This window comes from Marmota flaviventris, chromosome 2, assembly GCF_047511675.1.
Source record: "Marmota flaviventris isolate mMarFla1 chromosome 2, mMarFla1.hap1, whole genome shotgun sequence".
Taxonomy (NCBI): Eukaryota; Metazoa; Chordata; class Mammalia; order Rodentia; family Sciuridae; genus Marmota; species Marmota flaviventris.
The window spans coordinates 115,475,505-115,618,407 of NC_092499.1; the positions used below are offsets into that span (position 1 = coordinate 115,475,505).

Genomic DNA, 142,903 nt, shown 5'->3' on the forward strand with positions numbered 1-142,903 from the left:
CAGAGGTGATGTAGGAGGGGTCTGGATGCAGGTAGAGAATTGATTATAGCCATTTTAAAATACACTTCTCCATTTATCATGCATCCCTAATGCCCTAGGAGACTATAAGTAATGGGATGACCTCTGGTGAACCTGTGGAGCAATGACTCCACTCCTAGAACTGTCTTCAGCTGAGAGTCCACTTGGCCTCAGCCAAAGTCCCTTCCATAAGTAGTGTGATACTAGGAGCAAATGTGACTCCATTTTGTTTTATGACTTCATCCTGTAAAACAGCCATGCCAAGTAGAAGAGTCATGACTGGGGCAAGATGTTCTTTTCCTTTTGCTATAGAAACCTTTAAGAACACAAAACTACCTAATGGGGTATTGTTTCTGTAACTAGGGTAACGGGGCTCTGTTTCTGTAACTGGGGTGACTGGGCTAACTGTGATTGGTTAGGCTCCCCTCTGCTTGACTGCACTGTCCCGCTTCTGTAACCTGGCTTGCTTGCGTTGGCTAGACCCCCTGAACATCCCTTTTGCGATTTTCAGGCTTATAAGGAGTGCCCTTACAATTGTTTGGGGCTGATCAAGGGAAAAGCTTTTTGTTTTTCTGGTCAGCCGCCACTGGTGTGCTTCAATAAAGATTATACGAGGTTCGATTATACGTGAGTGGTCTGGAAATCAGTTTATGAAACCCTGGGATGAAGCTTCAACTATAACATTAGGAATAACCAAAAGTCTCTTTGAACACCCACCCCATCCCCAAACATTCAAGAACTGGCCACATTTCCAGTTCTTGCTGAATCAAAGAAAAAATTTTTCATTTCTAACTGAACAAAAATCTTTTGAATTCAAACCTTCTCAACAGTCTTCAGCAATAATTTTTTTGAACCGCACATGGCTGGGCAATAAATCTCAGTCACCTTCTTGGAGTGAAGGGAGAAGAGCTTTGGAGAATTCCATGGTTCCCAACTCCCTAGAAGGGATGAGATCTTAGATCTTGCTTAGAGAGCACCTTCTCAGGGCCAGAGCCTGACATAAATCACTTTGGTACTCACAGTACCCCTCTTTGACAGTGTTGCCATCGCCATATCCCAGAGAAAGGAGCTGAGATGGGGAGTCTCTTGGCCAAAGAGCTGGGGGCAGTGAGTTGCAAACCCAGGCACTCTACTCTCAGCCTCGGGCTTCTTTCCACCACATGGATCACCATAGGATGCGGAACATTTAGACTCACAATCTGGGGCATAGAGCTTTGACCCCAGCTCTGCCCCATTCTCCTTTTTTGACCTTGAGATGCTTGCTTGTCCTCCTTGAGCATCTGTTGTCTCATCTGCAACATGAACATCACTGGATACTTGCACCAACTAATGAAGGCTTGACTGGGATGAGTGCAAACATGTCCCTTCCCTGCACCATGGACAGGAAGGTCAACTGGCCTCTCTGGAGAGTGGTTTTGGCCGCATCTTTCATGTGTTCTTTAATCATGCAGTTCTACTTCTAGGGATTTATGTTAAAGAAATACGTCCACATATGGATAAAGATATGTGTACAAAAGTGTTTGTTTCTGCATTGCTTACAATAGAAAAAATGGAAATAATGTAATATTTGATTATTTGTGCTATAAAATACAATTGATCATTTTAAAAGGAGGAAAGATCTACTAATAGGGAAATATGTCCTCTGTATTATTTGTAAAAAATAAAGTAGATATATTTGATGGTACAAAAATATAAATGTATTTTAAGTGAAAAAAATTTACATATGCGTTTCAGTCAGCTTTCTCCTCACTGTGATCAAAAGACCTGATCAGAACCACCTAGAGGAGGGGAAGTTTATTTTGGCTCAGTATTTCACAAGTTCAGTTCATGGCCTGCCAACCCCATTGCTCTGAACCAGAGGGGAGGCAGAACACCAGGGCACAGTGCGTGGTGGAGAAAAGCAACTCAGGACGTGGCAACAGGAAGCAGAGAGAGAGCTCCGTTCACCAGGGACAAAATATAGCCCCCAAGGCACACCTCCAACCACACCCTGCCTGCCTACAGTCACCACCGGTAAAACCCTAGCAATGGATCAATCCACTGATTAGGTTATAACTCTCATCGTCCAATCATTGCCCCTCTGAAAATTCTCATCCATGAGCTTCTGGGGGACACATTATGTCTAAACCATTATAATATGTTTATTTATGTTTAAATATAGAGAGGAAATAATTTGGATAATGATTAACAATAAGATGATGAGTTCTTTTTTTGTTTGCTTTTACTTTCTACACTGCTATGTTGCTGAAAATGCTGGAAGGCCCTGTGAAGATTACCACAACCTGGGGAGAAGCTGTGTCACCAGCTATTAGCAGATCAAGCTGAAACCCAGATCCCAGTGCTTAGTCTAGATGATCAGTTTCTTTTTTCTTTTTCTTTCTTTTTTTTTTTTCAGTGCTGCCTGTGCATGATAGGCAAGTGCTCTACCACCAAGCTACACCCCGTGGCCCACAAGCCAGTTTCAGTCATGAGGGTAAGCCCTTCAGAAAACACAGCCATCACGTGAGTTTGAATAATTGTTGATGTAATATGAGGAAATAGCCCTGGTCAGAATGTACAGACTGGCATTCAGTCTTGGGTCAGTCACCAGCTGCTGGACAAAGTCTCTTAACTTCCTGATCCTCATTTTCAAACCTGTAAAATGGGCCTGATCATGTCCACCTCTCAGGGTTGTTCTAAGCTTCAAGTGAGACAGAAGCAAGTCCCGACAGCACGTGAATTTGAATGCTAAATAAGACTGTGTTCCATTATTCGGCCTCCTTCTCTGAAAAAAACGGGAGCTAGCAGAACTCATCTAACTTAGTTGTTCAGAACTAAAGTGACAAAATGCACTTGGAGCAACTGCCATGGTCTAGGACATCAATATACAAGCCACGGTCATGATGCAGTCTCACACAAGCCAAAGGACCAGGTGTCCTGGGCAGACTTCCCTGCTGGCCTCACCTTCCTGAAACAGGATGCAAATTCCCCAATGCCCCTGAGTCATCCCATTGGCCAGGTACAGAGGGCACAGAAGGCAGCTGTATACATTTATGATCCTCACAGACATGTGAGTCCCCCTCATGGGGAAAGGGACACACTTAGAGCCCGGAACCAGGCAAGGACAGATTCAAATCCTGAATCAGCCCCTAGAGGTTATATGAGGTTTCAACTTCATTCTGCAAACAGTAGAGAGATTGCCTTGAACCATATCAAGGGAGGCCAGGAATTGCTTGGTAGGTCACCCTCATGCTCTTCCAGCAGCTAGGTTAGAAGAGAGGACTTCTGGGCTCTGTAATAACCCCAGGATGTCGTGACTTCACATTCCATTGGAACTAGTTTTCCTCTCCAGAAAGTGGGCACCAGGGTGACCCATCCAAGCCATCACTGAGCCACCGCTCTATACCCCTCATGAAGCCAACTTCTCTACCTATTCTGGACACAGGTGATACCCTGTCAAGGGTCCACTGTGTCCCTGATCCTGAATGGGTCCCTGAGGAGCAGTCTCACTCCCCAACCCACCAAATCCCCCATACCACCTACTACTAGAGCTTATGACCCCTGGGAAAGCCACATGAGTCAGTGGGTGGTGTGTGGTTCTGACTGAGCATGGCGGCTGATCCACCTGGGGAAGCCCAGACAGGCCACGAGGTCAGAGCTCTCACTGCCTCTCTCAGAAATCTTGTCCCCTCCACCTCGCTACAAGTGAGGCCAGCACAATTGACCATCAAGCTTTCAACTGAGAGGCTTTCTGTGTCCAGGTCTTTGAACTAAAAAGATGGAGAGAAAGAGGTTGTGAGGAGAGTCACTGTTTTCTAATCTCGGATGCTGTGAACAGAGATATCAAAACTTCTAAGTGCATGAAGTAAACATAAAATAAAAGAACATTCGGGAGAAAAGAAGAAAAAACAAGACTGGGTTGTTTCCTTAGATGGAGGCTTTGTTTTTACATTAGTATATAGGTCTTTGCACTTCACTTTGAATGTTGTGCAATGAGTTTGCTACTGGGATTCTGTTGAAGTCCTTGTCCTACCCCAGGATGTGAGCCCTAGATGACCCAGGGACCCTTGTTACTCTGCTGTTGTCTCTAGACCAGCAGCATCTGCATCCCCAGGGAGCTTCTTAGAAACACAGAACCTCGGCCCCACCCTGGCTGAACCTACTGAGAGAGAATTTGCATTTAGCAAGGTCTCCAGGTGTTTCCTGTGTACATGCATGTTTGAGAAGCTGCCTGAGCTCAGGGACAGAGGTTTGCAGGAGTTGGGTGCACTCACAGCACAATGGGGGCGGAGGGGGGGGAGAGGGAGGAGCATGTATACTATTCTTGGGTGATGCAAGAGTAAACATTTATTGTTTTAATAGTTTTTAACTTTAATGTCTATTTGTAGCAAATGATGCACCATTTACAGAAATGAAATGGCAAAGCAACAGAGATTGTTACCTTTTAAAAAGTGGTTTAAAGAAAATATTCTCTAATAGTGTGGGGTGCTTGGGTATGATGACACTTTGAAGGTGGAATAAGAATGGTTGACTCCAGAAGTACAATTCCAGTGCAGGTCCCTCAAGGAGGCTCAAGTGAAGAGGCTGTGTCACAAAAAAAGGGACAGGGACTTGCCCAAGGTCGGACATGGAGAGATGACAACAGGTGCAGGACTGGAGGCCACCTTGTCCAGGTGGGCACTGCTTTGGCTTCAAACTAAATTGGAAGCTGGAGCCTTAGTCACGATGGCACCAGAAACTGGGCATGTGCTGGTGACACCAGAAAGATCTGCGGTGTAAATGCTGCTACTGCAAAGGAAGGGAGCATTAGGCCATTTGTGTCCATGGCTGAATGCTTTGGAGGTGAGCTGTTCCTCTCTACCTAGGAGCCACAGGGTACCCAACTCTTCTCTCCCGAACTGATACTTTAAACTGCTCTGTGTAGGCTGAGGAGCCAAATGTCATCCAGGTGTGGTGCAGAGAGGCTTTGCAACTAGGCCATCTGAAGAAGTTAGGAAGGAATTGTCATTTACCATCCCAACCTGGCTTGTTGGACTTTGGCTCAGATCTTTTGGATAAAAATGTTCAGCTCTACAGAACAAGCAAACAAACAAGACCCTTTGTGATATATTTAGGTTTCCCTGAAGTTTTTCTGGGTCATGTTTGATCTACCTGTGGTTTGGTATTTTGTATCTGTCTGTTTTTCCACTTTTTCTATAGTGCAGAACAGAGCTGTGTATGTGTTTCCCGGGCCCCATCCCCTTTCCACTGCCTTGTCACCAAGGCTGTTGTCAGCATGGCTTCAGCCTAGGATCATAGCCCACTTCCCACGCTCTCCTCCTCACACCACGTTCCAACCAAAGTGTGACGCCAAGCAAATGTGGCCAAACCACACCTGCTGTCTAAGACCCCTGCCCCCAGCATTCCACAAAAGCTGATTTCCCCTCCACTATGGAAACCCTTCACCTGCAAGGCCCAGTTTAAACGTCCTCTTTGGCAGGAAGCCTTTTGGATCGCCCCCAAGCTTGTTTGGATCTTCCATAGCCCTCCATGGCTACCTTGTTTTGGAGTTTAAAACAGATCTTGAATACAGCCTCCAGTGCTGTGGGACAGTGTTTCCTCGTCCCTGTGTTCCCGGCTGCCTCGTCCAAAACTTGAATCACAGAAATCCCACCAGGAGCAAAGATTTCCAACCCAGACAAGTCCTGATCTGCCTGGGCACACCAGTCGGGGCTGATGCTGGGCCAGTTACCTAACCCATCTAGTCATCTGTAAAAGGGGAATCAAAAGTTAACCTCTCCTTCATAGAGAAGTCACAGAGATAAAATAAGGCAGCAAGTTACAACGTGCTTAACTACTACTTGGCACCTCGTAAGTCCTTAATGGCTCCAGACTTTATTAGTATGATGAATAATAATAAAAGCAAACACTGTTTGTATTGAATGATAAATTCAAGAAGTTTAGAGCTGGATGGTCCTCGGAAGAGACAGTGGCCTATTTTATCCACCTGCCCACTGCCCCTCTGCTATGCTGCATCTCCTCACAGTCTGACCCCAGAGTGGTGGCTCCTAGCTGCTCCCGGCCCCCATCTGCCTGGACTTCCCCTTTCCTTCACCCTTGTGTCTCCAGTGAAGACTGACACTTAAGGGGACTGTCCTCTTATTTGGTTATTGTATGAGATGAAGCAAAGCCTTCAAGCCTTTCTTCCCTGAAAGAGAAGGAGGAGACTTTGGGGTGAGCAAGGGAGTTTCCAAGGGCCAATTCTGGGGGCCAGCCTGGAACAGAAAGCCAAGCAGATGGCGAGCCCCCTCCTTTCTACAGGCACCGAACCAGCCAAAGGCTGCCCAGGACAATGTGCAGGTGACCCCTTCCACCCAGATGGGAGGGACAGGGGGCTGGGAGCCACCAAGGAGCTGCACAGGCATGTCCAGCTGGAGTTCAGCCCTGAAGAGCAGAATGGGACAGCCTGAGTCAGACCCAAGAATAAAGGATGCCAAAGGAACTGATCTGAGCTGGCCTCTGTAGAAGGAGGAGCCACAGAGACAGGCCAGTTGGCAGCTATAGGAACACAGGAGGAGGCAGGACTTCTCAAGAGCTCACAGTGGGCAGCAGCTCCTCTAAACCTTGGTGCACACCCCCACATGAGGTGGTTCCCTTATCATCCCCTCTTCACTGTTGGGGTCAAGGCAATGGACACTGCTCCATTTCACATAGCTCTTAGCCCTGCGTGGAAAAGACCAACATTTGGCTTTAAGGGAGAAAAAGCACCCATGTACTTGACTGAGCGTGGTGCAGGTGTGGGACTTGGAGCCCAGGGATGTCACACAAGCTCCCCCTGAGGTGCTCACCCTTAGGGTCATCCCTTCAGGTCACAGTGCTGAGCAACCCAAGGAGAAATCAATGAGGGACGTGTGAGAGGGGAAGCATTATATTCCAGTTCCCCCCAGGCAGTGATAGCTTGCCTGTCCATGTTTATGTGCAAATAGGAAAGGTAGAGTTTGGCTAAGGACTGTGGAGACTACAAGAAAAACCCAGGAGCCCCATATAGGGGATCTGGGTGAATTTTTTTTTGAATCAGTCAACAAACTGGATTTTTTTTAAATCCCATGAAATGCCCTTTATAAGCCCTGGATCAGCAGACAGGATAAATACGAGGGCTATCCTCACCCTGTATCAGCAGGCTTTGTCGGTAGCATATTGCTCCAATGGTGTCATGAACCAGGCAAAATTTAATAAAGTAACCAGATTTTAAGGACAACCTACTCCATTGCCATGGAGGACTTCATTTAGAGAATTCCTGATGTTAGTTAGTAGAGTAGATGGACTTTCATGGCCCCAACTGTACACAACACACACACACACACACACACACACACACCAAGTCCACACATTGACACATGACTCTGAAGCCATTCTCACCAAAGAGCTGGAGACTATTTCCTTAAGTCTGGGTTAGCTGCAGTCTGGCTTTGGCCATAGAGGGCAGAAGAAGTGACATGACTGTCATTTTCAAGCCTGAGCCTTAGAAAGTCTTGGGTCTCCATCCCTGGCATGAGCAGATGCTGAGGATGAGAGAACCCAGGGATCCAGGTGACCACATGAGGTCATCCCAGGCCAGCCGAGTCCAGACAGAACCCAAGCAAGAGGAGCAGAGCCGCTGGCTTTCCTGCAGCCAGCCCCAGGTGCAGGTGCAGCCAGCAGGTATTGTATGCTCTGGGGCTTTTGAGGTTGTTTGTACTACAGTCTAATTGTCACCATAGGCAACTGGTACAGTAGTCTACTCGTCTCATGTGCGAGTTGGCCATGAGTGTTTGTGGACCCCGAGGCTTCTCCATCCCAACTATGGATCTCTAGGAAACTTAGCCAAAAAGTACTTGGAGAGAAAAAGCTATGTGCTGGCTCTGAATTTTAAATTAAGGCTGAGATACTTCTTCCTCATTCAGAGAAAATAGATGACTTAAAGAATCGGTTATTACATTCATTAAACATTCTTAGAGTAAATCAGTTGGACTGTCAGCTCATATCTGCTTCCTCTCAAAACCTTTTTAATTAAAGAAGTTTTTTAAAAGGATGAATATAAAAAATGGAGATAATGAAAGAAGGTTGCAATGAGGTTTTAAGAAAATTTTGAAATTTTTCTTGAAAACTGATAAGTGATATAAATTTCATCTTTATATCTCTACAAGGACCTGCAAGAGCTAACCTAAAAGAAGCAAGGCCATCCACACACCTAGACCCCAGGAAGTCTCAGAATTGGAGGCGACCCTGCTGGAAGAGGCTGGAAATTGTAGACTTGGTTGGAAGTTGTGCTCAACCATGGTAACGGCGTAAACCAAGAGAAAGGAAAGATGAGGTCTGAGAAATGGGCGCTCCAACACAAGAGAGGAGCCCCCCAGATAAATAAATAAACCCACCAGGGTGACACTGGAGGGACTCAGTGCTGCTGGGGACCACTCAGGGCAGATTGGCACCTAAGATAAAGAGCTCGGGAAAGGATGTCACCCTGGAAAAAATAAAACTGACTTGCTACCTGGTGTGTTTAATCATATTTAGAGGATTTTTACAGTTCTTTTGGAAATAAGTTTAGAGATAAATTAGTGGTAGGAATGTAGAAAACTAAGCAAAAATTAGAAAAGGCAATTATTAATGGCAGGAAAAATTAGTGAGAAATGTGATAGTACACTAAGCAAAAATTTGAAAAGGCAATTTTTTTAAAAAAAAAATTTAGTTGTAGATGGGCACAATACATTTATTTATTTATTTGTTTGTTTGTTTATTTCTATGTGGTGCTGAGTATCGAACCCCCAGTGCCTCACACATACAAGGTGAGCGCTCTACCACTAAACCACAACCCCAGCCCCAAAGAGGAAATTATTAATGGCAGGAAAAATTAGAGAAATGTGATTGCAGTACACTACATGGCTCAGCTGCAAATATTCACATTATCATAATAGTGTAAATGATGAATACTGATATCAGTATTTGACATAGAACTAGATTGGAAGTATAAAAGAGAAGTGTGAGTGGTGTGGGCCGGGTGGGGGCGAGAGAGAGAGAGAGAGAGAGAGAGAGAGAGAGAGAGAGAGAGAGAGCACTGAGTTCTATCATGCAAACCCAGTAGACAATATTTTAAATTGAAAAAAAAACAGAGAATAATAAATCATATTATTGTAAAATATGGAAAGAAAGATACAGAGGCAAGAGTTAAAAAGATTGCCTCATGGAAGCAGGACTGGGGTTTGGGGAGGAGCAGGGCAGGGATGGCTTTCTTCTGTTAGAAGCTCACTAGCAGTCAGTCAGCTTTTTAAATAGTGCATGTATACATCTTCCTGTCATACAAATTTAATACATTTAGGGCTGGGGTTGTGGCTCAGTGGTAGAGTGCTCGTCTAGCATGCATGAGGCACTGGGTTCGATCCTCAGCATCACAAAAAAATAAAAAATAAAGATATTGTGTCCACCTAACACTAAAAAATAAATGTTAAAAAAAGAAAACCACCTACAATAAAATTATAGAATGTAATATATATTCATTAAGCAAACATTTATTAGCCACCTACAGAAAGAAGAAAGCAGGGCATATTCCTCACCTCCCAGCTGACCACAGGCCTACTAAGTGGTTATGACCCTGGGGTGCACCTGATAGGTGCTCTATCAGAGTAAGACAGGAGTCACAGGGCAGTGATGCTAACTTGGATTTTTTTTATTCTACTACCTGCTTCTTAACAACCAAGAACTTAAGATCCCCTTTCCAGCTGCATCACCTTCTTAACATCTTGAACAAAAGTTGAGAAAGGCCAGGTGTGGTGGTGCACACCTGTGATTCCAGTGGCTCCAGGGGCTGAAGCAGGAGGATTGTGAGTTCAAAGCCAGCCTCAGCAACTTAGGAGGCTCTAAGCAACTTAGCAAGATCCTGTCTCTAAATAAAATATTTAAAAAGGGCTGGGGATGTAACTCAGTGGTTAAGTGCCCCTGGGTTCAATTCCTGGTACCAAAATTAAAAAGTCAAGAAAGACTGTCATCATGGTCAGTGTGTGTGTATCAACAGGCCACGGAGCTCTCTAAGAAGTGTTCAAAATGGAGAGGTAGTGAGATCCCCAGCACAAAGGCACCCAGACTGAGCCTCCAAAACCAGCAAATACTTCTCAGGAAGCCTAGGGAAAGCTGGAGGCAGTTATTTCCTGGGAGAGGCTGGACTGAGGGGCATCTGTGGAGCAGCCAGCGGCAGCCACCCCGACAGCTCCATTAAGATCCCAGGGCAAGGTGGCAGCTCCTGCTGCAGCTCCAGCCCTGAACAATGGCAGATCCGGCTCAGCATCCCAGAGCAGTCGTCGGTCCTCCGGGCTCCTTTCAAAATCAGACATCCTCCAATCGATCCCTCCCGGGCAGCTGTCAGGCCGCTGCTTCCTAGTGTCAGCCAGGAGAAGGGAGATGATCCAAGTGCTGGATCTGACTGCAGCTAAGTGAAATAAAAGATAGGGAGGGAAACCGTTCATTCTGCGCTGCCACAGAGAACCAGGCGGAGGAGCGGAGAGCAGGGCAGGCAGCGAAGAAAACTAGGGACCTGGGAATCCTCAGAGTCCACCCCTCTTCACAGATGGGGAAACCCAGGCACAGAGAGAGGAATCCATGTGCTCTAGGCCACACAGCATCTAGGGGAAGACCCACCTAGGGTGATGAAACCCAGCATTCATAGAGTGCTTACGGTAAGCTTAATGTGATCCTTCCAGAACTCAGAAGGCAAGAATCCTCATATGTGACAGCCCCATTTTAAAGATGAAGAGACTGAGATTCAGAGGTTTTATTAAGCCTCCAATGTCCTAAGCCTCTAGTGTGTGGGGAAGCCTGGGGGCTTGAACTCCATCTAAGGCCTAAGCTGTGGCTTTAACCACTGAGCAATACTATCTCAGGCAGTCTGAATCCAGGCTGCTACCTATTGGGGATCTGAGTCCAACCAGCTGCTGCTCAAGGCACAGGTGCAGCCACACCCTGTCAGTGTCCTTCTGCGATGGACAGTATCTGTTTCCCCCTTCCTTTCTGACTCTTTGTCTCTCTATGTATTTCCTGCTCCATGGCTTGTTGTGTCTCCACCTCTGTCTCTTCCTATGTCTCTTTATCACTATTTCTCTGTGCATATGGGCGTGCCTGTCTTTTCCCTGTGTGTGCACAGGTCTGAGTGAGCCTGCCTCTCTGTCTGTAGCTCTCTGATTAACTGAGGAACAGAATTCCACACTGAATGAGTGGTTGGATGGAGGGAAGGATGGATGGATGATGGATGGATGATGGATGGCTGGGGGACTGCCTCCATCCACAAAGAGCAGACATGGTAATGAGCAGGAGAGCCGAACCAAAGTGTCTCTGGCAGCCAAGTCTCGCAGAGCCATTGATCTAACCTCCTCTAATGCCCTCCCTCCCCAAGGCCTATGCATTCCATTTCCGTTTTAACCCAAAGCTGCTTCCCCAGGGCTTGATGGCTTGTATCCAGTTTTATTGTTGATACAGATCTTTATCTGCCCTGGGCTTATAACTGACATTTAAATTACTCTGCAAACAATGAATCAATATTTATGGATTTCTGGGCCCATACATTTGCCAAACCTGGTGTCCTGAGTTTCTCTCAGGCCAAAGGGGCAGATGAGTCAAGGTCAAGGCTCTGTCTAATTAGAAATGGGGAAACCGGATCTGCCTCTAAGCAAAGGTCTTGAATTAAAATAGAGCTGTGTGCCCCAAGAGTGTCTCCCTGGAGCAAGGTGATTTCCCACTGGAAATTCAATTCACCTCACATCCACTTAGTGGGCATGTCCTAAGTGTGCAAAGTACCTCTGTAGGCCTCTATGAGCAGCAAGGATGAATACAGTCAGATTCCCATCCTTTAAGGGTTCCCACCCTGGGAGAAGCCAGAGGCACACAGAGGTAACTATAAGCAGATTACACTGAGGACTCAAGAGTGAGCCAAACACAGACCACGGGGAGATAAAGCAGGGAAGAAGTAATCTCAATAAATGGAACTACTTGGAAGGCTCCGTAGGGGAGGATGGATGCTCCCAGGAAGGGGAAACCGCCAGGGCCAGTGAGACCTGGAGGTACCAAACAAGTTTGAAGGATAGTAGAAAAAGTTCATGGGAAAATACCATAGAGATTTAAACTGAGGTCTCTTCCTGGAAAGCTCTGAATTTCCAAACAGGCATATAGCTGTCCTTCCACAGGCAAAGGGGAGCCATGGAAGGTCTTTGAGATAGGGAGGCATTTCAATAGAGCTGTGCTTCCAGGAGCCTCTGGGAGTAGTGAGAAGGCTGGGAAGTAGCAGGAAGTGGGACCTTACATTGGTGGGGGTGGAGGGTTGGGCAGGGGGGTGCTGTAACATGGAATTCCACCATCTCCAGGCCTTGCTCCCCACCGCTCAGCTGGGCCATTTTTTCCCTCCACGTTTTCAGCATGGCCCTCACCTGCCTTGAGAAAAACAACTAACACGAGTTGATGCTTCTGTGGCTCTGAGTTATGGAGGTGGCCTTAATCTTGGAGGCCAAACCCCTTTATCACCCTGGTGAATTTAAGCTCTAGTTCCAGGAAAAAGACAAGCCACCTCTTGTCCCTGCTTCAGCACAGACGTGTGTTCTCAGGAAGCCCATTTATTTGTCCAGCTGCCCTCATCGGCTCCAGTGCAGGGACAGTGAGCCAAAGTGTCCCCGGTGGCATCAGTCCCCATGATGGGCACAGTCAGGGTGTCGTGGAGGGCTCTCCCTGTTCAGGATCTGGAGTAGCTGCAAAGCCCTCTAGAAGGGTCCTGGGGGGGGGGGGGGGCTTCCCAGCAGGGCTGGTTTATCCATTAGTCACTATGCATTCAGGGTCCATAAAAACATTTAATTCCTCTTAAAATCAGAAGGAAAAAAGGAATATAATCCAGCACAGATTAATCATCATCTTTATAGTAATGTAATAAAATTACTTGTTGATAAAATAATTATGTTTTTTAAGAGGAAGGGACCCATCAAAGCAAAAGACCCAGGACCTACATCCTAGCACTCAGTTTCAATATTCTCTCAGTAAAAACAGAAAAAGTCAGGCATAGCTGGGAACAAATACCCCCTCCATTACTCAGTGGCCCTCATTCATCCTCTGTACCTCAGTTTTGTCACCTATGAAATGGGTCAGGTTGGGCTGGGGATGTGGTTCAAGCGGTAGCGCGCTTGCCTGGCATGCGTGCGGCGCGCGTTTGATCCTCAGCACCACATACAAATAAAAACAAAAATGTTGTGTCCATCAAAAACTAAAAAATAAATATAAAAAAAAAAAAGAAATGGGTCAGGTGAGTTGAGAAGGTTGGAGACACGAACAGCAGAAAGGCCAGTGCCAAAAATTAGTACCTACTTCCTACTCTCCGTTAATGCTCCTTCTTCCTGGGGAGTTTCCCTGACCACTACAAGCTCCACAGTGCCTCCTCCCACATGTCTGGAGCTGCAGGTGACCAGGATCCTCAGCCCCTCTCTGTTGTTCTCTGCTGGACTAGATGCAAGCAGCTCCCATCAGGAAAGTCTGTCTGTGTCAGTGCAGGCTGTCACCAACATGAGGGCAGGACACATGCAGACATCCTGCTGCCCACAGAGTTTGGCACAGAGACACACCCGGCAGGTGTTCAGTGACCCTGAGTTGGTTGGGAATCTCTGAGCTTTCTGTTGGGGTCTTTCTACATATTCTTATATGACGGGTCCCTCATTTGTTGGGGGCCACTGAGACATCACCTTTGCCATGGAAGGGAGGCCTTTCACTATTTCTTTTAGCCCTAAGCCTGACCAGTTTTTCCATGACACTTGACACAAGCTTCTTGTCTCCTCTCTCAACACACAGAAGTCCCTGGAGAGTAGAAGCAAGGCCAGTTGAGACTGTTCCTGTGTCATGCAACACCTAACACAGGTTCACACTCTCAAAAAATACTTGTCAAATGAATAAATGAGTGAGTTGGTAAATTAATTATCTTGTTAAAAATATTGAGTGTTTGTTTATATTGCACGGGGCTTGGCGGGTCCTTGGGGTTTTCTGTAGCCACTCTTCTCTGCAGCAGCAAGACACCGCCCAAGGCCTGTGCACAATGGCCTGGAATGGCCGGGTCAGGGGGCAGCAACTTCATCCATGGCTGAGGGCAGAGCTCCCCTGTGGAAGGCTCAGAAGACCAAGAAAGACCTAGTCACAGAACACCTCACTCAAGGGGCTGCTCCCCTAGTGCGGGAATCAAACATTTTGAGAATCTAACATGGGTCTTCCCTGCACAATATTCAGCATGGGTGCTTTTACCAAACTTCTCTAGAATCTTAGCCTGGCTGATTATTATAAACCTGTTTGAAGGAATTTCGTTTCACTCATTTGACCAACAAATATTTATTAAGCTGTCGCAAGTGTGACAAAGACACTGTGCTAAAATCGTATATAGGATGATAAGTCACTGTCTACAGAAGACAATTATTTTTTAAAGAGAGAGAGAGAGAGAGAATTTTTTCAATATTTATTTTTAGTTTTCGGCGGACACAACATCTTTGTTTGTATGTGATGCTGAGAATAGAACCCAGGCCGCAAGCATGCCAGGCGAGCGCGCTACCGCTTGAGCCACATCCCCAGGCCAGAAGACAAATTTTTAAAAAATATATATTTTTTTTATTAGTTATTGATGGAACTTTATTTATTTATTTGTTTATATGTGGTGCTGAAAATTGAACCCAGGGCCTCACACATGCTAGGCGAGCACTCTACCCCTGAGCCCCAGCCCCAGCCCCAGAAGACAAATTTTTTAAAGTAAATAAATAAGAAAATTAAGGGGGTTGGTTGTCCAGAACATCAGCTCTAGAAGGACCTTAGGCTTGTAGCTAGTGTGCATCCAAATCAACTGGGGGCCTTGAGGCCCAGTAGAAGACCCTGCCCACTGAACCCAAAGGTAAGTATTATACAACCCTGGGGTCTGGGATTCGCTTTCTCCTAGGCAGTCCCTAAAGAGAGAGATGAGGGTGGGATAGCATCTGCACATCTGGTCCCACAGGGCCTCCTGAGCTCCAGGTGCAGGTGGATCAGGCAGAAGGCACCTGACAGCAGGCCCTCGACCCCCCCTCTCAGAGATAAATGCAGCTGGAGGCCACCTAGAGGGGCTTTTGGTGTGTGGGCCTGTGTTAGTGCATGCAAATATACACGTGTGATTTTTAATGTACTTTTGTATTTATGAATGTGTGAGAATAAATGTGTGTAAATGTGTCTGTGAGTGTGTAAATGAATGTAAACGTGGATATGAGTATGACTGGATGTAAGTGCATACGAAGAACACACGGTGGCTGTGCGTGAGTGTGAAGACAGCTCGCTTGAGTGTGAGTGCACTGCGTGCAGCCCCATTGAGTGTGCTCAGTTCCCGCCCCAGCTAGGCCCCTCCTTCCGCAATCACTCCCTCCTCTCTGGAAGGAAGCTGCGGGAAGGGGCCAGATGGTCTCCTCTGACCTGCTATTTATCATCCCGGCAAAAGCTTATTCAGTTTAATGCTCTTCGGCAATTCATTTAAGGGCTCTGTTTGTTTCTGCTGATGAGGACTGTTAATTTGCACAGCGGTCTCATTAGGCCTAAACCACCAATTAATTCCTTTTGTTCTCATTAAATGGCTGATTCCTAAACATTTGGAGGACAACAATGGGCCTCAGAGCGATCCGCCATCCCGGGCTGCAGCTGGGAGGGGATGGTGCAGGTATAGTTGGGGGCTCTCCTGGCCCCCAAGTCCCTGGCACTGCCACCCTGGCCGGCTGAGCTCGGTAAACCCCTGGATCTTGCCTGGCCAGGAGGAAGACCATCACCTGGGATGGTCAGGAAAGAACGGGCCGAGAGCTGGGGGCTGGTATCCAGCAGAGCTTTTCCAGCCCTGGAAGACCTGAGTCCCCCATAGGAGCCGAGGCCCTGCGGAGGACTGGGGACTGGGAGACCGCTGGCTCTCTTTGCCACTTCTCCACTGGGCAGGCCCTGCGGAGAGACCTTGACCGCCCCTCAGTAGCGTTGAGCCTGCCATCTTTGTCTGATGAAGAGGTCAGGCCAGCCGCAGACACTTAGACGTGCGCACCGCGGAGTGGACGGGTGGTGCTCAGCTGTGTAGAGGAAGGGGCTGGAGACAGGCTGCCCTGCCCCTACTCTTTCCCTCTGGGGATTCAGTTTCCCCTGCTGGAAAAGCAGGACGTTGGGACGGGGGATGTCTACCTGCCTGGTGGTCCATTCAAGTGCAGCCTCAACCGACATCCCACGTTTACTATGCATAAAAGCAGAGGGGCTCTAATTTCCAGTCCCTCCTTTGCAAGGATCCCCCAAAGGCGGACACCTCACTGCCCTTAAGTGTGCTGAGGTGAAGGGTGTGGTAAATACTGAAAGAGCTGGGCAAGGGCCCCGCCTGGGCCCCCACCCTTTTCTCCTCGGTGGGGGCAGCTTTGTGCTTGCCAGCGCTGCCCCACCCCCACAGGATAATAGGATGGGATGGATGAAAGAATGCACAGGAAGTGCCATGGGAATTTTTAATCAGGAACAGCCAAATTGACCCCAGGGCTGGAATCCGACTCCTCCACTTCCTAGTGGTTGCTTAACTTCCAGGCTTCCTCATCTGTAAAATGGGAATAATGCAGTTACCGCCCTCCTCCTAATGGGGTGAAATTAAGTGAGTCAAAGTCAAAGTGCTTGACCGAGCTCCTGGCGCATAGTAATTGCTCCAATAAATATTACACAATAGATCCTATTAACTGGATGATGCCCCGCCCTCCTCCTTTCCCAGCCTCACCCCCAACAACCAGGCCCTCCAACACCTCCTCACTCCCCCCACCTGCCCAGGTGCATTGGGCTCCCAGCCTCTGGGTTTTCCCATGCCAGTTCTTTGGCCCTGGAAACACTCATACCTACATAGAGTCACAAGATTTAAGCAAACAAAAATACAGGAGGCTAGTTAGGTTTGACTTTCAAATAAACAACAAATCATTTTTTTAGTATAAATATTTCCCAGTTATTTGGGGGGTTATGTTTTACTAAAACTATTGGTTGTTTATCTAAAATCGAAGTTTAACTATGCATTCTCTGTTTTATCTGGCAGCCCTAATCCCAGCCCGCAAGTGTGGTGAACTTCCACTCACCCTTACAGACTCAGTGCAAGAATCAGCTCCCCCAGGAAGCCCTCCCTGGTCCCCAGTTAAAATCAGTGTAGCTGTATATAGCTATACCTTGCCAGTACTTCCAGAGCTGCCTGGCCTGGCTCACATCTACCCAGCTCTGATCACTGGCTTTTCAGAGCCAATGGTTCTCCTGCCCTTGGGTTTTCTATACCTTTTGATCCCTTGGGGTGGAGGAAGGAGGGTTTCATCTGACTGAGAGTGGATAAAACATCTAGTGCACCCTTCCCCAAACCTGTTCCTTAGGGGCCTCCCCTCCCCAACTCTATCCTCAATATACAGCATGTTCCTGCCCTCAGGAACTCTTTCTTCTCCCTGGCAAAAGGCTAAGGACGAGCTATAAGAGATTGGGACTGGGACAGAGACTGCTAGTTACCACTCACTCCTTTCTTCATTGGTAATAAAGTCCTGCCTGAAGCAGCCTTGCACTCACCTTAAAGAATACATTTCCCAGCACCCCTTGCAGCTAGGAAAGCCCATGTGACTAAGTGATGGCTAATGGGATGTTTGTGGAAGTGTGTGGGAATTCTGGGTGAGCTGGGAGGTAAACAGTTGTGCTGACTGGAACTTCAGCCGCCCTCTTGGATCATGAAGTATCCCGGAGGGTGGTGGAGCAAAGAAAACTGACCTAGATTACTTTGTAGTGTCACCTCATTCCAGCCCCTCACTGTACACTGTCAAGAATTAGAAAAAAAAAAAAACTGCCATTTTGCTCTCTGTGCAAACTAACAAGTTAGTCTGCCATAGTTCCAGAAGAAGTTCTAGCAGAAGATAAGAGACTTCTGGGTCAGAGAAAATGGACCTCATCACTCAGGACACAGCAAGCGGCATGAAGTTCATGTCCACGTCAGTTTGCATTAGTTCCTCTTGCCTTCCACTCCCATGGGGCAAAGTGGAGGAGTCTAGGTCTAGTCTAGACACAACAGGCTTGACTCAGGGCTGGAATCCCAAGCTTGGGAATCCCCAATCTTCGTAATGGGGAGCCTAACAAAACCACTGGTACCCTGATTAAGATGTTATCTTTATCATCCTGGACAGCAAGCAAATTCACCCTATGACACAGAAAGTGATGTTATCTCTATCTCCCAAGTCTATTCACTATTTTAAAGAATCATTGCAGGTGCCCGGGACAGACATGGGAGCCTATGCAGCCCAGTGCACACTTAGTAACGTCTTTTGAAGGAGGGATGAGCCCTGTGTGTTTCATCCACTATTAGTCAGTGTTACTTGCATCTGAATCTGGTGCTAAGTTATACAGTAACAAAACTTATTCTTTGTCCTTCAAATCAGGTGTGCATTCCCTGAGTAAGGAAGTCCTTGGAGGAAAGGATAGCCCCCAGTTTTGTCCTCAGAACTAAAATATTGTCTTAACAAGTCTAAAATAAAAACCAAATACATCTGTATGTATAATTTTTCTCCAAGTTTATCTTCAAAGACCAATAACTACCAGGATGGAGTCCTGATGGAGTTCAGGCAGCAGGGTGACTATGGCCGACACTAGTTTGGTCTATTTCAGTTGGCATGGACAACCTGCTCGCAGATGGATTTTTGGCTTTAAGGAAATAATAGAACTAACTCAAGAAACCTTCATTACAACTTTCTTGGTCCGTGGGATAACCTATGTGGTCTCCTCAGCACTCCCCTCTTTTTCAGTGACAGCACCCTTGCTCTTTTGGGGAGCTGTTTGACCCCTTAGGCACCCACTAGCAGGGTTACAAACCAGAGTCCCCAACCCTGGGGACTCAAGTTGGGCTAATTAGATCCTTCCCAGGGATTTTCCAACTGAAGACTAGGGAAAGAGGATCTTTTCCCCTCTGATGACAAAGATGGAACCTGTGGATGAGAGCTTTGGACAGTCATGCTACTTGGTCTCCAGTCTGAGAGGCTAACTCTGACAGGAGTTGCAAGATAATGAAGGTCACATTCGTGCTGTTGTTCCATGAAGCCCATTGCCCCTGTAAGTCGACCCCATAGGTTAGTGAATTGGTTTAAAATTATTAGTCATCAACTGTAACTCAGAATCCAAACTAGTACTTTCCCAGTTGGGTCTGGGGACCTGAGGCAGATCCTGTGTGTTTACTCCATCTCAGCCTCGGGGGAACGCAAAGAAGTACACAATCGGCCACATGAGCAATCTGTTCATGATCCACACAGCCTACTCTAGTGGAGCTGTCCCCGAGACCCCGTGGTTAATAAAGGATGCAGAAGTTCCCAGCCCTGTCTCCAACTCACCACCTAGACTACAGCCAGAGAGGAAGCCTGTCATGGAGGCTCAGCTGACCTTTTCACCCTCTGGTGCGTCCACAGTCTCAACCAAGCCCTGCCAAAGCTCACCCTGGGAAAGCAGGTGCTGCCTGCTCACTCCATATTATTAGAATTCCTTTCCATATGCTCCTTTCGTCTTCTCTCCAGGATAATTGTTCTTCTGGGGCTCAGGGCGTGGGAGGGCAGGAGGTGTACACTCCTGTTTATCAACTTACTAAATGCTTGCTTTAAATTAAAACCCACACCACATGTTGGCTCACACAGGAATAATATGCAGACCAACTGTTTGCCTGCCTCCTGCTACCCATGCCAGACTGATTTAAACTGCCTTTCCTTCTCATCTGGGGACATTTGTTCTGGAAGCATCTATCAATACTTCCTATGGCTCCCAGTAGTTTTCTTTCTTTCTTTTTTTTTTTCCCCTTTGCTTTGCTTTTTTGTTTTTAAGTTTTGGAGACCCCCCACTCCATTTAAGAGGACACACAGACTGAAGGTCCCCTTGTATGCTTTACTCTGTGAGCCAAACCCTAGTGCAAACAGTGCGTCTGTTTATTCAGTCAACAAGCTGTTATTGTACCGTCTCTGTGCCAGGCCCAGTGCTAAGTCCTTCATATACATTGTCCCATCTAATCTGATCTAATCATCCCAATAAACCTGAGAGTGGTATTATCATCCCTTTCCAGAGGAGAACCAAGGTCCAGAGAGGAAAGTAGAATGACCTGCTCAAGGTCAGGCAGCTGGCTGTAATGCCCCACCCATGACTGTCTCACTTCAAAGCCACGCCCATTGTACAGCAGCCTGCCATCAATCTGCTGACCAGTATCTCAGCTATTCCTACGACACCACCTGTGTCCAATAGGACAAGATCACAGCCTATTCTGTGGCACACTCCTGATTTACATAGGGAACAGTCAGGTAATCACTCACTTAGAATAATTTAATCAACAGGGAGAATTCTGTTGTTGCCCCCAAATCTCTGCTTCAGTTGCTTTCTATTGACTGAGAGGTGCCCACTAATCCTTTGCATTAGAGCATATGGTCCTTAGACAGCCCCTTTAAAATATACCCACTCTCCATGTATCAGTTAGCTGTTGCTGCAAGATGAATATCCCCCAAATTTCATGGGTTTAAACAGGTACCTTTCTATATCCTCACTATTCTGGGGTCAGCAATTTGGTATGTGCTTTTCTGGGTGAACTTTTGCTGGTCTAGAGTCATCTATGCCGCTCTAGGCTCATTTGGGCTAGATGATTTAATGTAGGAATGGCGGAAAAAAGCTCTGTAAACTCAACAAGCCAAAACAACTGTTTACCTCTCCGAGATTTTATTAGCAGGACCGGATCTGCCGGTTGCAGAAGAGAAGGGGGTGGAGAGAAAGAGACCGGGCGCTAGAACAGGGTGTTGATATTTATGGGCTTAACACAGGATGCGGAGGAGCAGGGCGAGTGGGCTGTTACTTCTTCATTGGCGGAGAGTTTGGGCCACTTCAGGGATTGGAGGTGCGCCATTCAAAGTTCGTGCCATTCACAGGGATTGGAGGTGATGGTTCCTGTGCCTTTCAGTGCATCATGGGCCTGAGCTCCCAAAAGAGAAGCGCTCCGGACGCCATCTTTACCAACATTTAAGATGACCTCAGTGTCTGGTGGTTGGTCCCCATTGTTGCCTGAAACTCTCCAAGGACTGTAGAAGAGACTGTAGGACTCCTTGAGGTCCAGGCATTAAAGCCCTATGACATCACTTCCAAATTGGTCACAGGATAGAGAAATAAGTCCCACTACCTGATATTTGAGAACGTTAGTGAATTAAGGTATCTCTAAATCAGGTTTCCTCAACTTGGCACTACTGACATGTTAGGGCAGTGCATTCAGATGGTTCTTTGTCATTGAACCCTGCCCATGAAGTGGGTGTCCAGTAGCATCCTGGCCTGTACCAACCAGTTGTCAGTAGCTCTGCCCCCATTGTGACACCCAAAAATGTCTCCAGACATTGCCTAATGTGTCCTTGGGAACGCTATTTGAGGACTACTGCTGTGAAGTGAGTGTGGCAGAGATGCTCTCTGCTAAACTCCTGCCAGGGGGGTCCCCTTGGGTGCTCTGATGTGCTGTTCTTGGTGCTGACCAGCAGAGGAAGGGGGGCTTTAGAGTGCTAGGAGGAGGAGTAGATTGGAAATCACACGGCCCTACCTTCCCTCAGCCTGATCAGGGTGTGCTCATGGCTGCCCCAGGACAAGCAGAGCACTGTCCCAATCCCACCAGCCTGTGGTGGATGAGCCCTGCTTGGGGGGAGGGGTCTGATTTGGGGTTCCCTTCCCAACTCTTCTCCCCTCCTCCTCCACGTGCTCAGCAAGCTGCAACTTTCTCTCAGGATGGGAGGAGCCCAGCCCTACTGGCCTGGCCCTCACACTCACTGGCTCCTGCCAGCTCTCTCCCCAGGCAGGCTGGGGCCCCTTAAATGGACTGACCACTGGAACCACAGACCTTCAGTCAACTTAGCCATGAGCCACCCGAGACTCCTTCAGCTGACATGCCCAGCAAATGGTCCAGCTCCACCTACAAATCTTACCCAGAATCCAGCTGTCTCCTGCTCCTTCTACTGCTTCCTCCCTGTGTAGCCTCCGACACCCCACCTGCATGCTCAGTAGCCGCACACCTGGCCTTCCTCCTCTACCCCTGCCCCTACAGACCTGGCTCCACCCAGCAGCTGCATGATCACGTGAAAGCCCAAGTGTGACCGTGGTTCATCTCTGCTCACATCTCCAAGAGTCACCCTTTTCTCTAATGCAAAGCCCAAATTGTCACTGTGTAGAACCTATGAGGTCCACTGGATCTGGCCCTGTGCTCCCCAACCTGCCTTCCTGCTGCTCCCTGTCCCCCTCACTCTGCTCCAGTGCCTGCTCCCCCTGCTCCTTACACAGGCCAGGTGAGCTCCTGCCTAAGGGCTGGGCGGGCACCCCCTTGTCTGCAGTGCTCTTCTTCACACACCCCTCTGGGGATTCCTTGAAGTCGTCACTTCAAAGAAGCTTTCTGTTCCAGACAGCTCAGTCTGCTCCGACAAAGCACCATCAACTGGGTGACTTAACCACAGACTTCAATTCTTCGAAGCTCTGGAGGCCAAGTCCAAGATCAAGTTGCCCACAGGCAAGTGTACCCCTTGGCAAAGGCCTGCATCCTGACTTGCAGGTGGCTGTCATCTGGCTGCACTTTCACATGGTAAAGAGTGTCCTTGTGTCACTTTTTTTTTATTGTTGGTTGTCCAAAACATTACATAGTTCTTGATATATCATATTTCACACTTTGATTCAAGTGGGTTATGAACTCCCCTTGTGTCACTTTTTGTACGAGGACATTGATCTCATCAAGGGGCCTCCTCTGACCTTATCTAGATCTAATCACCTCTCCAGGCCCCACCTCTGAATTCCCTCACACTGTGGTAGGGTTCCACTTAGGAAATTTGGGTGGGACACAAACATTCTTCTCATAGCACATCCCCTGGAGAGTCTTTCAGAAATGTCACCCCTGTCACTCCCATTCCTCCTCTCTGCTTTATTCTCCCTATGGCCCTCCACACATTGTGATGCATTTTGTTATGTTACTTATGGGCTGTTTCCCTCCCTAGAATGGAGCTCCATGAGAACTGGGATCTTTTTTCTTTCATTCACTGCTGATTCCAGTATGCAGAGCAGTGCTGGGTACACAGAACATGCTCAATAAGAATCTGTTGAGCCAGGCGGTGGCACACGCCTATAATCCCAGCAGCTCCAGAGGAGTGAGGCGCTAAAGCGAGGCGCTAAGCAACTCAGTGAGACCCTGCCTCTAAATAAAATACAAAAAAGGGCTGGGGATGTGACTCACTGGTCAAGTATCCTGAGTTCAATTGCTGGTACCCCAAAATAATAATAATTTGTTGAATAAACAAATTAAATGATTGGATGAGTAAATAAATCCTAGGCAGGACGGAGCCTAAAGGATTCTGGAATAACGTGAGTTCACTCCTGCACATGGTGTTCAGATGACTTGGAAGACCCTCTTCCCAGCCCCAGGTATCTTGGCTCAGCCCCAGTCAGGTTCCCAGAACAGCTTGCTCCTCTCCTCCATCAGCACCATTCCCCAATCTTCTCCCTCCTGCCTGAGAGCCCCTCTGCCTGTCTAATTCTGCTGCCCTGAGCCAGCAGGCTCCCATGGGACTCTACCTCGGTGCTCTAAGCCACTCAGCACTGGGAAGGGAGAAGGGGAAGAAGCTGGTCGGAGAGGCAATACCACAGGGCATAGGCAGGGACTCAAGGACACGTCACCAGCTGGCCCTGATTGGAGCCTGGACCAGGCCCCTGCATCACCAGACACATTTTCACACATGGAAACACACCTCCACACCCCACCCAGCATCAGGTGTCCTCCCTTTCCAGTGACTCCTACTCCTCTAGTGGAAGGAGAAACACTCAGGATGCTGGTCACCCAGCCCCAGCAGGGCCCAGGGAGCCAGTGCAGAGAAAGGGAATCTCCTTGCCTCAGCCCCTCCAGAGGCATGAGCATGAGCATCCCCACATTTTGTAAACAGGGTGACTGACACTCAGAGGACTCTTATTTTGTGATCTCATGCTGATCTGCCCTATTTGAAAATTTTCACACAGCATTTATTTACTCTTGGAATTACAAAGAAAACTAGTTAAATATTACAGATAAAATAAATGATTGTTGGATAACTGAATAAGCCGATTTTATAAGTAGAAGAAAGAGACCAGCAGAGAGACCCACAGAGAAGAAAGAGGGAAGGCAGGGAGGGTCTGGAGAGAAGGGCCCCCATAGTCACTTCTACAGGCTCTGCTCTATGGACTCCTCGATGCCACAGAGGAACAACTGTGTGGAGGTGGATGTGTCCCCCACCTGCCCCTGACCCCACCCAGTCCCCTGGAGAACAACCCTTGTCCCCTCAGCTCCCTGCTCCCTTCTCCTGGGAGTGCGGTTTGGGAGAGGGAGAAGAGGCTGGGGGGAGGGGAGAGGAGAAAGAGGCCCCCTGGATGGAGGTAGGAGGAAGTGTGGGGTTCTGGGGGAGCAAGGGCTGGGTTGGAGAGCCTGACAAGCAGGTACAAGAGAGGCTGACACAATGGAGTATTACTCTGCATTAAAAAATGACAAAATCATAGAATTTGCAGGGAAATGGATGGCACTAGAGCAGATTATGCTGAGTGAAGCTAGCCAATCCCTAAAAAACAAATGCCAAATGTCTTCTTTGATATAAGGAGAGTAACTAAGAACAGAGTAGGGACGAAGAGCATGAGAAGAAGATTAACATTAAACAGAGATGAGAGGTGGGAGGGAAAGGGAGAGAAAAAGGAAATTGCATGGAAATGGAAGGAGACCCTCAGGGTTATACAAAAGAACATACAAGAGGAAATGAGGGGAGAGGGAAAAATAATACAAGGGGGAGAAATGAAGGTCAGTAGAGGGGGTAGAGAGAGAAGAGGGGTGGGGAGGGGAGGGGAGGGGGGATAGTAGAGGACAGGAAATGTAGCAGAATACAACAGACACTAGTATGGCAATATGTAAATCAATGGATGTGTAATTGATGTGATTCTGCAATCTGTATATGGGCTAAAAATGGGAGTTCATAACCCACTTGAAGAAAAGTGTGAAAGATGATATATCAAGAACTATGTAATGTTTTGAACAACCAACAATAAAAAAAAATAAAATAAAAAAAATTAAAAAAAAAAAAAAAGACCTGAAGGGAATCCCAGAATGGTAGTCAGGACATTCCCAGGATGGCAACCTGTGCAGCACACCCAGAGGACAGGTGCTTTCTATTGGACTAGGTTTGGGAAGGTTGTCAAAAATGAAATTAATAGAATATATGGAACATGATTCAAACTAATGAGAATTACATCAATGGGGGACTTGTGAGAAATAAATTAATAATAACTTCATAGTAAACTAAGAAAGCAAATGCTATGAAACTTCAAGAAGAAAACAGTTGCTCAAGTCACCACAAGACTTGATACTGAATATAAAACCAAACATAAGAATAATTTCTCAATATTAGGAGAATGGAGAACCACACATACCCAGGGGTTATGCAGTCGTGGGGATTATTCCTGAAACCGAAAACTCAGGGAGTGTCAGTCTATATAAGTTATGTGTAGATGAAGAATCAGAAGCAGTAAACCATGACCCGGAGCCTGGACTGGAGGGGAGGGTTGGCAGGGGAGAGGGGTGTTGTTTTTCTTAGTAAATCATATAGAGATGTTTGGTTCCTGATGTGTGTTTGTATAACTTGGCAGAATTATATGACTCAATATGTGCATGTATAACTTGGACGAAAGTTATTAAAAACATTTCTGATCATGCCTAAAAAAAAAAAAAAAAAAAAAAAAAAAAAAAAAAAAAAGAGAGGCTGACAGAGTGTGGTGTGGATTACGCATTTGAATCCCTCTGAAGTCCTCTGAGAAACTTAGGAATGTGTTTTTTAAATGACCCAGGATTGTTGAACTCTGCCTACTAAATGTCACCCTCACTGAGGCTCCTAAGTGCCACATGGGGGTTTAAATGGTGACTCGAGGCTTTTTGTGCACTATTTCATGACCACCATGAAATGGGAAGCAGAGCACAGGGCCAGTCCATTTTTCAGGCCAAGAGACTGATCCTCACAGCAGGATGGCCAGAATCTGGTGATTAAAGGAGAGAGGTGACTCTGGGCTGTGATGGCAAGTCTTAAGGGCCTCCCATGACCTGCACTTCTCTAGGCTGTGTGCTCAGAGCAGTGTCCCTGGTGGTGGGCCTATCAGGGCCACTATGTATTTTCCCTGACTGTGACCATTTGGTAGGTCTAGGGTATGCAGAGGGGAAACAGGCATGGTGGTGGGGCTGGGGGCTGTTTTTCAATTAAAAATCTAAGGTTGAAAAAAAAATCTGATTAGTGGGTCCCTGGACCAACCTTCATGAAACCTTGAGCCAAGGCAGGGAATAATGTGGCTTTCTTGTAGGCCAGATCACTCAGCCACTGTGGGGGGGACAGCTGACACCAGAAAAGATCACCAAGAGTCCTCTGGAAGTATGCAGGGCTGGTGGCCTAAGCCAAGAGAGTGGGACATGTCCAGCACACTTCCTGCCCAAGGAACTGGGGCAGATGGGTGGACCCCAATGGGACATTGTCTGCACCAGCTCTTAGGAGTCAGCCCTGGACATTCAACCTGATGCCCATTTCTCCAGACTTCCCAGGAACTTGAGAAAACCCCTTTCTACATAAATTGCCAGGGTGGGGTCTGTTCTTGGCAATTCAATCCTGATTAATTTCTTCATTTAATGCAGGTTTCTTCATTTAACCTTCTGTGAGGGTTGAAGCCTAGTCCTCTTGTCTACTAGTAAGTCCCCAGTCACCTTCTGCCACTCTCTGGAGCTTGGTAATGTACTAGCTCCATGAGTGAATTACCAGGTGACCTCGCTACTGCTGAGAGAAATCTGGACCCCAGGGCTATTTCTACTGTGGGTCAAACGGTCCGTCAGAGCCAGCCCTCAGCTGTAAGGGACAGCTCAGCAGCCACCCCTTCCCGGCTGCTTGGTTTTTGAGTTTGTTCTTGGTTTCTGTCTTTTCCTGCATAGTGACTTGTACAAGCTGAAATTTTGGAGAAGGAGAGGAAGCAGCTGCCTCTCCTGGCCCATCCCTCTCCTAAAGACTTCTCCTCTCCTGAAGCCCCCCTCACACAGTGAGTCCTCCAGGGCCCCAGTCACTTCACGACAGAATAAACCCAAACAGGGTGCAAATTAGTTGTATTGATTTGCAATTAGTAGAATCAATTAAGAAAAATATTGCAACAGTTTCTAATCCTTGCCATAAAAATCACTCCAGCTGAAAGCTCTGGAGTGGTCAGGTCCCTCCCTGTCTGTCTGTCTCTGCAGATGTGGTACTCAGAGACACCTGAGAAGGTGCAGGCTCCTCTCTGGAGTCGCCATCAGGGCCAAGTTCTCTGGGCCTGTGATGAATTGTAATCTAAGCACAACTCACTGGTTCTCTCTCCCACCTGCAAAGGCCCAACCCTAGCCATCAAGGAGCTCCCCAGGGATTTCTTAGCATCCCCAGAATATCTCACATGTGCCCATGTGTTAGAGTCTGTAAACAAGTCAAGATGGCACCTGGCATTTTGCAGAGGGAGTGGTTTGTGAAGTAACGCCAGGGAGCCATTAAGTGTGGAGATTCCTTATTGGTTGACTGCTGTATCTAGTTTATGTTAATTAAGATAAGCTGTGTGGAATGTATATATACCCCTCCCGTCCTACAATAAACGGCTCCCACTCCTGCTGTGTCAATGTACACAAGTTGCTCGTCACCCCCCGGTTATTTTGCTGCAGCCGGACTGCGGCACTCATGAACAAGCCATCACCACTACCCTTCACTACCACCACCCCCTGCCACGTCCCTGTCACATACACTTGCTCCTCCTCCGCTGAGTTCAGTCCAGTGAGGTGGATGTTTGATGATGAGACACCCCCCACCCCCTGTCAAGGCCAGTGGGTGTCTCTTCACAGTCTCTTGGGCAGGGTCCGTGGGAACACAGCCTGCACAGTCCAGAGAGTGGGATGAGGGCAGAAGTTGAGGTCTCTGGGGCAAACTCCTTCCAATAAGAGGTGGATAAAAGTCATCCCCCAATCCCCCTGTCCCAGTAAGACGATTCCAAGAGATGCCAGGTAGCCATAGCCTGGCTGCCTGCCCAGAGGTCTCCATAATGGTGATCCCCCAGGCTCACAGCAGGGACTGTGTCCCTTGCACCCCACCCCTCTGCCCCCTCCTCACTCTGGCTTCTGGGAATCACTTTCCATTTAGACCAGTGGCACCAAACCACCAGCCTCAGGCTCAGCTTCCTGGGGAAGCAGAACTCCTTCATGTGTCCCTGCTTTCCCCATTCTCCTACCCTGGTGCTATGACACTTCCTTCTCTACTTTGGGCTGCTTGTCACAGAAAACTTTATGAAGAAGCAGTATCCAGAGGAGGCTACTTCAGAGGAAAGAAGGGGCTAGCAGTCTCAGACTTGGTAAATGTGGCTGCTCCACAATGCCATCAAGGACCCAGGTCCCTCAGCTGCTCCTCCTGTCATCCTCAGAAGGTTAGTGTGGGTCCTCTGGCATGTCCCTTCAGGTTCTGAGATGGCTGCTGCAGCTGCAAGCATCACACTCTCACAGCTGTGTCCAAGGACAAGGAGCAATGCTTGGCCCCTGGCTATAGAGAGGGGGGTCAGCTCTTGGCCTCTGATTAGACATCCTGCTCCATCTTGGGGTATACACCCTCCTCGTGATATTATAAACTAAGGCCAGGGACAGAAAACAAGGCTTCAGCCTTGCCCCCCAGGGGTAAATCTCCCAAAACAGGGAGGGAAATGACCACACTCCTCCCAGGCATCATTGACAGGTGGAGAAATTCTGAGAAGCACAGGAAATAACTGTATTAGCAAAATTTCCCTTTTATTCCATGCCCTGACCCTCTGGAGTCCATATGTTGCCCGCCCTGTGTCCCTGCCCTGCCTTCTTGTACCTGTGTCCCCTCTGCCCTCCCTGGGAATCCTTCCCGGCTCTGGCTGCAGCAAGCAGTATGGTGCAAACTGTCCCCTGCTACATTAACATCCAACCAAGTAGTCATTAACAGAGTCACAATCAATTTCTCCAGAATGATTGCTATTGCACAGGAACTTAATAGAATCACTGGGTCATTTTTCATTTGGAAAAAAAAAAAAAAAGGAGGCATGGGGAACTGGTTGCTAAAGGAGGGGAAGACCAGCCTATACCAGCTCAGGGTGCTCCAGGGGCCCCTCCCAGCAGTGGCCCAAAGCCTGTCGTGGGAGCTCACGGTATTCTAGCTGGGTAATCAGCCAGCAGAGGAGACTGAGGCTTATTAGGCAAATGAAACATGATGGATGTTTTATTTCAACAGTGCAATTGGGAGGGCTGGGAGGAGGGAGGTTTTGCAGCAACAGCTGGATAAGCCTAGGCACGGCACAGGCACAGGGGGTGGGTCTGGTATGTGGGCAAGTGCAGAGACAACACCAGGGGACCCCATCCAGTATGTAAAGCAGGTTTAGAGACAGCAAGCAGCAGGAATTTAGGATCATTTAACCACAAACTTTTCAAATGTTGTGTTGTCCCCACCATCTTCATGTCCCCAGGTGGTAAGCAGATTAGAGAGTACAAACTCTGTCCCCAGGGAGTCCTCTCATGGGGCTCTTTCCTTTGCAGAGGGGTACATGACAGAGGAGGAACAGAAGGACGGCTGCAGTGAGCTAGTGGGGACCAGGAGCTGGGGTGGGCCTCTCTAGTCTTGGTCTCCCTGGGGACTTCAGCAAAGTGGTGATTTGAAAGGCTCTGCAGAGAGGAGCCTTGGTGGCAGCTTGCAAAGGTCTGTCCTGGCACAGGGGCTTTCCTCATCCATGGCTGGAGGACCCCTTTTCTCTGGGGCTCAGGAGTAGTAGGCAGGAAGTCTCCTGGGAAGAGTGGCTGGTCCCTTCAGTTCCAGACGCTCTAGAGCAACCTCGTGCCTGTGTTACCTGGCCAAATCGGCCCCCGGCCACCTGCAGGGCCATTGCAACAGGGGCTGTGCAAGGTGGGATTGTGATTATCATGATTCATGGAACAATGAAACAAAGGCTCAGACCCCTCACTCAGGGTCCCACTGGGAGTGAGTCTGGGCAGAACCAGAAATGACTGACTCTGACTTGGGCACAGATGGCAGAGTCCCTGGGGAGGCTCATACAGGGTAATGCTTCTGAAGTTCATCTTTTTCCTTCAAGTCTTGGGAGCTGCTTGTCAATCCAAGGAAAGAATTCCATGTCTCCTGTTTGCGCATGTATACATTTGTTTATTCTCAAATGCTTAATCTAGCCAGCAATCAGTGCCCAGATGCTCATTCAGTGCTCTGAGGGCCAGTGCAGAACTAGACACAGGCCCTCTTGGACCTCAGGGGTCTGACAGCCTAGCAGGGCTACAGAGGAGACCAGCATCAGATCTGCAGAGGCCAGGACTAGAGTCTTGGCCCTGCCATGCACCAGCCATTGTTTGCAGGACGAGTTCTTTAACTCCTCCAAGCCCAAGCTTCTCCATCTATACAATAGGAATAAAGTTCATTTGCTTTCAGAATTTGAAAGAATTGAAAAACAATACAGGACCATAATCTTTTGATCCATACCCTCGATTCCTTGGGGCTCAATATATTCAGTACTGAAATATATTTTTTAGGATTTCAGAAATGGAATAAGGTGGATATACTACTATTCCGTGCCACTCCAGCATGGTCTAGGACAAAGGTCTGTGATAAAACTCATTAATATTTCCTCACGAAACTAATGCACGTTAACAGCCCACTTAAAATAGCTGCTGAATGAATTTTTAAAAAGTTGTGTTCAAGCTGGGCGTGATAGAACAGGCCTGTAATCCCAGCAGCGTGGGAGGCTGAGGCAGGAGAATCATGAGTTCAAAGCCAGCCTCAGCAAAAGAGAGGCACTAAGCAACTCAGTGAGACCCTGTTTCTAAATAAATAAAACTATGGCATCCGCAGGCAAATGGATGGTATTGGAGAATATCATGTGAAGTAAAGTAAGCCAATCCCAAAAAACCAAAGGCCAATGTTCTCCCTGATAAATGGATGCTGATCCACAATGGGGAGGGGGGCATGGGAAGAGGGGAGGAAGCTTGGGCAAAGGGGAGGGGGAGGGGAGGGGATACAGGGGTAGGAAAGATGGTGGAATGAGATGGACATCATTACCCGAGGTACATGTGCGACTGACTGCTATATGGTGCGACTCTGCATCGTGTACAACCAGAGAAATGAAAAGCTGTGCTCCATTTGTGTACAATGAATCAAAATGCATTCTGCTGTCATGTATAACTAATTAGAACAAATAAAAAAATAAAAATATGGGCTGGGGTTGTGGCTCCGTGGCAGAGCACTTGCGTCGCATGTATGAGGCACTGGGTTCAATCCTCAGCAATTCATATATATATATATATATATGGCATCATGGTATTGTATCCATTCCAACTAAAAAATTTTTTAAAAAAATAAATAATAATAATAAAATACAAAAGAGGGCTGGGGATGTGGCTCAGTGGTAGAGTGCCCCTGAGTTCAATCCCCAGTACCAAAAAAAAAAAAAAAAAAAAGTTGTGTTCAGAGTGTTTGTGATTGCAGATAAAGGATCTGTATAGTAATGACAACGACAGCTACTATTTCCTGAGCTTTTACTGATGAACATGCATTAACACAGTGAATTCCTGCAGAAAGTCCAGGAGATCAGGGGCTATTGTTATCCCCATCTTGTAGTGGAGGCTGGGAAACTAGGGAGGTTAATTCACATGCCCACTTTACATGGTGGCTCACAGGTGGAGCCCAGATGGGTCTTAGGAAGGTCAGGCTTCAGTCTCTGAACTGTTCAGTTTAGAAACTTGAGAAGGTGGAGGGACTGCTGGCAGGGCCGCTGGCAGGGCCTCAGGCAGCACCTAGCTCGCCTTCCTGAGGTGACCTGATACAAAAAGGAAAACTTACTTCCAAGGTCTCCTGTTTTCTTTGCACCAGGACTTGGGAGCAGAGCCACATTTCCTGACTCCCAATCCATTGTGCTTCTAATACACACATGCGCATGCTCACACACACACACACACACACACACACATGCTAACACACACACAGGTACCCTTCCAAACTCCACCTCCTCAGCACCCAGCAGAAGCAGGAACATGCTGTGCAGTGGGGGCACTGGGGAGGACAGCATGCCGTTCACGGCACCTCGCCGACTTTCTGCATGTTCCTCCCCCAAGTGATGCACCTCTTCTCCAGAAGCCCTGGCACCCTCCTGCTCTCCACCTAGGAACTGAAAAGGACTTCTGGGTGAAGTAGCTGCCAGAGGATGTCCCTGGGCAGGTTTACCACCCTCACAGCAGCACTTCCTCCTGACCATTAAAATGCAGATTGAGGTTAAGTCAGACGGGTCTGGATCTCCATCTCACAGGACCCTCAATCTGATCTTCCAGCTCCCTGAGGCCTGGAAAGGATAACAGTTGCCACCAGACCTCCATATCCACGGATTCTGAGTCTATGGATCGAAAAAAATAAATGACATCTGTACTGAAGGTATACAGATTTTTTTGTCGTTATTCCCTAAACAATACAGTGCAATGACTATGCATAGATGGGAGAATGTGGTTATTTGCAAATCCTACACCATTTCATATAAGGGACTTGCGCGTCCTCAGATTTTGATATCCCCGGGGGTCCATTATAGATATCAGAGAAAGAAGATACTCTAAAGGAATTGGGGGGGGGGCAACACAGGGCCCAATGGGTGCTCCAAAACATCTGGAGCAAACTGACCAGCTGCTGTTCCCAGAAGACTTCCTGCCAGCTTCTCCTGAGCCCTGGAGAAATGGGCTCCTCCAGCCATGGATGAGGAAAGCCCCTGTGCCAGGACAGACCTTTGCAAGCTGCTGCCAAGGCTCCTCTCTGCAAAGCCTTCTAAGTCTCCACTTTCCTGAAGTCCCCAGGGAGAGCAAGACTAGAGAGGCCCAGCCCCAGCTCCTGTGTCCCCACCAGTTCACTGCAACCCGCAGCTGTCCTTCCTCCTGGAGAGTTGTGCCCCCCACTCCCAGCATGGCAGAGCTCCTTCCTGTGGTGGGGACACAGAAAGCATGCATTGTCTCTAGCCTGCTTTAAGTCCCACCATGTGGGCACAGGGCCATGGTGAGCACAGTCATTTCCCTTGCTCCATAAGTGTCTATCCTCTTGGGCAATTGCCCAATTAGTGCTCCTCAGAAAGCTGGGATCCTGGGCCTTGGGATGCCCAGGATCACGTGGAATAGCCAGTATCCAGGGCCTCCAGCCCACAGCCCAGCTTCTGGTCCTCTGTTTCTGCAGGGAAAGACCCCTCCCTGGCAGGACAGTTCACAGCTCATAGCACAGAGCCATGGGTCAAGAGCCTGAATGTGAATCCTGATCCCAGCCTTTCCCAACACTGTGACCTCCCTCTCCTCTCTGAATCTCCATTTCCTCATCTGCAAAATGGCAACAATAAGGGCACTTATTTCAAAGGGCTGCTTCAAGGATTAAACAAGGTAATTGATTCAACAACAAAGATTTATTGAGGCCCTGCTGTGTGTCAGGCATATTGCTAAGTGCTCTGGGTGGAGTTTTGGGCAGACAGCCCTGGCCACACTGACCTTACAGTCAGGGGGTGAGTCGAAGATCAAGGTGTGAAATAAAACTAAATATAAAGAACTTGGCTTAATAAATTATAGTTCGTGTTATCCACCTCAGCATGGATATGGATATGCTCAGTTAACATCAATCACTGTGTATCAGTGTTTATGATCTATTTGTGTTTTTCTTATGAGAGTTAAGTGAGATGGTATATAAATATACATAATATAACCCAAAATATATATATATATATATGCCTGATCTCGATTACCCTTGTAAAATCCCTGTGTAGTAAGTACTTTTATCATTGCTAAGGTAAGAAAACCAAGGCTCAGAGAGGTGAAGTGACTTTCTCACACAGCAGACAAGAGGCAGAGAAGGGACTTGATCCTGGTCAGTGTTTCCCCACAGCCTGGGCTGTATCCCCGGGTTACTTGGGAGCTCAGAAGCTGTGGTATGTGGAAAGGACCCTGCAAATCACAAAGCCCAGGGCAGGCGTGAGGGATCGTGGGGTTCCAAGGGAGGAATTAGCCCAGAAGGGTAAGCTCACATTGTCCAGCATCAGGATGGTGTTTTAGCTGGTCACTTCATCATGTCAAGGTCATCTTCATTTGGAGTATCTCCTAAGTTCTGAATCTTCCATCTGGGAGGCCTGGGTCCTCCTGAAAGACAGACCTGATTCTGAATCCCAGCTCAGCATTTTGCAGCTGCAGGACCCCAGACAAGCCACCTAACCTCTCTGAGCCTTTGCTTCCTCAGAGACAAAGTGGGGGTGGAAATCCTCTCTGCAGGGCTGTTGTCAGAACCAAAAATACTGTCCACAAAGCAGTGGGAATGGTGTCTGGCCCAGAGGTGACATTTAGTGGATAGTAGGCAATAAAGTCGAGCGGCCTGGGTGAGCGCCACCACGGAGAAGGAGTGCCTGTTATTGCCTATCTGTGATGCATACTTGGAAGAAGCAGGGATGACATTGAATCCAGCCAATTAGGAGGATTTCCCATAAAAATTTAATTCTCCAATAAAATAACAGTGCAAAATGAAATAGGTGAAGCATTTTTAAACTGTAAATTAATGATCTATAGTTATAACCATAATAATAATAATAGCTACCAATTATGGAATATGAAGGCCGAATCTGGGCCAGGAGCAGAATATGAGAGGCCAGTTCCTGTCTTCTGAGACAGGGATGCTCTGTGGCATTTTGCAGACCAGAAGACAGGCTTCAGCGAGGCCAGCAGCTTGCCCATGACCCCACAGTCCCTGTTTGGCAAAGCTGGAGTTTCTTAACCTGAAATTCTTCTTGTTCCCATCTCCGGGTCTTTTCAAATAGAGACCAAAATGCAAAGAAGAGTGAACTGGAACAAGGACCATCTCTCAGTCAGTCAACCCCTCCAGCCCCTGTTTACAAGGAGTTTGGTTTTCCCTTTCTAGGTGTGTTTCCTGGTCCTGGCTCTTCTTCTCTGTTTTATAAGTGTTCCTCTTCTGGGTCAGAAATACACAAGACTGCAGTCTGGGGAGTAATTGCCTTTGTGGGCACTGGAGCCAGGCCACCAGGTTCAAACCCTGAATTGACATTGACTGTGTGGCCTTGGGAGAGTTCCTCAAACTTTCTGTGTTTCTGCTTCCTCATTTATAAAATAAGTTGGAGGCTGGGAGTGTAGCTTAATGGTAGAGTGAATCCTAGCATGCACCAGGGCCCAAGTCAATCCCCAGCAGCACCCCCAAAATAATAATAAATAAAGCAAGGTTGATAACAAAAGCATTGACCCCACCTCGTGGGATTTTTTTGTGGGATTTAATGAATGAATACATTAAATCCCTGGTACTACGTTCCAGATGAAATGCACTTGGAACCGTGTCTGGCCCTAGCAAGTGCTTCACATCTATTAGCTATTGTTATTATTTTCTCTGCCCTAAGTGTTCTCTTTACATCCCTGACCATAAGGATTTCCTCCTAATGATGAAGACAAGAGGCAGGTAACTCCCATCCACAAAACCACGTGTAGCACCAAGCTTTCTAGATGCATCCACTCCTCAAAGTGCCAAGCATGGTATATGGCACATAGTAGGTGCTCTATAAACATCAGACTCCCTTAGGACCCAAGTTACTTTCCCAGCCAGTTAACTTATAACCCTTCTTCCTTTGTTTTTTAATGCATAATTCAATTAGAAACAAATTGATTGCCATCAACAATGTGTTTCTTTTAAAAATATATATTTATTTTTTAGTTGTAGTTGGACACAAAAACCTTTAATTTATTTATTTATTTTTATGTGGTGCTGAGGATCAAACCCAAGGCCTCGCATGTGCTAGGCGAGCACTCTACAGCTGAGCCACAACCCCAACCCCAACAACATGTTTCTTAAAAACAAAAACAACCAAACAGGGGCTGGAGTTGTGGCTTGGTGGTAGAGCACTTGCCTAGCATGTGTGAGGCCCTGGGTTCGATTCTCAGCACCACATATAAATAAATGAAGAAAATAAAGGTCCATCAACATTAAAAAAAAAAAAAAAAAAAAAAACAACCAAACAAAAAGCAATGGTCCCTCTGCATCTTTTTAAATGGGCAGTCTTTTTGCAGGTCACCAAATGATAGACACACACTTCCTGGGCTTGCTATTTTTTGTGGTCTCCCCACATACCCTCCCAAGCCTTGATGCTCACCAGCCCTCTAGCCAGCCAGGCCTTGTGGATTTCCTCTCAAATGCCCCTCATTCCCAGGCCTTGCTCCTGTTTCCTGTCCGGCCACTCTCTCAGTCTCGGGCTGTGACAAGTCCCTTTAGCTCCTTTTCTTCCCAATCAATACCACGTAATAAATCTCCCTTCCTGGCCATCAACTGTCTCTGCAGAAACCGTGGTCAGAGGCCCTTCTGCCTGCCCCACCCATTTCTGGCTCTCTGAGCCTGTCCTTCTTCCATGGCATCACTCAGGGTAGTCTCCATTTCCCAACTCTGCCAAGATCTCTTGAAGGCGCTACTCTGTTCCAGGTGCTGCATGGAGCTTCCAGTCCCCCCTGCCCAACACCTGACACAGGTGAGCACAGAAAGAGGCCCGCAGCACACCTTCCTGGCGGTTGACTGGGTGGCTGGGTCCCATGTGTTCCAGTCCAGCTGAGCTGGCTCTGCTTTGAGTCTGAGAAATGTTCTGGGTCCTGATTTGCCAGTCTGAGTAACTAGGTGTGGCACAAAATGTCAGCAACTAATTACTTTTAACCATTATTAATAAGTCTGCACTAATTATCTCTTGCACATAGGCAAGATTTCTCAGATGAGAGATGGAGGGAGGGGCGGGTGGAAGATGGGCTCAAGGTTACCAGCTGAGGGAGTTGTCAGGCTGGGACAGGCACCTGGGGAACTGGGGTCCTAGGTGGGGCTGTCCCCTCCAGGAGGGAGTAAGTGGGGAGCAGGTGACCCTGGGGATTCAGGACTGACACAGGAAGAGCTGTCCCACCCAGGTCCCTGGACCTGCTGCCTTTCCTCTCCCCTCCCCTCACTCCCAGAATGCAATCTACTGAAACCTCTTATTAAAAGTATTCTGGAGGTGATAAAAGTGTCACCAAAGATTTGCTCATTTTCTAAACTGTCATTAAAAAAAATTTATGGGCAGGGGAAATCTAGACTGTGGAAGGTGGAGGGTAGGCAGGGAGAGAGAGGGGATGATTTAAAATCTGTCCCTTCATAAATTAAAGACGTTCACTGGCAAGAGGGGACTCAGAAAGGGAAATTGCTAGAAAGTCATTGCTTTCTCCATTCCTGCTGCCCAGTGTCCTCAGAGGCTGCCAAACACACCTGTCTACATTCCAATGCAACTCCCCCAGCAGCCTATCAGCACAGCCAAATGCCACCTCCCCTCAGGCCCGGCCCAGCCCTGGCCCTCCTTGGGGATCCCTCACAGGTGAACTATTTCTTGCCCTCCTGGACTGCGTGATCTTTGAGGGCAGGAATCTGGCCTGGATTCCTAATCCTTGTAATGTTCTCTAGGGTCAGGGCAAGGGTGTCACTCCCTTAGGATCAGGAAATGTCAAAAGAGAAAAGGGAACTAGTACCCAAGGAGTTCAAGTCCTCATTTTACGTAGCAGGAGCTTAAGGCTCTGTGGGGAGGGGAACTCACCCAAGGTCACACAGGGGAACCACCCAAACCCACTCCTGTCTAGCAAAGTGCTGGGGAGTTTAGACTGAGTCCAAGCAGGCACCTCACCGCTCACTGGCTGCGTGGCCTTGGACGAGTCCCTGACCTCTCCCCACCCACATCCTAAACAACTGAGTTACAGGAATTAGCTGTGACACAATAAGGGCTTTGTTCTGCCATATTTTTATTTATCATCACCATTGTCCTCCTCCTCATCACAGCAGCAGGGACGGCAGCGCAGTTCCAAGTTGTCAGGGCTCCTGCCATTGTGCGACCCACTGCACCTGCTCAGCCATTGACCCAGTGTCTGCCACCTGCCGACCCCTGTGTTGGGTTGGGGGAAGACAGGGCCAGGGTGGCCTCAGCTCCTGCCGGGGTGGAACAGGGGAAACCACTGTACTCTGGGGCTGCTTACTGATGGCCCGAGTGGCAGGCTTGCATTTCCCCACCCACTGAAAGTTAAATGGCTTGTGTCTCACTTTGGCCAAGGAGAACCAGCCCAGAAGAAGGCCCCTTGGGAAAGGAAGAGGGTGTGCCCGGCAGGGGTGAGAACAGGGGTGTGGGAGAACAGCAGGTGTGCTGCCCCATGAGAGGGGAAGCGAGAGCAAGTGGAGCCAGGTTGCAGACGGGACCTGGGGATGAGCTGCTCCGGAGAAGCTCCTTCCCCTGGCCCCCGATGCAAATGCTTGCTCTTGACCTGAATGAGGTTCAGGAAGAGGGGCTGGGGCAATGGGGCAAACCAAGGCAAGAGCCAGGACTAGTGAGCCTCAGAGGAGCTGCACAAGCAGCCTGCCAGCCTTCTTGCCCTGTGGAAGAGCACCACGTTCTCCAAAATGAGGGCCAAGTGAGGGCTTCACCTGAGCCCACGTGGAGAGAGTGATGAGCTCTGTGTGAATCAAGGCAGCCCCTGCTGGAACCTTGGAGAAGCCCCTCAGCGCACATGCATGAGGCCAGCGAGGGAGGGAGGGGAAGAGGGGGGGATTTTAATCCAGATGGAAAAAGGGGAAGCAGAACTTAGGTGCATGATGTTTAGAACACAAATACTGTGTCACTGTGCAAAAGAAGCCTGCAGAGATCCCGGGGCAGTAGTCTTCCTGGAGGAGGAAGAGGAGCCTGGATCAGTTTGGCAGGGGTGGGGCACACAGGTAGAGGGAGAAAGGAAGGCATAGGGACTGTGGGAGGGCTCAGGAACCTGGGGTTGGGGCCACTGACCAGGGCCTGGTGGGTGGGAACAGGGGCCTCCAGTCTCTAAGGGACCTGAGGAATGAGGACCCTGCAGCTCTCCTGTTCCCCAAGGAAGCCCCTCCAGCCTGTGTGGAGGGTTAGTTACAGCCTCTGCCGGGCAGCCTCAGCCTTCCATCTAGAAACCAGGCCAGCCTCCTTGAGGAGGGGAAGCCAGCAGATGGAGCATACAGGGCTAGGGATGCTGGGCTGACACGACGCCTTGTCCAGGCACTCCTGCACGTCCCCCGCCACATGTCCCCTGCCCCTCCATGCTCTCTCGCTCCGCGTCCATCTGACTCTCTTTTGTCGTGCCTCACTGCCTCACTTTGCCTCTGTGGCTCTGTCTTCGGCTTTCTGTTTTGTTTTGGTTTTCGCTCTCTGTTCCTCAATCTCTCCCTCGTTCTCTCTTCCTCTCTTTTTCTCTCCCCTTCTCTCTTTCTCCTTCTTCCTCTCAGTGCTTCACTGTCTTGCTCTGTATGTCTCTATCTTGCTCTCTCTCTCTCTCTCTCTGGACCCTGCCTTGCCCTGCCCTGGGTGACCGCCTGTCCCTGACCTGCCCTCGGTGTCACAGTACTAGCTGACAGATGCTGGATTCTAGGCCGGAGAGGCTTTTCGGGCAGCAGGCCAGGAGGGGCCTCCTGGAGACCTCAGCCTGCGGGGAGCACAGCTCCTTGCTTTAATCTGGGGGTGATCTGGCTTTGGGTTCTTTGACCTCCTCTGCCTTTGATCTTTATCTTTCTTTGAACCTATGTTGTTAGAAACCTATTGACTTCAGATGTTTCCACCTCTCCAGGCAGCCTGCAGACACTGGCCCTGGGAGTCTGGCCGGGTTACCCCAGAAATCATATGATTACGATCCTTCAAGGGCTTGGAAGAGAGGCTGCTTGCAAACCTTGCAAACCCTCATATGCATGAAGCACCTCACTAAGCACCCGGGGATTGCTTAGTATATAGCAAATACTCAAAAACACCCGGTCCCCCCAACTCTTCCCTCCAGAAGCCTAGCCCTCAAAGGAGTGGTGGGACACCCCATTAGGACAGGTCTAGTTTATTATTGCACTTAATACATGAACTGACCACAGCACAGAGACATTTATTGATGCATAGAACTGTCCCGGTGCATGGTGCGCCCTCAGCTGTCCTGGCCCAAATTCCCTCATTTATAGGGACATTAGGATACCGAAGGACCAGCTGAACCTAATCAACATGCACAGGAACACCCATAGCCATTAATCAATCTGCTCATACCGAGCATTAGCCCCCAAGGGGCCTCTCCCAGGCAGCCTGTGTGTGTGTTTCTCGGGAGAATCCTGGTAAGGTGAAAGGTTACAGATCAGAGGCCAGACCCCACTCACAGTGAGCTGGTGAGTTAGGATCAGAGCTGGGGCTCAGCCCTGGCCTCCTGACTCCCAATCTCGCCCACCATTTGTACAACAGGAGGCCCCAAGCAGAGCCCTGGAGGGCTGGGTTGGAGCCTAAGATTCTGCCTTTCAGTTACTTCTGTGGAATCCTGATGTGGGTGGTTCTCTCCCAGGACTCTGACAAACATCCCCCCACAGTGTCTGAGTTGAAGCGGGTGATTCTTGCTCAGCCCTCTCCCCCAGGGTGGCAGGAAAGGATTGGCTCATGGTGATGCCATCTTGCTCCTTAGAGGGATGGTTAGGGTGGAGGGCTTATTAGACAAGCCGGAGGAAGACAAGCTGGGCTTGGAACACAGTTCTGTATCTCATGCTGGGTGTACTGTAAGTCACTCTGTAGGCCTCCTCCATGGGTGAGGAAATGACTTGGGGTCGCTGGTTCTCAAGTGGAGACATCACACACTGAGTCCCCTGGGGAGGTTTGAAAGGTACCCAGGCCTGCAACCAGCCTGCAGCACTTGTGATGGGTCTGAGTGTGGCCTTGGCAGGTGGGACTTTTAGAAGCTCCCAGAGGATTCTAATGTGTAGCCAGGTTTCGGAGTCACCGAACCAGGGCATTGAGGTCAGCTCTACAGTGTCTGCACCTGTGACCAAATGTAGAGGGGGTGTGACACAAGGAAGAGTGTCTGGATATGCCCACATGTCTGTGAGTGCCTGTATATGTCATTGTGTATGTGAGAGAGGCCAGGAGGGCGGCACATAGTGGGGAGAGGGGCTGCAGAGGTGAAGAAGGGTCCCCGGAGGTGTGAGCTCCCTTATTTTAAATAGAGCCCAGAGAGGGTAAATGACCGTATAGGGTCCTAAGGTCCAAGGCTGGGCTTCTGGCCTAGCCATGCTGTTTCCCAGGCGCTGGAATCGAGTGCCAGAAAAGAGGCAGGAGCTAGAAGGTCAGGGTTCTAACTCTGCTTTGCACTGGCTGAAAGTCTCCTTACCACTCAGGGCCTCGTCTATGAAATGAGGGTTCTGGGGTTGCTGTTAGAATGATATAAAGCTATATCCCAGCAACAGTAGTCCCCATTTGTCCAGCACTTACCAGTGTGCCAGGCACCATGCAGGAACTTGTAAGAGCTTCACAAGCATTTTTTCAAAGGAGCCTCCCACTACAACCTTATAATAATCCCTATTTCTGTAGGTGAGACAAATGAGGCTCCGAGGGGTTAAGCAATATGGCCATAGCTCACACAGCTTGAAAGTAACAGAGCTTTCGATCTAAATCCAGGTGGCCATTTACTAGGCTGGGCACAGGATCTGAGCATATCCAAGCTGGAGGACACCTTAAAGCACACCTGCTTCAACCACCTGTGAGCTGCTGAGAAGCCTAAGAGCAACATCCTCCAACTCTGTTACCAGTCCAATCTCCGCTTCACCCTGACCTGTATCATAACCCCCAGGTAATTCCCACACTTGACAGGTCTTCACAAGCCACATGGCATCCGCAGATCCAGTACCGTTTCCTTTAGATGAGGGTAGCAAGACCCAGAGAAGCCAAGTGACCTGCTTGGGGGCCACATGGCAAGTTTGGGGGATGCTGAGCTGGGACCCCAGACCCCCCTGCAAGCTCTTTACTATAAAGATGTGGGTCACATGATCTTGGTAGGGTTGAGGACTTTGATGCTGGGGAGCAGGGGAGGAGTCGCATTGCTGAGTGTCTTTGCATTTCTAGAAGCATCCAGGTATGACCCTTGACACCTTGTGGTCTAGGTTCTGATGAGAGGGGGCAAGAGTTTCTGAAGAATGTTCTAGAAGCTGGTGATGCTCTTTCCCTGGCCTTTCTCTTGCCTGGAACATAATGGCTTGTGCTTAAAGAGCTCTGGGTATGGGATTCTTTAAGTAAGCCCAAGAATCCCAGCTTCTGGGGGCTGCCCTTCAGCAGCTCCTCTCCACGGGTATTTTTAGTCGCATTTAATTTGGCGGTGCTGAGCACTTTTGATTTCACGATGATTAGTTGGAGCTTGTGTGCTCGCTGTTTTTCTTCTTCCCGCCCGCCTGTCTACCCCAAGGGAACTGGGTGTTGTTTTGACTTTTATGTGCTACAATAAAAACTTTCATTGTAGCAAAATGTTTGCTCGTCAAAATTAGCTTGGTTAATTCCAAAGAATTGTTTCATCTTGGCTCCACAGGCACCGGGGATCTTTTTTACAAGACGAATTGGCCACCAGCCAGCTATCTCCGGGACAATTCCTCTGTAGCATTCATCCCCCTGGAATTTACCTTTAAAGAGGAGAGACCTGCCGGAGCTTTCCAAAGGCTCTTCGGAATGTGTTCCTGGGTTCACGCGCTCTGCAGCAGGGCAGGGAAAGCCAGCCACGTGTGCATTTGGTTTTGTTGACTTTAGAAGCACAGACACAAAAGAAAGCGGCTCACAGAGGAAGACATTCATAGGCATCAACCAGGGGCACATGCAGACACCCACACAGAGCCTCAAACCCACACCCAGAAAGGCTGCGCTCGTGGCAGACCGACAGTCACAGACAGACACACTGGGGTGCATGCATTGCACCTGACTCGGGTGCCACAGGAGGACAGAGACACAAAGGCACACACCCATACACACCCTTAGACAGATCCCCATGGGGAACACTTGAGCCACCCCCTCCCTAGCATGCTCAGGGGTCGGCAGGAAAGTCACAGCCTCACCTCACTGAGACCCAGCCGTGCCAGGAAGGGAGGTGGCAGGCATCACCTTCAAACAGTCATACTGAGGCTGGGCCTCCAATGGCCTCCAGGCCCTGAGGAGGCTGGTGCTCCTATGCTAGAGTCCAGTCCAGGCAGACTCCCTCCAGCAGCCCCAATCCCTTCCTCTCTCCCTCCCCAAGCTGAGAACTCTGTCAGCCAATTGGGCTGAGGAAGCTCACAGGGAGACAGGCTTGGGGGACACTGCAAAGGGCCTGAGGTTGATGCTCAGGGCTGGCTTTAAACCATCTGGGATTGTTAAAGGACACACTGCCCCTCCCACCCTCTCCTCCCAGCAGCTTCTTCTCCTCTCCTGTATTTGGTACTGGGAATTGAGCCCAAGGCCACTTGACCTCTGAGCCACTGTTTTGTATTTTATTTAGAGACAGGGTCTCACTGAGTTGCTTAGCACCTCGCTTTTGCTGAGGCTGCTTTGAACTTGCAATCCTCCTGCCTCAGCCTCCCAATCCGCTAGGATTACAGGCACAGGCCACCTCCCCTGGTCTTCTCCTTTGTCTTTATGCTGAGTGAATTCACAGCCAAACAATTCTGGGCAAGAGCCAGTTAATATCCTCTGAGCACCCACCATGTTCTAGGCACGTGGCTGGGTATTTTCAAATGCTTTAGCCATTTACTCCCTAGATGCTCCCATCACGTCAGAATGCTCAGCTCCATTTTGTAAAGGTAATGCTATCAGTGCTGAGTAAAGGCCTGGGAATGGTTCCTATCTCATCTGCTAGATTGATGAGGAGGCTCAAAGAAGTTCAGTAACTTGCTCAAGTCCACCCAGCTGGTAGCAAGAAAGCAGGATTTGGTCTCAGAACAGGCTCCAGATTTTTGCTGTTCTTAGGTGCTTACAAACTGCTGCCAGGAAATGAGGGGCATGGTCAGGGACTTAGAGATTTCTAACTCTGGCTGCAGAAGGGGGTGTTGGATTGGAGAAGCAGATCTACTGGGCAACAGGGTCACCCAGGGATACAATGGCAACAGGGATAGGAGGAATGGGTGAGAGCATGTCGAGCTGGTGAGTGGGTCCTCACCTGGCTGTGTCCACCTGGCTGAGACACAAAGGGGCCTGGCAAATCCCACAGCAAGAGCCCTGAACTCACTTGTATGCATTGTGAACTCACTTGTATGCATTGTGAACTATCTGTTGGTGCAGCAACTAGTGGTAGTGTTGGGGTATTTTTGCTAATGCTGTCATCGGTGGTACAATTTTTCCAAAAGGAGCCATCACTGAACTGCTTGCAGAACTTGCCTGGACTATGTATCACTTGTATGCATTGTGAACTCACCTGTATGCATTGTGAACTATCTGTTGGTACAGTGACTTGTGGTAGTGTTGGGGTATTTTTGCTGATGGTGTCATCGGTGGTGCAATTTTTCCAAAAGGAGCCGTCAGTTGGCTTGGTGTATCTTCCTCCCTTCTGCTTGTCATGGTCATTCAGCTAAAATTTGGGGGCCAACAGAGGTGAGGCAAAGAACCTCACCGCCCCGCTGGTACAAAGACCTATCCACAGGTGTGGCTGTATGCTGGACCGGTAGTCAGTGACGGGTAAGATCCAATTGCAATGGTACCAACCTAAGACAGGAGGCTGACGCCTTGAGGTCAGCTCATCCGATAACGGGTAAGAACCATTTGTACTATTGGACAACCTAAGGCAGGCACGGTCCCTAAGCCACATGCTTGTTGTTTAAACAGAGAGGGGGAGATGTTGAGAGCCACAGCCGAAGGGGCCCCAGCAAACTTCCAGCTGCCAGCAAACTTCCAGCTGTTAGCAAACTTCCAGCTGCCAGCTGATGATTGGCTCACAGAGGCCCCAGCAACTTCTAGCTGATTGGCTCCTCTGCGATGATGCTCATTGGGCTGTTTTCCCGCCCTTTCAGACTATGGAGCTGCTCATTGGGGGACTTTTTTTGGCTCCGCCCACACAACCCAGCCAATGGGCCTCAAGAGCAGGAGGAGTGGGGGAGGTTGAGAGGCTTGGGAGAAGCTGGTGGTGGCAGTTGGGCTCTGAGGGTTTTTCCTGAGGAGCTGTGTGGTGCCCTGTGTGGTTCTAAAAATAAAGTTCATTTCTTTTGACAAGTGGCTCCTGAATTGTGCCCAGCCAGACTGCGGCACCTGACGCTATTGCCCCTTCACTCCCACAGGCTCCCTGTGCTCCCCCACCACCACCAATTCTCCTCTTGGGAAAAAGGGATATTCAACATCTGCCTTGGTTTGGATGTGTTCCCTTCAAAACATGTTGACATTTGACTGCCAATGTCACAGTGTTGAGAGGTGGCCCATTGAAGATGTGGTAGGTCCCGAGGCCTCGGTCCTCCTCGATGGATTAATGGGGTGATCTCTGGAGAGGGTTCACCATGAAAGGACAAGTCTGGCCCCTTCTTTTTCTCTTTCTTTCACCCTATCTTTGCCCTTCCACCTTGGCATGACTTCTGCCAAGTTGGGGTGCCCTCAGCCAGCTTGATTTTGTATTTGCCTGCCTCCAGAACTGTGAGCCAATATATTTCTATCCATTCTAAATGACCAGTCTCAGGTCACAAAATAGACTAGAACAACATCCCACTGAGGGGGAGGCTGGCCGTCAGGCGATGTACTCAGTCGCTGCATTTTTATCCCATTCCCTCCCAGACCAGGCACTGCTCCAAGTGCTGGAGATACAGCACAGCACAGCACAGCCCTGCCCTCCTAGTGCCAGCAGGGGAGACAGGTAACAATGATGACATGATGACATCCAGCGATGACAAAGGTGACTGAGGAGAAACACCAAGCCCAGGGGTGATGGCAAGTGGGGAAGGGGCAGGGCCATCGTGTGGAGAGTCCAGGGTAACCAGTGAACAGGGACAGGAAGCCTGTGAACAGGAGCCTGGGGGGTGGGTATGGGAAGGGCCATTCCAGGTTGGTCAAGGGATCACAGCACAGAAGGGCCTGAGGCCAGAGCAGTCTTGGGCAGCTTTTGAAGACCATGAGGCCTAGCTGCGGAAGCAAAGAGGAGGCAGGCGGGAGGGGTCTGAATGCATGGCTGGAGGCCAGGTCTTGCAAGGCTTTGAGGGACACCACGAGGGCTTTCAAGGTCAACCTTCATCTGCAAGCCCTGGTGTGGGAGACCAACCTTGCATGTGACTGAGTCACACTCCCCGGCTGGGTGCTGAGGCGCTCAGTCACAGAAATGTGGCAGAGCTTTCCCCACCCTTCTTGGGTCTGAGGGTCAGTGTCTCGTGCATGGGTGTGTCTTGCTGCAGTCCCATGGGTGAAGCTATGCTCACCTGTTCCTTTGTAATATAACCCCTTGCCCACTTTAGGATAGAATCTTCCATGGAAGTGCCTTGTGTGTGTGTGTGTCCCCTTCTCTTACTGTGCCCTTGGGTGTGGCCTACCCAGATGTCAATCAACCTGCTGACAGTGGACATCATGAAGATAGACTCAGCCCCCTGAAACCTGACCCCTTGCCTCATTTGAATAGCTTCTCCTCAATAAAAGGGGTCAGAGTGTGCTCTCGCTCTCTCTTCCTGTGGACCCTTAAGGTCAGAGGAGCTGTCACAGGGACCCCAATGAAAAAGGTATTTATGTCCCTTGTGTGGTTATTTTGTGCAGCCCAGTCAGCCCAGTTTAACTGGAGTGACCCCTGAGCCTTTTAGTCACGAGAACAGAAACCTGGCACCCTGGGGACCACTGGGCAGGAGACCAACAACATCCTGAAGGGAGTCCGGCCCATTCACACTTAGTCTAGAAATCTCTGTGACCAGAACTTTCAGCTGGCTGCAGCCCAAGCCATGCTTCTCAGTGCCCATTTGAGAAGCGCCTTGTAGAAGCTGCTGGGAAAGTCTTCCCACACTCCTGTGTGCGAGCCAAGTTTGAGGATGGGGCAAGGGCCTAGCCCTGGACCCAGCTGCATAGACGGGCAAGAGCAAGACCTGGAAGGAAGTCCGATGGCTTCCTTTGCCAAGTTGTGTGGCCTTGGACAAATGGCTTGCCCTCTCTGAGCCTCGTACTTCTCTACGTCAAATGGAGATGCTCAACTCTGGAGCCAGCAGGGTCCAACGAGCAATGAAGTCATCATCCATGTTAAAAATCCTGTGCATCTGGAAGTGTTTACTCTAAGATCCTTTCTCCCCTGCCAGCTTGGCACAGGGTGTTAACTGATGTGTAGAAAAAAAGAGAAGTCTTCCCTGAGGAGGAGCCTGTGCCTCTCTCCTCAGTGCGGAACTCTCCAGCCTCTGGCCAGGCTCCCCCAGGGTCTTCACCTGGAGAACTGAGGCCAGTTTCGCTGATCTGCTCTGCTCTTAGGCCCTCTGGCATCCCTCCAGATGTGTGCCCAGGCGCATGCTTCCTGCCTTGCCAGCTGTGCTTCCCGAGTTGCCCCCAGGAAGAGCCCAGGAGCCCAGGCTCAGCCCAAGGGCAACATTCACAAAGGGAGGATGTGACCCACCAGGGCTCCCCATCCCCCAATATCCCTCGCCTCCACCCACATCCTGATTTCAGCTTTGGTTCAGGCTCTCTCTCTCCCCCTCCCTCTCTGTCTTCATTAATTATTTGTTAAACAGTCAAATGAATTTTTTAAATGATGTTACTAAATCATCTCATTTTTAGATCCTGAAGCTGTGAAGCTGTGGGTAAATGGGAGCACACGAGAAAGCGTGGAGAGACAGCTGATGGAACAGCCAACGTGGGCTGGGAGAAGGCAGGGCAGCACACGCCAGCTAAGCCCTGGGTTTAGTCCAGGAGGTGGGTGCACGCCACCCTCTGAGGCCACAGAGGGGTGTTGGGAGGCTGGGATACCAAATGCCCAGCCAGGCTCAGCATGCCTCACTCATCCCACTCAGCCTGTGCCCCTAGTCCTGGGCACTGGGACGCAAGGTGAATGAGACACTGTCCCTGCCTCCAGGATCAGCATCCTCCTCTGAAAACTGACCATGGGGCTCTGGTGGCTGGAGAGAGAAGACTAAATGTTAGGGAAGGGAAGGATGACAGCGACCTAGGGTTTTCTAGGTCCCCAAGGCCCTGGGTAGGGAGCTGGAGGTCCTGAGACTAGGCCTCAGGGAGGTTCTTCCCTTTGGCGTCACCCACAGGGCACTTACTATGTGCCACACAGTCAGGCAAGTGCTTGGCACACATTAACTCACTTCATTCTCCTAAGGGGCCTAGGACAGGCGTGGTGGCACCTTCTCCTGGTTAGGGGTTCTAAGCAGACCCACAGGCCTCTGGACCACTACTGAAGGTCCCCCTTCTCCTGGGCTCTCAGCAAGCCCCTGCATCTCTCACCACCTGCCTTGCTCTCCTGGGCCCGCTCTGTCAGATATGACCCCACTAGGCCCCTGGATGGTGGCTCTGGCCGTGAAGTCACATACAACCATTTGGAATCCCCCAGATGCTCATCCAGGTTGTGCCTGTGGGCCACGCTAGACCTCTTCTTGGGCTGGTTTTGCATCAGCCTTCCTGAAGCACAAGGCCTTGCCTGCCCGGCCCTGCTCTCCTCTTCGGAGACTTCCAGGCTGCATCTCCCCGGCCGCACCCCTATTTCCCTCACCCACCAGTTTCTCTGAAATGGCCAGTCGGGCAGAACCGTGGGGCCCTGGCTACTCATCCTGAGCAAGGCTGCAGGTGGCAGCAACCCACTGGGAGAGGAGCGAGCTGGAGGGCAGCAGCTGTTGCAGCCGTCTCCTGGGCCTCGTCTTGCGCAGCTGGGCCCAGGTCGCCCTGACCCTGAGCAGCACTGCAAGCTCAGCTGAGCACTTGCTGGCCAAGGGCATCCTAGCAGGTCAGCCAGGAGGAGCTGCCCCAGCACCTGTCAGCACCCCTAGAGCAGCACAAAGGGGGACACGCTGCACTCGGGGGCACACTTGGATCCCACTCTGAGACTTTGGTCAGCTTTCCTGGTCCACGTCCCCGCTTCACTGCCTGTGAAATGGGGGACATGATAGACCCCTCCGGGGGAGCTGTGAGGATTAAGCTCTGACTGCTTGGCAGAAACCTCAGAGGGCCCTTTGAGTTCCACCAATAATGATTCGGTGAGAACCGGGAGGGGAGTCTGCTCAGGCTGCGTGAATGGACACCACGCTTCCTGAACAGTGGCAGGTGAGAGGCTACTCACCATTTGTCATTTGAGGCACTCTTAAAGAGCAAGCTTCATCCAAAAAATATCTCCCCAGGAGGAGTCGAGGTGCTACTGTCAAGCATCCCCTGGAGTTCAGCATTGCCTTCTCTTTCGTTTGGAAAGCACCCGTTTCTGGCTGAGCGGCCTGTCTCACCCAGGCAGCTGCAGGGCCTGACAGCACCTGGATGGGGTGAGGCCCAGGGCTGAAGGCCAAAATGGGGTACAAAGAGAGACCAAGTGCAGCTTGGAGCACAAACCTCACCAACTTCCGTGGGTGGCTGAGGTACATTTCCTTGGCGAGTAACAGTTCCTCATCCCTCAACGTGGGTGAAACTTAACTGTCCACAAAACGTGTCTTTAACCATCTTCTTCTCAAGCCTCATAGCCCTGGAAGATAAATCTATTTAGACTCATTTCAGAGACTGGGGGCCAGAGAGGTTGACTTCCCCAATGTTTCCATCAGGTCAAGGGCAGATCCAGGGCTTGGAGCCAGCTCTGACCCGAGCCCAGGGCTCTGTTGACTGCACTGCTACTCAGACCCACCCCACCGAGAAGCAGCCAGGTGGGGCTGGGGTTGTGGCTCAGCGGTACAGCGCTCGCCTCGCGCAAGGCCCTGGGTTCGATCCTCAGCACCACATTTAAAATAAATAAATAAATAGAATAAAGTTTAAAAAAAAAAAAGCAGCAGCAGCAGCCCAATTCCTGTACCGCTGCGCCCTCAGAGGGGGTACACAGAGGGAGCGGCAAAGACTCCAGACCAACCATCATCTGTCTGCACAGGTGGTTAGGATTCTTCAGATCCAGTTCAAAGCCCATGTCCCCGGGAAGGTTCCTGGTGTCACAGGGGGGATATGAGAAAGGCAATGCGCAGTCAGACCCACCTCCTTCTCCTCCTGTCTCCCCTAAGGGTCCTCGGAAAGTTCCCAAGAAAAGAGCAAATAAATGAGCTCCTCTAGGTAGGCAAGTGCCCCTGTCAGGAGGGCTGAGGACCAGGCTGGCAGCAGGGCCAGGAGGACCAAGATGAAGTTAGGTGAGGCATCAGGAAGGATGGAGCTGCCTTGCCCAACCTGGGGGCCCCACCCCAGGCTCACAGGAATGAGCACCTCCTCTCTTCTGGGTCCCTAACGTACTGTACATTCCCTATGTGGGACATTCCCTTCTGATACCCTAAGGCAGGAGCCATGGAGGCTGGAGCCAGTGGGCTGCACCTAGGGACTGGGGACTGCAGAGGAACAGGCTAGGCCTCCATGGAGTGGAGATCCCCAACCCAGAGAAAGCAGCAGAGCCTCCAGAGGTCAGGCCCCACAGTGGGGACAGAAGAGGGAGGCTAGAGAAGCACTTTGACCCCAGGGATCTGTGCAGGCTGTGGCCTGAGGCAGCGTCATGGCTTCTGTGGGCAAGCATCAGGGGCTTACGTGAGTCTCCTGTAGTAGGCTGTTGTCACATGCATCTGAGAGAGGACTGTCTTAAATCTCCAAGATCCTGGGGTCCACATGGCTCTTCTGAGGAGAGGGAGCAGATTGCCCCCTGCAACTCACAGGCCTTGCCAGTGGCTTCCAGACAGAGGAGTCCAGCCCCAGCTGGGGCACAATAGAGAGGCAGGCCACCAAGCTGTGCCAACAGTGCTGTCACAGGTGTGCACGTGTGTGTGTGTGTGTGTGTGTGTGTGTGTGTGTGTGTTTGCAGGGGCCATGCATGAAGAGAGGCCAGCTGTCAGAGGGAGCTCTGAAGTCTGTAAAGGAACCAGGGCTGTTTCTGTGTAAGGAGGGCAGGAGCTGTGGGCATCTTGCTCACAGTGCCTATGGCAATGCTTAGGATGCCTTAGTTTGTACCATCATGCAGCTGTGGAAGCCTGGATAAGTTACTTAACCTCTCTGTGCTTCATATTCCTCTTTTTTAAAAAAAAAAATGGAGCTGGTTTGGGGCATTAGGGAGGATTTGACGGGATAGTGAAAGGCCAGGCATGCTCCCCTTGCCGGCGTCCCTTGTGCAGTATCCAGAAACATGAGAGCTGGCACCTGGCATCCTTCTGGCTCCAAGCCAGCGGGGAAAAGGGACTTTTGATCCTAGAAATGAGAACCATCATCAAAAGCACAGGTTCAAGGTGCTAGAACACCTGAAACCTGGGGAATGTGTTTACTAAGAACTCTTCACCAAAGTAATCATTGTTTTCCCTGAGAAGCAGCTCTCCAAGGGCACTTGACATGCCTTAGGGAGACACTCCACCAAGCGCAGCACCCTGCAGGCTTCCAGGCCTCCAGCCTCCTCCACCCAGTACAGGCCCGTGAAGGTGGGTCCCAGGCAGAGGACTGGGCCAACAGCTCTTGTAGAGAGAGCCTGGCTTTTGGAATGCACATTTCCAGGCTGGGGATGTGTCTCAGTGGTTAGAGCACTGCATAGTATATGCCAGCCCCTGGGTTCCATCCCAGGACCACTGAACAAACAAACAAACAAACAAAAAGGCAGGTTTCAAGGGACTGGATGGCTTTTATTTTGTTGATGTAGAAAAAGTGCTGTGCTCTGTCACAAAAGAGGAGAAATAGCAAAGAAGCATAGTGTCTGGCATATACTACCAAGTGCTCAGTAAATGATATTATTATGATTATTATGTATGCATTAAAATATCATTTATTTGAAAATATATTAGGCATAAATATAAATAATAAATTTATTTTCAATAATAATATTTTTGTCACTTGATAAAAAAATGAATGTTGCTACCTGGAAGACTGAAAGAATAATCAGGTAAACTCCAAATTTGTCATTTTAGATCAGAGAACCTGGGCTCAGAGGGGAAGTCTGGAGAGGTGATACTGAGTCCCTCTGGAGCTGGGATGAGCTCCTGTCTTCCGGCTCCCAGAGTCCTGCTCTTCACGCTCCTTGGGGGCCCAGCCCTGTGCCGGCAGAAAGCCCAACAGAGGGAGGAGCAGCCAGGGGCCCCTGCCCCTCACTGTCCCTGGAGAGATGACTCCCTCTGCTCTCTGTCAGTGTTGAGTGTCTGGAGAGGTCAGCACCTGCCCTGGTGCGCACCCCCAGCAGCTGGCCCACCCTTCTGGGACCCCAAGAGCAAAGGAGCTGGCGACCACCCCAGAAGGCTCCTCTTGTCATCATTTACAGAGGGGCAGCAAACTGCCTGGGACCCAGCTAGGTAAGACACAGTAACCCTCAGGTAGGGCCACTGTCCAGAGACTCTCTCAGGATAAAGGACTTCAAAATTCTGGAGGCATCTTGCTCTTCTGTTGGGCACCAGAGGGCTGGAGAGAGCGCAGAGAGGGGAGTTTAACCTGAGCATTTCATTTGCATGCTCAGTGGGGGGGGGGGGGGGGGGAAGCAGGCCGCCCAGTTGGTAGCTGCTTGAGCTTGGGAGGGTCATGAAGCTCTTTGAGCCTCAGCTGCCTCCCCTGAAGAAGGAGGACACTTAGGAGCTACTGTCCAGAACTGCTGGTAGAGGTCAAGAGAGGCAAAGCTCAGGACAATGCACTCAGCACAGACTTTGATGCACCGGGGTGCGTGGATGGCAGCAGCAGGGTCATTCTATTTGCATGGTAAAAAAATGTCCCAAAGGATGTTCACCAAAACGTAAAATGGACAGCGGGGAGGTTACCACCACGGGCGGGACTTCAGTGACTCTCCTTCCTTTTCTTCTTGCTTATCTGAATTTCCCAAATGTTCCACAATTCCTGAATTCATGTGTCATCTGAAAATAATAAAGAGAAAAACAAGCCCGCCCCCCACTGCAGAGTGTGGCAGCCTCCTCGCTGGTGAAAGGGAGCCCAGGGGCCCACGGAGCTGGGAACCAGAGCCGGAGGCACAGTGAGGGGGCGATGCGCCCTCCCCAGCAGTCAGGACCCCCGCCTGGGCGGGCCCAGCTCGCTGGCTGGCTCAGCCGCCTGGCTCAGACAATGCGAGCGCACAATCATTCATTATAACTCAATTACAGTGATTAAAGCTGGTGGCATGCAGAGGCAGGAGGGAGTGTTGCCAACAAAATTTACACTCCGTGTCATCAGCGAGAGATAACAGCAGCTGACGCGGCCGCTCGCCTCCCCTGCCATCTGCTCAGTGCGGGCTGCCCGAGGGGCGAGGGCCGCTGCCGCGATAATAGTGGCCCATGTGGCAGAGAGCTGCTGAGACGCGCTGCTCCGGGCTGTCGCCGGGACTTGAGCACAGCGCTTGTGGGGGCTCTGGGCTGAGGGGAGGGGCCTGGACCCTCCCACAGAGCTGGGAGCCTGACACCCCAACACCTGGAATGGGGGTATGGGAGGCACAGGCGCGGACTCTCTGGGGTGGTGCCCAAGTTGGAAGAGGTTGGAATTCGCAGACCCGTTTTCCCCTCCATGTTCTGAATGAGGAAACTGAGGCACAGATGCACAAAGGATTAACCCAGCAAGCCTGGGGCAGAGTCACAGCTCACACCTGCTGTGACTTTCCTGAGGATGGCTCAGAGAGGGAAACTGAGATGTTGGGGCCACTCTGGACTGCAAGAAGCTGGAGGGGCCAGGATGACAGGTCCCAGAATGAATCAAGGATGGTGGCAGGAGGGTCTGTGGTGGCAATGCAGGGGCACTAGGTTTGGGCAGGGATGCTGGGAGTGGGAGGGAGTGGGGAAGAGTGGAGGCAGAAGTCCATGGCTACAATCAGTGCTACCATCAGGTGGAGACGGTGAGACCAGAGCTGCCTCTTGGGGCTGCAGTGACACAGGCATACTGGCCCAATGGGATTCCAGCTTTGGATTTCTAAGAGAGGACACCTGTGCTTGGCCCAGCAGTTACAGCTGTTCCCTACCTGGAAGGGTGTCTTCCAAGTCCCTGTGGGCCAGGCTGTGTGGGAGGTAAAGGAGGGGCTGAGTACCTTCTTCCCTTGGCGGTTCCACCACCCTTCACCCAGTACGTTTTTCCAGCTGTGCAGGGCTGAGGCCACAGGCATGGTAGTGTCCATGGTGCTGCTGCCCACTGGCCCTGACCCTTGCCTAGTGCTATCTGATACCACAGGTAGAACTTGTGTCCTAACACTCAAACCCCACCATGAGTCCACTCGGCTGAACTATCAGTGACTCTTTGGTCCCCTGTCCCCCAGTTACTTCTGAGCCCTCCATGGTTGGCTCTCCCTGGAGCTTCCTCTTTTCTTCCTTCCAGGCTGGGCAAACTGTAGTGCTGCCCTGCTCTGTGGCCTCCCTCCTCCCGCCTGTCCTTCAGAGCCCAGCTCAGACCTCACCCCCTCCAGGAAACCCCTTCCTGGCCCCTAGACCTGGCAATTGCCCTTCCTTTGGCCTCCCATACTCACATGCTGCTGACCTGGGAGCACTGTCTATAGAATATTAGGACCATCTGGGTTCCGGGCAACCCTGGCAGCAGCTCAGGGGCAGGTCTGGGTCCTGAGAACAGAGGTCATGGGACAGGCACCACTCTCCCCCAGCTCAGGCCTCCCCCCACATCCATTCGGGGTACCTTAGTCTATGCCCATCAAACCCACTCTGTGCTGCCCCCATTTGGCTCCCAGGCAGGTGGATGGGCAGGGCTGATGTGGCAGAGGTGGCCCCAGAGCTGTGCCTGCTGAGGTCAAGGGAGCCGGGAAGAGGGGGCTGATGCTTTCTCTATGTATCACAGGTCAGGCCACTTAGGGAACGAGATGTCACTGGCTGGGGACATCTGGAGATACCATAGAAAGCATGAGACTCAGGCAAGAACACTCCACCCTGCCTGAGAAGCATAATCTCTGTAATTCCCCAAGAAGAACTGAAAGAGGAAGCTGGGGAGGAGTGACATAGTGGGCGGGGGTGGGGGGAAGGTCTGCCAGGTGAAGCCACTCAATAGTCAAGAAACCTGGGCTTTGGTGTCAGTCATGACTTCAGTCTGTGTAGTTATTCACTCCTTCATTCTGCAAATGCACTTGGCTCTGGGGACCCAGAGGGCCCAGGTTGATGGGGATCCTGCCTCCGAGGAGGTTCCATTCCAAGTCACAGTGCTCTCTAGGCCTCCGTTTCCTCATCTGTAACAAAGAGCCCAGTGTTGAAATAGATCTGGCTTTCCTGATCCAGGGCACAGGAAGGGTTTTCCACTGTTCCCCAGAGCAGGAGTCTTTCTGTCTCCAATCCTCACTCACTCACTCCAATCAGGTATAGCAGCAAGTCTGATTTGGGTGCTGATAGGTCCTTTGCCCCTCTCAAACACGGGGTCACCTCTCCTTTTTACCACTCTCCCCCAGCTCAGGCCTCCCCCCATAAGAAATGAAAAGGACTTGGGGCATGGCTAGTTAGAATAGTTGGCGTTGAATTTTTTAGAATCAAGCTTTTTAAATTTAAGATAAATTATCTTAGTTTCTTTTTTTCCATTTAGGATAATGATATAAACCTTCCTTTTAAACTATTTAATTTGCTTTCAAAGGTAAAGTTATTTAAGAAAAACTGTTAAGTCAGTCATAGGCCAGTGGGTTCTAGACCACAGCAAATATCATTAGATGATCATTTACAAATGACTGTGGTTTTTAGACTCTGTGGACCCAGGTGGCTTTGATCAAGTTGGGGGAAGGGCTCAGAAGCCTCCTGGGCCTGGGCCAGCAGGGACTGAGGAAGGTGCCTCACCCTGAGAAAAAGAAGATGGTGAGTCAAGTAGCAGAGGCTTGGGTAACATCTGTCCTCCTCGGGCCTTCCCAAGGGACTAGGGAGTTTGTCCCCAAACAAGCTTGAATGCAAATGGCTTTCGTTGACAAATAAACCGCCATCTACATAGTGCATGCACAGCAATTGGCAGCAGTTTGCAAAATAATCCTCTGTGCAGCTTCAGCAAAGTGAACCAAGCCTGCCCTGTGGGTCCCCTCTCTCTCCCCTTCCTTTCTCCACTGCCTGTCTACCCCCCTGCATCCCTCTGGGGGACATTCAGGTTTCTCTAAGGAGAAGCCCCAGCCCCAGCACAAGGGACCAAGAAACCTTTCAGGTCCCTCTTGTATGGCTCAGCGTTCGGAGGAGCAGTCAACTCAGGGATGAGCGTGTCTAAAATGCCTCTCCTTCCAATTCACAACTTCTACTCATTCCCTCAACACCCAGTTCAAACGGGATCTCCTCTGCAAAGCCCTTGTGGGTACTTTCCCTCCTGACCCACCTAAATGTTTCCTAACCCCCCTGCTGTGGACCCCCGTAGCAAGTTGTTTAGGTCATTAATTACTAATAATATTATTTTATAATTGTTGAAGTTTGTTTTCCAAAGTAACAAGTGTCTTCTGTGAGAGCATGGACAGTTTATCTCAAGTCCCTGCCGGGTGTGCTCTGTCTCTATTATTGAATTAATGCATGACTGAGCGGGTGGATAGGCTTGGCTTAAAGTTCTGAGCTAGTTTTCAGATTCTATTTGTTCCCCTTCTCTATTTAAGGAAAGGAAACTTTTCATTGAAAGCATCATCTTTCAGGCATTCAATAACTACATACCAGTGCTTGTCATGTGACAGGTACTGGTAGAAACCAGGAATACAGACATGAACCAAACTTAATCCTTGCCTCAGGAAACCCACAATTGATTGTTGAAGAAATGAGGCGGGCAGTGAATGGGTAACAAGGGAAGGATTTGAAATTCATCTTCAGTTAGATGTAAACCACTCAGAATTTAATCTACATTGAAAGGAGATTCAGACAGAAGATCAATAGGTTAAATTTAAAAACTGTAACCCTACAGTTGAAGCATCAGTAGTCCTCACGATTTTAACAAATATATAAATACACATATGTTTCTTAGCTTTGTTACTGGAAAGGCCCCCTAACATGGCCATCCCATTAGCATGAAGCACCCCTAGCATCCATATTATGGTTTCTAATTCCACTTCCCACTAAAAGGCTTCAAATTTTTTTGGAGAGATGACTAAACGTATGTCATCCAGGACAGAGATTCACATGATGAGCCAGGATGCATGATCTTTTGCCAGAAAGCAATGAGGCTTTCCAAGGCTAATCTCAAAAAGATTCAGGAGGCGCTCTGAGGCTCCCCAAAGAGGATGATTTGAGAAGCAGTGAGGACAACTCCACCTGCCTGAAACACATCAAATCTGTTTAAATCCACACATGCATAGTATTTTTGAAACTTCTTTGGCCAACTTTTGAGGATATGGAGGAATAAATTTATTATTTTTTAAAAACGTCAGATACATCAAATAAGCCAAGCATTTATCCTGCATTTCCTATACAAACCGTGTTTCAAGGTAACCAAATGGTGGCAGGCAGGGTTTTCTTTAGAGCAAATACATGAAAAAGGAGTAACACAATTAGAATATTGTCCTTTTTTGAGACAGGGTTTCTCCACATTGGTGAGACTGGCCTTGAATTTGCAATCCTCCTGCCTCAGCCTCCCAAGATTACCAGTGTGCACCACTGTACCTGGCAGAAATAGAATTTTAACCTGAGCTTCTGCACACCTTTCCAGGCTTGTCACTCCCCATGCCAGTGTCTTCCCCAGGCCAGTCACTGCCAAATTTGGGGGAAATCTGTAAATCTGCCTTGTGCACTGTTAATCGGGCCACTAATTAATAAAAAAAAAAGACATTTTTAAGAAATCTATAATTTAGTGGACTTTCCAGCATTACCTATTGATCAGATAATGGCCAACAGAGAATGGCCAGACAACTGTACACTGCCCAGATGGAAGTTATCCCCACATACCTTCCCATATCCACCCCTTGTCAAGTTTCCTTAGGAATTGGGAAGCCGTAGTGCATCTCACTCTCAAGATGGCCCTCATTCTCCCCTGAATGTGTATTCCTTGCTTTCCTAAGTAAATCTCTGTACCTCTGTGGACACAGGCTGCAGTTCTCTCCTGTAACTTAGGTCAAGGACCACATTGGTCTTGAGTCGAGTTCCCCTCTCTCCCTGGGAACTCCTCAAGACCCTCTCCCAGAGATCTCTTCTCCTGGGACACTGTGTGTTTCCTAATCAATCTATGAAGTATTCTTGCCACCCCCAAAATCAAGCCTGGATCTCTAATCAAGCTTCAAGATCTAACTACAATTTAGCAATCAGCAAAATTCAGGCTGTGTGAAGCTCTAAGGAGAGCTTCTAAGGACAAATAATTTGTTTTTCTTTGATAAATAAAAGTACATTTATGTATGGGGGTGGAAGGCAGGGGCTGGAAGGAAGAGGAACTGAAAAGACACATCAATTATACTTGCTCTGTATGGATTCTCTTTTTCTTTTCTTTTTTGGTACTAGGGATTGAACCCAGGGGTGCTTAATTACTGACTACATTCCCAGCCTCTCTTTATTTAGAGACAGGGTCTTGCTAAGTTGCTTGGGGCCTTGCTAAATTGTTGAGGCTGGCTTTGAACTTGCAATCCTCCCTGCCTCAGCTTCCTGAGCTGCTGGGATTATAGGCATGCACCACCATGCCTGGTCCTTATTTCAATTCTAACTCAAATAAATAACTTTTTTAAAATTATGAGACAATAGAGGAACTTTGAATGTAGGTTAGATATTTAGGATTATAAATTACGGTTAATTTGTTATAAAGTTTGGTTTATTTTAAAAATAAGTCTTACCTTTTGGACTGGGTAAAATATTTACTATTCACTGGTGCTATGACTGGAATTTACTGGATGACACTACAGTGGTAGGGGCTAGGTGGAAATGAGTAGGGCAAGATAACACAAGACTCCTCTGCACTGATAACAGTTGGAGCTGATGATGGGCACATCAAGATTCATCACTCTTTGCCCTCTGCCTTTGGATTTATTCAAATCCAATCCATTTGTGCATGGGACAGCTGCCCCTGAACACTCCCCAAACCATTAGAATCACAGAACATCCCGGCTGTGGAGGACCTAGGGAGGACTCATCTAGCCTTTGAACGTCACTTAATAGATGAGAAGATGGAACACAGGAGAGATACCATAACACGTGGTCCAGGGGACTCAGTGAGCTGGGGGTTTTGCTTTCTGCCACTGACCATGTCACCCCTCTACCCCACCCTCATTTAGTCACCAGGGGTGCATCTTAATTGAGCTCTGATCTTCCTGATTTTCTTATTTTTTAAACTATGAAATATTTCAAACATATTGAAAAAAATAGAAACTAACCCAACACCACCACAACTACGAAATTGCCAAAATGTGAACATTTAAACATTCTTTTCAGGTTAAAAAAAAATAAGTAACAAAATGTGATAGGTAGAGCTGAACTCCTGCCAACCCTCATTCCTTTTCTCTCTCTCCCCACAGATAATTGTTATTATTCTGGTGGTGTGGGGGCTGATTCTATTCATCTTTTTATGTCTTGATATGTATATACATGCTCAAATATAGACTCATCTTGTGGATTTATATTTCACTTAAACAGAATCCTATCATGTATTTCCTTTGCAATTTGCTCTTTTCACATAACATTGTTTTTGAGACTTATCCAAGTAGATACATGAAGATCTGGCTTATGCATTTTAATGCCTATGAGCAATTTCGTTATATTAGAAAATGCATAGATTTAAAATATCCATTCCCTCCATTAATGGACAGGTTGTTTCCATTCATTTTTGCTCAAACAAGAAAAAAATGAAAGTTCTGTACACATGTCTTTCTGTACTTGCTGAAGAGCTTCTCCAGGGTACATTCCTGGAAGTAGAGTTACCAGGTCATAAGGTTTTGTCACCTCCACTTTGCTGTTGCTAAGTTGTCCTACAAAGTAGTTGAACCAGTTCAAGTTCCCACAAAGTATCAGACAATACTAGTACTTCTCGTCCTCCCGGAAGTTTCCTGCTGTCAAACTCAAACACTTGCCAATCCAATTGGAATGGGTTGTTCCATCTTTGTTTTTGTGATTTGCATGTCCCTGATCCCTGCAGAGAAGGGACTTTTCACGTGTTCACTAGCCATTCCTGCTTCCTCCCCTGTGAACCAGCTGTCTCTGTCCTCTTGGGTTGTTGGCATTCCTGTACTGATTGGGAAGTTGCTGGTTGTACAGGTGCTTAAAATTTTAATATAATCAAATTGATCTTTCTTTCTCACTGTACTTTTTGCTTTCTGTGTCTTGTTCAATAATCCTTTTACTCCTCGGAGTTCTGAGGTTGTTCTCCAATATTTTATCCTAAAAGCTTAAGTACTTTAATCCCTCTGGAATTTATTTTTTAAATTAACTAGTTAATTTATTTATTTTGGTGCCAGGGACTAAACTTAGGGCCACTGCACCACTGAGCCACATCCCCAGCCCTATTTTGTATCTTATTTAGAGACAGGGTCTCACTGAGTTGCTAAGCACCTCGCCGTTGGTGAGGATGGCTTTGAACTCTCCATCCTCCTGCCTCCGCCTCCTGAGCTGCTGGGATTACAGGGATGCACCACTGCACTCGGCTTGGAATTTGTTTTTGTGTGTTGTGTGAGTTAGTGATCAATTTTCCCATTCTAAAGATGGCCTAGCTTCCAGGAACGACTGCAGAATCATGCTTGTCTCCAATGCATGACACCATCGCTATGATAGTCACGTTCTCCTCTGCGTTGGGGGTCTCTTTGTGGACTCTGTATTCTATTTCATTGGTCCACTTGTGTACATGTGCACCTAGATCACAATTCCTACTTACCATAGCTTTTTCATAAGTCCTAGTATCTGGCAGGCCAAGTCCTCTTTTTTATTTCTCTTCAAAATTTGCTAGGCTTGGTCATTTACTCTTCATATGCATTTTAGCATCAACTTACAAAGAACATATGCTATTTGGATTTTGTTTAATACTGCATTTATAATTACTGGGAGTGACAGCATTTAAGTGATATTTAATTTTCTCATCAATTACTATGGTAGAGCTTTGATCTACAGAGGTCTTTTTAAAAAAATCTTCAATAAAATTTTGTGTTTTTCTCCATAAAGATCGTATGCAGCTTTACTTAGATTATTCATAGTTAGCTTTTAAAAAGCTAGCATAAATGCATTTTGCCTTTACAATGCATTTCTAATTGGTTACTGCTTGAGAATAGGAATGCTATTAATAAATTTGGCCTTGAATCCAGCAACTTAACCAAACTCTCTTATTTGTTTATATATTGTCTGTGTAAACAGACATATCATCTGAAAATAATTACTTTGTTTCTCTCATTTCAATCATTACATGTTTATTTATTTTTGTCTTATTGCATTGGCTAGAACCTCCAGTACAATATTGAATAAAGGCGCTAATAATGATTATTCTTTTTAAAAGTATTCTGACATATATTGTGAGGCAAGCTTTTATTTCCAAATGATGGATTAGTTACAGAGAAAACAAATGTAGTTTCTAAAACCTTGGAAAATGCATTATCCAGAGTAATATATATTGCCTGAGTTAAATTAAGTCATTAGTGCTCTTTTTTGTGGTGCTGGGGATGGAACCCAGGGCTTTGGGCATGCTAGGCAAGTGTTCTACCTCTGAGCTACATTCCCAGCCCCTTTTATTTTTTATTTTGAAATAGTGTCTACATTGTGATCCTCCTGCTTTAGCCTCCCAAGTTCCTGGGATTACAGGTGTATGCCACCATGCCTAGTTAAATTGTTTGTCCCCTGTTTTAGTGTATTTTAGTCATACTGAATAATGGGGTTCGCTGTGGCACATTTGTACTTGCAAAACCATACTTTGATCATATCCATCCCCAATACCTTCTCTTGCCCCCCATCTCTTTCTTCTTCTCTAATAGTCTCCCTGATACTTTCATGTCTTTTTCCCACCTTAGATCCCACATGAGGCAAAACGTGATACTTATCTTTGTGTCTAGTTTATTTCACTATATAATGAATAATCTTTTTTTTTTTTTCTGATTAAATGATGCTTCCCAAACTTCACCATTATCTATTATTTGGCTGCAGGTCCAGTATAGCAATCTATTCTTTGGGGGCTCTTGATGTGGCTCGGTGGTAGAGCCCTTGCATAACATGCACAAGGCCCTGCCTGGGTTTGATCCCCAGTGCACTGCCCCCTTCAAATTTTTTTCTTTTATTCTTACTTTGATATTTTAAGAAAAGTCAGGAATGGTTGTTGACTTTTGTAAAATGCTTTCCCTGATGCCTTTGATTGGTAGAACTAAGTCTTCCAACTGTTCCAGAAAATAATTTCTTCTCTCCAAAAGTTGGTTGTAGGGTTCTATGTCTCTCGTTTGTTAATCATGCTGTTCATATCTGTTACAGCCCTAAGTTTTTCTCTCACGAATGATCTACTAGTTCCTCTTCGGGATATGTTAAACACTCCTCCTTGCCACTCTGTCGGGTTGTGCTTTGTGTTGGTTTTAGGTACTGTGCTGAGCTCAGGAATACCCAACCCTACCTTTAAAGACCTTATCACATTAGAGGGTCCTCCCTCCTTCTTTCAGGTAGGCTAGTAAAATTGTTTAATTCTAATTCAAATCCAGCATGTCTGTGTTCACATAAAGGGAATCCTTCTTAGTTTGCTATTTCATTACCAGAATTGGAAATTCCAGACCTGGTCTTTTCAAGTCTAATAACCTATTGTCACCAAACACAAGAGGGACAAGGGTACAGTCCCATCCTCACTGTCATCGGGTTTCAGTAATCCCTGGATCCCAAAGGTTCCACTTCTAAGCCATCAGTCCTGCCTTGTCTGAATTGTCTGGGAGGGGAGTGGACTCAGTGAGCACACTGGGGAGCTTCTGGGCGCTGACAGAAGTATCCTGATGGACCTGGATAAGGCCTGATTTAGACAGGGGCTTCTGTCTCTCCGGCTCTTACCTCAAGAATGTGGACGATCTCCTCCACCTATGGGGTCATTTTTTTTCTGAGCTTCTGAGCCAATCTTCCTGAGGCAGCCAGTCCTCCATCCATCCTCCCACCACCCGCCTCACCGATCCTTTATCCTTGTATCCATCCACACATCAAGCCAGCCAGCAGCAATGTCACCCAAGCCCTACAATCGATGTGACCTCAGGCAGTGGAAGCTCACTCCCTCATCTGTAAAGTGAGTCTAGTAATGGCAAAGATCTCACAGGACAGTTGTGAGGGAGATGAGACAACATTTATGGAGCTCCGGTACATACTAAGCCCTCTAGAATCATTGGCTCTTATCTTCATCACACACACACTGATTCAGCTAGCATTTCTTGAGCATCTACTATGTGATGAGTCTTGGCAGGAGGGTCTAGAGAGCATCAGAAAACAGAAGATCATTAAACTAAGAGCTGTGACTAACCTGCTTGGTATGTACTACATACAGTTGGCACAGGATGTTCTGAGAGCACAAAGGGCCATGGGAAGGGAGAATCTGGGAAGCTTTCCTAGAGAGTGACATTGCAGCTGAGTCCTGAAAATGAGCAGCAGTTCAAACAAGGATGCAAGGTATTCCCAGCTGAAAGAGAAGCACATTCTAGACCTAAAATGAACATTGGAAGTGGTGTTGGACTGATGTGTGAAGTAAAGCGAGAGATGTGTTCGGGGTGACCAGAGATCAGGGTCCAGGCCTGGTGATAAGCTTAGACATCGTGCTGTGCTGAGGACCAGTGAGGGGCTCCAATGGGGGAATGAGGAGGCACAGATTTAAAGTGTGTGTGTGTGTGCGCGCGTGTGTGGTGGAGAGAACAGGTGGGCCACCCCTGCCTACTCATCCAGTGTAGAGAGCCCCAGGGCTTCTAATGCCAGTCATGCTGGGATCTTGGAGCCCTGGGAACCGTGCAGGCATCCTCGGGCCCTGCACTGCAGAGCCCTCCATCTCCTGCCCCTGCTCTGCCTCTCTTGGCTCAAGTTGGAATCCTGGTCCCTGCCTGGGGTTTGGGTCCCTCCTCCTGTTTCACCAGCCTGCTCCGCCTGGGGCCTAGCTGGGCTTCTGGCCTGGAGGAGGCTGTCTGGGGAGAGGCTCCAAGAACTTGAACCTGAGAAAGCTAGACTGGAACAAGAGCAGGGGAGAAGAGCTAGATGGGGTTGGGTCAAGCATGGTATGAAGATGGGGCTTCCCACCCCCATTCTGGCACATACTGCCCCTTCTCCCTGGAACGTTCCTCCCCACCTCCTTGAGCATTCCACCTGGATTCCGGAGGCCTTGGTTTAGCTATCTATTGCTCCTTTCAGGAGCCCTTGCTCTGCCCCCTATGCCCAGGTCTGCATCTTTGCAGCCCTCATGGAGTGCTACTTGTCTGTTTCTGACTGTAACCCCCAGGCACCTGAGAGCTCTGAGTGCAGAGATTCTCTTACTGATCTTTGCATCTTAGAAAGTAGAATCATGCCTGGCACATGTTAGATTCTCACGACATAAACATTGATTGGATGGATGAGTGAACAGGCTCAGGATGGGTGGAAGGATGGGTGATGGGAGAATAGACAAAATGGGTGAATGGGAGTTCTGAGAGGTTCTTGAGGTAGAACGCTAGTTTCCATCACTGTTTGGGGCCATCTCTCCTTCCATGAGGTCGTTCCTTGCCAGTCCTGTTGGAGACTCTTCCCTGATATAATTCCTCCAGTCACTGTCCACTGGGCACCTCCCTCCTAGCTTCCTGTCCTTCCTGAGAAGTGTGTGAGGGGATTGGGAGGAGGAGTGCTGAGCCACAATCTTGGCTTGGGCTTTGTGATTCATGGTAAGTGACTTGTTCTTTCTGGGCCTTGAATGCCACACTTAGAAAACCAGGAACTCTGTACAAGATGTCCCCTTGAATTCCAAAGATCCAATTTTGGTGTAATGTTTTAAAATGCTTCACAGATATAGAATGTATTTTATATTGTTATCACACACACCCACAAAATCAAATGGTGTCTAATAAAGTTTAATCCTATTATACTTTGTATTTAAAAACTATGCTCCCTTCAAACACCGTGTCTTTGAAATAAACCATCTTGGAATATTCAGTTGCTGCTTTACAACATGCAACAGTCTTGCTAGGGAGCTCTTAGCTCCAGCATCCAGATCTCCCGACCTCAGAAGTGGCCAGGAACGACCTGGATACTTGTACATAACTGGATGGGAATGAAAGCCATTAAGTCCTCTTGACAGCCCTGTCCCCATTCTATTTTTTTTTAAAATTTTTTTCTGGTACTGAATCCAGGGGTGCTGTAGCTCTGAGCTATATCCCAGTCCTTTTTATTTATTTATTGAGACCAGGGTCTGGCTAAGTTGTGCAGGCTGGCCTTGAACTTGTGATCCTCCTGCTTCAACCTGCCTCATTTGCTCACAGTGTGCGGCTCCCAATTGTTATTTTTTTTTTTTAACATATCTTGCTTTGGGAAAAGCAACACAATAGAACTGACAGAACTGCAGACGTTAATCACTGACGGCACTCCCAGGCGGTTACTCAGAAGGCTAATTCTGGAGCTGGTAGAGCTAGCTTGTACATTTGCTAGCACTGCCCTGGGCAGATGACGCCTGCGTGCTGCCCTCCAGGGAACTAGTGGAGCTGGGAAGACAAGACAAGCAAACAGGTGCAGGGAAATGCTGCAGATGCTGACTGATGCAAGTCTGGATCTTTTCAGAGAGCAAATGCAGTTAGGGGTGATTACGAAAAAACTGGAAGAATGGTATCAGGCCTCCTCTACCTGATAAATGTGGTGGTAGTGGATTAAGCTGCCTTCCTTAGGGGTGGGTCCCTCCTCACAGATTAGACAAGCACTTAGCAGACTTCCACATGCACAGGGATCAACTGCAAGGTGTGCCAGAGGACATGGCACAGCCATGGTGGGGGAGATGAGGCAGAGGGAGGGAGCCCTCGCAGTGTGAGCGTCAGTTCAGGTGAGGCTGGGTGCTTGCATTATGGCTGACACAGATGATACTTGGAATGTCTGCTGGAGGCTCTGTGCCCTGCATGGCCCCTCCCCACAAACTGCGCTTCTATGGCAACAATCAAAAGTCTCAGTCATCTTTCCATCCTTGACCAGGCCCAGGAAATCTTGATAGAGCAGCCTTTCAGAGGCTGTCTCCTCTTCTAGGAAATGGGAGTAACGCTGGCCTTCTTTCCTGGGACCAACCTGGAGGTTGTGCATTTACTAAGATATTTCCTTTTCCACCCACCTGGGCCTGTAAGTCCTATCTCCAATCTTATCCTGACTGCAGCAAAGTGGAACTGGACATAGAAGGGGGCAGTGCAGAGGGACCAGGTTTCCTCAAGATGGGGCAACCGTCAGGACTGAGGTGAAGGGGAGACTGCAACCCCTCCGTGGGGTAGGACTGAACCCTATCCGACTACCCTTCTGTAAGCCCAGAGGGCAGCTGTCCTTTCTAGTTGTTGCATAAAGACTATGCTTCATTCTGAGATCACTTCTTTTTTTTAAAAAAAAAAAATTATTTCCTTTCTTCCATGAAACAGCTGGCAATTGTTTGTGCTGATTTATAAGGAGAAATTAAGGAGCTGGAGTCCCCGGTTCTACCAGATGCTGCCTGAAGTCCAAGCACCCAGGAACTGATCCTAGGACTTCTGTGGGCTCCAGTGTGCTTGGCCCTACCATCTGACCCTATCTCCCTGGGGACACTGACCTGCCTTTCTTGGCCTGCCCCTTCTGAAGATCCTTCCTTCACCACTCAAGACACACCTGTGATCAGACTGAGTGTCTCCCTGTTAACGTTTAAACATGTTAAGCTTTAAAATGAACAGTTCAGGTTTTCAGGTCTGAATGTTCACAGACATTTGAAGTTCACTAATCTTCTCCCCCAAAGTCTTTCATGGACAGTCAGTTCTTTGATGTCACCCTGTGGCCTGCCTTCCCTACAGGGCACTGTCCCACCTATCTGGGCAGATGCAATCCCAGCTCCCACCCTGCTGCTGCCTTAGACGGGGAGGTGACACAGGCTGGGACTCCTACCTTGGGGGTGGGGGAGGAAAAGTCCCTTAAAATGAGAAAAGCTCGCGTTTACGGATGTGTGGCTTGACCAGGGAAGCTGCCCCTGGTCGCGGGGTTCGAGGCCAACGGTGGCCCAGCTCTCCTTGGGAATGACTGGCACGCTGGGGGAAAGGCAATTAAAACGCAACAATCAAACCAACCTTTAAATAGTAACTTTTAAAAATATAAAAACAGCTCATTACAATGACTTTTCATTTTCTTTTTTTTTTTTCTTCAGGAATAACTTTCTTCTACCCTCACCCTCCCTCCGGGCTAGAGCCTTAACAAGAGGTGGCAGATGAACATCTGAGACTCAGGGAGAGAGACAGAGACTCCAGACGCCCTGCGTCCCCATCTCAGACAGATACAGGGTGCTGTGCCGGCTCCAAGCCACGACCTCCACGTCACGTCCGGAAGCTGCTCAGCCGCAGGAACACCTGAAGATGGGCGGTTTTCACAGAAGCCCCTCCTCCTCCTCCTCACCAGACCAACTCACACATTATAAAATAATCCATAAAAATGCAGTATAAAAATTATCTTCCATATGCTACATCCATGGAGAGCCCACCCCCAGGACTCACACTGCCTTTAGCTTCTTCTTTTTTTTTTTAAAGGAAAAAAAAAAAAAAAAGACCAAAACCCAACATCCTAATACCTCAGAACATTTGGTACCAAAGCTTGGTAACCAACCGCAGGAGACCATATTCTACCTGGAACTTCTGTGGGCCACAAGAGACTGAGAGCTGTTAGGAATCACCGCAGCGCACCAGGACATCTCCCTGCCCCCGGCCCTCTCTGCCCTGCCCAGGAGGGGAAGAGGGCAAGTCACCTGCTCAGACTTTATAACCCTGTAGGTTAATCTGCTTGTCCCCTCTAGGGAGAGAGGAAGGGGCTGAAGGCAGGAAGGGGGAGAAGACATCACTTCTAATTCTTTTTATTCAAATTAAAAAAAAAAAAAAAAAAAAAAGCACCCACATCCATTGCTGTTTTTCTCTGGTAGCTCCCTGAGCTGAGTTGCTATGCTTCCCTCGACCGTGGTGTCATTTCCAGGCTGTGTCCATCCATCCATCTGGAAGATTAAGAAAGGCTGGAGAGGGAGTTCCTCTGAACCTCCATTTCTCATCACAATGACCCAGTGTGCACCAAAGAGAAAGAGGAGAAGGAGAGAAAGATGGAGCCAGAGGCCTGAGAGAGAGGGAGACTCGAGACAGGGCAAGAGGCAGACAGAGCGGAGGGAAACCCAGCTGTCCCCTACGGACATCAACCCAGGTCGGCCCGGTCTCAGCACTGTCCTTCAGTCCGTCTGTCCATCTGGCACTCCCTCAAGGCTTGCCTAGGGTGCCAAACCCGCATGAGGCGCGTTCACCTGGTGTTAGGTGCCAGTCTGCTTGGCCGCTGCAGGTCCTTCCCCGATCCCAGGACTCTCCTCCCTGTTCCAACCCCTTCTTCCTGTTACTCCCTCCCTGTCCCTTTCCCTGATGGGAACTTCTGTTTAAAAAACAAACAAAAACAAAAACAAAAAGCCACCACCACGAGTGGATCACAAATACAGCAGGCGAAATACACGGCGAGCTCCCACTGGGCAGGGGCTTCCTCCCCCACTGACCAGTCCACCACAGGAGTCTGTTATTTACAGTTTTCACAAATCTTGTGCACTGCACAATCAGGAACGAGATCCCCCTCCCCAGCACAACAATGTGGTCCACTCCATTGTCCCCCACCCAAGCAGGGAGGGGACAGGTCAAAAGAATGGGGAGGAAGAGACAGAGATTCATGAGGGTGTCTGTGGGGAACTGGAGCCACAAGCCTCCAAATAAATCTATTTGTAGCATCTGCCAGCATTGTTAAGGGGGAGGAGGAGAAGAGAATCCATCCGAGTCTGTGAGACACATCAATCCATGCCCAGGAGTCCGGGCCATGGCGGGCACGTGCCCTCTCAGCCCGCTGGAGCACAGCCCGGAGCGCGGCTGCTCACGGCCCCTCCTCCGCCATCCTCAGGGGCCTCGACTGGGGTCTCCCTGTCAGAGCCGAGATGGTTTCTCCCAGAGTTGGACAGCCCTGTTAGAGTCCTTGTTTAGTAGATGACCTCATAAACTGTGGCCTTCTTGTCACCAGAGCCTGTTACAATATATTTGTCATCCGCTGAAATGTCACAACTCAAGACAGACGAGGATTCTTTAGACTGGAGGAGGGAGACGACGAGAAGCAGGAAGGCGTGGGGTGTGGGGAGAAAAAAAAGACAGGAATTCATTTGGAGCCCTTCAGACCATTTCAACGCTCTCTGCATGAAATCGCCCCGCTGCACTGTCTCAGCTCCCACCCCGAGCCCAGCAGAGGGTGGGTCTGGAGGCGTGTGCAGCTAGGGGGCCTCCCACCAGCCTTGCCACTAGGAAAAGCTCATTGACAGCTCCCACGGGACTTTCAGAATATGTTCTAAGGACGGAAACAGGACAGAGGTGAGCGCCTCTTCAGAGTTCAGACGGGACGCTCCCTCTGAGACTTTCTGAGCTGGAGCAGACTTCAGCCTGCCAGACCCTCAGCCCCACAGGCCAGGAAAAGGACTGGTACCCAAACTTTGAAGCACTCAATTTAACTAGAGACTCCGAAAGGGACATGCGTGACACATGGGATACCAGACATTTCAGCCTGGGGTCAGGAAGTGAGTGGCTTGGTGAGGAAGCTCTAGATCCCAAAGAGCCCCCTGCTTAGAAGCCCTCATCTTCAGGAGTCAGAAGCCATTAGCAACAAAATAGGTGTCCCCTGTGGTCCCTAAGCCTTTTCCTCCGCAAAACCCAACCTGGGTGCCTATCAGGTAGGAGCAGGAAAAGGGCCTGGAAGGTCTGCTCCTAGCTCCAGGCTCTTCCTGTTCTGCCTCCCGCCATTCTCGCCTCCCGCACAGTGGGCACAGTGGTGGTGGATCCTGCCTCAGGTCAGATGGAGAGGACGTGTAGGTGGGCATACCTGGAAGATGCTGGCTCCGTAAGGTGTCCTCCAGGCATTGAGAAGGTTATCTTTCCCCGTGCTCACGAACCACTTGCCTGCAGGGGGGAGCCAAAGGAATAGTTAGGGTATGGCTTGCTGCCCTCTCAAGCAAGAGCTGCCCCAACATGGCTGGCTACCATGGAAACACCCCAAGGACCGCTAACCAGGGCTTAGTGTGACTCTCCACTCAGGAGTAGCATTTTGCAAGTGAACACATGGAAACCCAAAGAACATCTCTCTCTGCCACCTGCAGGAATAGGGGGCTGGGATGGACAGGAAAAGGTAGGATTTGAGGGTAAGTGCAATTTTTACACTTCTCCATTGAAAGCACTAAGGCCAACTGGCCCTCCTAAATTTACTACTGGAAGGTGGCAGAAAGTATTGGAAGGAGCAAAGCCCCAACAACCTGGAGACCCAGGCGACCTCCTCCAGGTGGGCACGTGACCACAGATCCACACTAATACACTAATGCTCCCCCCAAAACTATGTGGCAGGCACCATGCTCTCTTCTGCCTCAGAGAACCTCATTGAGGTTTAGAGCAGGTGAGGTGTGCCCTTGGTCTGATGGCTTGTCAGGGTGGGGAGCAGGCTACCAGACGGCAAGCCTATGGCCGTAGCCACCAGCCACCGGGAGGAGCTACCTGGACTGCTTCGTGTCTATTCCTTTGCCCTAGGCTGCTGAGGACAAGTTATGGCCTTTTCCTGAGAGCTCAGTGCCTCTGAGGAACAGGATGGAGGACAAGATCCCCGAAGGGTGTTGAAGGGACACCAACCTGGGCTGAGCTCTTTCTGTAAGTTCTGGACCACTCGGCATACATGGCTGGGCCAGGATGCCAGCCCTCCCCCAAGCCCTGTCAGGCCAGGACCCAGGCTCACCACAGTAGGCAAACTTGAGGGACAGCACGCAGCTCTCATGCAGGTGCAGCTGGTACTTGTCGGGCTTGGTGTGGTGCAACACCTCCACGTTGCTGCTCTCCATGCCCACAGCCAGCCACTCCCCAGTGGGGCAGTAACCCAGTGAGAAGATCTGCAGGGGCATACACAGTTCAGCACCCTCTCCCTCCAAGGATGGGGCAGTTCCCCAAGGCCCTGCTCAGGTACCCAGGGCCAAACTCCCGACCCATCCCCAGCCATTCACAGACCAAGCCAAATGACCACCTGCCCACTGACCCAAGGGGATGGGATGTCATTTTATCTAAAGATAAAAAAGCCAGGTTTAGAGAGGAGGCAGTGGAACCCGGGTTCAAACTCAGAGGAGCACAGACACTTCATGTCCAAGGGCATCCTCTGCCCCTGAGACTTTGGTCTCTCCTTAACATGAATAAATAAAACACTAAAGTACTAAATATTCAGGGTCAAAATATTAAAACAAGTAATAAAATAACAACAAACAGCAATGCCTGGCACTTACTGATGCTGTCTATGAGCCAGACTGGTAGCCCTGGCTTTCAGGAGCATGGCAGGAGTCACACTAGGCCTTGCAGGGAACGACTATTATTTGTACGCCATGAATGAGAAAACCGGGGTCAGAGTGCTCAACAGGAGTGGAGCTGGGAGCTAAATCCCCAGGCGGGTCAAGTGTGTCTAGGTCCAGGGTCTTGTCCACTCTGTTTCATTGCTGTTTCCTTCAGGAAGCCTTCCCACATGGCCCAGGGTGGTTCCAAGTCCCTTGGCAATGGTGACCCTGTGAGGGTCCTTTGTCCCCTGAACCAGGTACTGGGGCCCTGGAGGGGAAGGGAGCTCTGTGGGAGGAGAGGAGCCTGGCTGCACACCTGGGAGGTGAAGTCATGCTGCTGCAGCTGCCGGCCCTCCCGCAGATCCCAGGAGCGCACGGTGTTGTCCAGGCCCCCAGTCCACAGCTTGGTGCCATCGTGGGAGATGTCTATGCAGCTGGCCCCGTCTGTATGGCCCTGGAATTGCCTATGAAAGCCAAGCAGGGAGTAAGCATGAGCCCCCAGACAATCCCTGACTGGTGGCCATCCAGGGAGTCAGCCAGTTCTTTCTGTGAGCCAGCAGAGGAGGAAACTGAGGCCCAAAGGGGCTGCAACACGTGGCATGATCCCTTGGTGAGCCAGAAGCCGAGCTGGCCAGGGCCCCCATCTCACTCAGAGGCCTTGCCCAGGGCCAGGTCCCCTGTAAAAGAAAGGCAGCCAAAGGGCCTGGCACAGGATCCTGAGATTGGTTCCCTCCAGGTGGGTCCTTTAGTGAGCCCACCCTACTCCGGAGGTGGTGGGACTGGTGGTCCAAAGTCCAAGAAGGCAGAAAGGCCCTGGAGAATTCTGTGAGGCGCTTCACAGAGAGAAGGCAGGCCCCCTGTCTAGGACACAGCTCCTGGGCCTGCACTCTGCATGTCTTGGGCTGTCTTGACCCATTCTCCTTGACCTTTGTGGAATACAGGCTGAGGCCACAAACGTGCCAAACAACCATGAGGAATACAGGCAGCTGGTGGGTACCGAGAACCAACTCTAGGCCAGGCACCGCTGTCTGCCATTGCACCGAAGTGCAACCTACACTGTGCCCAGTAAACACAGGGTAAGGTGACCTGCACAGGTCATCACTGCAGAGCTGAGCAGCAGTGCTTCTGAGGCCCCATGTCACACCACCAAGTGAGGCTGTTTCTCTGCTTTGACCTCTTCCATCCTCTTGGCTGTGTCCCTCCCAAGTCGGTTCCAGCTTCACCACCTCTGCATAGCCTCCTCCAATCTCCCAGGCCCAAGCAGCCCTCCCTCCCCTGTCCCTCGCAGGCCAGTCTGTCTCTCTGCCAGGGCACTCTCATCCAAACTGCCCTGGCTACCCCACTCCGCAGACAGGGCAAGGCCACAGCAGGACTCCGCACCAGGCTGGGTGGGTGTAAAACCCGCAGGACGAGGCAGATGCTCCCTCCTGTGACCTCACCTGACTAGGGTCTGGTTGTGCAGGTCCCAGACGGCAATGTTCCCATCGCTGCAGCAGGAAAAGCAGACTTTTGCATCAGGGCTAATGGCCAGGGCGTAACAGGCAGGAGCGGAGGATGTCAGCTCGGCCTTGATGCGGGGTGTGGGTGAGGCCAGATCCCAGATGGTGAGTGTGCTGGCCTCTCCACCCACGATGAGTGTGCGCCCATCAGGGAGTAGCTTGCAGGAGCGAATGTAGTTGTCCCTGTTCTAGAGGGAGAAGGGGCAGGGCTAAGCATTGTCCACACTTCCTTTCCTGGGCACCTTGAAAGTCACATCTAGTGAACCCTCGCCCCCTTGCCACCTAAGCTCCCAGCCCCCCCCCCCCTAAAACATAGCAGCTACTAGGCTGCCCCTGGGTTTTCAAATTTACATTCCATTATTCTCTCCCGCTCCTTCAAATACTCCATGAGGTCAGGATCATCTCTACTTGCAAATGGCAAAACGAGGGCCCAGAGCTGCTCAGCCAATCCAGGGCTAAGCCAGGCCAGGTCTGGGGCTCTCGCCTCTAGCCCAGGCTGCTCCGCTCTCCTACTCCTGCTGGAGACGTCTGCAGCCCCGGAGTGCTCACCAGGCAGTCCAGCTGGGAGATGGGGCTCTTACTGCCCGGCTGGCTAATATCCCAGATCTTCACACAGCCCTTGCCACCTGTGTAGACGTGCCGCGTGGGGTTGCTGATGGTCACGGCACACACCACCTCCCCGTGGCTGAGTGTGTTGATCTGGCGGGCATGCCTTGGGATACCAGGGCCTGCCAGGGCATCATGGGGGAAGGGCACGGGCTGCATCTGCCCATCAGCGCTCACATGGAAAGAGTAGGCTCTGAAAAAGCAAGAAACTTCACTCTAGCCATCCATCTCTGCCTCCCAGGTCCCATCCCAGTCAGTGTGAACCACTCCTGACTGGGTGTCCTGCCCTGAAATCTTTAAATCCAGGAACCCTATGTGACTGGAAGGTGGGTCCACCAGGATGGGTCTACTTCACCTTCCAACCTTGAACTTTATTCTCACTTATATTCTCATTCCAAATTGGATCACAAGCCCCACAGGCACCCTTTACCAACAATTATAAAGTCCCCTGACATTCTGGTCCTAGCGGGATCCAGCTAAATGCCGCCTATTTTAGGAGTCAGTGGTGGCAGGGAGGGGAATCTGCCTGCCCCTCCAAAACCAAACTGCAGGGATTCATCAGAGCCACAAGCCACAGCTGGATGGCCTGCTGTTCCGGGATTCTGAGGGAGCCTTCTCAGTGGGCTTCAAGATCCTCCTTGATGAGGTGAGCTCTGGGAAAGCCTAAGGCAGCATCTCTAATGTCTACTCAGCCTTTTATTTCCCCAACAGCCCACGGAGGTGAGGGGCAAAGGGGAAGTGTGCCCTGTGGGGGGTGGAACACTGGAGACAGGGAAGGGATAAGTCTAGCAAGGCTGGTGGCCTTTCCCTTCCAGCAGGTAGATCCCAAAGGGGTCCCCAAGACCCACAAAAGCCCCATGGCTTTGGTTAGAAGTGCGCCTTCCCTCCCAGAGCCAGAGACTGTACTCAGCACCTCTTGGTTTCCTGTTGGAGGAAGCCTCTGGGGCTGGTCACACTTGGTGGTTTCCCAGGGTCACGGGCCTAAATGCCTCTAGAGGGACCCAAACCTTTCCAAGGGGAGACAAAGCCCGGCAAGCTGGTGTGCTCAGGGGACGGGAGGATGGGGTGATGTACTCTCCCCTGTCAGCCTCGTGAAGCATGCAAGAAACACAGCCATAGCTTACGGTTTCCCTCCGGGAATGGAGGCGAGGCTCGAGGGCAGGCCTGTGGCCCGCATGGGAGGGTGAGGGTCAAAACCAACCTGCAAGAAAAGGCAAGGCAGCCGTTAGTGATGCCACCATACAGCCCCTCCCTTCTGCCCCCTACCACCCACTGGGCCCTGCCCACTCAGCTCAGCCTCTTCAGGATCAGGGCATCAGCACAGCACAGCACAGGAAGCTGGCTAGAAAGGCCAAGTGCCTTGCCCAGGACAGTGCAGTCCAGACCTCTGACTCTGAACCAGTGCCACAAGGCACAGCCAGCTGACCCTGCCCCTCCTGCTGCCCCAGTGAGCCTGTTACTAGGATGGAAAGGAGACCACCCTAGGTATACGAAGTAAGGACAGAACTGTCCCGAAAAGGGGCCTTTCTCCACCAACCCAGATCCTAACTGATCCTCTATCATGACAGCTGTAACAACCAGCCCCACCTCCCAAACCTGCCAGGTGGACGTCATTTCCCACCCCGCCCTGAGCCCAGGAAGCAGCTGTCAGCCCATGTCCCAGAGTGGCCAGGAGCAATGCCTGCAGGAAGGCTGCCCTGTGGGAGGTTACACAACGGGCAACGGGGATGGAACCAAACCCACGCAACCCCACAGTGGACCCTCACAGCTCTTTCCCATAAATGTTCTCCTTAGGGCAGCTGTCTGATTTCCAGACCCCTGTTTCCCTTTAGCATGCAGGGAGCACCACTGCAACCTCCACCAGCTCTCTACTCCCTGCCCAGTCCCCCAAAAAGGAGCCAAAAGGTCTACGTACAGCTCCAAAGCTCACCATTGGCGATCGGCCATAGGCAGCAGCTGCAGCGGCGGCGGCGGCACTCATCTGGGGCGGGATGTTGTGGAGGCCAGCGTAGGCGCTCGGGCTGGTAAGGGAGCCGTTCATCTCGTGGTGGCTCATCATGGCAAAGGGTGTGGCATAGGAGCTGGTGATGGAGATGGGCGTGCGCAGGGCTGAGGCTACAAGAAGGTAAGTGTCAGTGGGGAGGTGGGCATCAAGGGGAGTGGGCCCCACCCTCTTGCCCAACCATACTGCAGCCACCTCCTTGCGCAGTAGCAATCCTTCCTGCATACTGAAGCTGCCTGCTCTTGGGAGTCCTCCAGCACTGAACCCACCCACAGGGGACCCTTGACTTCAGAGCCTGAGCAAGCTATAGCTGGGACACATCTACCTCTTTCTACACAACAGGACATGGAGGCCCAGAGAAGGCTTGTTGAGAGCCTTACAAAACTAATGGCAGGGGCAGAAACAAGTCCGGGGTGCCCTGACCTACTTGATGCTCCTTCCACACATGCAGCCTAGTAGTGGCCCAGGAATCCCTGACCTGAGTGTTGAAGGCGCACCCAAGTCCTCCTCAAACCTAACTATGAAGCCAAGGGCAGGTCCTAGGAGAACCCCAGCTTGGACACTCTTTGTGCTCTGGCCCAGCCACGCGGCTCCAACCCTGGCCCGAGGCCAACCCTCCCCCCACACCATCAGATCAACCCAGCCCCATGGTGCCTACCCATTATACCTATCGGGTCCATGCCTGGAGGTTTGCCTGGCATTGAGCGGAGCCCCGGGGTTGTGCTGGTGCCTGGGGTCGGGGCATCATTCCTTGGAGTTGGTGTGTTGGACTTGAGGCCAGGCGTTGAGGATTTGTCATTCTGGGAAGGGAAGAGGTAGAGACCAAGGGAAGTCCTGAGGACCCCTCTTCTCCTGAGAGCTAGCACAGCACTTAATACCATCCCCACAAGAAGCTCAGCCCCAACCCCAGTTCTGGACCCTCTGCTGAACAGAAAGACATGGTTCCATTTTACAGATGCAGCAAACAAGGCTCAAAAAGGTTCCTTGACTAGTGCAGCACCAGCCAGCAGGTGGTAGGGTCAGGCGTGGACCTGAGCAAGCCCATAGCCGGGTCCTTTCCACTCTCTCCCCTCCCTCGTCAACACCACTCCAGCTGTGGCCTCTGTGCATCCTCATTCCCTACCCCTTTCTGTCCCCACCTCCTTGGAGGCACCAAGCAGACCCTACATACATGACCAAGGTCTTTGGTCTTGGAAGAAGGTGTACTGCTGGAGGAGGCCACCGAGGCGGGGCTGGTGGGGGCATCCTTTTTCAGGCCCCGGGCCTTGTCCAGTCCATTTTCAGGAGGGGAGTGTGCAGGGCTGACCCGGGGCGTTGCTGGGTCCTAAAAACACAAGTTACACAGAAATGCTCTGAAAGCCACGCCTAGGCTAGAGTCTTCCCTCCCTAAGAATGGGCTCAGAAAGGGCATGAGTGATGGGGAGAGTCTGGCTAAGAGTCTGGGGGCCCCAAGGAGGGGCGTAGCTATTAATTTAGTCTGACCCTTCTATGTCACAAGCGAGCAGACTGAGGCCTAGGATAGGGTGGGGGGAGTGAGCTGTCCACGATCAAACACAAGTTCAGGACTCAAATTGGTGAGGCTGGGCTTGGCATCGGGTAGCTTCTCTACGGCAGCTGCTATTCTGCGGGGAACTCACAACTCTCCCTCAACATGAGGATGGAGCAGAGCCGACCTGAGAGACTACAAGGAACAAGGTGGTCCCTCTTTGGGCTCTTTCAGGGTCTCTCTGGAGATCCATCACAGGAAGTTCTCAGGGTCTACGAACACCCCGCCACCATGCAGGAAAGCCCTGCCCCGCTCCTCCTGACCCACCTAATGTGCCAAGACTAGAGGCCTCACTGTTCTGCTCAGGCAACAAAACAGATGTCAATCTAAGAAACAAACAATCCTAAACCACCCCAAACCCTACAACAGGGGCCTACCCTTACCTCGTTAGAAACATCCACCACCAGATCATCACTCTTGTCCCCATCACTGTCCTGCAACCAAGAGAAGCCAGCAGACCAGTAAGAGACCACACCCTCCCCTCTCCAACCCAGCCTGAGCCACCCCCTGCTCTCCACCTCTGCCAAATGCCAAAGTCCTCGCTGTATCTACTGTGCCCTGTGCCCGGTGCCAGCAGCATTCCAGGTCAAAGTCGGCCTTCCTCCTGGGCTCCGGGGCCTCTCTGCCACTGTGCCCACTGGGCAGACTCCGGCCCCCTGACCATACTTCTCATCCCCTCCCTACAGCCTGCCCTTTCACTCATCTCTCAGAAGCTGGAGCCTCCTTCCCAGCTGGCTTTACAGTCGCTATCACGAAGCCGTGTGTGACTCTCATCTTGGTGTCCTCACCACTCTGGGGTGGGCCACTGGCCTCATTTCACAGAAACACAGCTGAGCTCCGAGTGCACAACACATCCAAAGCCAGAGCAGCCAAGCACTGAGGTGGGTCTCTGCAAGTCCTCCGAGGCCCAGCACGGCACTGTCCCCATGCCCATCCCAGCCCAGTCCTGCTCAGCCTGGCAATGGAAGACACCATGGCCACATTCCCACAGGGTCTCACATTATAAAGCTACTAGAAGCCATGGCTGAGAGGCTGAATGCCTGGCACAGACTGTGAGGACTGCAGGGCCAACCTGTGGGGACCATTTCTAGCAGCAGTCTGGGATTCCCTGAGTACCATCAACGGCAGCACGGGACTGCTGGCCCACTGACGGAGGAGCCCAATACCTCCCCGGACCCCAGGAAGGCCAGGACAACAGTCCTGTCCACTCCACTCAGTGACTCGCATGCTCACAGAGTGTATGACTCTCCCCCGCAGGCCTCCTGTCCCACCTGTAACTCTGACTCACTAACCGACCTCCAGAGGGCTCAGGCCACAGCTCAGTCACAGCCTGGGACCTGTCCTGCCCAACCAGTCCAGTGGTACCCGCTGCTCTCTGACGTACGTATCGGCTCAGGCTGTCCTTCTCCTCGGCCTTCCGCTTCTTGGCTTCCATGCTGTAGTCTGCAGAGCCCCGGTGCTTCTCGCTGGCCCTGAGGCTTTCTGAGGGTGACACTGAATTATTCTAGAAGCAAGAAGAGAATTCGGGGTCAAAGCCTTGTACCTGAGCCTAACCTCTCACACAACCTCCAACACAGCTAAACGCAGGCTACACAGGAGGCCCGAGGAGGGAAAAGTGCCTCTTCCACCCTATGTCTGTGTCTCTGCTCACTCGGAACCTAGACAGGGAGCTGAGCCCTTCCCTAACCCCTAGCTCGCTTCCCTGGGAGCTGCTCTGGCCCATCCTTACTTTTTTATTTTGTTTTTGGTGGTACCCAAGATGCAACCCCAGGGCCTCCTGCATGCCATGCCAGGTAAGCGCTCTAACTCTGAGCCACACCCCCAGGACATCTGGGGTCAGGGTCTGACTATGTTGCTTAGGCTGGCCTCAACTTTTCTACCTCCAGAGTAGCTGGGTAACAGATGTGCACCGCCAGGCCCAGCTCCCCGTTTACTTTTGTAGCAAGACACTACTATTAAATATTTAGTCTTTCAATATTGAGTTCTTTGCATTCTAGCCTGAGAGGCCCCTCCCTATAGGGTGAGAGTCACCTATGTGGCTCACTACCCCTCTCATGTCCGCCACATTTATTTGCCCCAAGGAAGGATGAGGGACAGCTGCCCTGAGTCTTGAAAGATGGATCTGAGGCGACAGACAGAAATGTAACAGTACTTCATCATCATCCCACAGGAATGGGGAAATGGGTAGGAAAAGAGTGTCAGCCTATCAACAGTGTTCTTAATTGTGGACAAGCAACTGGGACCATCCTACTCCTCTCCACAGCCAGGCTGCCAGCAACCTAGAGAGACATCAGGGTCACAGACAAATAAAAACCCTAATGTTTCAAAGCATCTCCCTCTGCAAGGCAGGGAACACAAAGGCAGGGAGAAATGTCCCCCTCTGTCAGAAAGCAAGGGCCCTATGAAGTTGCCAGCCTGGAAATAGCTGGAGATCTCTCTCAACTACAGAAAGAGGGAGCATGGGGACCCTTGAGCATCAAAGACTTGGGAATAGGGTAGACTGGCAGGCAGGTCTGGAAATGGAGCTGTCCTGGAAGGGGACAGGAACAACTTCTGTCCATGGCTGTCAGCAGGTAGTGGGGAGCTACTGGCAAGGGTACCTGACAGCAACATTTTGAGGATCAATGCCCCTCCAGGATGCTGCTGAGGCTCACCCCTCTCCAAGAAGAGCACTATACTGTTACTCCCTTCGCCTACCCAGCCAGCATTTTCAAAGCACCTGCCGTGGGTCGGGCCTGGCACTGGGTGGCAGAATGAGCAAGACCAGTCCCTGCCCTCCACGAGTTCAAATCTAGCCAGAGGAGAGAAAAAGGCCAGCTGATCCACAGCCCGAGGCAGTGAGAAATGCGTGGTGGGGTCATGGCAGGACAGAGAGACATCTGTTCAGAAGAGAAGGGGCATCCAGGGCAAGTGGGAGAAGCCTCACTCCTCATCCCCTCATGGTCCTGGAGGCCAATGCTGGTGCAAGGGCAAAGGTTGCTGAGAGGGGATGGGCCGGTGCGGGGCGGGAGCCAGCCGCAGAACTTAATTTCCGTTCCTAAGCCGGTTTCTGGGCAGCCCTTCCCTGCCAAGTTTCTGCCTGAAGCAAATTAAAATGGCAGAGTTATCAAGCCTTGAAGAAAAAATGGAGGCTATAATGGAACTGCAGCTCAACCTTCCCACAGCCGTGCAGAGCGGCGGCGATGCGCGCACAGCCGCAATTCAATTAGCTGCTGCAAGCGCCGGCAGAAAAATCACCGTCATTTCATTTCATTTCCTCCGACGGTGGCGGCCACCCCGTGCTAAGCAGAAATGCTTCCAGCCCCTCGGGCTGGCTGCCCCTCGCAGGCGGGAGGGCGGGTGGAGAGGAGGGGGGCGCGCGGCTGCTCGTGTTTCTCCCTGCGACCCGGTGCGCGGCTCGGGAGAACAGCGAGCTCTTTCTTCTCATGCAGTCAGGCTGAAAACCCTCGCCGCTACCGGAGAGTCATGTCAGGCATTTAGCGGCATCGATCCAGCCCGCCTCTGGCTGGCAGGCAGCCAAAAAACTAAGTATTTTTTATTGCTTCGGCTAGGCAAGGAAATATGAATGAAGCTACCTCTAATTGGACTCCAGACTAACCCCTCTGGGACAGTTTCCAGCCCGTCCACCCGTCCCCCTCCCGCTCTGACACAGCCCTGTCCTTCCTGCCGTAGGCCTCATCTGTTGACAACCTGGCTTCCAAAGGCTCATTACTTCAGTCTACACCCTCCGACACCATCGCCACATGCCCACAGCCCCAGTGCCCTGACTCTGAGCTGCCAGGCCTAGCCTTCCCTCCCACCCCAGCCCGGGCATGGCATCTGATTCACTCCCACTCCATTCTCCCGCAGCCTAGGTGTGCCCCCTCTACTCTGAGAGTCTGGCCCGAGCGGAAGTCGGCAAATGCTGTGGAGTGAAGAGCTCAGGCTCCTGAGAGGTGCCTGTGGGCTTCTTCTAGCAGAAACTTTTATCAACAGGGGCACAAAGCCAAAAGCAAATAGGAATGAGGGTGAGGAGGCAGATGAGGTGAGGACCCAAGGGTGCTGGGCTCAAACACTGTTTCCCTGCAAGAGGTTACTGTTCCCTGGGAAATCTGGACTTGTTATAAGCAGTCCTTCGGATGGCACTGAGGAGCTGGCTAGAAGGCTGGCTTATTATTCCTGTGTTATGCAAAAGGAAACTGAGGCTCCGAGAGGCCATGAGTGCTACCCTATGTCTCATAAAGCTGGGACCAGAGCCAAGCCTGAATGTGTCCACTGCAGCCTTCCTTCTATCTAGGCAAACAGCTTCTTCAAAAATGCCACTGTTCGAGGATCAACAGTGAAGCAATCAAAATGGATTTTCAGCTTCAATTATTCCTTTCTTCTGTACCTAGCCATTCCCTGGCCCAAAACGGGACCTGGATTTCTGAGCACGTGGGCATGGGGAGAGAAGACAGCAGCACCCTATCTGGGTAAAGGGAGGGCAGGGGAGGGAAGATGGGTCTGGACAGAGGGAGGTGCCCGCTGAGGCTGCTGTCTAGATGGTTAGTTAACTGCCTGACCTTCCAAGTCCTACTTAACACGAGGTAATAACCAAAGCCATCCTAACAGATTAGATGGCCCCAGATACAAGGATGGCGATGAGGAATAAAATAGCTCCACTAATCGCTGGAGGATTTTTTTTATCCAGACTCCACTGTGCTTATTCAGAAGGCTTATTCACTTGAAACAGAACCTCGGAGCCTCAGTGTGATCAGAAAGATTTACAACAAATCTCAGAGCTGGCAGACACGCAGGCGGCCTGGCCTTAATGCTTGCTTGCTAGCACTTTCTTAAACCAAGTGAAAGCTCAGAACAGGGAGAAGCCTCAGGCATTTGAAGCCGTGGAGGATTCAGGATCGTTCAGGAGGCATCCAGCCTGCAGGGTGGGTAAGAACCTTGGCCGGCAAAGGGGACAACTAGGTCCTTTGCCCTGGGCTGAGCTCCAGTGGCTCCACAAAGCCCCTTGGAAGACCCAGGTTGTCAGCTGACCTGGTTTCACATGAGAGACAGAGCTGATTTAGCCAAAGCTCTTCATTTGATAAATGATGTACCAAAAGCCTGGAGAGATAAAGGACTTCCGTAACTGAATGCCACTCAACAGGTGACAGCAACTCCTACTTTAGGACAGTAACCATGCCCCCTCCACCAGGGGATGAAGGCACTGTCACCAGAACATCAGCTGAAGCCAGTTCTCCCAGTCCTGGGCACGCATAAATCATAAACCCTCAGCTTCAACCCACAGAGCAACAGAGAATCCTGAGCCCAGGGTGGGCAACAGGCGGGTCTCGGGTGCACAGTTCTAGGACAAACCCCCAGGCCAGGAGCCCAGCAATCCCTCCTCCTCCCAGCACCCAAACACAACCTTGCAGGGTATAGAGCACTGACACTTACCGCACTGGATTCTCTCTCTTTGGGGAAGGAAGGCCAGGGCAGAAGAGTCAGGACCCCCAAGAAAAAGAACAAAAAAGAAAGTAAAAAGGTCAGTTTCCTCAGTCCTGCTGGCTGATATAAGCCCATTTCACTGGTCTTCCAAAGGGAAAAGGGCCTGGCACTCTCTAAGGGTCAGCCAAAGAAGGGTCAGTGGGCAATGTATCTCAGTTTGGAAATTATCCAACCCAATTCCAGTGCCCCTCCTTAGTTCCCAGGGTGGGCCAGGGGAGGCTTTTGGCCCAGCTCTTCCTAGCATGCCACAAGGACATCAGTTTACTCTTCAACAGACAAGGGTTCTTAAAGTCACAAGCCTGGGAAGGATCACGCTATGCAAAATACCCATGAAATCTGGGAATTAAGAACATTATGGAAAAAAGAAAAGAAAGGAATACAGGAGTGGCTTTTGTCTTGTTTTTTTAATTAACACTGTCCTCTGTTTCTTTGCCAAGACGATCCTGGAAGCTGAAGCCTGATTATTTGCCTAGCTAAGCAGTAGCTCCCATTCTCCTGCCTGCTGTGGAGGCCCCTTTCCCTGGGCCAAAAGGACCATTTTACTACAGGGGACAAAAAACTTGGCCTCTAGTTCCCAGGACATGGCCCGGGCCATGGCAAGATGGTGACACTGCAATTCCCCGGGCCCAGGAGACTCAGAAGGCATTGGCTACGTGGCTCTGTAAATATCCAAGGGCAAAGCACACAAGCTGGCAAGTTTTGTGAAGGGTCTGCCTCGGAGCCAGGCCCTTGCCTTCCCTGATCCAAGAAATCCCTTCAAGCCCCAACTCAGTGTAGGTTCCTGGGTCTTCATGGTCAGGGCCTAGATGCAGGTTAGGAGAATAAGTTCTGATTCCAGTTTCCCAATCACCTCCCTGCTGGAATGTGCTTGCTTCCTCTACTTGAGCACTGACTCTGTACCTTTCCTGAGGCTTCTGTACTGGTGAGAATATGCTCAGAAAAATATCTAGAAAGTTGGTCCCTGTTGTCAAGAAACTGGATGGTCTTGGTAAGGACAAAATATTTTCCAGGGATAGAACAAAAAGGACAGCAACAAATGACGGTATTGGGGCCACAATTCTTAAACTTTTATGGGAATTTGAAAAAAGGTCCCCAATCTGACCAGGAAGACATCATAAGGGAACAGGGGCTGGACGAGCTCTCGAAGGACAGGGCATAGCTGCAAGCTGAACGATGAAGGGTGGGCTGCTCCAGAGGAATGGACAGACGCCTGCCAGGGCACAACACCAGGAACAAGCTAGACTGGGGCATGGTGCGTAGGAATGGGGTGCTGGTTTCCTCACACCAGGGAGTCAACGGATGACTCCAAATCTTTGTCTGACTCCTAGTCCTAGAGTGACAGCACCTGCCATGTCCACACACCATGGGGTTTGCAGGCATAGGAACCCAGCCCAGCCCCACCCAGTTCCCAGCCCCAGCTCAAGCCGCACCTCGATGATCAAGTTCATGGTGGTTCTTCTCATCCTTCACCGACAGGTGGGCCTGGCTGCCCAGGGCGCCAAGTGCCAGCAGTCCAGAGCTGCTTCCCGTCACTGGGGGGATCCCAGGAGGCTGGAGGCCTGATGGGTGGGGCGGCAGTTGTACAGGGGGGCCATGCGTGGCATGGGAGAGGTGCTGCGCCTGGAGCTGCTGCTGCTGCAATGAAGTCAGTGGTGAGCACAGCTGAGCGGACGGGCAGGGGAGCTCGGACTACCTCTTCCCATCTCCCTCGCTCCCGCCATCAGGAGGTAGCAGAGGGAAAACCACCCCCAAACCTTTGCCCCCCAGTTCAGTCCACATGCTCAGGAAGTCTGTTAATGGACGGCAATTTAGATAAAAGATTTTATGTCTTCAGGCACCCCACCCAGCCCCACACTGCAGTTGCAGGACAGAATTTCGCAGTCTTTGTTTCCAAGCCAGAGATAAGTAATACATGCATTTACAAACCACACAGCCACCAGGGCTCCCTCTCAGTGGAGGGGAATCTGCTTTTAAGCTCACAATTCATGCGTACATGCCTTCAACATCAGCAGCCAGAGCCTCCCACCCTGCAGCTGTATCCTACGGGAGATTCCCTAATTCTGAAGCACTCCAAGCCTGGTTTGGAGCCAAGAGAGGGAAGGTCATAGCAGACAGCACCATGAGTAAGATGAACTTGGAGCCAGTGGAATGAGAGCTGATGTCTGGGGACACTGGCAACTAACTGTGTGGCCTTGGGCAGGTGACTTCAACTCCCTGAACCTCAAAGTTCCTCATCTGTTATATGGGGAAAGAACCACCTACTACAGCAGAGGATCACTGTAAGACAATGTGTACAGGGCTTGGGCCACAGCCCCCCCGACTCGACTCAGGAGGCACTGGGACAGCCCCTAGCAATGGCAGAGCTCTGAATGGGCCCCCCATGGCTCCAATTTAGTAATCCTGTCAACAGCAGCAATTCTCCCCACTCCCAACCCAGGACTCTGCTCCCCAGGGCACTCAGGGCTCCCTGTTCCCTTCCTCCCCCACAGCCAAGTAGACAGACAGATATGCCACATATCATTCCTAAACTGTGCCAGGAACCAAGCTAGACCAGGCCAATATTTCTTAGGAATGGGTGCGGCAGGGGCAGGGCCAAGGCATGCTGGTCTCCAGCAATGCACACACCTTTCTCCTCCATTAGCACAAGAAAAGGAACCCAACACTTACTGAATGCCCAGGCACTTTCCAGACCCTACCCCCAATCATTCCAACTACCTGGCAAGGGAGGGGCTGTGCCTATTTTACAGATGACAGATGGATGCTTAGGGGGATAGAGTGGGCAGTCAGTAACTGACACAAGTCCTGCCACTGCTAAGTGGGATTTGGACTCAAATCAACCTCATCCTAAGAGTGTTGTAAGAAGGTCCTTCAAATAAGAGGAGGTGGGGAGGGGGGTCGGGGAGTGACAGAGAGCAAAGATCTCACATCAAGACTTCACTCCAGACAGGGAGCTTACCTGTCAACATGAAATGGCTTTCTGGAAATGGCTCACACACAACAAGACATGAAGAAGGCCTACATGTGTTTGGTAGAAAGTTAACGGCCCTTGTTCTCCCTCAACTAAGCTGCAAATTGTCAGCCTGGGCTCCACCCCAAAGTTAAGGCAGCCGCGGAGGTCACCATGCTCCTGGCCCCAGAGGCCACTGGTCCTAAAATGGTCTGACTCCAGATCTACCTGAGATTTACTACAACAGATACAGGGTTAAGGTGGTCCTTGCAGCCAGACTCACAGGGCCCATGCAGACATCAACCCTCCCAGCTAAAGAGCTCAGATTGCTCTCAAATGGGAGCCATGCCATCTTTCAGAGAAAATATAATTTTTGCATCATATTCTAAAAATTATACATGCTCATGGAAGAAAAAAACTGAGTATAAACTTGGAAGTTCTTTTTTTTTATTATCTTTCAATCACACCCCTAGAAGATTCTGTTACTTGTCTAGATTTTCCTTTATGATAATCTACAAATTTTAAATGTATTTCTACACAAAAATGGGCTCGTCAACCAGACTACTAGATAATCTGATTTTAATTTAAGTGTTCCAAAGAAATCAACTTGTCCTTTTGCATGACTACTTAGTATTCCCTGGTGTGGCAGGACCATACAATCTCATCTAGATATCAAGTTACAATGAGCCCTCAGTGGGGACCCTATGGTTTTAAACTTGCTGCTGTGAGGCCCTTTAACCTGCTGGCAATGACTATTTAGTAAAATCCCAGGAAGCAAGGGTGAAGGCATTTCATCCACTTTTCACAGTGCAGAGCCAGTAAGACCCTTTAAGGAAGAAACAAGAAAGAGGAGGGGGAAGTTGGCTTCAAAGTGTCTTTGCTCCCTACAGCCACTGCCAACTCCTTCCACACACTGAGTTAGTGAACACAGCCAAACTTACTGAAGGTGGGTATCCAGGGAAAGACGTAGATGAATAGTTCCAAACCCTCTCACCTGACCAGGTTAAGGCCTCCTCTCCTACCCAAACATCCAGGCTCAACTGTGTCCAGTTAAATGTCACCTCCTCTGGATGCCCTTTCTACCCTCCCAGTGGGAACAGATCTCTCCCTTCTGAGGGTTCTCAGAGCCCAGACTTGGGAGCCAGACACCCGAGGGTGGACTTGCATCTCTATATCAGCGATGAGTTTTAGGACAAATCAGTGGACCTTTCTGGGCCTCAGCTTCCTCATCTGCCAAAGGGACCCCAAAGTAGAGCTCCCCTCTTCAGGCTGGACGAGAATCACACACATTGCTACGTAGAAACGAAGGACGTGTTCAACCAACCGTTAGCAAACTTGATGAAAGGATCAGACACCACCACTTTCTGTCATCTTTACATGTGCTTAGTACCTTTTGAGCTCCAGGACAACAGTCTCATCTATCTCAGAAGCTCCAACAGTGCAGGGCACATTTTCTGAGTGAATAAGTGAAATATTGGATACGATATAAAAGAAGTGACTGAGAAGTCAGTCAGCTCTGTCCAAAGGGGACCAACTGCCTCCCAGATCCGTTTTCTCTGTGGTCCAGTGCGATGCAGCTAGAACAGTTAGTTGGCACAGAGAGCATCAGCAGGGTGTTGGGCATCCTGCTTCCTCAAACATGACCCAGTGAACCATCACCAGAAACCTGGGACAAACGCCGCTGGGCTTCCAAGATGAAGATAATGCCACTCTGTTTTTGCATCTCAGAAAGGAGCATTCTCTTTGCGGTGGAGGAAAGGAATCTTCTGTACAAAACTCAAAAGTTTCTTATCTTTAAAGACAAGAAAAACCTGCTCTGCAGAGCCAGAAACCACCCTGTAGTCTCCTGGGGGTGGTCTGAAGGCATGGTCAGGACTGGCCCAGCAGACTCTGGGATGCAGGGACAGAAGAGCCACACCACAAGGATTCTTGCTTAGGGAGAGAGCAGTTGCCATGGCTTGTCAGGCAGAGGGTCTGCCAACAATAATAATCTTGGTTGCAATACAGAATAAAATAAAGTTTTCTCCCTGATGGGGTAGGCAGTGTCCAGCTGGCAGTGACCTGCCTGACTCAACATCTCTGTTACAGCCTTAGTCCTGCAGCAGGCAGCCACCCTCAGGCTGTAGTTCTGTCCCCTACAACACATCCTCCAGCTTCAGAGCACAACATGCTCAAACACGGTGATGTCTGAGTGAGAGGGTGACACTGTTTTTCAACTAGAAGCCTACTCCATGGTACAGAAATGGCAGCAACTCCACAGTCTGAGCCCACCTTACCATTACTTCAATTCTAGCACTTCTCCATCCATAACACGAAGAACGTCAAGGACTCCTCTTTCCACCCCCAGCCCCAAAAGAGGGGTCAGGAGCCTGGAACCAAGCCGGCTCCTAGTGCTTCTGTCTCCCTCCTCAAATATTGCATGTCAGAACACAAACATGTCCAAATCCACATCTCTTGGGGTGTACATGGGTCCTCCGTCCTCTGCATCTGCGCCAGGCACTGTGGCCTGGGCTCAGAAGGTGTGGCACCCACAGGAGAGACGACAGGAAGACCTTGCTGCCGAGTGTGCGTAGCTGGGCAAATGCTGCTCCTGCCGTGCACCTTTGCTAGCTGGTGCATTGCTTCGCTTCTGAGGTTCCCCATGTCAGTGAAACTTGGCGACGTTGTCTAACCACTTCATTTCCAGAGCCAAACTGGGCAAAGGCTCCCGCCAGAAGAAGCAAAGACAGGGTCCTAATGCAAAAAAATGAACACCCCTGATCCCCAGGGGCGGGAGAACATCCTCAGGCCTCTGATTGTTCTTTCACAAAGCTCGGCAGGCACACAGCACAGTTCCACACGGAATCCCACTTTCCAGTTTGGGAACAGCTTTACGAGCTCACGACAATCCTTGTTATCCCCACTTCAGAAACGGGCAACGATGGCTCCTGGGGCTGAGCAAGTCCAGAAAGCCAGCAGCGACCAGAGCCAGGACACAAACCAGCAGGACCTCCCCTAGCACAGCTGCCTGGCTGAACAAAACCGACGGCTGAGGGCACAGACGCTGCCGTGCCATTCCACTGTGCAGGATCTCACCAACCGAATTCAGCTCATCAGCATCCTTGCCACAGAGGAAAGAACCTCAGGTGGGGCTTCACAGTCCTTGTGTGGTTTGTGACAAGCTACCTCCTCCCTTCCCCTCCTCCCCCTCTATTAAAATGAAACAAAAATAAACAAAAAAACAAGTCAACACTTTACAGGTATCTCTTCCTCCTGATAACTCCCCAGGGAATGCAGGTCAATCCACGCGCGGGCAACCGGGCAAAAGCCCCTCCCAGTGCAAAGGCCTTGGCCCATCACAGAACACTAAAAAGTGGGTTCTGGAAATGGTTGATAAATCAGCTCATGGGGTCTTGGATCACAGCCCCCCCACAAGCTGCAGACCAAGTATCACACTTCCCACCTCATGTTGAGGAATCTTATCCTTCTACGGATCCCCCAGTAATGTGGATCCAGGAGTAGAGCATACAGGTCTTGTCAACCCCAAATGGAAGAGAGACAGCCTTTGGGCCTGCCTTCCCAGGGGGACATGAGCTCCCTGTGGTCCAGCAGGGCAGTGGGTGAGTTTGGCCAGCAAGCCTGGCTCCCTCCATCCGTCCTCCCTTCTCCTCTCCACACACACCACCCTGACCTTGACTCCAGCTTTTCTCAATCGGAAAGAAGATCCCAGAAAGACTCTAATCCTCCTGGTAGACATGCCACTGGCTGCAGCCATGCCCACGCCAGCCGTATTTAACTGATTTCTCTTTGAGTTGAACTGACTCACAATCTCAGATTCCTTGGACTCCCTGCCCAAGAGGGCCTTGGACAACTGAAGCAGATGTGCCACGTGACACCTGCCAATCCTCCTCCGCCTCACGTGGGGAAACTGAGGCCTGGAGGAACAACATGGCTAACTCCCAGACCAGGCTGCTGGCCAGAGGCTGCTTTTCCTTCCAGACTGACAAATCCCGCAGCGCCTGCCCTTCTGGCAGTCCTTGGCCCTACACCCCCGGCATGTCATGCGTCTCCTCCTCACTTTCTAGGGGCAGCTCAGCTGCAGGCTTGCTCTCCTCGCTCCTCCAGGAGGAGATAAAAGACTCCCCAACTAGATTAGCCACCTCCTTGGCTGGAGTGCAGCGAAGCGCGGCTCCCGCGCGGGCATGCCTCAGCTGTCCGTAATTCCTGCCTGGTGAGGCTCTGTCAGGCACGGCGATTAGACGGCTGCCTGCTTAATGACAGGGCGACGGCTGCATTCACTCAGAGCCTGAGAAGCAATTACCTTGAAAATGGGGGTCACAGGCCCCACTCGTCCGCTTTAATTGAATTCCAATATCTGCCTCGAGCTGCCTTGACCTAACTTGTAGCTTCCTAAATACTACTTAAAGGAAGTGGAGCTAATCCAAGCAGTGCTTCTTCCCCAATTTTATTCCTTTCTTCAAATGTAAATATATATACATATATATGTATTTTTTTTTTTTTAACAAGAGGCTTTTAATTCCCAAAAGAGAGGCAGGGGGTAGTGGGAACCCCACTGTAACCATTATAGGGGGTGAAAGCACTCAGCCTGGAAACCTAAGACGATGCCTGGGGTGGGGGAGATTTGAGCAGGGAACTCAAAGTGCATGCCCCGCCCTTGCACCACCACCACTACTGCAGAGCCACTGAGACAGTCCCTGGCCAGTGAGGAGGACACCATGCTAGAGCTGCACCTGGCAAGTGGGAGAGCCCTGGATCTTGGGCCTGTCTTGGCTGCTAAAGATTTCTTAAAACAATGGCATTGGGCTAAGTCAGTGATGCTCAATCACTTTTGTCCACAGACATTAGCAAGGTCCAGGGACATTTTTGGATGTCACAGATGCATGTGGGGGGGCTACTGAATCTAACACGTGCAGGTCCAGGATGCTGCTGAGCATCCTACAATGCCCAGGACCACAAAAAAAAATTACCTGCTCCTGAATTTCAATAGTGTTGAAGTAGAACAATCCTGTGCTAGATGATCACTGAAGATGCTGCTGCAAAACTTTTAAAATATCCTGCTTTCTCCTCAGGGGGTGCTGCCCAACCCTTTGCTCACCTTCGTATTTCCTCCCACAGAGTCTCCCCCCAGCACTGCAGGGGTCAAAGCAGCCTAATACTTCCCTCCCCCTCCAGCAGCAGCAGCAGCTTGAATAGGTGCTAACACCAGGAGGAGAGGCCCACCAGGGTGCCTCCGCCAACCATTTCAGATGGGTCGCAATGGCAGGATGGAAGAAGGGTCAGTGTCCACCACCATCACTCTGCCAAGCTGACTCTGATCTCCCAGAAGTCCTGTAGGAGCCAGGAAAACCCAGAGAGATGACATGTCCACCCCCTTCTTTTATAGATGCAGAACTGAAGCCCAAGAAGAGAAGAGCCTGCCCAAGGTCATGCAGGGAAACACCATGAGTAAAACACAGGCCTCCAGTTTTCTGCCCCAGACTGAAAAGCCAGGAAGTGCCATTTATCCCACCATGCAGAAGAAAATCCCAGGGCCTCAATTCTACCTTGAAATAATGACCTCACGTAAGAACAAAAAGAGAAATAACGAAGACCAATCACTAACTCAGAAAATGCTAGGGCTAAAGGGACCTCAGCTAACCAGTCCACTGCTTCCCAAATCTGACTATGCGCCCACAAAATGGCAGGAGCACAGATTCCCAGCCCCACCCACAAATCTGTGGGACAAGTTACCCGGAATCTGTGTTTCCTATAAGATCCTTGGGAAACACCAACTGAGTGGTTTGTGGGTGGGAAAGCAGTGACCCCACTACTCCCTTCATTTTAGGGACAAGTGGTTGGACAGGGACACCCCAAAGTCACTGAAAAAAACTTCTCAGGTGCTTATTTTAAATATCCTTAGCCTCACACCAAAGAAATAAGTAGAAGGCGGCTCCTATCTGAATCCAAGAAATGCACAAAAAAATGGGAGCCAAGTACGGTTACTGAAGAGGAGCACCTGGCTTCCCCTTTCCATGGAGTGGTCAGACTAGCAGGGGCCTCACGGGGCACTTTTTTGTTCCATTTGTTTTCCCCATGTCTGGGTGAATGGAACTTGAGGTCAGGAAGACCTGTCTAGGTGCCCCTGATGGAATTCATGAGGGCACATGATACTCAGCCATGCAGATCAGCACATGGGACAGCAAGACCCAAACCAGGTTCCATAGCATAATGCACATCAATAGTACAGCAGAGACAGTTCTGACCCCAGGCGGCCAAAGAAGGGCAGACCTCTGCAGGAGGAGGCAGAAGGCCCCGGGAGAGGCATGAGGCAATGGCCAGGTACTGGTCAGTCAACTTAGCCTCAGAGATGATCCCAGGCCACTGCCCTCCTCAATGACAGGGATACCAAAGTCAAGGGACAAGGAGGCTGGTGAGTTCAGAAGTGGACTTGAGGCATGCCTGGCATTCCTTTAGTTTGGGGCCTGGAGGGAATTGAGAGTCACAAGCAAGAGAGTCCCAAATGGATCCCACTGGGATGCTTGGGGAAGCCGGAGCCCTGGGGCCGCCATTCTTTGAGGCCAGCTAAGGTCAGGGTCCATCTCTGGTTATGGTAAATGAGAGGAATAAAAGGGCTATACACACGGTGAGAGGCAGATTGGGGAGTCCACGTACCCCGATGATGGCGTTCAGCTCTGTCATGGTGACCTGCTTGGCACGCTCCACTGCCTGAGCCACCTGCTGCTGGTGCTGGAGGGAACATAGGTGGTTAGACATGGCTGTCCTGACCAGCAAGGAGGAGGCTGGTGGGCGGAAGAGCACCAGAGGAGCCTCCTGGGACACAGCCCTGCCCTGAGACAACAGGAGACCCACTAACCAGGCCCAGGACACAGGGAAAGGGGGTGATGGGTGATTTTACTTTCTTCTTTAAAACCTTGCAAATGAGCATGTATTAACTTCTGAGCATGTGTTAACTTCCTTTTAATGGCTTTCCATCTTAAAATAGAGATAAGTGCCAAAAATGACTCGGTAAGCCATGTCCCTCCACCACATACATGAAAAATTAATAAATAAAAACAAAACAAAAGCCTTTGTTTAATGCAATGTGAATATAAATTGGATATTATACAATATTACTGAATGATTATAAATTTTCTAACTATAGTGTCTACAGGAGGAGGTCCCCATTTTTAGCACAGCTACAGTAGTTAGTGGAGAAATGTGGGAATATCTACGATTTACATTCGAGGATTCAGCAGAAAAGTTTATGTATGTTTACATAAGAGAGAAAACAAAGTATGCCCAGCTAGAGAGAGAAAGTCATGAAATGAACCCTAATGAACACCATGGACTTTTCTGAGTGGTGGTGATGTGTTGGTACAGATTCATGAATTCTAATAAATAAACCACTCTGTTATTGGAGACGCTATGGGAAATCTCTACTTTCCACTCAACTAAAACTGCTTTTAAAAAATAAAGTCTATTATTAAAAACAACAACAACAACAAAAAAATGTTTCTTTCATTGCCTTTGGCCTTAAGGTAGTACCAGCCACACACGCAGCCGTCTGCAAGTTCCCAGGACACTGTCATGTCTGATTCCAATCATTTCTTGTTCACCACTTTGCCTCAGAAACCCATGTGTCCAAGAGGGAGCTGACGTAGACACGGCCACTGAGGGGGTTGGAGGATAGGGCCTACCCTTGCTGGACAGAAAGGGGCCCACCAAGTCAGCCCATTTATCTGCCTGGCACACCAAAGTGGTTCCTTGAAGATGTTCCCCTCGAGTAAGCCCTGTAGCCTGGCTGCTGCCTCCAGGGGAGTCCCTTGGAAGGTGTGCTTATAAGGTGATGTGACTACTGGTCATGCCTCTGGTGAGGGCACTCTGTACCTAGGGGCTGAAGTCCCCTTTGAGTGCTGGTTCCCCACACAGAGTCTGCCCTTGGCACTGACTGGCCTCTCTCGCTTGCTCCTAGATGTGAGGATGGAGGGATGGAGCACAAGAAAGCAGAGGGTGAGGATGATCTCTGAATGGGACAGAGGACCTGCTGTCCATCACAGCTGCAGCTGCAGGTCAGGACCCACCTCCCTGGCTTCAGGCAATAACAGAAGGAGCAAAGAGTCCCTGGGATGTGGCCCCCACCCCTGGATCAGCTGAAGAAGGCTCCATAAATCCCCTGGGTGTCAGCAGGGTCCACAGGACTGAACAGGTGGAAGTCTGGACTACAACGAGACCAGAGGGCCACTGAGCTGACTCAAGAGAACAAGAGGAAACAATAAAAGAAGGTCTCACCTCTTGTGACAGGAAGGGCATGATCTGGGCTAAAATTGTGTTCAGTCTCTTCGCAATCTCTGTCTGCAAAGGAAAAGAGACCACGTGAAGCCTCAGCAAACAAATCACATCAGCAAAATATCAGAGACAAGTGGAACTGAAAACCCCCAAACTGCGGCCCCTCTCCACAGGTTCCATCCTTTCCACCCTCCACCCCCACGGCAGGGAGCCGTCTCTCCCAACTCTCCAGCAGCCAGGCTGCCTGCATCTTGGGGAGCTCCCATTTCCTGTCAGAGGTGGTCTACACAGCTGGTACCCTCTGGGTGGAATCCCTAATTAAACCAAAGCCGAGCAGCACCCTGCCCCCAGGAAAGCCCAGCTGGATGAGGAAGGAAGTGCTCTGTCCAGTGTGCCTATGAACTGTGATGGGGTTATGGGCCTGGCACATGGAAGCCCCTGGTAAGCATGGAGCAAAGGGCTCCCTGGGGCCAGTATCACAGGCCATGGTATAGGGCATTCTGGGGCTCCCCTTGCTCTCCACTAGTCACTGCTGCCTCTCCCTCCCATAAATGTGCAACTCCCATAAATGTGCAACTCAGCCTGGAACCCCAACATTAGTTTCCATAGGGCATATCTAAGAAGCTGATTTAATTAGGGATTTCACCCAGAGGGTACCAGCTGTGCTCTGCATCAAACATGTAGACCACCTCATCTAAGAAGCTGCTCAGAGAGGTGACCCTCTCATTCCAGCCCCTCACACAGGCTGATCAAGAGAAGCAGATCAGCTGTCTCATCTCCAACACCCACGACAGACCACATTTAGGAAACCATCAAGCATTCCCACGGGTGTCCTGTGTGACCCCCAGATATCAGATCACAAGTGGTGCTAAATGGTTAACTGCTTCCAGACAGGAAGGCCTAGATCTCCACCGACAGACAACTCTCTGAATTGCTTTCCTCATCTCATTGGGAATCCAGAGCAGCCAGGGCTGAGGTCCCGGGGCCAGCTTCAAAGCTTTCATCAGCACATAGCAATCTTTCAGAGACAAAACCATGACAACAGCCTTTAAAAATCTGTGATCATCTGCATGTCAAATGATTCTGGATGAGAAATCCATGTGCACTTAAAATAAAAACAATGCCGTCTGAAGCCTAACCAACAGACCCTGGGCCTCGATAGAGTTCCTGGGGCCAACGGCCCCCACCAACCTCCAGCACGCACCCACACCCACACGCTCGCACACACTAAGGAGGAGGCCTACAGGGGTTTGCAGTTTGTGGTGAGAACACACTTTGGACTGAAGAAGCTAATGAGTTTTTGCAGGCCTATGTCCTGGGCTGCCAGCCAGGGTGGCCGGACTCTCCAACCCAGAATGCTGCCCACAACAGCAGGGACTCCTGGGTGGGGACAGGCATTGTTGCTGGCAGCTCTCTGCCTGGAACACTCAGATCCTCAGGAGCAGAGCCAGTGTTCCCAGCAGGCACCACTCTGGCATTTGGAGTAGAACAATTCTTTGTTATGAAGGACTGTCCCTCCAACCCCAGACCAACTGTGTCACTAATGATCCTCACTTCCAGACTCCCTGGGGTGGGAGGCAGGAGTATCATCCCAGCTCAGAATCTGTGAATTTGCTCACAGGTATTACACACTCACAAGGATACCTACCTTCTCAACCTCAGTAATGTTGATATTTGGGACCTGATAATTTTTTTGATGTGTGCACCTGTTCTGTGCATTATATGATTTTTGGGGTGGGGATAATGGGGATTAAACTCAGGGGCACTTGACCACTGAGCCATACCCCAAGACCTATTTTTGTATTTTATTTAGAGACAGGGTCTCACTGAGTTGCTTAGTGCCCCGCTGTTGCTGAGGCTGGCTGTGAACTCTTGATCCTCCTGCCTCAGCCTCCAAGCCACTGGATTACAGGCATGCACCACCCGTGCTCAGCTGTATTGTAGGATTTTTAATAGCACCCCTGTCCTCTCTACCCAGGAGTGTCTATCACTTACTCCATCATAAAGAACCCGAGAGGTTTCTAATTATTGTATAAATTAATCTAGAAAAAAAGAAAAACAATGCACTCCAAAACAGGGTCCTTTCTCACCTCTATTTACTTTTTCCTACCTCAAATCCACTGAGTTGTGGAAGAAGGATGAGCATAATAGTCAGGATTGTATACGGTAGGAATTCTAGAAACAATCATCCAGCCTCCACCACAATCTAATGTATACGGTAGGAATTCTAGAAACAATCATCCAGCCTCCACCACAATCTAAACCTGCATAGAGCAACAAGTTCACTCACCTGTCCTGTTTATGTGCCAAATAAAAACAGAAAAATACAAAAACAAAAACGAACCAGTCTTGTTGCTTAGAAATTTCATTGGTCCAAGCTCTCTTGCCTCAAATGAATAGGATATTAATGACTGAAATATAGTATGAGTTTAATAAACCTTTGGCCAAAAAATAATATTGACAGCCTGTCTGCATTTTTTTATGTTTATTTATTTGGTACTGGGGAGTAAACCCAGGGGTGCTTAACCACTAAGCCACATCGCCAGCCTTTTTTAGTATTTTATTGAGAGACAGGGTCTCACTGAGTTACTTAGGGCCTTGCTAAATTGCTGAGGCTGGCTTTGAACTCACAATCCTCCTGAGGCTCACCTCAGCCTCCCGAGCCGTTGGGATTACAGGCGTTGCACCACTGCACCTGTGCATTTATTTTTTGAGCCTTCAATTTGCAGAGTGATCCTCATCTTGATCTGGGTCTACCCCACTGTGGGAGCATCTGTGGAGGAGCCCAGGTGGAAGGAACACTGACAAACCACGGGGAGGTGGGGAAGCTTAGGCCCTGCGCAATGGAGTAAGGTAGTGCAGTAAAGCCAGACCAAGGTAAGCCACTCACAAGGGTCTCTGGCTGCTGCCCCCTCCTCATAGTCAGGAAGATGGGCAGGCTCTGAACTTTGCCAGTCACTTTGGCCTACTTAATAACTCCAACTCACAATGTCTGGGAAATCATAAAAGGGTTCCTTGATGTTGCTTACTTCCTCTGGCAAATGGGTCAAGGGTCAGGGTCTTGGGGGGGGTGTGTGGAGGGAGTAGCCATCTTCCCCCTTCCCCACACCTTTACCAAACATGTGGCCACACACACACTTCCCACAGGTGGGATCTTCCTGCAGGGCCTGGTCCAGAGCCCAGCATCCTCTGGTTATGAGTAAAAGGGATCCATTGGGATTTCACACAGACATGCCCAGTTCAAGGTCTGGTGTGGTAAGCCATTGTTATAGATCGTGGCCGCCATTAGAAGATGGCGCCGGCTTCCACTGTGGCCTGTGGTAAACAACTCCTTTTATGGAGAGTTGGCGCGCAATTCCTTACCACCCTATGAGAGAGATCCACGTGGCGGCTTGGGATTGGGATGCAGGGGGCTTTATTAGGGTGTGTCGGGTGCGGGCGCTAGAAGATGATACATGACTCAAGGCCTGAATAAACTGCTGAAAGAAGAATCCTGTGTCATGTTTTCCCTTGCCGGCGAGGGGTCGCGACAGTCTGGCACACAGGCCACCAGGTGCCCACAGAGGGGTTGCTCAGAAGCCCTGTGGGCAGCCCAGGGCAAGTTCCCACTTAGCAGCACCCTTTCACCTCAGCACTCACACTGTCTTTCCTGGGGCCCAAACCCAATAGAGAGGCCTTGGTGTGGCAGCAAGGCTCCAGGACAGGGGTGGGGCGTGTGAAAAGGCAAAGGTGGTTTTATATTTGGAGAACTTTAATACTCGATCAGAGCTTCCCTGACCCTGTCCTGAGTTTTTTTTTTGTGTGTGTGGGGTGAAGGATGGAAGGATGTGGAGAAAGCAAGAAAAGCTCATTCCTCCCCGTGGTAACTGCCATATTTGCTGCTGAATATCATGCTTTGCTCCCCTTAAAACTAGCAGTACACAAAAACCCATCTGTACACAGGCTGCCCAATCTGAGAATGGCCTCCACACACACCACAGTCAAAGAATGAACTGGAAACTTTGTTTACGGTATTTTTTTTGAGCATGGTGTTTGAGGGAGGGGAAGCAATTGCCCAGACAGAATCACTCTAACAAAAATGACAATCACATAATGAATGATGTCCACTGAGCCAACTGTTAGAAGCTTGGGAGCTCTGATAACTCTGGAAGGAAGACACTTACTAAAAGCTCCAATCTTCAGATGGGGAAACTGATGCTCAGTGATTAAGTAACTTCACTGAAGGACTTTCTGCCAAGAAGCCAAATTTCAGAATTTGGGGAGGGATCAGAGAGAGATTTTTGTAAGAAAAAAACGACCATCAGTGTTAATGATTGACAGCATTTCCAATTAGAACAGCTGTCCAAACAGCCTTTGATCCAACTCAAAAAACCTCTAAGCATCAGCTCCAAAAAAGGGGGGGGAAAAAAGAATCAAGATGCAGGACTTGAACAATGGGGACAAGTCACAAATCACAGACTGGAACCAGATCATACGTTGGTTGACTCCTTCTGGCAACTGGGCGCAGCCTGTTATCAACAGGCAGCTGAGGTCCAGGAGGCTCACCTTGGTCCTTCAGTCCGTCTTGGTGCCACAAGGCCACTGGCTGTGAGCCAGGTCTTCAGAAGCACCTGCAAGGTGGTGGGAGGGGAGAGGGCTTCTCTGGAACCCTCTGGGAAAAGGTATTTGGGGAGGCTGATGCAGCCTTTGAAAGTTGCTTTTCAAGTGTGGTTCAAAGAGGGAGGCTTTGCTGGTGGAAAAACATAGCTCCTCAGAAGTAACTAATCTACTAGATGCAGACACAGCAGCTGAGACAAACGGGCACAGAGGTCCCGCTACATTCAGAATCTGTGCTACCAACTGGGCGCTGGGAATAACATCTGTCCTGCGTCTCTGTCGAGATTGTTAGACAAATAAATGACAGAAAACGAGATAGTGGGGGGCAAGTGTAATTTCCCAAAGAGCAATCTGTTCCCCGCGCCGTAGTAGCTCCCATTCGCACACTCGTCTCCTCATTAACGAAGGACCTCTGAACATCTCGCTGGAAGCCAAGGAGTCTAAAAGTACATCTCCCTAACCACGGCCTACCAGCCACATTTGCTGTGACTTCAGACCATGGTGCTTCTTGACCATCGACACTGAGGTAGAGGGACAGAGACTGCTCTTGGCTCTCACCCCTCAGCAACTGCCTGCTGCTGGACCCATCAGCACCCAGAATTCATCCTTGGTCATTTTGCTTCCTTAGCTGAGGTAGGTGCTCAACACAGTCAACAGCCACCCTGACAACCACTGTACCAAGAGAGCCTCTTTTTTTTTTTTTTTCTCTCCTTTGTGTGTTTGCACATGTGTGTGTGAGCATGTGGGCGTGTGCTGGGGCTTGAACCCAGGGCCTTGTGCATGCAAGGCAGGCACTCTACCAACTGAGCTGTAACCCCAGCCCTCCCCTAGTTAGTTTTAAACTGCGCAGTCATCTGCACCTGTGGACCCTGAGCGCACACTTCCTTTCAACCTCAGCCAAACAAAAGCAAGGCCAGGGAGAAAACTGCCTCTTTAAAGAGCAGGTTTTGCTCCAGGGCCACACAGAAGTGACCTGAATTCTCCCCCAAGCCCTTCCTCTATCTTGCCCTGTGGCTTTCTGGCAAATTACTTCCCTCCTCCCAGCTTTAATGCCTCCAAAATGGAAGGATGGAAGGTCCGACTAGATAATGCATTAAGTCCAGGAGCCCTGATTTAGAATGCCACACCCTTTTGACCTGCTCTCATCACACCCCTTCTTCCAGACAGCTCTGCGAAACAGAGCATCACAGGCATTTAAAAGACAAGCAGGGAGGAACCAAGCCACATGGAGAGGCGGGCAGATGTTGGGCAGGAGGCTAGGGGGCGGGTTGGGGCCAGGTCCCCAGGTCCTGTCTTCATAGCATAAATCATTTCAGTTTGTTCACAGCAGAACTGTGCAGGGTTGTCAGAGGCCACAGGCAAGGGTCAGGATGCCCATTCTTAAGTGTTAAGCATCTCCTGTCCAGATTCTCTGATTCACAAGAAATCTGTCCCATGTCTGTTAGGCAAGGGAATGGCCATCCCATGCTATTAGACTCCCAGTGACATCTCTGAAATGAGGATTCCTTCCTCAAAGAATCAGGGCAGTGTCTTGGAAAGAGTACTGAAGTATGGGTGTGGACATGTGTCAGAAAGATGAGATGAGGAACAGATACCTGCCTATTCTGAAGCTTCAATTATACTTGAGCCATGTAGAAACCATGACCTTTGGAAAGACTGGCCCTGGTCTTTGGGTCTCAGGTCACTCCTCTAGAAGCCTGTGTGTCTGGGGTGAGGTCTCTGTCAGCTCCTGAGGTTCTTGAATTTGAAGGAAGTTTTACCTGGCTCTCTCATGACAGCCTGTCCTGTCCTGAAGTGACAAAGTGAACCTGCTTCATCCTGAACTCAAGTCAAGAGGCATGGGGAGGGACTGAGGCGAGGACCGCGCAGGAGGCGGCTCCTGCCCTAATGTTCCCAGCAGCTGGGTGCCACCATCACCCAGCCGTCAAATACTGGAAGATTCCAGAATAATGTGTCTGGACAATTTTAACTTAAAATATCCCATTGCATTTACCAGGCAATTCTAAATTGATAGCCCCTCAATTATTAACTAAAAAGATGACATCCTTGTCAGGCAGTTTCTCCCTGGGCTAAGCAGTGAATGTTTATCAACATCAGAAGGAAAATCCAGGGAGGGTGAAGACCTCCCATAAAAGCTGGGGTGGCTTCCTAGGCCCCTTTCCATCCATGCCCTGGCCCTCTGTGGTGGAAGAAAGGGGTAAATAAATGATCCATTCAGCAGCCTCAGGAGATAATGCCCTGTCCTGGAGAGGCTGGCTTACACCACAGATCACTCGATGATAGGCAAGCCTCCTTTTTAAAGACTCTCTTAGCACTGACATATTGATCAAATTATATATAACTACAACGTCATTAAATATTTATGCCTTCCGAGGAAGGCTCCGGAATTCTTTATTCGGGGAGGACTTGGGACAAGCAAGGCCTAGCCCTCAGCATGACTCTGAGGATTGGCTTCCTGGGGGAGGGAAGAGGACACTGGCCAGGCAGCCAGGGATGGCCACCCTGTGCACCAGCCCCGTGCCCTTCCCAACAGAGTGAGATGACAGGAGGGAGGAAACACCCACCCTTCCCCAGCAAGGGTCAGTGAACGGAAGGGGGGCTGGGATTTCCGGATTGTGACACAGCCCTTGGGTACACTTCCCTGAAAGGAATTCACCTTCCCTTTCCTCCAAGAAGTCTGGGGTGCGAGGGAATTGGGAATGGTGAGGGGGAGGCCCGGGCAGCACAGCCTGGAGGGTGGCGCTCCCTGCTCGGGATGCCAGTGTTACAGCCTCAGTTTCTGTGGCATGAAGGAAACAGATTCGGGTGCAGAATTATCCTGGGTGCTCTCAAAATATGAATCAGACACTATGTGCACGTGGCTCTGCCCTGGGGAGTGTTCACTGAGATGTGGAGGCAGGCCCCGCTCCACAGGAGGGAACTGGGCTTAATGACAGCTCTAAGAGTCTCTAAGACTTTCATTTCTGACTCTCAGTTTCCATCCACCAGGCTTCCTGTTAACAAGATCCAATAATCTTTAAATATTTGTTCACTTTAATTTCTTGGTTCCCAAACACATTAAACTCTGCTTGCCTCCCACCCCCACTTAGGAGCGATGGCTCTCAAAAGAGCTTGCTTGTATAGACAGAACAGGCAAAGCCTTTTCAGATCACCCCTTCCCCCAACACTGCCCATTCATCCCAGGAACCCCCTCCCCCTCCCCCAGCCCTCCCCTCAGATAACCCCTGCCCCTCCCCCACCTCCTCCAACTCCATTGGCCCACACCTGCCAGGAGGAAAAATTCTCAATTCATCCCTGTGGGGTTACCATGGCAACCCCCAGCCACCTAATCCCCCTTGGAACATTATGCAAATCTCCCTTTGCCCCTCAACAGGCTGTAAAAGTCACATTACCCTTGCAGAGGCAGCTCATTAAATTTTGGGGGTCTCCCCATCAGGTCAGGGCTACAAATGAAATTAGGACGATGACATTTTGAGGACAGAGGCTCTTTGGGTGGCATGAAGGGGAAATAAAGTGGTGTCGGGGGCAGACTTGACTGTGCTCAGAGACGGAGCCCCATTCAACCCACCCAGCCTAAGTTCACAACCAAAGAGCCCATCCCCTCCTTCCATTAAAAGGGTCAGAGAGTCCTTTTTCCCCAAATAAGGACTGGCAAGCGCAGTAGCATTTCAGAGGCTTTGAAAAAATCCAGATCAGTTATTTAGAAACTCATCTTCTACCATCCGTTCTATCTCAAATTGACTTCCACATTCAACCTCTCATTTCACACAAGAAGCAAGAGGCCCAGAGAGGGTAAGGAAATGCCCTCACTCACAACAGCAGCACAGAGGTAATCAAGTCCCCTGGCTCTAGATCCTGCATTCTTCCCTCTACCTTAAAGAGTCCTCAACGAGTGGTGATTCTGCCACATCCCCTGGGGATCTGTGGCACTTTTGGGTGTCAGAGAGGCAGTGCTACTGACAACTAGTGGGTAGAGGCCAGGGACCCTGCTGTATATCCTGTAATACACAGAGCAGCCCCACCACAGAGAGTCAGCCAGCCCCAGAAGGCAGTGAGGAGCAGGCTGAGAAGCCCCCTCTGCACGCTGCGGAGGCCCAGGCTTGACTGAATCCTTGAAGATTTTGCTGGGGCCTTGCCAGTGTTGAAATCAAGGCCCCCACGGGTGGTGGCCTGAGGTGGCATGTGTGAAGACCACACCTTGACATGCCTGTGTTTGAAGAGCACTGGTCTCCAAATAAAACAGTTCTGACCCTCCTGCTGGTCCACCGTGGGCTCAGGAGCAAGTCACCTGACCTCTGTGATTGGCAGTGTTCACGGTGCTCGAGATGGGCAGGGGAGGCTGCAGGACTGGCACGGGGAGTGACCAGGTAACATTATGGGTTGGGCTCTGGGAAGTCTTACAATACACAAAATACCAAGGACCCTGTCCCTCTGTCTTTGAGGCCCTGGCAATTGGGACTCTGTCCCACTATTGAAGATACCTTGTTGAGACCCATCTGTGTGCAAGGTACTGTGCTGAGTAGTCATACACACCGTCTGGTGGCATCTTCCCAGCACTCTCCATAGCTGCACTGTCCAGTGTGAAAGCCACCAGTCACATGCGGCTAGACAAATTTCAATTAAATTCAAAACAGTTTCTCAGTCACAAGGACCACATTTCAAGTGCTCAAGAGCCATACACAGTTGATGGTGATCAGGCTAAACAGCACAGAGATATGACATTTCTACCACTGCACAGAGTTCTACTGGACAGCTCTGCTCTAGCAGGTAGGTATTATTATTGTCCCCATCACAAATTGGAGCTCAGAGAGGTCAAGTAGTTGCCCAAAGTCACACAGCAGTAAGTCTGGACCTAGGATAGTCTGACTCCAGACCAATCACCTCCCAGTTGCTTGTGCTCTGCACCTACCGTCTCAGGATCACCCTGCAAACACCAGCTGACTCCTGAGGGCGAAACTAGATCCACCAGCACAGATGCCAGTAAAAACTGCCTCATCAGGGACCCACTACCACCACCTAGCAGGCCTGGGAAATGCCCCGCGGGCATTCGCCGTCACAGGAGGTTACAGAGTCCCGTTAAGTAAAGTGAGGAACAGCCACGAGGGGTCCCCTGAGAAGCAGGGTAAGAAACAGATGAAAGAACAGAGGAAACCCAAAAAGGCTGAGAAAGGAGTCCACAGCCCCCACTGTGAGCTCCCTGCAGGCTGGGCTGCTGGGGCCACACCACGTACAGGTGACATGGAGGACCCTGGAAGCGGCAGGGCATTTCTCTGGGACTCTAAACACTGCAGCTTCTCCACTTCAAGTCGCCTTCATGGAGTGCCACCATTCTCCAAGGTGAAGCATGAGAGCCCAAAGTTGAGGGATACAGACTGGGGCGGTACTGACACCCCAGCTGTTCCCGCCTTTCCCTAGGAAGGAGAAGGAGACGAGAGGAAGGACCCACTTCTGCAGAAGTGAGGGTCTAGGGATGAACCCAAGCACCGGCTGACCGGGCTGTCCTGCGGGGCCCGCCTTCTCCATTTCACGCTCTCATCTTTACTCTATAGACCCAGGTCACTGAGCCATCCCAGACCACTTGATATCATCTGCCATACCTCTGGAGCCCCCTGTGGTCCTAGATCTGCCCAGGGAGAGGGCAGAACGGTGGACAGTTCTGCACTTGACTCCCACCCACGTTATGACTCACTCCTTCCCCTTGTCCACTCGTCCAGGAACTGCCTTCCTCTCCACCTGACCAGCAGGAATCACTGCTGTTCCCAAGCACCTCTGCTCCCTCAGGAGTGCCCCTGCTGGTACAATGGACACGCTCAGCCTCAGACCCAAGGTCAGGCAAGATCATTAAGGGCTGTCCCTAGGGAGGCACCAGGGGAGCAGGTGGAAGGCCTCCTCCAACCTCTCAGTCAACAGCTGGCAGGGTGGGGTAGACTCCAAACCCAAAGCCTTCAGAGTGGGCTAGGAGCGGGGTCCCGAGTTGCCCTGGGTATTCCCGTGCTCCACGACCAGCAAGAGGAACGCTCGCTGCATCTGAGTCTGCATTCGAGGGGCCGACGTCGCCTTCCAGAGCAAACTGAAAGGGATTTTCTCCCACTGGGTTAGTGTAGTTTTCACTCAGAATTAAAAAATGAGAAAACAGTCGAAGAGCTATGAACAATAGCTATCAAGGATTTAAAAGGCAAATGAGATAAGGCCACAACACTTGGAACTCCATGCCCAAACAAACAGCCACCGCGGGACAAGCCTAGTTTACAAATTCACGGCTCAGTTCCTTCTCATAATCCAAATTGGGCATGTTTCACCTGACTCTTCCTCATTTCTTGCGCCCCCATCTCTGCTGTATCATCTCTCCCCCTCCCCCTCGTCTTCCCCTTTTGCATTTACACTGTTCATGGAGTGAGATGAGAAGTTAAAAACCACAAAAAACCTTTGGGTTCATTAAAGACATTTAAAAATAAAGGGGCATGACACTTTAAGGACCCTTTCCACAAACACCATTTTTGCAGCCTGCAGGCCTCTCAAAAACCTTAGGAAGCCTGTGTTCTTCCCAGAAAATGTATAATGCTCCACAGGCTCAGGGAGAGAACCCTAAACTGCGACAGTGCCCTCCTCCTGGAATACCCACAAAATGCACACACTCACTCTATGGGCTAAGGGTCATGAAGGGCTCAGGGGCCAGTCAATACAAAGGGTCTGTCCCTCAGAGAATGCACAGCCCCGTTTCCACACCTGTGCCTGCCAGTGACCTGCCAGTGACCGGAGTGCATACAGGTCATCTCCACACCCCAGGCCTTCTAAGGGGTTGGGATGCTTTTGTACTGACGGCTGGTTGCTCATTATTTTTGGTGCAAATGTCTAATCTGTTTTGCTACAGAAAAGTGAAGGTGCTATATTGCCACAATCTTCAATATTTGGAAGATCAATTTCTCAACCACTTTGTCCTCAATAAAGGCCTTGTCCTGGGATTATCTGGCGGCAGCAGCAGCTGCTCCAGAACGCTGGACCCTGCCTGTCACTCGCATAGTGGGTGAACAGAAGGAAGGGTCTTCCACAGATATTCAAGCCAAGTCCACCCATGTTGCCCCTTCTGCAGGAGCAGCTGGCGTTGGGAGGGAATAGGGCACCAGCCACAGGCCCAACCCCAGACCTGGACACATCTCCCTGGCCTCTCAGGCCCCACCTGGGGCCTTCCCACAGCTGAGCCCTTGACTATCTCCTTACTCTTCACAGAAGGCAAGTGAACAAGGGCTGCCAACAATAAAGGGGGCCGAAGAGAAGGGGTAAATGCTTTGGGGTTGACTAGATGAGAACTCTGGCAACCCCCCAAGCCTGGTGTGAACCCCCACTTAAGAACACACCCACCTGTGCTACCCTCACTCAGGCTTTCCAAGCAGGACTCTTGGGCCCAGGAGCTCTGTACACTGAATAGCACCCTAGAACCTGATTAGCAAGGGGTTTAGCATCCGGGCACAACTCTTACCCAGGCTGACTGTCCCCAGGTGTCTGCCTGGATACTCAGTGATAGCTCGGCAGCCCCAATTCCCCACCCTCCGGCTGAATGTGCAACTTTCTTAATCAAACAAAAATATCTGAAACCAGTGCCATGAGAATTGAGACAACCCCCCCCCCCCATTTCCTCCTGGAGAAATCCAAGGTCCTAGAGTCCCTCAGTGGGGAGAGGCCGAGGGGAGGTCTGCGGACTGAGACAGACCCTAAAGCAACAATCTCACCAAACACTCTTACTTCTGTGGAAGCAGGACATTCGCCCTTCCCTAAGTTTCTCTTAGCCCCAACTTGAGGGGAACATTTACTCTGAAAGGCAAGAGAAAGAAAAGAAAAAGGCAGGAGAGGAGAGGAGAAGGAGAAAGCAAGCAAGCATCTTGGATGTGTCTCAGAGAGCATTTGTTGAAAACAAGATATTGTCCCTTTAAGCATATAAAAACAAGGCCCTTGAGCACGCGGTTCTCACTCTGGTACACAATTATGGGTGCTTTCAGCTGTCTAGCACTACTTCAAGTGCGCTCTTAAACCAGACTGTCAATGGCATGTTGAAAGCTATTTTGCTGGCTGCTATCATTAATAGCAAAGTGGAGAGCCAGGCTGATGAGAATTAAATATGGGGGAGGGGGCGGGTCATAAGCAGTCATTACGGAATTACCAATATGAGGACGGAGGCCAGGCCACTTTGGGGAATAAAGTTCAAGCCAGGACATTATGGTGGAGGCACAGGCAGGGGAGGCTATGATGGCCCAGGGTGTCCTCCCCACCCCCACCCCGCGGCAGATGGACCCAGGCCAGCTCTGGAGAGCCATATGGGGACAGAGGGAGTCACTGAGTCGTAAGTGGCAAATGTGAGGGCAGAGAGGCCTTGGAGATCACTTTGCTGCAAAATGTCACCACCTCGCCTCACTTCCCAAGTGCAGTCCCCGCCCCACACCATTCCAGAGGCTTGCGGCTTCCTGACTATCTCAAAGCCTTCCCAGGAGCCGTTGCTACCCTGGGGGAGCCGCGTTGCCACCCTGGGGGAGCCCAGGCTGCTGGCTGCTGCCCCATAAACCCCTGCCCTCCCTTTAAGGCTCTCAAGTAGCAGCACTTCAGCGCAGTCCCCTCTGACCCAAGTCCCCATTCCCAGGAACAGTGAGAGCTAGCGGAGCCTGTCACCGTGGGCCACATTGGCACTTACCTCACTGCACTGCAATTACTTATTTAGATGCCTGACTCCCCAGCGGAGGGAACGGTGTCTTATTCATCAGTGTCACCAACCCCAGCCCACACCCGGCACATCCTGGGCCCCTAATAACTGTTTTGGGAATGAATCCAACCCCCTCATTTCACTGATGAAGAAACTGGATGCAGAGCCACAGAAAGAAGCCTGCACAGGCAGCAGCCAGCCCACAATGAAAACCCCCACTTCCGACTCACGGGGCTCAAAGAATACAACCCCACACTCAGACTATCCAACGTGTTCACTGAGCAACTATTACATATTAAGTGCCACAGTGACCTCAGCAGAGGGGCTTCTTCCACAGCTCTGACAATGAGATAACGAGATGTGAGAAAGACACATGTGTGACAGAGCACAGGGACAGGCCAGCTGGGAGTAGGCCTTTATCACCTTTTGGTCCCTGGTGTCCCCGGAATTCTGTACAAACAATGAGAGAAAAGCATTCTCCTATGCAGAAAGGAAAAGCAAATTTATTCCTTGACTGACTCACTCCTTCAACAAAACAAAATGGAAATGAATGGGCCTCTGTAAACCAGACCCTTCCTTTGAGAACCTTCCTTCAGGCACCCAGGGAGGGAGGAGTCCAAAGAGTGGAGGGGAAAGCTCAGGGCCATCCAGGGCTCCTGGTCGGGGAACAAGTAGAATCAGAAGCCTGGTTCCCACCCAGGCTCAGTTTCTTTGAGGGGTACAATAAGGATAAGGAACCACTTGTCCATCTCCCAGGCTCATTTCCATTGTCAAATACAGAAGTAGAAAAAGACCCAGAGAAGCACAGAAACTCCCATTCTGTACTGCTCTATTGTCAGCCAGAGAAAGGAAGCGTGGGGTGGCCGGCAGTCCTGAGGGTGGGGGCTCCCTGTAGCTCCCTGGACAGAGTAAAGGATACTTTGGGCTCAGCAGACCCTGCTAAGCCAGGCAGCAACCCAGTTAGTAAGATGACACAACCTGTGTGATGAGAGGGGAATCTATTCCAGGGAAGAGAGAAGTGGCAGGAAAGGCCAGATGGAATCCAGGGTGTGGAGGGGCTCCTGGTTGCCAGCACTCTGGCAAAAAAAATAAAAATAAAAAAAAATTTGCAGCTCAACCCAAATGCCACACAAATAGGCACTACCCTAGTATAAGCACACACCCTTTCATTCCTGAGGGTGGTCCCAAAGTAGACTACCAAGGTAGACCCAACTCCTTGGCAGGTTCTTTGCACTCTTGTACTTTGTACCCAGTGACTGCACCTTGACTATGGTCACAGAACTTCAAGCCGGTTTGCCTGGAAATCTTCCAGCCCAAGCACCATAATACTTAATTGAGAAGGTTCAGAGAGGAAGGGGGTGACAGGCAGAGAGAGATTTTCTATGGACCACGTTGGCCTTGCATTTATGGCCGCTATTTATGGCCACTCCTGTCAGCTAAAAAGTTCATAGGTTTTTAGCACCTCTGAACCTTCCCTCTGGGATTGCTCATTATGCACTCTGTGTTGTTACTGTACACATCAAATCAGGAGTTGTGCAAATAGCTGGCAACTTGGAACAAGGCTGCAGACAAAGAGGGCTCAGCTAACACAGTTATACAACCAGAAATGAGGTAATCTGAACTTTGGTGGAGCTGGGTTTGTGGCCTTAGCCTCTCTGAATGATGATGCAGAGAACAGTTAATTGAAGACACCTAGTGCTAGGAGCTAGTAAAGGAGCACTCCACCTTTCTTGAGTCTTACAAAAAGAGACCTGAGGTTAGAAAGGAAGCCTACAGTGGCAGCCTTACCATGAACACGGGGCTGTAGGAGTCTGGATACACCAGTTCTTCTCTCTGGGCCTCAGTTTCCTTAGTGGAACTTGAAAGGTTTGGATGAAAATCTAAAGGGCTCTTTCAGTTCCAGGACTCCAAAAGAAAACTTTAAAGGCAGGGTTATTTGGCTTACAGAGAAGGTGACCACACAGTATTGGCAATGACACTGTCCCCAAATAAGAAATAACTGAAGTTCACTTTCAAAACATTCATGCTCACCAACAGAGGGTAAAAGGCCAGAATGACCTAGCTACCCACAGCCTCAGTGCCTCAAAGTCAATGCATGACAATTGCTATGGAGCCCCTGCTTGTCAGCTGGCTTTGTCATCTGGGGCTGATATTGGAAAGCCTCTGCAGGAACAAGATGGAAACTGATGAGCTGGTCAGTCATCCTCGCCTCCCTAGTCTTGCTGAATCACCCTTGACATTCTGCCTGGAAGCAGGAGTTGGGAGGAGGTGGGTGACCTCTTGAAGCCCCAGGCCAGGCCTGTGATTCTGTAATCTTTGCTTTACCATAATTAGGGAGGGAAGCAGAAGAGTAGGAGGAGAAACCATTTATTACTTCTCTGGGATTTGACAGCTTGGAGAGGGAGAAAGAGAAACAGCCAGGGAAGGAGCCAGCCACAGTGAGTTTAACCTCACAGTAAAATAAAAATGGGCTGGACGCACCTCATCAGCTGCCCTCTGTCAATACTTGGGCCCATCTGGCAGAACTCGAGGTTCCCAGCTAATTGGCATTTCCCATAGAGCCAGCAAAGAAGAGCTTAAAAAAAAAAAATACATGGTGTAGTGAGGTGTGTGAGGGTACGCATGTGTGTGTGTGTGTGTGTGTGTGTAAGCAGACTGTGGAGCACCACACTTCCCCAAGGTGTGAGCTCCGTAGATCATCTATTATATAAAAAAGTACAGACAGTCCCCACCCCCACCCTGGAGCTTAAAGATGAAGAATCCAGCCTGTTTGTTCCAGGCAGATGTAATCACACGAACAGTCAAGTCTAGAGGGCAGGACACTGCATGAATAATTCAAGCACTCCAGTCACTTGATTGTGTGTGCAGATAAAACACCAGTCAACCGCTAAACAGGTCAGCTGATAAACTTGTTTGCTCAGGCCTAACCACCATCCGCCAAATGCACCCAAGACCCACACTACAATTAGTGGCAGGGTTTTCTTCTGCAGAGCCCTCGCAAACCTAGGGAGTGGCCAGCGCCATTAGGTCAGGGTTGCATTTCTAAGCCCAGAGTTTCCTCACCTCCTTGCCTCTTTTGTTTCTATACCGCCACAGGGTGATTTCACCCAACTCAGAGACTGCCACAGCCGGCAGAGACAGCACATTCAGGGCACATGCATTCATGCTGGGAATGGGCTAGAAGGCAAAGGTGAGAGGCCAGTGGGATAAAGCACCCAGCTGAGAATCCAGAGTCTCTGATGTGAGTCCTAGCTCTGCCCTCTGGCCTCCCTGACGCCTTGGTTTCCCCACCTATAAAAAGGGCAAAGAATCCCTTTAGCCACCACTGGCAGCTGAGAGGATTAAAGGAGACAATGTAGCCAAACCTCAGGCATTCTCCCCCTAAGAACCCTGTTTGGGGAATGGCCAGAAATCCCAGATGCACACAGCTGCTCTTTATACAAACCCCACCACCAAGTGCGTTAAGATGTTTAACTCTTCTGGGTTCACAGCGTCCCCAGGACTCGGAGAATAGCTTTGCTCTGCCAGCCAAGGTGGTTCCTTTGTGCCAAAGAAACATCCACTCATAGATATGGGGACACCACCCATGCAGACCTCAACATGCAACGACATATTACACCTTAATTACGAAGCTCTTAGAATAACTGCTGCTATAAATTTAAACCTGGTTGCAATTACCCTCTTTAAACCTCTTTAAACATACCCAAGATACTAAGCAGAGAGAGAAAGAGAGAGAGAGAGAGAATGAATGTGTGTGTGTGTGTGTGTGTGTGTATGTTGAAAGGTGGAGAAAGGGAGGAAGTGACACCCTGCATAACACACCAAGGTCCTTGAAACACCTGGGAGACCCCAGTTTCGCCATATGTATTTTTTTCTGGACCAGTCAGACCTAGTCAGTTCCACCTCCAATGGGGCAGAATCTCTCTCTAGTCTCCCAAGGGAAACCTTATTTACATATAAAGCAGGATCTGTTTATTATTTCTGTGGACCAAGAAGTGAAAAGGTGGTAGCCTTCATGTGCCTTCCTAGAGAACTAACCCCTCAGAAAGCCACAAACTGGCTTCCCACACTGCTCTGTAAACTCGGGCCCCTGGCCCTTCACCCAACACTGGGGCTCCCTCCAGGACAGGGAAAGAAACTACAGATTCAAAAGACTGTACAGGAAGCCACTGGAGCAGGGAGGGGGTCACTTACCCTTCTCACCTGCTCTAGGTACTGCCTGCTTTAAAGAGCAAAATTTAAACCTTGTAAACGACTGTTAATTTAGAGCAGAAAATCCATTCAAGTCACGGTCACCAAAGGCTAGAATGAGTCAACAGCCTTCTGAGATTTCAAGAACACCAATTGTTAAAAAGAACAACCGGGCCTGCGCCATTTATTCGTGCCAAGTCAACGCTAATCGGTCCGCCAAGCCAAATTATAGGCAGCCTCTCCTCTCCTCGGAACACAAATACACAAACAGGCCTCTCCCAAGGCCAGCCTAGCACTGGGACTAGTTACTGATATGCACCAAGATAAAAGGTGTTTGTATTTGCCAGGTTTGAGGTATACTGTTATTAGAAGAGTGACAATAGGGGGTAGTTTACATATCCATCAAATGACACCACACTAGCTAAACTGGTTTGACTTGAGGATTTCAAAGCTGAGCTCAACCCCCAACCATCTCAAAAGGCCTGGCCAGGCTGCCCCGGGCCAGTTACTTCATCCTCAGCTTCAGCTTCCTTCTCTGTAAAATGGGAACACAGCTGCCTTCAAATTAAGATCCAGATGAAAAAGTCGCCTTCTAAATGTGAGGCATTAGAGCTCTATTTCATTTTGGTTTTATGTTTTTAAGCCGTTAGTGGCTTCATTCCCTTAAATTTCGACAGCTCAGTCTGGCTTTTAAGGCTCTTGAAGTTTAATCTTATCAAGGCAGAACATCACATTTTTTGTAAGAAAAAAAAAAAACACAGAAAAAGAGGAAAAAAAAAACCTACTGCATTTCCTCTGGAGGGTTTTACATTAAAACAGATAAAAGCAGTCAGCCAGCTCTAGGTTCTCAGGAGTCTGTAAAGCAAATCCTGTAGGTATGACTTTCCCTTTGGTCCTTTATACTCCACCAAGATCCAAGACCAGGACTAATTTCACAAGCTCCAATGCTAAAAGCTCAACATGTCCAAGAAATCTGCCAAGACTCAACACCTGCATTTCAAGGACTAGATCCACTTACTCTAGGAGAAGTGAGAGGAACAGAAGAACCAGCTCATTTTCAAACAAGGGGAGTCACAGAAGTCCATACATATGTTTTTAAAAACCAAATTCATTTCTTAAAGAGAAAAGCACTTACCTGTTTGTGCATTTCAATGTTCAAGCCATAGGACATCTCATAGTACTAAAAGTAAAAAGAATTGCCATTAAAAGACAACACAGAAATCTGTTCATGTTTCAACATCATTTTTTTTTCCTGAGAAGGTTTTGGCAAAACCATACTTTATGATCCATGAGTTATGGAAGTTTAAAACAAACACCAAAGCCAGCCCATGCTGAGGTTTAAGCGGTGGCATCAGGCGAGTGGGCGAGTGTTCTTCTCATCTCAACAGAACATTACATACACAGTAGTAAGAAAAGCCAGGCCCTCCCTCCCACAAGCACCACATGTGCCATATATCCTGTTTATACAAGGTGCGGGCTCAACAGGGAATGGTGTGTACACTGGGCCCCCCTTGTCCTCTGAGAGTTATTTAGCACTGTGTAGAAGGCCTCTTATGTGGAAAGAGGCACAGGGAGCATGCTTTAGTGCCTCCCATACCCTCTGACAAACAGAAGATGTAAACTTGCTGGAACAGACACTGGGTAAAGGGGGAGATGTCTATCTATGGTCCCACAGAAGACAAGACTCTTTACTGAGGAGGGACGTGAAGGCAGAGAGATTTAAAAGGCTCTTCCACTTCTCAGAAAACCCTGAGGAGGGAGGGTGCTTCTGTCCCACTCTGGCTGGATCCCAAGGCTGCAAAGTAGAAAAGTTTCCAAACATCCCCAGGAGGTCTCCAAGAGGGATTTTTACCCAATCCTGACGCGGAATGATCCAATCCTACCTCACTAGCCAAGACAGGGCCACCGGCCCTCTGAGAAACCTTTAAAACACAAATCAAAGGCACACAAAGGTAGTGCAGAGGTCTCCAGTCTGGAATCTGGGTTTCTCTCTCTGCCTCTCCTTTCACTACCCTCCTCCAAGTGGCCTGGCTAAGGGAAGCTGGTGAAGGGGTGGAGGGCACATTCAGATTACACGACTCTCCCGGCTACCCTGCGGCAGGGCCCCGGTGGGGACTAGGTTCCTGCCTCCGCAGATCCCAGCTTCGACCCGACAGGGTCTGCGCCCTGCCCTCTGCTCCCCTCCCCGGGCCGCCTCTCACCATCACATAATGGCGCTGCATCTCCGTCTTCTCGTTCGCCAGCTTGTCGTACTCCACTTTGAGGCTGCGAGGGCAGGAGGAACCGCTCAGGCCTGGCACCTGCACGACCTCCTCCCGGACCCAACCCAAGGGCCTCCGAGAGCCACTTCTCCACTTCCCTGATACCCAGGGGTTACCCCATTACCCCGCCAGCCTCGGGGCGGAGCGGGGGCTGGGTCCCTGCCACCGGGAACCGGGACCGAAACTACTCGAAACTTCCCACGGCCGGGCGAGCGGACTTATCCTGGCCGCGGGGGTGCGGCCCCTGACGCAGGCTTGCGACCCCAGAAAGCCGAGCAAAGCGGCAAGTGACCCCGACCCTCATGCGGGGGCGGCACCCAGAGCCGGGCAGCTGCGGGCAGCGAAGGGTTAAGGCGGCGCGCTGGGAAAGGGGAAACAAAAGGCGGAGGCCCTGTCGCCCCGGGGTCGGCAGCCCTTCGGTCCCCGCTGGGGGTGGCAGGAGCCGCCCCCTCCCCGCCAGCCCCGGGGCGGCCCCCACCAGCCTTACCTGTGATATTGAGCTTGCAGGAACTGGAATTCGTCTTTGATCCTGTCACAAGACTCAGCCACCGTGAATTTAAATCCCGGCTGCCCGGGCTGATGGGGAGCCTGGAGCCCGCAAGGACAAGACAGGGGAGGGACGCGGGTTTCAGAGGGGCTCCAAGCCGCCTGGCCCTCCGCGGCGTCCCGGCCCCTCCCCGCCGAGATCCACGGGAGAGGCCACCCTCACCGCCCAGAACCTTCCCAGCAAGTTTCTCAGCTCCCCGACGGGGCAGGGGCGGGGGGTGCCCCGATCGTTCCCTATCCGTCGCGGGCTCCCATCCTTTCTACTAGAGGCCCCCATTCCCAAGTAGGCGGGGGCGGGGAGACACGCCGGGAGAGTTGGGAGACTTAGGAGAGGGGGCGGGGGCAGCGTTAACAGCTCCCCCTCGAAGGTCCACGGCCCCCACTCCACTCCGGCGGAATTACCCTTCTCTCAACAGCGTACCCCCACCTCAGCCCCTTTGTGTGAGAACACACACACACACACACACACACACACACACACACACAAACACATCATAGGTAGCAACATGCAAAATGGAGGTGCCAGATAAACTGCCTCGTTTACCCTGCCATGATAGATGCTTAAATAAACCGAGTTGCAATTACTCACCGGATGTCTGCCTTGCGGATACATGGCAGGGAGGGGTCGTGATTCCGAGAGCGTGGAAGCGCCGAGAGCCCGGGCCGGAGAGGTGCGGGGGAGGGGGGAGCCGAGCCCGAGCGGGGGGCGGCCGGGGAACCGAGAACTCGCCCCCGGCCCCCCCAGCCCGCTATCACAGCGAAATCCCAGAGTCGGGCGCCCGCCCCAAGTGGAGACAAAGAGCTGCGGAGCGGGCGGCAAAGTCGTCGGCGGGCGCCGAGGCCGGGCGGCGGGAGCGGGCTTTGTGCTCCTAGGGCTCGGCGGGCTGCAGCCGGCCGCCTTCCCCTGGCTGCGTGGACAGTGTCAACGCCTGGGGCTGCGTGGACATCGTCGGCTCCCCGGCGGGTCCAGAGCTGGGTCCCAGGGCCGGGGGCTCCTCCCGGGGCGAGCGCGGGTCCCCTTTGGATTACTCAGCGCGTAGAACCTGGAGCGGGGTGCGCGGGGCAACCCCAAGCATCCGGGGCGAGCGGGTCTGATCCTAGAGGCAGCCGGGTCGGGGACTCGCGACGAGAAGAGGAAGAAGGCAGGCACTGAAGGTGGCTGCTCGGGGCCGCAGGAGCGCGGGAGGGTGAGGGCTGGAGCCCGGCGCGGGCGCTTCGACGCCCCCCCTCGGAGAGGAGAGCCTGCTGTTCCGTCTGCTACTGCCGCCGCCGCCGCCGCCAACCCTTCCCAGGGCCGGGGAGGAACTCCGGGTTCAGTAGGTGCAAATCAATCGCCCTGGCATCTTATTCCAGCGAGCACGGGAAACCTCAGCAAAGGGGTCCTCGCTGCTCCCAACTTGAGCTGTGCGAACCCAGCGAGGAGCGCTCGGCGCCACCGCCGCTGCCGCCTCACAGAGCGCAGGCAGGAGAGCGCTGGAGGAGAGACGCAGCCTGAGACAGGGAGCTCTGCGGCTTCCTTCCTTCCCCTCGGCCCGGCTCTCTCCGAGCCCCGAGAAACCCCCGAACACAAACACTCAACACACACACACACACACACACCAAAAAAAGTGCCTCGGACCTGCGGATACCACACACAGACAGGCGAGGGGGACGCGCACGAGGTCTGAACTGCCGCGAGAGCAGTTCCAAATAGGGACTGAAAAGTAACAAAATAATGTGGCAGCTTCGCCCGGCACTGGCCAATGGGAGCGCGGAGTCCCCACGTGGGGCTGCTGGGCTCGGCCTGCGACTGGGCGCCGCCGGGCGCGACGTCACAATGCCCTCTTGTGTCTAAAACTATGCATGAAAAGTAGCAATCAGGCCCTACCCGCTGGTGACTTTCGCATGGGAGTGAAAAACAGCGCTCCTCAGATCAGGAATTAACCAAAAGACATATAATAAATAGATATATATTATAGTCCTGGGCTGCTAGTTTTTTCCCTCCTCTTTTTTTCCCACGATCTACTAGCAAATAATTATTTAGCAGGAGGGGGAAAGAGAAGACAAGAATAACAACAAAAGAAAAAAAAGACAAGCTGTACGATCTTCAAAACCTGTGGCTAGTAGTAATGTATCGGTTTATTCTGCAGTGGTGGAGAACGATTCCTCCCTCTAATCTCATTAGGTCTGCAAAGCAGCCCAATTAGATACTATAAAACAAACAGAATCACTTTGTCACTTTAATGTTTTCACTTCACAAGATTTAGGACGGATAAAATGGTGGCTCCCAAAGTTGCCTTCGATCTTTAAAATTTTGCTCGGAACTGCGGCTGTCCCTATCTTTATCCCTTCCTACCGCTGCCCATTAGCCCCCAGCTTCCCTTCTTTGTTCGTTCGCCCTTCTTTTCAGAAAGCCAAATAAACAGCGCCTCTGATGAGCGTCGGCTGCCTGAGAGAAGTCTGAGGAACTCTGGCTTGGCGGGTAGCGCAGATGGAAGGGCCCGGCAGCCCGCGGACAACAGGCTCTGTTCGCGGCTGACCCCACTCGGGGTTCCTTCCCAGTGGGGACAGCTACGTCCTGGCCGCAGGCTTCCCGGGAGGGGTCCCCGCTGCACTCCAGGTCCAAAGGAGTGGAGCTGGGAATAGGGTCGGGGCTCTCCCGGCGCAACCCGAGAGCTCCGAGTTCCCACCCGGTTGACTCGGCCTAGTCGCCGTATTATCACAGCGTTGGCAGCAGCTTGTGGAGGAGCCTATGTGAGAGCCTGTGGTGTCTGGGGCGCCAGCCTCGACGCCCCTGGGGGCGCAGCCGCTCCCCCGCCTTCCGCGCACGCCTGGAGCACCCCTGCACGACTCCTCGCAGACTCCCTGAGCAGTCCCAAAGGCCACTCGACTCTTGGGTCAGTTTGTCCGCAAACTGATAGCCTCGTCTCCTGTGCTCGGGGTTACGTCAGAGTAGACCAGCCTCAGGCTAGCGGCCCTCGGAGACAGCACTGCCGGGTGGGCGGCCCAGGCAGGTCCCCCGGCCTCTCCCCCGGCCTCTCCGCAAGCTAGAACGCACCCCGGGGCGGCGGCGGCCGCGCGCGAGCCGGCAGCGCGCCCCCGTATCTATATTTTCCCCTCATTAAGAGCCGAAGGTTCGCTTTTGCATCTTAATGAGGAGCTGAGAGCAAGCCGGCCCTCGGAGGCCGGTGCGCAGGGAGTTACACGTGAGCGCCGGCCTCAGAATTGAGTCTCCCCATGCCCGCTTCGGCCGCCTGCCCCGAACCGCGATTCTCTCTTCATTTATTTATTCTCCTAAATAAAAACATAAATCGTGTGCAGCGCGCACCGAAAAGGGGGGGTTAGAAGAAACCCGGCTCGACAGATGCGAGCATCTGGCCACAGCATTCATTAGACACAAAATGGCTCCTCTTTGGAGCTTCCTTTTCCCCTCCCCCGTCTCTGCCCTCCCCCTTACGTCACGGGTGGGCGCACCCGCTCCCTCCTCGCCCCGCCCATCTTTTCCTCTGGCTCCCACGTGGGGAACGCCAACCACGCCCCGAGAAAGCCTTAACAACCAATCACAGATAGCGAAAGGAGCTTCAGGTTACTGATTGGTGGAGCTTCCAGGAGCTGTCAATCCGTGACCAGAGCTGTCAGTCAAAACCACGCGGGGTGGGGGAGCGCTGACAAATGCCGAGGCTTCTGAGCCTCCCGCTTGCAAATAGTGCTTGGAATGGCTGCTTAATTAGCTTTGAATGGCTTTTCCTTCCAGCTCAAACAATCTGTCACTACCATGTGGTATAAAGGAGCCATGCATAAAAAAGTAAGCAGAGGCTAAATATCAATTTGATTTTGTGTATCAAAGGAATATTTTATTTTTCTCCCTAGTAATGAAACGTATCAATTTAAATAATAAAAGGTAAAAACACACACACAAACCCGAAAAAAAAGAAAGAAAAAGAAGAACCAAAAATAATAATAATAAGAGAGGGAGAGAAAGAAAGAAAAAGAAATCCCAAACTCCATGGTGTTCTAACTCTTGCGCACGACTGAAATAGGTAATTTCTAAGGCCACGTTCGGAACGCAGCCTGACGACTCACCCCACCCCCACTCCCGCCCCTTTAAACTTGCATTTAGTGTTTTGCTGTGGTCCTCCTCTTTCTGTCTAGGAGTGATGGGGGAAGGGTGTCCTGTAAAGTAGGAGGAGAGGTGGGGGCGGGGAGAAGGGCAACTTTAAAGAGAGCTCTTTGAAGCTGCTAATCAAAGTGGAGGGGGTTTTAAGACCCTGTAAACTGAGGGTCCTACAGCAGGTCTCGATTTGGGAGCCGAGAAGAGAGGCGGGAGAGAGCGAGTGTACGTCTTGCCCAGATTTATTAAACACAATGCCTTCAAGATGCCCGGGAAGCGGCGCCTCGCCTGGTTTCCTTCTCTGGGTCTCCCTCCGGACTGGCTCCGACGGCGCCTGCCCGCTGGCGGCCAAGGGAGCCACTGGCCCCCCAGGTCGGGTCTATGCGGACTATGTACAGAAAAGCACAGCAGCTCGGTGTCAGGTCCGTGTGTCTCTCTGGCGGCTCTCCGGGAAACCCCACGAGCTAGAAAGCTCCTGCCAGGTAGACAAACCCAGGTCGAGTTCACCTGTAAGCCTGGGCGCCGGTCATGGCACACTAGAGGAGTCAGTCACCGGGCCTGATAGACGAGGTTTTGCAGAGCGCCGTCTCTACCGCAGAGCCGGACTGCCAAAGCGTGCCAGGCAGTAAGGAAGAATAATTCTTGATCGCTTAATAGTTACAAGGCAAGCCACTGCTTCCCAGACACTACCGTGTGCACCCTCACCCCACTTCCTAAGAGGCCTGGCTGGTGACCCACTTTACAGAGTAGAAAACAGAGGCGAGAAATCTTAGTAATTTGTTCTAGACTGGGCAGAGGGTCAGAATTAGAATCCAGGGCAGCTGGCTCTTGTGCGAGCATTTGCAGAGGAAATTCATTCCTCCTTCCTTATGTCCTTCTTCCTTCATTCATTCCCAGCCCTTTCTGAGGGTCTGAGGGTGGGGGCAGCGCTCCCGCCTGTGGATCTCGCTTGCTCTGCACTAGCGTAGCTCCTTACTCTGCCCCATAGCCTGAACCCAGAGCAGGAAGGGGGCAGAGAGCTAATTAACCAGGCCAACACCCCTTTAAGCTCGCCACTGCTCTGCCCCCCACTCTCATGCCACCCCACAAATTAGGAAAAACAAGGAGAAAAATATACTTCTTTTTTGCTTGAGAAAGAGAAAAGAAAATAAAAAACATGTATACAACACCCTGTCCAAAGTGCTTGACAATTATTTTAAAGAAAGGGGGGAGTGGAGAGAAAGAGTTCAAACGTCTCTGTCTCCAGTTCTAATTGGAAACGTTTCAACTGTTTATGTTACAAGAAGTGTCAGGGTCATTTGCTACCGGAGAGCTGACTTTTCATTGGCTGCTTAATTGAGTACCTCGGAGTCCACCCCACGTGGGAGAGGAATTCCTGGCACATTAAAAAAAAAAAAAAAAAAAAGTCACCGAGTGAGAAAGAAAGCCCGGCCTGGATCTACAGTGGAGGTTCCCTATACCCTCATTTGGGGTGCAGGATGATTGATGGGCAGTTTCTTCCAGCCCCAAGAGCTGCTCCTCTGGTCCTTTAAAAATAAGTGTCAAATACTTCAGATAAGTGTTAATATATGTTTCCACCCTTTTCTCAGGAATTAGAGGACCTGGTTCTGGCCAGCCACCAGGCTGTGGCCTCCTATTTGAGGAACTGATCACAGTGCTTTGGGTGGGGTTATAAACCTCTCTCTGTCATCCCTTCTCCTAGAGCCTCCACAGGCTTTGATTTTTTGGAGGGCTCTTCCTGGAACTGCCCAATGGGGAAAGAAATCTTCCTCACCACCCCCCTCAAGTTGATTCTTTTAGGTTCCTCCGATTCTTAGACTTTATCTTCCTCACGAGGGTAATTCTCCACCCCTCCATCCACCAATCCTCTCAGACCTTTCTCCACAAGCCAGCACCTCACCAGAGAGCAAGAGGAAGGGAAATTGGCATTTATTTGACAAACTTACGTAGTGCTTACTCTGTACCAGATGCTATTCTAAGCCCTTGGCAAATATTAACATATTTAATCCTCACACAAAGAATGAAGTGGTTGCCATTAATATCACTCCCATTTTACAGATGAGAAATTGATACAGTGGTACAATAACTTGCCCAAGGTTACTTCAGTGACTGAGGTACTTGAACCAAGCAATTCAGCTCCAGAGTCCACATCCTTAACTAAGCATGCCTTGCTGCCTCTACAAGGTTGGCTTTCCAGGACTGTGATGGAGCTACAGGATGGGCCATAAGAATCTGAAGGGACCCCAGAAGTCCCTAAGGCAGCTTCTAGAGAATGTATCCTGCAGTCATCTCATTTCAGGGAAAGGAGCCTCATGAAGTTGGAGGGACTTCCCAGAGCTTCCCAACTCCTCTTCTGTGTGACCTTGGGGGACCTATTTAATCTTGCTAAGCCTCCATTTCCTCATCTGTAAAGTGGAGATAACAATCCTGTCGACCTCAGAGGATTGTTGAGGATCGATGGAGATAATGCATGTGATGTACTTAGTACAGAGCTGGCACATTAAGTGATCAATAACAGTTAGCTACGGTGGCCATGATGATGATGTAGAACCAGCTCAGGGATTCAACTTCTTGAAGGTTTTCTGCCGGTAGAGGCGAGGAAGGCTCAGAATTCCAGTCCTAGTGGAGGGTAAGTCAGGCAGATGCTCCCACCATATTCTATATCCATATACAAGCCCTGTAGGGATTCCCAGCTCCCTTGGAGTTCTCAGGAAGGCCCTCTGGGCGTCCTAGGGCCTTCCTTCCTTCTCCAGATTTTCCATTCTGTACCATGGTCCTCAAATGACCTTGGTTATCCCTATTGCCCATGGACCCCTGGGGTGTGGGGAGAAGGGAAGGAAAGAATGAGGGGGCAATTCAAAGTTAACCCCGGAGGGATGTAGGGATAGACAGAGGCAGGGAGAGACATGACTGCCACCACAGTGGAGTTCACAGGATTTCTGAGATGAGCCACACAAGTGTACAAAAGTATAATCTTGGGTTGAGAGTGTAGCTCAGGTGGTAGAGCACTTGCCTAGCATGTGCAGGGCCCTGGGTTCAATCTCCAATAAAAAGAAAGAAAGAAAGAGTGGGGAGAGTTTAATTTTGTTCAGAGGGGGAACAGTGTATAAGAAGGGGTTCTCAAAGGACTTTCCTGAGAGGGTGAAGCTTGAGCTCAGACCAGCAGGATGGACAGACATCTCATGCTATTCTAAGCCCTTGGCAAATATTAACATATCCCAGTGGGTAAAGAGAGAGAAGCAGAATGAGCAAAGGCTTCTAACAAAATTCTTCCTTTGCCTCTCAGCCTCCCAGGGTAGTCTCCCTTCCTGGGCCCTTTCTTTGTTTCATTTCCTGACAAGGTGTTATTTGCTCCCTGAGAAAGGAGGGTAAGACTTGCTTCTCTGTGACCCTTGCCCTCATCCCCTCTCTCATCTCAGGCTCCAATGAAGGATGTCCCTGAAGGATAATAAAGTCAGGAGAGAATGCATCTACTCACCAGTAGAATGAATCTCCTGTGTGGCAGCACTTGCTCAGAATCGGGAAACCTGAAGATCTGCCAGATGTTGGGCAAACTTCCTGTACAGTGGAGACCTCAAAATTCTTGGGGGTCTCAGTTTCCACACCTGTAAAATGAAAATAATGGCTCCTGATTGCTTACCTGGCAAAAGTTTACCAAAAGCCTACTCTCTGCAAGATTTCTTTGGAAGTACCAAAATCTAGGGAAGGCCTTGCCTTTGGGACATACATAAGCCTAGACTGCTTCAATTCTAGGTTGTTTGTAGACTCTCAGTATTAAATGAGAGTCCAGGTAGGGAAGTAGAACTCAGTAAAAGGGAGGGTGATAGTCAGGGAAGCAGCCTGTGGAGTGTGACCCCTGATACATCAGAGAGAAGGGGAAAGAGGAGAGTTCCAGATAAGAGCAAAGGTGCCCTGCTAGGGTACTTCAGAGAACACTGGGGAAGTCCGGTTTGCTTGGTGGCCCAACATGTAAAGGACACCACTGCCTTCTCTCCAGAAACCTAAGGCAGCCAGACTGCCAGGTGGCGATTTACAATGAGGCACACGTGTCCACCTGGGACTTTGTGGGGGGGGGGGCAGGTGTGCAGAGTGGGCAGGGAATGTGTTTGTTCACCTGTCTTTAGCAGAGGCAAAGACTGGAAACATCCTCCCCACACCTCCTCCAAAAGCCAAGCGAATTTCAAGCTGCTGTCCCCAAGGTGCACTTTGCTGACCTCTATTGACTAATGGCGCAGGGTTTCCATGCCTCACGCTGGAACCGGGTAAATATTTATCGAAGTGATTGGGCGTCCTAATTAAGAGATTTGTGCTGTTTCTTTCTTTCCTTTTTAAGGATTCAAAGCCGAGGCTTAGGAGATTAAGAAATAGTTTGCTGGTATTAATGCATCCAACTTCACAAGGGTGGAGCCCAAACAGCAAGTATTATCCAGGCCAGTGGAGGGGAGTGCTGAGGGTGGGCCTAGATGATTAGGGCAGGACTCTAGCCGAGCATATCTGGTCTCTGATGGGGGTTCTGAGTCGGGGTCAGAGGAGAGAGGAGAGAGTATTTGCCTGATAGTTTTGATTTTTCATTTCCAAATCTGCTCACAGCTTTCTATCTTTCCATTAAATGAATTTATAAATGAGTTTGTCATATATATTCTGTAATAGTGATGAGTTTATTTATCAGGTATGCTAATATATACCAGTGCTTCTCAGTTGGGGTGACTTGCCCCCTTGGGGACATTGGGCAATATCTGGAGACATTTCTAATAGTCATGACTCAGGCTGGGGGTGCCACAAGCATTCAGAGTAGGCATAACTCTAAATATCTTACAATGCCTACAGCATCCCCCACAACAAAGAATTATCTGGATCCAATGCCAATAATGTTAAGGCTGAGGAACTGACACATACTCTCTTATCTAATTTTAACAACTAGGGGTTCTTTGTGCCCCTATTTTGCAGAGGAGTCAACTGAAATACAATGTGTCACATGTGCAGGAAGGGAAGGAGCTGATGGTTGAACCCCAAATCCTCTGCCTCCAAAGCTCATTCTCTTTTCTCTATTCTTAGTGTCCTCTCTACTAGAAAGTGATCCAAGCCAACCAGCTGTGAGTTCCTACCAACGTATAGAGTTTCTCTATTTTACAGTTGCCCGATAAACTAACAGTTTTGTAGTTATTCCAAATAAACCCCTCTGTGGAGGGCTGGGTGAATCTAGACAAGATCTGGGATCCATTGGAAGCTCCTGCAGCAGGAACATAGGCCTGAACCCTGTGAGCGTCTGTGTTCCGTGGAAGCAGTCGCAGCAATTGCTGTTGGCCCAGCTCTGAAAGGGTGTCAGGGTGGGAGGTCAAATAGAACGAGGTTGTATGAAGTTTGGTGGGGAGGGATGGCCCAGTAAGGGGGTATTCTTTGCTTCCTTTAAGGGTGTCTTTCCTGAGGTTGAGGTTCTGCAGGAGGGAGATTGAGGCAACAAAGAAAGGTGGGAGGGAACAGGGATGGGGTGCAAAACAGAGGGAATGACAGGGACTCTGAAGATCTAGGCTTCAGGTCCACCCTGGAAGTTGGGGAACATGGAGAGATGGTAGTAAGAAAAAGGGCAAGTGGACTTCAGCTGTGAAAACGGAGGAAATAAGGCAAATAAATGACTCCAGATTTTAATACTGGAATAGAATTGCAAAAATGTCTCATTTGGGGAGCCTGGAGATCCAACTATCTGACAATGAAGTCACCACAAAACATCTATAGGATGAAGCAAGGCGCAGAAAATAAAAACTAATATCCCTTTCCTTTTGACCTCTTTTTTCGGCTTAGACACCATGTCTATATACTTACTCTAGGTAAGATACCACTTGTGGGGCAGGGGAGTGTCCTCATCTGTAGAAGAAGAGACAGAGGACCAGAGATTTGAGTGATTTGTCTCCCAGAACAAATGGTCATGGCAAGTTCTGAGCAGCCCTCCCTCCCACCATTGGAGGCAAGGGAGACCCAGAGAGGTGGAGTGGTTTGCCCACATCACACAGCTCATGAGTGGCGGGCCTGGGCTTCCATGCCAACCTAGTCCAGCTGCAGAGTCTGTGCCCACACCCATTGTCCTACCCTATACTACCATCTGGCCTCACCAACCTTCCAGTGAAGGTCCTGTTGGAACAGTGCTCTGCTCTCTAGAATACAGGGTGCTGGCACTTTCTGAGATGTCCTCTAACTTATGGTGTTGACCTCCTGACACTCATCATGCATTCCAGCCCCCTTATGGGGCAACTTCCTGCACTATGGAAACTTAACAGCTAAGTATCACGCTTTCCTCCCTGTCAGCATTCTGGATGAAAAAACATGGTTGCAAGATCAGATGCTCTCAAGCAAGATGAGAAAGCAGCAGTGAGGCAGTCACCGTCTCTGGCTGCAGTCATTCTGGTTGGCAGTGTCTTTGTGGAGATGATGGGTTCTTCTGCACCCACATTCCAGTCTTCCTACCTGCCAAGGCGAAGCCTATGTGTGTAGAGGGGACCACCTTCTGAGTTCTGAATTTTGGTGACAGTAAATCTTCTTGAAATCAGAGGGTCTAGAGGGGACCACCTGATTCCCATGTCCTCCTGACTGTATCAGAAGAGGCCGTCCCCCATCCCCTACAAACTAGAAGAAAACATACTGGGAACGCTTGGTGACAATGGATTTGGCAGTGATGTTTTGGACATGACACCAAAAGCACAGGCAGCAAAAGCAAAAATAAACAAATGGGTTTAAATCAAACTTTAAAACTTCTGAGCATCAAACCAAATGGTCAGCAGACTGAAAAGGCAGCCTACAGAATGAGAGAAAATATTATTAAATCATGTGTTTGATAAGGGATTAGTATCCAGAATACATCAAGAACTCCTACAACTCAACAACAACAAAAACAACTCAATTTAAAGATCAACAAGGCCTGGAAAGATATTTCTCCAAAGAAGACATACAAATGGCCAAAAGACATACAAATGGCCAAAAGTATTTGAAAAGATACTGAATGATACTAATTATCAGAGAAATGCAAGTCAGAAACCACCAGGAGATATCATCTCACACCATTGGGATAGCCACTACAAAACAAAACAAAAACAGCGCAGCATTGGTGAGGACATGGAGACGTTGGGACTCTTGGGCAATGTCGGTGGGAATGTAAAATGACACAGCCACGGTGGAAAACAATAAGGTGTTTCCTCAAAATACAAAAATAGAACGGTCATGTGATACAGTGATCCCATAATCTGTTATATATCCAAAAGAATCGAAAACAGAATCTCGAAGAGATTGGTTAAACATTCATCAACGTTGTTCATTACAACATTATTTATAATAGCCAAGAGATGGAAGCAACCGAATTTAGGCCACAGACAAATGGATAAAGAAAATGAAATAAGTCACACAATGGGATATTAGTCAGCCTTCAAAAAGAAGAAAATCCTGCCACATGGTACAACCTGGGTGAACCTTGAGAACATGATGTTAAAGAAAATAAGTCAGAAAAAGACAAATATATGCACTTTTATGAAGTATCTAAAGTAGTCACAGTCAGAGCAACAGAAATGGATCCTGGTGGCTCCACACTGAGGGGAGAGGATGAATAGGGATTGTTCAGTGGGCACAGAATTCAATTTTACAAGAAGGAAAGACCTAGGGATCTGTTGCACAAAAACGTGCCTATAGATAACACTAAAAAAGGTGAAGATGATCTAAAAAAAAAAAAAAAAAAGGCTGCCCCTGCAGCAGAGGGCAAGTGAGTGATGTTGAGTTCTTCATGTGGCTAGCGTGGTTGCAGGAGACCAGTCCCTGACCCTCTCCTTCCTACTTGTTATGGTCTGGATCTGGAATGTCCCCTGAAGTCTCCTGAGCCCAGAGAAGCGATTCTCAAAAGAATCACTTTGGGGAAGTGATTGGATCTGAGGGCCTTCACCTGGGCAGTGGGTTAACCCATTGATGGCTGAATGGACGGCCGGCAAGTGGGACCTCGTTGGAGGAAGCAGGTCACTGGAAGCGTGCCCTTTATCTCCTCCCCAGCCCCTTCCCCTCTCTCTGAGTCCCTGCTGCCTTGAGCCTAGCAGCTCTCCCTTGCCACTCCCCTGTATCTGTCTCATCTCAGGCCCAGAGCAAGGCAGCCAGCCGACCATAAGCTGAAACATGAGCCCACATAAATCTCTCCTCCTCTAAGTTGTTCTTGTCAGTTTTTTTGGTCACAGTGATGAAAAGCTCAATAACACACTTCTATTAAATGTTTTCTGTATCCAATAGCTAGAGGGACTGGTTCCCCTTTCCAGTACCTGAATCAGGACAGATACACACCAGCTTCTTCCATCAAATCCCTGCCATGTCCAGCTCAGCCTGAATGAGACTTCTGAGGCATTTTGTTTTTCCTTGACGTTTACCTGGTTCACAAGAATGGTGATATCGATGACTCATGGCCCTCAATGGTGTGCACAGGGAGAAGAATCTGGCAGAGCTGAAGCTATTAATGGACAGGCACAGTTTGGAATCCTGACATGTCTACATATTTTTGCTGTGAGGCCTTGGACAAGACACTTGGTTTTGCCAAACCTCAGTTTTCTCATCTGTGAAATGGAACAATGATAGTGCCCTTCTCCAGAGCTGTTGTGAGAAGTACACAGGATCCTGTGGGCAGGCAGCAAATCTTCCCTGACTGTTAGTGATTCTGAATGAATGAGGACGCATCAACCGCTCTGTCTCAATGCACAGGGACTCCTCAGCCTCTATCTAACCCCAAGCACGGATGCTTTTCTTAACTAGGGCCAGATTCTCTGTTCCCAGATCTTAAATATGTCTCATGTTAACCGGAGACCTGGAAAGAAGGGAAACTGGATCCTCAGAGGCCCAAATGCAGGAAGTCAGGGCTGATCAGAGGGTTCTTGGAGCCCTGGGAAAAGGGGGGTACAGGTAGATGGGTTTTCAGTGGGACACAAATGTGTAAGTGTTGGGAGTGTGTGGGGCGGGGGGACTTGCTCATCCAGAGCCAGCAAGGGCCAAATGTGGAAGCAGCTGCTATCCACCTATCTGCAGCCTCCCTCACTATGGAGGCCACACCTCTCTCCGTTTGGGAGCCAGAGTCAGGCTGCCCCCACAATTGGCAAGCATCGATCCCCCTTAGCTAATAGAAGACCCTCTTCAGCCTAATGAATCGTGGGCTCAGAACTACAGACCCAGGCAGGAGTGAGTCTAGACACAGGAAGAATGCACTCCCCCATGGGGTCTGTGGATCTGAACTTCAGGCTGAGTCCTAGGAGAAGACACATGTGGTGCTCTTGGTTGGGATCTGCAAAACTGAAGCCTGGGCAGAATCAACACAAGTGATTATCAACACCCAGGGGACTGTGAACACAGACCGACTCCCAGATGATAAATCAATATGCCCCATTTTAGAAAGAGCTCCCCAAAAGGAGCTGAAGGAGATCAGAAGAACAGATGACTTGGCCCTGGGTGGCTGATGATTTTGAGGGTCAGGCTAAGTGACCTGGCCCGTACTGGGGGGACACTGAAATCAGTGACTACTGTTGTTGGACTCATGCTAAGCTGTTTACATAACTGATTCATCAAACTGTAGAGCGGCACGGTCTGCCCAGACCCTCTCAGGACCAAAGTGCCCTGGCTACAGAGAGTATTGGAAGCTGGAATACTGGGCCTCCTCCAAGAACTGCCCCAGGCCAAGGTCAGACATCTTGTCCAAGTTCATGCCCTTCCGGGGAAAGCCAGCATCCAGTGATAGGTGGGAAATGGGGTGCAGAGGCTCTGTATCTCAGTTTAGGGTAACTCTGAAATGCTAGCCCAATTCCAGAGCTCCCCAAAGGGCCACTGAGGCCTTTCTGTGACTTTTCCCTGTGCCCCATCCCACTTCTCAACAGGGGTTAACGCAGAAAGCGTTTCTCACAAAACCCCCATATGAATGTTCTCGACTTTACAGTTGCCAAATTTAGCAAATAAAAATACAGGACATTCAGTTGAATTTGAATTTCATTCAAACTTTTTTTTTTTTTTTTTTTTAGTAATACTAAAAAATTGCCTAGGACATACTAAAAAAACAAATCTCTCCTTGTTTATCTGGACAGATTTAACTGGGTGCCCTATATTTATCTGGCAAGGCTGCTTCATGATTTCTGAATCTGTCCTCTGGGATATCAGACCTATAACAAACCACATGACCATGACGTGGGTACTACTGTTGCCCCCATTTTAGAAACAGAAAACTGAGTTCTGTCACATAAGTGACCTTGCCTCTCAAGGAGGAGTGAAACTACAGCGATGGGTTTGGGAGCTGGCGCTAGGGACTGTTGGTGGGTGCCGAAACTTCTGGAACGGCTTCAAAGCACCACCTGTAACTCACCGGGCCTGCAGCTCCGGAGAAAAGGGCTCCAGCCCAGGTTTTCCAGACAGCCTTCCCAGGGCAGGGCTGAACAACCCCCTGGAAGAACATTTTAATCAGCCACCTTGTCTCTGCCTCTCTTGGCCTTTGCTTTCATTGTCAGAGTCTGTGTCAATAGCTGGAAATCCAGGCAGCGGCACAAGTAGACATTTCGCTCCTTCCCAAGCAGAGATCTCACAAAGGGCAGGGCTCCCCTCTTTACACAGAAAACAAACAGGTCTCCAGACTCCCAGGGGCTGGGGGCCAGCTGGGGCAGGGGAGGCTTGGGGAGGGGGAGGGCCAACCAGCTGGCTCTGCCTGGCCCAGGCGCCCACTCTCTCTCGCTGCCCATTTCCATCTGCCTTTCTCTGGAGAGCCAAGCGGACTCAAACCCCAGCCCTGCTCACTGGGTGTGTGGCGATTCCACTCTTCCTCCCTTCTAGCCGGGCGTGACCCCTAAGCAAGCGGGTTCCACTACTACTCCCCCGTTCAAGACCCCTCTGTAGCTCCCTAGAACCACAGACCATGCACCTGGGGGCCTCTCTCCTCTCTGTGCTAATGAAATCCCGCCCATTCTTTAAGACCTGCTCTTCTGTGAAGCCTTTGCCCACACCACCTGGGTCAGACCAAGTCACTGCCCCTCCTAGCTACCAGGTACTCTGCCTTATGCCTGATGCCCTCGCCCCAGGGTGTCCTGCCCTCGTGTAGCTGGGCAGGCGTGGGTCTCTCCTGCAGGCTGTGAGATTCATCTGAGCTTCGTACAGCACTTTCCAATGCGTACTATGACTTAGGAACCCCTCCGCGAAGCCCACCTAGCACAGTGGACAGGGGTAATGCTGAGAGGAACCCCTGGTTGGCTCCTTCCCCTGCCCTGCCCCATGCCTGCCTGGCTCCTGCGAGCTCTGGGGAGGCTTGGGCAGGAGTTCCACTTCTGGTTTGGCTTGCTTCCTCTTTAACTGGAATGCTGGCTGGGTGACCGGGAGGTCAGCTTCTGGGGAGTGCAATGGGAAGCTCCCCACCATTGTGCCATTGCCAGTAAGGTAAGCAGAACTGGGACTGGGGCCCATGTAGGCAGCCCTGGAGAAGGGGAGCCGAGGGGGTGCTTTCCGGCATCACCGGCCCACCAGAGAGAGAGAGACAGACCTGGACTCTCATGTTCTCTGCCCACCACAGGGCTGCCCTGAGGACAGCACCCAGACAGGGGCTTCCACCGTGAGCCTTTAGATGAGCGGTTTCCTCAAAGAATATTATGGGTCTCTTGTCCCAGCAGATCCCAAATCCTACTTCTCTCACTCCCTCCCCGACGGCAGCCCGCACATCCTGGGCACCAAGGTGTCTCTGCTGGGTGACTGCAGCATTCCCCCAACAGGCCCCGGTTTCCACCATCCACCCCATTTCAGTGTACTCTCCATAGAAAGGTCAGGATGGTCATGTCACTCTGCCACTCCAAGCCTTGTCCTCGCTGCCCATTTCTGAGAAAAGCCCATGATCTGCCCCTGCATCCTCTGCCCCGCTCACCTGGCTCTCCCTACCCACCAGCTCCTCTTTGCAAGACACACCCCCATCCACTGCGGCTGAAGGATCTTTCTCCAGAAATCTTGTGAACTAGCTTTCCCCTTCCTTCACACCTTGCCTTTCCAGTAAGGCTGAGCTGGCCGCCCTGTTTTATTCTGAAGTCAGCTCACTCCCAACCCCACCCTGCTCTGCTTTCTGCCTCTTCAGTAGCACAAATCATAAGACTCACTTATGCTGACTGCTTCCTGTCCTGGTGTGTCCACTCCACGAGGCCAGGGACTCTGTCTCATTCACTACTGTAGCCCTAAAGCAGCCCCTGGGCATGCGGGATGCACTCAGTTAATATTTGTGGGTTGAGCTGAGTCTGTCAATGTGGATGACAACAGTCCCTATATCACTAGGCTGGGAAGCTTAAATCAGTCCATTAGGAACACTTAGCCCAGCGCCTGGCCATGGTAAGTACGCAGTGGATGTTTTTATGATTAATATACTAAACAGACGGGCTGGGAAGATACTTATTATAAAGGGGCTTCCCCCATGAAGGGGAGGGTGCACCTGCCCTCTTCCTTCCTGTTGGGGGTGCCTGAGGGCCATTCTGTGAGTGGTACCTTAGCTGACAGGGACCCGGCTTCCCCACACAGCTGCCTTCTCTGCCTCTTCCACAGAGGTTGGTGGGTAGGGAGCTCCTTGGCCAGGGATTCCTAGAACAGTCTCCCTTGAAGGAAACTGGAGGTTTGCTAGTCTGACTCCTGTGCTTGTTTCATAGGGGAACACTGAGGTCCCTTGTGGGAAAGGGGCTTGACTGAGGTCGGAGAGACTTTGGCTGAAGTCATTCTGGGTCCCTTTCCCCACACCTCTAGCAGCTGCATGTTTGGACTTTTCCCAAAGCAGAAGTAGGTATCTGGCAACCAGTGAAAAACCAGTTGGTTAATGTTAATATGGAAAGCCACACACAGGCATTTTCAGTCTTCATTTGATTGTGCTTGTATTAAATCACCTTTGTGGCAAAGAACAAAATGATATGAAATTTAAAGCATACTGAAAAATCTGAGATATATTTGCACTTTCATTTCAACAGATATTTATTGAGTAAATTATGTGTAAGTCTTGGAGACATAGAAGGATAAGACACATTCTTTCAAGAGTCCTTCAGTGGAGCTGAGTGTTGTGGAGCATACCTGTAAATCCCAGTGACTGGGGAGGCTGAGACAGGAGGATCACAAGTTGGAGGCCAGCCTCAGAAACTTAGCAAGGCCCTCAGCAATTTAGCAAGACCCTGCCTCAAAATAAAAATTGAAAAAAAAAAGAAGAAGAACTGAGGATGTGTTTCAGGGATAAAGCACTCCAGGTTGAATCCTCAGTACTCATCTCAAAAAAAGATGAATGGGTAAACTGTGGTATATCCAGACAATGGAATATTACTCAGAAATCTTAAAAATATATGAACTATGAAAAGACATAAATGAACCTTAAATTACTAAGTGAAAGCAGCCAACCTGAAAAGACTACAGATCATGATTCAACTACATGACATTCTGGAAAAGGCAAAACTATGAAGACCGTAAAAAGAAGAGTGGTTGCCAAGGGCTGGGGTGTGGAGAGATGAGTACATGGAGCTCAGAGGATTCTTAGGGTGGTGAAACTGCTCTGTGTGATACTACATGGCATCCACATACTGTACAGGATCATACGTCATCACTTTTGTCAAATAATATGTCATTACATATTTGTCAAAAGCCATAGAATATACAACACTAAAAGTATTCATAGAGTGTACCTCACCAATGTGAACTATGAATTCTGGGGGAAAATGATGTCAATTCATGTAGATTGACAGATTATAACAAATGTACCCCCAAATGTACCAAACAACCCAATCAATAAATGGGCAAAAGCAGACTGACACTTCTCAGAAGATGTACATTCGATCCACAAATATATGAAAAAATGTTCAACATCTCTAGTAATTAGAAAAATGCAAATCAAAACTACCCTAAGATTTCATCTCATGCCAGTCAGAATGGCAGTTATCAAGAATACAGACAACAATATATGTTAGCAAGGATATGGGGGAAAGGCACACTCATACACTGCTGTTGGGACTGCAAATTGGTGCAGCCAATCTGGAAAGCAGTATGGAGATTCCTCAGAATGGAACCACCATTTTACCCAGCTACCTGAATCCTCAGTTTATACCCAAAGGACTTAAAATCAGTATACTATAATAACGCAGCCACATCAATGTTTATAACAGCTCAATTCACAATAGCTAAACTGTGGAACCAACCTAGATGCCCTTCAATAGATGAATGGATAAAGAAACTCTGGTATATATACATAATGAAATATTACTCAGCATTAAAAGCAAATTAAATCATGGCATTTGCAGGTAAATGGATGGAATTGAAGAATATCATGCTAAGCAAAGTAAGCCAATCCCCCAAAAACCAAAGGCTGATTGTTCTCTCTGATAAGTGGATGCTGATCCATAATGGGGGGGGGACATGGGAAAAATGGAGGAACTTCGATTGGGCAAAGTGGAGGGAGAGGAGGGAAGGGGGTATGGGGGCAGGAAAGATGGTGGAATGAGATGGACACCATTACCCTAGGTACATGTATGACTACATATATGGTACGATGTTACATCACGTACAACCAGAGAAATGAAAAGTTGTGCTGCAATTGTGGACAATGAATCAAAATGCATTCTGCTGTCATATATACCTAATTAAAATAAATAAATAAATATTTTTTTAAAAAGAAAGGAATACACCAGGGAAACCAAGTATGGATGAAGTTCACAGACAGAGACTGTGAGGAGCAGAGAGGTCTTCTGAGTCCTCTTTCCACCTGCTCCTGTCTGCGACCCCACTTTTAGGTAAGACGGCTTTACTACACTGGCCAGAGGGAGAACTTTTTCAATGGGGCACGGCTTTCTTGGATGTCAGTGGGTTAGAGGTAAAGGGCCTTAAGAGGTCACTACCAGGGCTGGGGATGTGGCTCAAGCGGTAGCGCGCTCGCCTGGCATGCGTGCGGCCTGGGTTCGATCCTCAGCACCACATACAAACAAAGATGTTGTGTCCGCCGATAACTAAAAAATATAAATATTAAAATTCTCTCTCTCTCTCTCTCTCTCTCTCTCTCTCTCTCTCTCTCTCTCTCTCTCCCTCTCTCTCCGCCTCATAGAGGGACGACGACTGGCCCATGGTCTTGCAGCTGTGAGCAGCACGGCTGGGCCGTCTCCTGACTGCAGCCTCCCTATACTCTGTGACCTTTCCCAGTCCCCACGATGGTCCATGAGGTCAGGGCAGGGAAGGATTGGGATGGCCTAGATACAGGTGTCAGGCCCAGGGGAAGGGCGGTGGAGGGCAGAGAGGCCAAACAGTAGTCCTACCTTCCAAGCTGCCTCCCTCTCCTCCTTTCTGTGAACGACCATCCTCCTGGGGGTCCAGAGCTGGAGTCCCTGTCTCCCAGCTCTCCTTTCCTGGTTTGTCTCTGCCCTGCTCTGGCCTCTTCTACAAAGGGAAGGGAGAAGTATCCCAGAGACTGACCGCACTCAGGACCAGGACTTTTGAGGGGGAAAGAGTGGGGTGTGGATTTCTCCGTTCCCAGGCCCTCCTCAGCAGAAAGAGTAGAGAGCAGTTTCCCGTGGTCCGTGGTGGAGAGGGTGCGAGGCACGCCCAGGAATACCATCCAGGGTTCCAAAGCACCTGCGCCCCTTTCACCACTTAAAAAGCCACCCACTGCTCCTTTGAGGACCTAATTAGTTCATTTTCTCCTCGATACCTGACACCAGGAACTCTGGGTTAGGGATGTACCCTGGCTGGAATCTGAGGGGAACCGGGAGATGAAACAGAGAACTGTGGTCACAGCCCGTGCATGCCACTTGTAGGCTAACGCCCGTCTCCCTCCAAAGCCATCAGGGCCCAGACACCTCAGCTGCCTCGTGGCATCCCACACTGGGCTCCAGCCACAAGGGCCCTTGGTTCCTTTTTCAACCAGCCAAGTGCCTGCTGCCTCCACCTCTGTCTCAGTGTGGGGCTGGAACCGGCTCCACTGGCTGGTGATGGTCCACATTCAGTGACATCACGCTACTGTGAGAGTGTTTACAACAGAGTTATGGGCAAGTGACACTCATCAGCTGCCCCACCCCCAGAGCCAGCTTCTGGGAATTTACCAGCAGACCACTGTGCTCCTTTTTCCGGGAACACGCTTTCCTCTTTTTTTTTTTTTTTACCCTTCAGATGGGGCTTCTTCTGGGAGGCCTTCTGCTTTCCCAGGCCTGGTCACACCTGCTGTCACAAGCCTGGTTCTTGTGTCTCTTCGCAGAGCTGAGCAGAGTGAGGGTTGAGTAGTAGGATGTGGGGAAGGACATGGAATCACCTAAGGCATGACGGTTGTCAGCGGGGAGGACTGGTGGACGCCCTTGGCTGGGAGCTGGCTAGTGCTCCCCACTCTGCTCTGGTTAAGAAGGATGTCCTGGGCTGCTGTCGTGGCTCAATAGTAGAGCACTTGCCCAGCATGAGCCAGGCCCTGGGTTCCATCCCCAGCACTGCAAAAATCACAACACAACAAAACAAAACCCCCAAAATCTTCATCCGGCATCCATCCCTCCAAGGACTTTCATTTTCAGCCTTAATAGCTTTAAATCTCAGCCTGTCTCTGAGAGGCCTCAGTGCTTATCCTTTCTCTTCATCAACGTGTGTCTTCTTGGCCCTCCAAGCCTGGCTTTCTGTTTTGAGCAAAGTCCCACAGGTTGCAACCACATCCTCAACTCTGCGAGTCTCCTCTGTCCTTCTGAGCCTGCTCCTTCTCTAGCATCTTTCCCCCCTTCCTCCCTTAGAGTCTCCATTCTGTTCTCTGAATCTCTCTCCTCCACATGAAAATCTGGCTTCCAGGCTCAAGCGTGCACTTGGTCATTTACACCTTCCTAAGAATTAGTGGTGAGGCAGCGAGAAGCCAAGGGAAGGCGCTGGTTTCTGTTCATCTTTCAGGGCTTAGCTTAGCCAAGTTAGAAGTGTTCTTGGAACAACCTCTTTCTTTATGATAATTGAACTTTATTTTCTTCATAGCCCTGAAGACAATTGCCATGCTTACTCACCTTCCTCGGGTTCGTTGTCTGTTTATAGAATGTTGGCTCTAGCAGGGTGGGACACACGTGTGTCTCCTCCCCTCTCACATCCCTGGTGGCCGCCCCATCCGTGTTCAGAATGTATATCTGGACTGTTGGATTGATTTCTCAAATCTGCACTCTGCCCCACTCAGCTGGGTCACCAGAGACAACTCCCTTGCCCTTGGTGCCTCAGCCCTATCACCTACAAATGGGGAGGACAGTACCCGCGCCTTTCTGGATTGTAAGCTTGCAAGGATCAAATGTGGTACTTGATAGGAGTCTGAGCACCTGCCGTGTGTGTTGGGGTGCTAGGGTACTAGTCACATTGTGCGTTCAAATGCAGCTGCCCCCCCCCCCCCCCCGCCTCCCCTCCTTTGTGCACAAAGGGATTAAAGGAAACTCCAGGTGACAGCTAAGAGGTAAAGAGAATAACCATCTAACTAGTGGAATAGCAATTACAACCAAGTAGATAATAATAAAATAATAATTGCCTTTATTAAATACTTTGTCAGATGCTGTTCTCAGTTCTTTATAAAATTAACTCCTTAGGGCTGGGAGCTGGCTAGGTGGTGGAGCACTTTCTTAGCATGTGCAAAGCCCTGGGTTCAATCTCCAGCACTGTCAAAAAATAAAAATAAAAATAAACTTAAAACAACCCAATAAGGTTGGTGCCATTATGGTCCTTGTTTTGTAGGTTAAAAAAAATGGAGGAACTTGACCAAATAGGGGAATTAGAATCAAGTGTTAATTTTTGATGGGACTTTTTGCTAGTTCGGTTTCATGACTGTTTATCGGACGGCTAAATCCAGGAGTGTTGGAGTGTGCCTTTGCTTCTGCGACAGGCACTGGAGGCCCAGCAGTGGGCAGGACTGATCCCTGTACCCAGGGAGCACATCTCCCAGGATGGGGACAGCCAGGAGTGGAACATGGGAGCAGAGGAGACAGGCGTGCTTTAGACCTCCAGCCATGCCCACCCCAGGGCATTGTCCAGGGTGTGTGTGTGTGGGGGGGGGGAGGGTGATTCTTAGCTTCCCAGCCAGTCAAGAAACTCCCTGAGGTCCAGGGAGAGCTGTCCTTTGCCAGTTGTGCTAATCTGGAACAGGCCTAAAGTCCCGGAACCCTAGAATATCAGCCCTAGAGCCAGCTGCTCAGTCCTCAAATAGCCATTGGCACCAGATTCAGGGCTCAATACTGGGGATCCAATGGGGCCAGACCAAGCCCCCATCTTCAGTGGACATCTGTGGTGGGGGACAGGGGACCGTGGGTAAAGATAAAGTAAAAGTCCTGAGCCCAGAGAAGGCAGGACCCCTCCAGGGTCAGGATTGGAAGCAGAGCAGGGGCTAGAAACTGGGGCTCCATGCCCCCAGCCCCACCCTCTTAATTCTGACACCTGCCTTGGGATCCTCTGGCCTCATCACAGGCTGCTGCAGGAGCACATGGCTCACACAGTCACTCTCATCACTCTTCGCGCTTTTAGCTTACCCTAGGGGTCTGCACAGAGAAGGTATGAGTGACATGGAAGCTTCTCCATCCTCCAGCCTCCCCTCAACCCGCCTCTTTATCACCTTGTTAAAGGAGTTTTGCTCTTCATTTGGAACCTGGAATTTCATTATTTCCACGTGATGCTTGGGGATAATAGGCTGCCACTTGAAGGCTGCTTTTCATCTTCAAAGCCCTCAGCAGACTGTTAATTAGTCCTCTCTCGCCTGCCCTGGTGATGGAGATAAGTGTTCAGGGGCTGTGGAGGGGGGGACCCAAGGGAGGCAAGGGACTTCCTTTAGGGGTGTGGGACTGGGCCAAAGTCTGAGGGGAAAGGGCCCTAGATTCTGGAATCTTCTGATCATGGATACTGAGCCCCTGGGCTCCTCCCTTCTTGTTCAGACAGCGAGTAAATGAGAGGCTTCCTGGACTCCGGGAGAGGCCAGAAACAGGCAGAAATAAGAGAGGCCAGAAACAGGCAGGAATCCCAGCCCCTGATTTCACAGCCTTGGATGGTGTTGTGATTTGAATATGAGGTGCCTCCAGAGGTCAAAAGAGTAGATCATGAGAGCTGTGACTGTCAGCCCATCCTAGTTTGAATGGCTGGATGGTAGCTATAGGCAGGTGGGACAGACCTAAGGTCCCGGGACCCTAGAAAAGCAGCACGAGAGCCAGCTGCTCAATCCTAAATAGTCGTTGGCACCAGGCTCAGGGCTCAACACAGGGGGTATGGTGGGGCCAGGCAAAGCCCCTCCTCAGTGAACATTTGTGGTGGGGAGCAGGGGAACCATGAGGTCACTGGAGGAGGTGGGTCACTGGGGACATGTCCTGGAAGGGTGCATCTTCCCTGCCACCCCTTCCTTGCCCACCCTCCTCTGCTTCCTGACCCTGCTATGAGCTGAGCAGTTTTCCTCCGCTGGGCCCTTCCCCCATGATGTTCTAGCTCACCCTAAGCCCAGAGCAATGGAGTCGGCCATCTCTGAGCTGAGACCTCTAAAACTGTGAGCCTCAAATAAACCTTCCCTCCTCTAAGTTGTGCCAGTCAGGTATTTTGGATGCAAAAGCTGATGAAAACAAATGATGAGCCCCTCTAAGCCTCTGTTTTCTCCTCCGTAGAGCAGGGATGGTGACAGAGCCCCCCAGTTGTAGAGGATCGAGTGAGGTCAGAATCTGGCACAGACCAGAGCTCCCTAGGAACAAGTGTGGGTTCTAATGGTTGGGGTCGGAAGTGGGGGAAGACCAGAAGCAGAGAGAGAGAGAGACAGGTTGGGGCCCTCCATGGAAAACAGGGAGACCCTTGCTTCATTTGCCCCTTCTTATCCTTACCCCCAAGGCTGGGAGTTCTGTCCAGACAGCTGCCATTATCCACATAACTGGATGGTTGCTCTTGTGGACCCTTGACATTCTCTGCAAATGGTGATGTGATCTCTTTTTCAATAGCGAACAGAGAGCCCAATTGACAGGCATGAGCAGGGCAAAGGGGCCACCAAACACACTCCACGGTGGCAGAGAAGAAGCCTCCCTTTGCAGCTTCTTTCTGTTCCTTCCAAGAGTTTGGTGGGGACCCTGTGCTGTGACAATGCACCCCGTTTGTGCATAAAAACAGTGACCTAAAGTGGCATCACATTCACTCAGACTTTCCGGAATACTCCTATAGTCTGTAGTGCCGGACGCTGGGCATTGCACATGGAATTCCTGTCCTCCAGATGTTCACAGCACCAGTGCGAGACAGACCTGTGAAGAGCGTATGAACACAGTGTGACCGGACTCAATGTGCCTGGAGGAAGCATTCAGGATTGTGGCTGACAGGCCAGGAGATACGGAGGTGGGACAAGCCAGAGGCTTCCATGTAGAGGAACAGTTTACTGTGTCCAGAAGGGGAAAGACACACATGCAAAGAACTATTAGTACTTCTGTGTGGCCGAGCAGAAGGTGAAGACCTTGCATGCTGGACTTCATCCTAGGGGAAATGGGGAGCTATTGAAGAGTCTGGAGCAACAGAATGGTATATTTAAAAAATCTTTTTCTCTATGGCTAGAAAAATCTTAACCCAACCAACATATGGATATGCTGTGGGAAAACACATGACTTGGTGTTTAATAGATGTGACATATTCAGTAGAAAAAGCCTGCAAAAAGATGAGATCCTCAAAGAACATGGAATAAAAGTTCTCTAGTGGTGACAACTCTGGTGATCTCAGGCTCACCTCCCAGTCCTGCCCCCACTGCTTCAGACAGCCCCTCATTCCATCTGGGACATATGTGTGGTTGTGTCTGTGACTTGATTTGTGGCCCCCTGCCTGTTTGTACTCAAGCCCCCTCCTCCCTGCTGCCCACGCCATCTTTCCAAATTCTACCTCTCCTTCACAAACCCAGTTCTGCTGCCTCCTCCAGGAAGCCTTCCCTGGGATCTCCCCATTCCTGGGAATATTTTGCCCCCCTCCATGTGGAAGGACTTTCATAGGGTGTCTCAAGCAATGCGACTCCCGCTGTTGGCTGCATGGTACAGTGATCTGTGCTCAGTCTCTCCCAATTTGAGGGCAAGGAGTTTGCCTGTTCTTTTTTGGATCTCCCAGTCACCTTGTGCCTGGCAGGTAGCATGTCCATATTAAAATGCCTGTTCAGTGGACTCAGTTATATCGTGTGCACCTCAAACTTGTCCAGAGATACCATGAGCCTCCTCTTTGGAGTAGGTGTAAGATGCCCTCTGAATTTCTGCATGGCCATTTCCTTTGGTGCCTGGTGGCCCTGGACCCATTTCTGAGCCCTCTTTCCTAGGTCAGGTGCGGTTACCCATCCCTTGTGCTTGGCTCCCATAATCCTTTGCTCTTGTCTCCATGATGTTCTTATTATAGTGGGTCAGTCATATTTTTAAAGTGTCCACTCTCCCACCTTCTGGCCCCACACCCAAACTCAATGTATAATTCGCAGGAGATCAATATGTGTTTGTTGAATGAAAAAGAAATGCACTGGCAGGAATACAAGACCACTCCTTAAGCATATTAAATGGGAACACAATCATCAATTGAATGTGTTTCCTTCAGAAGAGCCATATATCCTGGAAGCTCCATTCCAGACGCCCAGATGGCAAGGCCGGGGAGAGTTCGCAGTTATTCCTATTGAAACCGTTTCCTCCAGAAGGTCCAGAGTTCAAAAGCGAGGCATTTGCCACGAACAATTGGGCCAGTGTGAGAGGACGTGGCTGGCACTGTTCCAAGGCCTCGTGGGACTTGGAGCAGTTACTAATGCAAATAGAAGGGAAAAGACTTATCCCGGGGGCAAGTGTGGTCACCCAGAAATGGAGCCTTTGGCAGTAAGAAGGAGAGAAAAGGAGGTCAGGCGCTGCATGAGATTTTCCTGGGGCTGCTGAGAGGCCTCTGGACGTGGAGTCAAGAGACCTCCGTTCCCAGTGGCGATCTGGGCTTCAGATCAAGGTTTCTGTTCATCTAACTGGAACCTTATTTCCCAGTGACATCTTGGGAGCCAAGAATTAGGTGCATGGAGACATGAAGGAGTTTTCCCAAGGGGTGACTTGTTTCTGTTAACTAGGGCTTCAGAATGAAGCTTCTTTTCTCATTCAACCAGGACATGTAAACACTGTCCTTGGAAGACCATCGGCCAGTGAAGTTCATCTCCCAGTGCTGGCCATGTCTTCCCTCCTCCCAAAGTGCCACCTCCTGTCCTCCCCGGGTCCCACACACTTGGTCCCATCCTTACTCTTTCTATGAACTTTCTTGTTTTCTTTGCTCACCACAATTTATAGGGATCTAGAGAGTAGAAGAGAGAGAGTGTGTGTGGTGCCAGGGGTGGGGGGGACTGGTCCTGGGTGACCACATGGGGTGTATTGGATGGACCACGAGTCAGGCCTGTGCTGAGTACTCTACAAGTGTGTGCACACTCAGCTCCCAGGGCATCACTGTGAAGATTACTCTTATACAATTTAAAAACCCGAATTTGTGGCAGTCATTAGGTTGTCATCCTACACCCCTGGTTCCCTCCTTCTGAGTACAAAGTAGAATTTCATGGCATAACCCCATGTGATTGGGTGGGGCCATGTGGACAGTTCTGGCCAATGACTTGTGAGAGGAAGTAACATGTCATTCTAAGGGGTAGGATGTTTCGTGTCCACCCCCACCAGCACAGTGACAGGCCAATAGTGTTTGAGAATGTGACTGCTTCATTAGCCCAGTTTTTGCTGAGGGAGTACAATGAGCAAAAATGCCTCTGACCCATGATGGATATGTAGTAGGAGCAGGAAAGACTTTTTTTTGGTAGTGGGGAGTGAATCCAGGGGCCATTGACCACTGAGCCACATCCCCAGCCCTATTTTGTATTTTAAAGAGGTCTCACTGAGTTACTTAGGTTTTGCTAAGTTGCTGAGGCTGGATGTGAACTTGCAATCCTCCTGCCTTGGTCTCCTGAGCAGCTAGAATTACAGGAAGAAATACATTTTATGTATGTATGTATGTATGTATGTATGTATGTATGTATATGCTGGGAATTGAACCCAGGAGGGCTTAACCACTGGGTCACATCCCTAGCTCATTTTTGTATTTTATTAGAGACAGAGTCTCCCTGAGTTGCTTAGGACCTTACTAAGTTACTGAGGCTGGCTTTGAATTCTGGATCTTCCTGCCTCAGGCTCCCAAGTGGCTGGGATTACAGGCGTGTGCCACCACATCGGACCATTTTGATTGTTTTAAGCCCACTGAGATTTTTGGACTTGCTTGTTATTGCCACCTCAGCTAGCTCATGCTGACCAATCTACCCTTTTCCAGATGAAGACATTGAAGTCACCTGGGGAAGCCTGGATAATCTTAGAGAAGAGGTGGCTGAAGCCCTTATTGTGCTCAATGCCCAGTCTGACCATCTAATTAGGAAAGGTCATGAGGACCTGGTGAATGACTGGACTCTGTGTTGTTAACTCTGGAGCACCAGGGAAGGATTTTAAACCCAGGAAGCAACATAGTCATGCTTGGGCTTTCAGAATGATCACTCTGGCAGCTGTTTCTGGCTGAAAGGTCAGTCTCTACTGGTTCTTCTGGAAAGATCAGCCCTGAACCCCATTGAAAGTCAAACTCTGGCACACTCAGACACCTTCAGGTCTGCTGTGTGCAGCAGAGTGGGCTGTATCTTCCCTGCCTCCATAGAATGTGACCTCCACACGACATGGCCTCTGGGGAACCTGGCCCATCCATGCCTCTAAGGCTCCACCAAGGCTGGTGGGAAGAGAGAGCTCCCAGGAGTGCTTTCTCCCCGCTGGGGGAGGCCTGTTGGTTCCCTGTCTTTTTAAATGACCATAAAAAAGCCCGGAAATGAATGCCAACTAACAAGGTTAAAAGATCCTTAAAAGCAAATGATGCCATTTTTCCCCCCAACTCGCTGCTGAGTAAAAATTTGTCACTTCAGTAAGCATTTTATTGGTAATTACAGAGTTACTTTATTTGCATATTACAGAGCTGCTAGCGGCCCCAGTGAAAATGCTTAATGTCGTTGAGCATCTTGGAAGGAATTACTCAACCCAGGGAGGGAGAATTCAGTAATTATTTCCTTAAAACTGGAATTTACTAATAACTTTGCAGTAGATCACTTGGTGCTCCCCAATACAGCAATTAAATAATAAGCAATTAAGTGCCAAAGTGACTCAGGCATAGGGCCTACCCTCAAATCAGGCCTCTGTTTCATTTCCTTTGAAAGGGCAGTGAAATTCCAGTTAACTCTTGACTCCTGAACCCTTGGGGAACATGGTTTATCATGGAGCCAATTAAAGGGGGCCAGCACCAATGTCATCACCTGATCTTCAGAGCAGGATCTGGGAAGACAGAGGGGCCTGGGGGCCAGGCTGCAGCCAGGAGAGGATCTGGCCGTCCACCCAGCTTGGGGATCCTGGAATCCAAATGGCTGGATTCCCAAGTTGGATCCAGTGGTTACCATGCTGATGTCTTGGACAGATTTCTCCCCCTCTCCAGGTCTCAATTTTCTTATTGTCCAGTGGGGCTCATGGTGGTACCCGCTTTACCTGGTGACTGTGGCGATCCTGTGGCTTGATGAATGTACTGAAGAACCTAAAACAAAGAAAAGGCTCCGTAAGTGTGAGTTCGTTGTCTTTGCCCAAGAACCCATCGTCATGCTGGCAAAGAGAACCCAGGTTGCTGCCCGAGAGGCGGGAGGAAAGGATTTGAACGCGTGCCCTCCGCCTGCATGATCGAGTTGTGATGGTGGACAGTGAGGGTGGTGGGCGGTGAGGGTGTTGGGCAGTGAGGGTGGTGCTTCCTGGGTGTCGTCAGCTCGCTGCTGGGATCTAACTGTGGCTCTCCATGCACAGCTCAGTAGCTGTGTGACTTTGGGGCTCTTGCACACCCCAGTGCACCAGGCTTCTCACCGGTAAGACAAAGAGAAGGATACCTAGCAGAGTGTCAAGGTCACAGGTGTCCTGTATTTAATGTG

The 142,903-nt window shown here is 50.1% G+C and overlaps 1 protein-coding gene across 13 annotated transcripts; it reads right to left on the bottom strand.

The window, feature by feature from the left end:
- Nucleotides 1–66,997: 66,997 nt before the first annotated feature.
- Nucleotides 66,998–115,569, bottom strand: Tle3 (TLE family member 3, transcriptional corepressor). Of its 13 annotated transcripts, XM_027923877.2 has the most exons (21): nucleotides 115,507–115,562; nucleotides 114,478–115,361; nucleotides 113,830–113,930; nucleotides 113,283–113,346; nucleotides 112,217–112,261; nucleotides 93,609–93,671; nucleotides 91,962–92,066; nucleotides 83,824–84,028; nucleotides 82,343–82,359; nucleotides 78,315–78,434; nucleotides 77,314–77,364; nucleotides 76,556–76,708; nucleotides 76,043–76,184; nucleotides 75,298–75,497; nucleotides 74,507–74,583; nucleotides 73,326–73,575; nucleotides 72,717–72,964; nucleotides 71,594–71,741; nucleotides 70,698–70,848; nucleotides 69,801–69,877; nucleotides 66,998–69,021 (listed from the first exon to the last, which is right to left on the bottom strand). In XM_027923877.2, exons 2-21 carry the CDS (start codon nucleotides 114,499–114,501, stop codon nucleotides 68,914–68,916), a joined length of 2,349 nt encoding a protein of 782 aa, XP_027779678.1. In that variant the 5' UTR covers nucleotides 114,502–115,361; nucleotides 115,507–115,562; the 3' UTR covers nucleotides 66,998–68,913. The 13 variants fall into 13 exon arrangements, with proteins under 13 accessions (XP_027779678.1, XP_027779739.1, XP_027779726.1 ...); XM_027923938.2 differs by having other exon boundaries at nucleotides 75,313–75,497; nucleotides 76,052–76,184; nucleotides 83,824–84,025; nucleotides 91,992–92,066; nucleotides 114,478–115,569; XM_027923925.2 differs by having other exon boundaries at nucleotides 75,313–75,497; nucleotides 83,824–84,025; nucleotides 91,992–92,066; nucleotides 114,478–115,569.
- Nucleotides 115,570–142,903: the final 27,334 nt, after the last annotated feature.

Coding starts and splice junctions, on each gene's coding strand:
- Tle3 (XM_027923868.2), bottom strand. CDS start 114,501: ATGTATCCGCAAGGCAGACATCCG. Junction 84,029..91,961: donor TCCCCAATCTGCCTCTCACC/GTGTGTATAGCC, acceptor ACTTCATTGCAG/CAGCAGCAGCTCCAGGCGCA. Junction 69,878..70,697: donor CCTCAAGTTTGCCTACTGTG/GTGAGCCTGGGT, acceptor TCCCCCCTGCAG/GCAAGTGGTTCGTGAGCACG.